The sequence below is a fragment of the Heptranchias perlo genome, chromosome 7 (assembly GCF_035084215.1).
Source record: "Heptranchias perlo isolate sHepPer1 chromosome 7, sHepPer1.hap1, whole genome shotgun sequence".
Classification (NCBI taxonomy): Eukaryota; Metazoa; Chordata; class Chondrichthyes; order Hexanchiformes; family Hexanchidae; genus Heptranchias; species Heptranchias perlo.
Genome location: NC_090331.1, coordinates 69068854 through 69213032, shown reverse-complemented (window position 1 = coordinate 69213032; position 144179 = coordinate 69068854). Strand labels below are relative to the sequence as shown.

Sequence of the window (144179 nt, the reverse complement as noted above, 5' to 3'; positions counted from 1 at the left end):
CTTAATCCCACTTCCCAGCACTTGGTCCGTAGCCTTGTAGGTTGCGGCACTTCAGGTGCTTATCCAAGTACTTTTTAAATATGATGATGGTTTCTGCCTCTACCACTCTTTCAGGCAGTGAGTTCCAGACCCCCACCACCCTCTGGGTGAAAAAAATTCTCCTCAGCTCCCCTCTAATCCTTCTACCAATTACTTTAAATCTATGCCCCCTGGTTATTGACCTCTCTGCTAAGGGAAATAGGTCCTCCCTATCCACTCTATCTAGGCCCCTCATAATTTTATACACCTCAATTAAATCTCCCCTCAGCCTCCTTTGTTCCAAAGAAAACAACCTCAGCCTATTCAATCTTTCTCCATAGCTAAAATTCTCCAGTCCTGGCAACATCCTCGTAAAATTCCTCTGTACCCTCTCTAGTGCAATGACATCTTTCCTACAATGTGGTGATGAAGTGTTGGAGCTAGCACCATCAACAGAGGTATGAGAAAGCAGAGCAGAACATGTGGAAAATGAACCAAATGCCACTGTCAAGGAGTTAAATATTAAGCAATGGAAGCCAAACAAAAAGCACAAGGTTTTTTGTGCTTTGTGTTATTTTATTATATTAGGGAGTGTTATTTTTGTGATGGCAGGCAGTTGCATGAATGCACAAAGAAAATTAGGTTGATCTTGTGGGAGAACGGAACTATTTTTCACATTGCTCTGCTCACAAAGTAAAAGTCCGATATTGGACCAGAGAGCTGAAGTGAACCCTGGACAATGAACAACAAAGCAAAGCCTGTCAAATCAGACACACATCATAGAACATAGCTCACTGCGGGTCAGAAGAGGAGAAATATCTGTTTTGTGTAAAAGAGAAAACAGGAAAAAGGGTGTTCTATGTGTCAAACAAAGAGATGACAAATGTACTAGAGGTGGAAGCTGTGGTAATGAAAGCAGTGGCCGATTCTGGGTATGAAGCATCATTATTGATGAGATCAGCTCCGGGGAAATTTGAGTAGAGTATTAGTTCAAAGTTGAGACTATGAAAAGCTCAGTAAAAGTTTTCCCAAATGGTTCTGATGCACTTCTACCAGTGCTTGGGAAGTTTATAGCAATTATAAAGGCAGGAAAAAGAGTCACTACTGGTGAAGTGGTCATTTTGAGGAGAAATATTGGGTTTCTTCTAAGCCTACACACAATACAGGAATTGCAGTTGCTGAGCCTAAGTGATAAAGTAATCAAAGTGAAAGTGAAAAGTGCGAGGAATTTCCAACGTCTTTATAAGGTAAGTTAAAGGATATGCAAGTGAAACTACACATAGATGATTCTGTTCAGACTGTCAGACAGCAACGTAGGAAATCTCCATTCACATCAGAAAGAAAGTTGAGAAGAAGCTAAATAAACAAGTGGAAAATTATATAATTGAAGATGCAGGTAGCCCTCCCTCATGGGTATCACCAAGAGTGGCTGTACTGAAACCTGGAAATCCTAATGTTCAATTATGTGTAGACATGCATGCTGCAAACAAAGCAATCTATCAAGAGTGATATGATCATAGAATCCTAATGCTAGATGAAATCATTGCACAGGAAAACAGATTAGGCCCGATATTAGGAGGGAGGCAGGTTGACAGCGGGGGGGTCGACTGGGCGCGTGGGTAACCCGCCCAGTGAATTCGGAATGCTCCGCACGCGATCGCAGCCGAATTGAAGGCACTTACCTTGGCTTCCGGGTTTCCCGTTCTAGACCTGCGCAGCGGGCACACTGCGCACCCCCATCACAGGCTGTCAGCAGGAGGAGCCCTATTTAAAGGGGAAGTCCTCCAATGCTCCTCCTGCAGCAAACAACCAATTTTGGATCATGGAGCAGGCCAGAGGCAAGGCTGCTCCAAGGTTCTCTGACTCCTCACTCCAGGTGCTGCTCGATGGGGTGAAGAGGAGGAGGGAAATGTTTTTCCCAGCAGACGGGAGGAAGTGGCCTGCCTCTGCCACCAAGAATGTCTGGTTCAAGGTGGAAGAGGAAGCCACCAGCAGCAGTAACATCTCCCGAACCTGGGTCCAGTGCAGGAAGCGCTTTAATGACCTAACCAGGTCAGCCAAAGTGAGTATACTTACGCATTCTCCCACACTCCGGCTTCCACATCACCTCCACCATCACACAACTCCTTCTGCACTGCCACCACAATGTATTCGCATCACTCCTCACATCCACTCAGCCATCATCCTCACCTTGCCTGCACTTACTCATTGCCCCAGTTCTAACACCCAACCCAATCCTCATACAATCTCATGGCCATGTCTTACATGCATCTTCCCATGCATTTCCCTCATGGTCACCCCCACCCACACCAATGCATGCAGCCGGTCACTATGCAACCATCACTCAATCACGCCTCTCTGTGTTTTGCCTTGATAGGAGAAGAGATGCCAGAAAGCCCAGGAGAGAGATGATGGTGAAACGGGACATGGAAGTGGGGACGCCACTCAAAGCGTTTCCACGTCTCACCCGTTGCCCCCCTCTCAACCCGTACCCGCAATGCTGCCTCCTCTCCAGGTGGTCGAGTCTGCCCCTGCACAGGTGTAGGTGGAGCAGTCATTGGAGGGGTTCTCACGGGCACCGAAACCCAGAGAGCGTCAGCCCAAAGCATCTAATCGGTTAGGGCATGAACAAGAGCAACCTGCCACCACCTCTGCTCCAGCCTCAGGGGAAGCACCACGTAGGAGTAGTAGGAAGTGTAAGCCAAAGGTTTTGTGAGCACAAAGGGGATGTACAAGAGTGTTTGACGATTTGTCATGTTTTTTATTTATATTTGTTTTCTTCCACATTCACAGTAAATCTTATTATTATCACCACTACTGCCACGTCTTGCCCATTCTTGACTGGCTTGTGGAATAGGTCCCTTTCATGAGGTTCACCATGAACACGCACACTTGATGCCACCCATTGGGTCATTCTACAGTGGGTGTACGTGTAGTTGCACCACTGTTTTGTGCAGGGGGCAGGGGAGGGGGCTGGTGTGGCCACTCCTCTGTCCAGGTGATGAGGACTGGACTCGTCACACAGTCTGATGTTAGGAGAATCAGGCTCCCTGGCCTCACAAGCAGTCAGGTGAGCCGCTGTTCTGCCCATGGGTTGTTCCTCCTCCTCGTCCTTTTCTTCCTCGTCCTCCTCCTCCTCGTCCTCCTCCTCCTCGGCCTCTTCCTCCTCCTCAATATGGGTGGCAGATGTGGGCGGGGCCTCCTCCATGCGTCCCACTCTGTGTGGCGCGTATTGGAGCGCTCCCCCAGAATGATCAAGGCACCTGAAGCGCATCTTGAGCAGCCCTATAGCATGCTCAATTGTAGACCTGGTAGCGATATGGCTGTCGTTATACCGACGCTGTGGCTTGGTGGTGGGGTTCCTCAGAGGTATCATAAGCCACATGTGCAGGGGATATCCCTTGTCCCCGAGGAGCCCATGTGGGTGTTGGGTGAGTGGAAGAGGAGCGGGACGTTGGACTCCCTGAGGATGAAGGAATTGTGGCAGCTGCCAGGGTGTCTGGTGCACACGTGAAGGAATCTCTTGCGGTGGTCTCAGATGAGCTGAGTGTTGATGGAGTGATACCCCTTCCTGTTGACGAACAGTCCTGGCTTGTGCGGAGGTGCTCGTATTGCTATATGGGTGCAATCGATTACACTCTGCACCCGTGGAAAGCCAGCCACAGTGGGGAATCCCACTGCCCTCTCCATCTGGCTGAGGTCATCCATGGGGAAGTTGATATAATGCGAGGACCTGCAGAACAAGCCATCGGTGACCTGCCTTATGCACTTGTGTGCAGACGACTGAGAGACCCCGGTGATATCCCTGGTGGCACCCTGGAAGGATCCGGAGGCGAAGAAGTTGAGGGCAGTGGTGACTTTGACGGCGACAGGTAAGAAGATGCTGCTCGGTCCATCCGGGAGCAGCTCGTCATTAAGGAGGCTGCAGATGTCCGCGACTACCTGGAGACTGACTCTGAGCCTGTGTATGCACTGCTCCTCAGAGAGGTCCAGGAAGCTGAGCCTCGGTCTGTAGACCCTGTGGCGAGGGTAGAGCCTTCTGCGACGCATCTCTCTCTGCGATTGCCCTCCCTCCTGCTGTGCGGGTGGATATGTCACAGCACTGTGTTGTGGAGCTTCACATGTCTGACATGGACGGTGAGGCTGGTGATGCTGTTCGTCCTCCGAGGAGGTCATGACTGCAGCTACGGCGGCCCCCATCCGGAAGATGTACGTTTGAGGGGGTCCGCAAGGTAGGTAAATGTGTCTGCACACTGGGGTTGAGGTTGCAAGTTTGTGAATTTTATTGTTAGAGGAGGATGGTGCAGGCCAAACTTTGTCCAAAGTGACAGAGTGGCCTCCTGCAATGACTGAGGGTCTCCCCTACCCTACTTGTCAAATGGACTTTTGCAGCTCCCACAGGCTGGTGGCTGCAACACGTCCGTTTCAACTCGGTGTGTTTCCCCCCAGCACGGGAAACACGTTCAGTTGAGATGAAAATCCCACCCCTCCTAAAATATCCTCCCAATCAGGTCTGCTAACGACCTGAACTATCAAATTAATTGGTTTAAGTGGGATCCCGCCGGCTTTAATTGCCAGCGGGAGTCCCGCGTGCGGGGGCTGCGCGCGCATCTAAGCGCGTCACTGGGGAACCCAGAAGTGGGTGGGTTGGAGCCGGGCTCTGGACCCGCCCCAGAAATCCCCGATTTTCGGAGCCCCCCCGCCACGAACCCGCCGGCTCGGACATCCAAAAATCGAGCCCGTTGTGTGTGTTCTCCAAGTTAGATCTGAGATGAGATTACCACCAGATTGAAATGAACCCCAAAAGCCGTTGTATAATGATATTCTCCACTCACATTGGTCTGAAACGGTACAGAACACTGAGTTTTGGATCTTATCTGAAGTGAAGGAATTCCAGAATACTACCCAGCAAGCAACAAGCGATAGAAAACATTTTGGGTGTGTCAGGCATGTACCTCACCAAGTGGAACACATTACAATGCTCAATTAAGGATTAAATACTAGAAGTTAAAAGACCTAATGATTAGTTTTGAAGAGTGTGAATGAAGTAAGAAGAAATGCTTTGTATTTGGTTGAATATTTGAAGAATATGGTGTACCATTAGATACAAAGAAGGTACAAGCAATCCTGAAGGAATCTTCACTGCAAAGAGGCACTGAAATGAGAGGCAATACACAGTTCAAACTTTTCCCCTAAACTTGAAAGAATTACAGAACTAATGTGAGAGCTAATAATGAAAGGTGCAAAATTCCAGTGGGAAGTCAAATATGATAACGCATCACAGCTGTTGAAAGATTCATTTTTCAATGATGCAGTTAAGTTGTACTTTGATACGGAGAAAACTACAGAACTCTGGGTAGATGCGAGCCCAATTGGCCATGGAGCAATGCAAACTCAGACTTATAAGGCTGGGAACAGAAGAACTGTCAGTATGCTAGTCATTCACTTTCTCCTACAGAACATGATATAGCCAGATTGAATGAGAGGCAAGTGCAATAGCCTAAGGAGTACTCCAGTTCCACATGTGTGCACATAATCATCTGTTCAAGACCGTTACAGACCATAAACCTTGCAGCCATCTCTGGAAAGTTGACATAAAATCTTTCACTCCAGATCCAGAGGTGGCCTTTCGAATTGTGATCATACAACATGATTGTAGAGTATCATACAGGAAAATTACACGACTCAGTACTCAAACCTAGACTCCACAGGGAGCTTCTCTTCAAACTGGCTAAAGAGCTTATCAGCTTCATTGCACAGTACGCAACTCCAAAGGCATCATACTTGATGAGGTCAGACAAGAAATAAAGAAAGGTACTGCACTACAAGCCGCACTACAGTCTCGCCATGTACTTGAATAGCGTGAGATAAAAGAGACATACAAAGCACTGTGGAATGTAAGAGAGGAACTAACAGTGACTGATGGAGCTGTTTTCAGAGACAATTATCTATATAGTGTGTTAAAAAATTACATCTGCATGCACTTCCTGTCAACTTTTCTATTATAAATTCCATGTTCACATTTATGATGTTCCACATTTAAAGAATGCTGCCGCATTCCCCATCCTCCCAGTCTCCGATCTCCCCGAGCGCCCCCCCCCCAAGACTCCGATCCCACTCCACCCCGGCCTTCACTTACCCGAGGGTTGCTGCGACGCTAGCTGCGGCCCGATCGTCGTTGATTCTTCGCCATCTCCACTGAATTGAGGCCCAGAGGACCAATATTGGGGGCACCTCGGGCCTCACTATTGTACTCATTCAGGGAATGTACCCTGAGCCCCCCCCCCCACCCCCCGCCTGCCCAAACATGAGCGGGGCGGAATTTCTACCCCATAATCTTATTTGAACTGAAAATGAGAATCAGGTTACCATACACGAGTAAAACAAAGCAAGATTATTTAATCCAGAAGACAGTCAAGGAACAAATGGAAGGAATATACTGGCATGAGAAAATCAGAAATAAAGGAAGAAAATAAGGTGTTGGTAAAAACGAGTTAAGAAAAGTGTCCTCACCATACACACCACAAAGGCATACCATGTCATAGAGAACAGGACCAGCTGGGACAGCAGAAAAGGTGGTCTTCGGAATCTTTCTAATTACAAGTCAAACCTGTTGCAATTGACATGAGTGATTCCAAAGATCAGATTGAGATGAATGAGAAGCCAATGAGTGTAGCCCCAGCAATCTGGAAAGACTCTATTACAATCTGCTGAGGAATGGAAGACCAAGTGAAGGATTAAATGATGATATAAAAGATTGAGGAATTAAACGGACAAAACACGCCTGCTGTATAAATCCCAAATCGGTATATTTTGCAGAACATTTATGTTGAACATCTTGGTCACTTTCTTGCTCAGAATTCGAAGGGTTCAAAACCCACTCCAAGATTTGAACATGTTGTCTAGGCTGACTTTGGTGCAATACTAAGGGATTGCTGCATTGTGGGAGATGCTCTCCTTTGGGTGAGATGTTGAACCGAGGTCCTGTCTGCCTGTTGAGGTGGTTCAGGTGCACATCAATTAATCCCATGTCGCTATTCAAAGAAGAGCTGGGAGCTTTCTTGTCATTCATCTCATTGCTGTTTAGGGAATGTTTCTGTGAAAAAATAGCTGTTGTGTAACAGCAGTGACTTACTTCAAAGTAAATCCTGTATCGTCAGCTTGGTTCAGTTGTAGCTTTCTCACCTTTGAGTTCGAAGGTTGTGGGGTTAAGCCCCACTCCAGGACTTAAGCACATAATTGAGGCTGACACTTCAATGCACCACTGAGGGAGTGCTGTCTTTTGGATGGTGTGTTAAACCAAGGCTCTGTCTGCCTGTTTATGTAGATAGAAAAGATCCCATAATAATTTCTTGAAGAAGAGCAAGGGAGTTCTCCTAGTATCCTGGCCAACATTCCTCCCTTAACCAACAAAAAAAAAACAATCTCATGGTCATTCATCTCATTGCTGTTTGTGGGACTTCATTTGTGTGTAAATTGACTGCCACATTTGCCTACAAAACAATAGTGACTACACTTGAAAAATAATTAATTGGTTGTGAAATGTTTTGGTACGTCTTGAGGACAAGAAAGGTTCTATATAAATCCAAGTATTTCTTTTCTTTATTGTATGAGAAGCATTTTGGAACATCTTGAGAGAAGTGATAACATGCTATATAAATGCAAATTCTGACATACTTGCTTTCACTTTTTGAGGAAACAGAGCCTTGTAAACCTGCGATTTGTGTTGCGATTACTACAGGCAAATTGCAGTGTTAGGGGTCAGTAATTCCTGTTGGATGCACATAATACTTGGCTGTATCATGTGCTAAAAAATTACTGCTGCCATGGTCTGCATTATAACACTGAGTTCATGTAGTAGTGTTGCTGAACTTTTTCATGCTGGTATAATTGCTATTTAAATACAGCTCACACAGTTGAAGTATTGTGCACCCTATCGTAGGAAGGATATAAAAGCAATGGAAACAACGCAGCTTAGGATGTTACCATGGGCTAGGGGTTACAGTCATGAAGACTTAAGGAGTTACGGCTTTATTTTTTACTGGAGCTGAGAAGATTAAGGGGAGATCTGATAGAGGCCTTTAAGATGATGAAGGGTTATGATAGGGTATATAATGATGGATTGTTCCCTCTAGTCAATACGATGGTAACAAGAGGGTACAAGTTTAAGATATAATCACAAAAGAAATTAAAAGGGAGAATAGAAAAAAACTTTACACAAAGGGTGGTTATAATGTGGAATTCTCTACCACAAACCATTGTTGATGCAGAATCCATAAATTCTTTTAAAGAGAGTTAGATAGTTGCTTGAAAAAGAGAAATATTAAAGGGCATTGGGAGTAAGCAGGAAAGTAAGATTAGACTAAGTGACTCATGGAGAGAAACACCGATGAGTCAAATGGTGTGTTTCTGTTCTCTAACATTGTATGATGCTATGAATTTTGCAATGTCCTAATTTTGCATAAGCAGTGTACTGATTTATAACAGCTATTGCAGCAGCAGTTGTAAGATTGCATTGCTTTAGTGAGAGGTGGTTAGCTGTACAAGAAAGCAACTGCTTTGCATTGAATTGGATTCAGTGAGAATTGCACTCTGCGTGCCGCTCGTAGTGCACTTAGCTGAGGAGGACCAGGATGAATAGCAGAGGACAACCAATGACACAAAAGGCAATCAGTCAAGTCCTGCCAGCAACCAATGCATTGTATGTACCATTCTGGGCAGAGTTATCTGAGAATGACTGAGAAGTGCAGCAGAAAGCCAAGGTTAAGCTGGGAGGCTGTGACTGAGCTCTGTCAACTGAAGCTCGATGCCTTTGACTTGATCCAAGCAAGTAAGTGTCAGCTGGCTTGCTGTACATCGATTCAAAACAGAGGTGATGCATGCCTTTATTCACGTGCCAACAATTTCATTCCTTTTCCAATGGACCTCTGGATGCCCTAAAGTGCTTTACAGCCAATAAAGTACTTTTTGAAATGTAGGCACTGTTGTAAAATAGGAAGTGCGACAGCCAATTCGTAATGAATTAATGACTAAGTAATCTGTTTTTTAGGGATCTGTTGGTTGAGGGATTAATGTTGGCCAGGACACGGGAGAACTCCCCTGATCCCCGAATAGTTCCATGGGATCTTTTACATCCACCTGAGAGAGCAGATGGAGCCTCGGTTTAACGACTCATCTGAAAGACAGCACCTCCAACAGTGCAGCACTCCCTCAGTACTGATACTGAAGTATCAGCCTATATTTTGTGCTCAAGTCTCTGGAATGGGACTTAAACTCAGAGGCAAGGGTGCTACCACTGAGGCTGATTCTTAGTGAACCCCATGGTAAGGGCTCTGTGACAGACATGTGGGAAACAAAAGATTTCCCTGCCTGAAACTGCTGAAAGTCAGCTTGCAGAATTATTTTTTAGTTTTTTTTATTCATTCATGGGATGTGGGCATCGCTGGCAAGGCCAGCATTTATTGCCCATTCCTTAATTGCCCTTAAGAAGATGATAGTGGGCCGCCTTCTTGAACCGCTACAGTCCGTGAAGGTTCTCCCACAGTGCTGTTAGATAGGAAATTCCAGGATTTTGACCCAGCGACGATGAAGGAACGGCGATATATTTCCAAGTCGGGATGGTGTGTGACTTGGAGGGGAACGTGCAGGTGGTGTTGTTCCCATGTGCCTGCTGCCCTTGTCCTTCTAGATGGGAGAGGTCGAAGGTTTGGGAGGTGCTGTTGAAAAAGCCTTGGTGAGTTGCTGCAGTGCATCCTGTAGATGGTACACACTGCAGCAACAGTGCGCCGGTGGTGAAGGAAATGAGTGTTTAGGGTGGTGGATGGGGTGCCAATCAAGTGGACTGCTTTGCCCTGGACGGTGTCGAGCTTCCTAAGTGTTGTTGGAGCTGCACTCATCCAGGCAAGTGGACAGTATTTCATCACACTCCTGACTTGTGCCTTGTAAATGGTGGAAAGGCTTTGGGGAGTCAGGAGATGAGTCACTTGTCACAGAATATCCAGCCTCTGACCTGCTCTTGTAGCCACAGTATTTATATGGCTGGTCCAGTTTAATTTCTGGTCAATGGTGACCCCCAGGATGTTGATGGTGGGAGATCCAGCGATGGTAATGCCATTGAATTTCAAGGGGAGGTGGTTAGAATCTCTCTTGTTGGAGATGGTCATTGCCTGGCACTTGTCTGGCATGAATGTTCCTTGCCATTTATCAGCCCAAGCCTAGATGTTGTCCAGGTCTTGCTGCATGCGAGCACGGACTGCTTCATTATTTGAGGGGTTATGAATGGAACTGAACATTGTGCAATCATCAGTGAACATCCCCACTTCTGACCTTATGATGGAGGGAAGGTCATTGAAGCAGCTGAAGATGGTTGGGCCTAGGACACTGCCCTGAGGAACTCCTGCAGCAATGTCCTGGGGCTGAGAATGATTGGCCTCCAACAACCACTACCATCTTCCTTTGTGCTAGTTATGACTCCAGCCACTGGAGAGTTTTCCCCCTGATTCCCATTGACTTCAATTTTACTAGGGCTCCTTGGTGCCACACTCGGTCAAATGTTGCCTTGACGTCAAAGGCAGTCACTCTCACCTCACCTCTGGAATTCAGCTCTTTTGTCCAAGTTTGTATGAAGGCTGTAATGAGGTCTGAAGTGGAGTGGTCCTGGCGGAACCCAAACTGAGCATCGATGAGCAGGTTATTGGTGAGTAAGTGCTGCTTGATAGCACTGTCGACGACACCTTCCATCACTTTGCTGATGATTGAGAGTAGACTGATGGGGCGGCAATTGGCCGGATTGGATTTATCCTGCTTGCACAGCTGAAAAAAGATTTTTCTAAACACTTCAGTCAAAGCTAATATTCCAGACAAAGTTTGTAGACAGTCAAAGCTTGTGAACTCGGCCATTTAGTTTGACGTCTTGCAAGTTAATCTTAAGTCAGTTACAATTCTAGTGCAAATTGTGGAACTTTTCTGACAACGGCTTTTGCCCACATTATCCTGCCGTTTGCAAACATGCACCACTTTTGGGGTGGGCACATCTTCTCCCAGCAGCCAATTCTACGACAATTTAGCATGTATTCTAGAACAGGTGTAATTCTAGTGTATGTGGCTTACAACCCAAATCCCAGTCCTCTAAGCTAGAACTACATCACTTTTGCAACAAAAAAAAATCAGAATTTTGGCCGACTGCGAGTTTCAAATATTCTGACCACTTCCTGTCTCCTCGACTGATACTGTGCTCCTATTATAAATCCTTAGATGTCAGTTACAGAGGGCTCCAGCCTATGAAGGCCCTGTTCTTTTCCTTTGAAATATTTTATCCCACCAAAGGCGGCCATGCCTTCAGCTAGCTCAGACCTACACTCTGGAATTCCCTCCCTAAACCTCTCTGCCTCTTCATCTCCTTCTGCTCCGTTAACTCCCCCCTTAAAACCCACCTCTTTGATTGATGGTCACTCCTCTTAATATCTCCTTCTTTGGATTGGCATCGATTTTTGTCTGATTACGCATCTGTGAAGTGCTTTGGGACTTTCTCTACATTAAAGGCGCCATATAAATGCAAGTTGTTTTTGTTGTCGTGACAAGGGAGCTTGTGAACATCCCCCACAGATCCTGAAGCAAGGCCATTCATCAATACTGAATGAAGGCTATCTTTATTAATAGCCTAAGATGCTTGGCAATGAATGCAACAATTCTGATCAAACTGACACCTGGAGCTTTTTATTATTTTCAGTTTATCAATCTGCATTTGTGAAGAACGCAGCAGGCAGTATGGATTGTGTGTTTCCCTTTCAGCAATAACCTGAGTGATGCTGAATTAACTTCCCACATGTTGATTTTAGCAGCACAGAAATATAAGTTAAAAAATTCAATGCAGGCAAAAGTCCATTTGGCCACACAATTGCAGATGTGTTTATTTAGTGTTTGTCCCCTAATAATTATGTATGACAAATAAGCTGGTAAAATGCAGCTTTTAAAATATTTTCCTCAAAGGTACTTTCTGGGATGTTTGTGTGTTCTCTTTCTTACGTGACAGTTTATTTTCTTCAAGATTGGTTGCAGCTGATTGTTTAAGATAAGGAGGAAGTTCCTTGGTGTGAATGCATTAACTGGCTTTATTTGAATATACTTGCAGAATAAACTATGCACTTGTAGAATTATGAGGGTTTGGAAATAAAATGATAAGTAGGATTAGAGTGATGACGTGTTTTATTTAATTTTTTTAAAACGTTGAGATTTACATTCAAAATTACAGTAGACTCCAAAAGTGCCAGAAAATACTGAAATCAGATGTCCATTATCAACATCTCCAGGGGAAGCATGCCCTCAGAACCCCCCACCCCTGCCAAGAATTAAACCTCATGCCCTTAACACTCACATTATCCATCAGGAATTTCTGAATCCATGACTCTTCTTTTGTGTACTACAATAAAGGCAATCAAAGTCATAAGGCTTTACCTGCCACTTCAGTTAGGCCAATCCGTGTCCCACTACAGTTTCAGTCTAACTCCTTGTCTTCACATTTCATGAGGCCTATATTCAAGCTGCTATTGAGCTGTCAGTTGTTTGGGGCTGTAGGTCAGCTTTTGCTCATTTTCTAGATTGGTACTGCATGATGTCAGGAAGCAGAATATCAATATTCCTGACAGTGGGATTTCCAAGTTTGCCATCATCCTGATATCCTCTCAGGTCCAGCATTAACTCATGCAGCAATTTATTCCCATGAGCTTCTGGTTGGGGGCCAGCCTTTCTTCCCATAGATGATGTTCCTCCATTCCCTCACTCCCTGGATCAGAGCCTCAAGCACCTTGTCATTAAAACAGGACTGCTGTCCCTCCTACATTCCATTCCTATAGTGAAATTGCTCAGGAAACAGCTGCATTGTGGTGACGTATACTATTTCAAAGCCTTAAGTGGCTGCTTTGTAACTTAAACAGGTGCTGGATAAGATTATTGCAGCTAAGGTTTTGAATGGTTGCCTGATATGTGTGAACATTACAGTTTGTATTAAAGAGAAGCGATAAACTGTCAGTATTTTATAAAACTTAAACAGCATAAGCAATGTTCAGGTAACCCTTGATTACTGCAAAAAGAGTAATTTCTAGGCTGCAGTGTTTAAAATGAAATTATGTAATTACATAAGCCCCCAGCAGAGGGAACCTAGTCTTGGAGGTAATGCAATTATTCATTTGGCTTGCTCTTGGTTGAATACCGAGGTAGAACAACTAGGGATGTGGCTGATGAATAAGGAAATAGACATACTAATCTTGTAAAAGGAGTGATTTCTGTTGAATATTATTTCAGCCTAGTAACATACACAGTACTTGAGGCTAAGTTTCATAAGAGTTCAGTTTTTCATATTGTGAGGCCATTCATATCTGGCAGTGGTGTCACTAGGATGTGAAAAAGAAAGTGAGCATTTGTTTTATCTCAGGTTCAGTACAGTTGGAAGATGCTCAGCACATTTCTAATCAAGTGATGGGGATATGGAAGCAATCCTCCTATTTTCAGCCCTTCTCAAGCCTCAGTTAAGACTGCAGTTTGACAAATCCTTAGAAAAACCAAAATCAGTTCACAAGAATGTTACAGGGATTTTTTTTAACAATGCATAGTGGGAAATAATGTGGAGGGGAGGCCCAGAATTCAAAAGGGTAATGAGTAGCATACAATGTTTTACCAAAACGGCCTTTTCGGAAGTTTGAAGACCACGCAAAGAGACTTTTGGAGGGAATTTTACAAGTTGACAAACTTTGGTCGTGTCGATGAATGTGGGTCGCAGTGGTCATAGATTCAGGGTCAATTATCTGGTTGCTCTCACTGATGGCACCAGAACAGAATGGTGGGGGAGCCAGGCGGCTGAATATTGAGGAGAGGTCCATCTAGCCAGATCCTTGCTCATTCTGCACTATGCACGAACTGCCAGTCAGGCCTTAAGTTGAGCTTCAGGACCTCTCGCCAAAAACAGATAAGAGTTTCTTTTAGTACACAAGTTTTATTTTAGTATATGCATATTAGTGCATAAGTACATCAATTTCCTGCTATTCTCACTGGGAATGCACCGTACATCGAGTTTACCTGTAAAAAATAGGCAACAGGGCTGGCACATTCTGGGATGACAGGAGGTCAGCAGTTAATGGGGGGCCTGTTGATTTTTTGATAATAAATATCTAAAGGTAACATTTATCTTTACCTTTCTGCTTGGTGTTGTTTTTGACTGCAAATCTTTGTCAGGTTATTTTTTGAGGCTTTTTCCCAAGAAAAGAAAGAAAGACTTGTATTTATGTAGCACCTTTCACAAACTCAGGATGTCCCAAAGCTATTTACAGCCAATGAAGTACTTTTTGAAGTGTAATCACAGTTGTAATGTAAAGAGTCTTGGCTGCCAGGGTTTTAGTTGCTGCAGTTTGAAAATGGAGATTCCTCTGTCTTAGTGTTATTTGGAGGATGAAGGAGATATTGAAAAAGGGTTGTGTAGCATGTCAGATTGCATCACAGGCAGACTGCCCACACTCAACCTTACTCACAAAGCCGTATCTACAGACACTGGTAAACCTATCTTGGAATGTAAGAAAAAAACTGCCTTAGCAGGCTGCATTTCACTAGGAACGCAGTGACAGAATAGTGACATCCATTAGAATCTGACCTCTAGTTAACCCTTACTGCAGGGGTGACAGTGACTGCAAGATCACCACAGTCCTGAACTCTAATGCATCTAGCTCATTCCAAGCTATCACAGGGAACATCAGGAACTTGCTACTCTGAGGACCTGATGCTTTAGCACGGGAATCAAATCATTTTGCCCGAGGTGTTATGTGTAATATGCCTATAGTCACTATTAAGGATAATCGGTCGGGGTGCAAAACGGGCAGCCGATCCACAACAGTCAGTATTCCCCCAGAGTGTTAGGATCCCAGAAGACCTAAGGAGTCAGGAATTACACGCATTTGGCTATATGTGCTCCCTTGTTCAATGCCACCCCCCACCTCAGCAGGAAAGAATTCCGCTTTCTCAATGTCCAGCTGCTTTGCAGCCAGCAACATTGCATCATGTACATCAATGATTGCATCCCTGGTAGCTGCCACAGTGCGTACATTTTAAGGCAATCCAGCATGCCTATCCCCCTTTGACGCTGTAAGGGAAGTCTTGGGATAGTTCCTCAGCGATCAAAGCTATCTCCTACAGTTATGGCTAATGACACCTTTGTGGGATCCCAGTATGCAAGCTGAGCATTGGTATAATGAGGCCCATGCAGCTACCAGAAACATGGTTGAACACACTGTTGAATGTTGAAAATGTACTTCAGGTGCCTGGATTGATCTGGCAGCATTCTGCAGTACGATTTGGTTAGGATCTCACTGATAATAGCCATGTGCTGCCTGTTGCACACCCTTGATCTCAGCGTGTAATGTATGAACTCTTAAACCTGATCTAGTGCTACTCCTAGGTGGTACCTGAGTGGTGGCAGTGTATAAAGTAGCTGGCTGGCTGCAGTATCCCAATAGAAACCTCTTGGGACTGAGCTAAACCTCATCTCACAGAAAATAAATCCTAAGATGAACCCTGCTGTAGACAGCACCTCTTGTGATGCTACATGGTCCCGCCTGCTTCCTACCAATGTCAACCTAGGTAATGTGCTCAAGTCTCTGGAGTGGGGCTTGAACCCTCAACCTTCTGACTCAGAGGTAGGAGTGCTACCAATGAGGCAAGCTCAGACTATGAAAATGAACCCTCAAACCCATGCATCCTCAAATGCATCAAACCAAAACCTAAAACTCATTAAAATACACCTTCAAACTCATCCAAATTTACTCACAAACTCGAAAAACAAAATCCTTAAATGCATCATAAATAGAATCATCAACTCATCAAACACACCATCAAAATCATTAAAATACACTCACAAATTAATTAAAATACACCCTCAAACTCAGGAAAATTGCATTTTGTCAGTTTTAGGGAGCATTTTAATAAATCTGAGGCTTTATTTTGAATGTTTAAGACTGTATTTTGCTGAGTTTGAGGATGTATTTTGAAGGTGTATTCCAATGTGGTTGAGAGTGTATATTTAATTAGATTAAGAGTATATTTTTTGATGAGTTGAGCATTTATTTTTCATGAGTTTGTGCATGTAAGTTTGAAAGTGTGGTTTGATGAGTATTTTTGATTACTTTGAGGATGTATTTTGATGAATTTAAGGATGCATTTTTATGCATTTCATTGTGAACTTTGAATGGCTTGAAGAAGTATTTTTAGTACATTTGAGGGTGTATTTTGATGATCTTGGGCTGTATTGTAATTAGGTTGTTGATTGAAGATGTATTTTTTGATGAGTGGAAATATATTTTAGTAAGTTTGAAGGTGTATTTTTGATGACTTTGAAGACCGATTGTGTTGAGTGTGAGGTGGTATTTTGATAAGTTTGAGCATGTATTAGAATGAATGTAATATAATTTTCCGTGAATGTATTTTCATAACATAGGAGAGTTCTTTTCATCAGATCCAGAGTGTATTTATATGAGTTTGCGAGTGTATTTTGAGATGTTTCAGAATGTATTTTGATCAGTTTAATATATTTTGACAAGTTTGAGTGTGTAGTTTTGTGTCAATGGTGGTGGATTTTGGTGATTCTGAACTTGTATTTTGACAAGTTTGAGGGTTTGTATTTATTAGTTTGATGGTGTATTTTTGATGAGATCAAATCAATTTTAGGGTGTCTTTCAATGAGTTTGAGAGTGTATTTTGTTGAGTTTAAGGATGTATTTGCTGAGTTGAGGTTGTAATTTGATGACTGATGGATTTTGCTGAATTTGAGACTATGTTATGAATATCATGCTGTATTGTGATAAGTTTCAAGATTTATGATGATTTTGAGGGCATATTTTGTTAGTTTTGAGGATGTATTTTGATGAATTTGAGAATGCACTCTATGAATTTGTGGATGTAGATTGGATAAGGGTAAGGTTGTTTTATTCAGTTTGGGTGTATATTTTTGATGATTTTGAGGGTGTATTTCCAAGTTTGAGAATGAACTTTGGTGATTTTGAGTGTGATTAACTTGAGGATGAATTTTCAGGGCATGTTGATTTCATGTTGCATGTTGATTTCATGTTGCATGTTGATTTCATGTTGTGCTGCACTGAGGTGGTGCCTGAAGGCCACGATGCCAGTGTTGCTTGCTTGCACTGTGATGTCATCATGAGCCTGTTGGGACTGAAGTGGTCCTTATCTTAAGGCTTTGATACCTGGGCGATTCTTCAGCACCGCTGCAGGAGCGTGGGAAGCCTGGTCCTGTATCCTGCCACCAATGTGAACAGCCTACTGAGGGTGCTGACTTTAAAGGTCACTTGAGCTATCCCCAAGGGAGAGGACAGCATCATGAAGGTGGACTCTAGTTAGTGCAGGTTCCTGGATCTAAGTGCCTATAGATCAGCAGGAGCGTAGACCAGATGGTATACTGCAGACCCTGAACTATGTCATCCTGAAGCTCTCAGCAGCCCCTTTCCATTGTTTACTCCAAACAGTCACCAAGGCCTGAAGACCAGTGATCAAAGCATCCCTTTGGATGCACTAATAGGTCTGTTGGGGGAACAGATGCAGATGTCTACGGTAGTACCACTCATTCCAGGTAGTGGTGCATTGTCCTTCTTGGATATTGGCACTGGGGATGGCATTAGACTTAGTTTTAATCCCTACTTGACTCTCTGAGATGGTCCTCATTATCTCTATGTGAGCGTGATGTTCATCCAGCATCTTTCGTTTTAAAACAGGACCCCTGGCACCATGGGGATAATGAATGAAGGAATGCCGCACATATAAAGAGACCGTGAGGATTGGGGGAGCAGGTAAATGAGCTTGACTGCTCTGGTAAGGTTCAAGGAATTGTCACACACTGCCAGATTCTTGGCAAATCTGCGGCTCCCGACCCCAAACAGATCAAACCTCCATATCTTCAATATGAGGACATACAGGTCTGGCTTCATGAGGTTTGCTGCTTGTTTCTTCAAACTGGCTGCCACCTTTGTCGACCAGGTTACCTGTTTCCTCCAGTGTTGCCATTGCCCAATAAAGCCTCTTCACATCTATTCAAATACAAATACCAAATCAGCAAATAAACCGTCAAGCTGTTCAAAATACACAATTAAACTCATCAAAAATACACTATTAAACTCATGAAAGACATCAGAAGTAATTTTGGCAAATTTGATTGTATTTTGATGAGTTTGAAAGGACATTACAGTGAGTTTGAAGGTGTATTGTGATAACTCAGATTGTATTTCTAATCAATTTGAACTTTTAAGGAGTTTGAGAGAGCAATTTAATTAGTTTCAGGTTGTATTTTGACGTTTGAGATTGTATTTTCATGAGATTGAGGGTGGGTTTCTATTGAATTTGAGAGTGTATTTTCATGACTTTGAGAGTGCATTTCAATGACCTTGAAAGGGTACTTTTGATGGGTGATAGTGTATTTTGAATGGCTTGACAATGTGTTTTTGATCAATTTGAGAATGTATTTGATTAATTGCAGAGTATATTTTTATGAGTTTACGGGTGCAGTTTTATGACTCTCAATGTGTATTTTCATAAGTTTCAGAGTGTATTTTTAATGAGTTTGAGAGTGGTTTGAAATATTTGGCAGTGCATTTTGATATGGTAAGGGTGTATTTTAGATGAGTTTGAGTGTCTATCTAGTTTAGTTTGAGAGTGTTTTTGATATGTTTGAGGATCTAATTTGTTAAGTTTGATATGTATCTTGATGAACTTAAGAGTGTATTTTATTGAATTTGAATGTGCATTTTGAAGGACTTGAGGAAGTATTGTTGATCAGTTTGAGAGTATGTTTTCACGTGTTTAAAGATGTATTGTGGTGATTTTGAGAAGTTGTATTTTGACGAATGATGGTGCATTTTCAACGAGTTTGAGAGTGCAATTTTGATGAGTACAATGGTATATTTTTGATGAGTTTGAGTGTATCTTGATCACTTTGAGGATTATTTTAAATTACTTTTAGGATGTACTTTTGATGAGTTTGAGGATGTACTTTTGTTGAGTGTGAGTATGACGAGTTTAATTATGTATATTAGTCAGTGTCAATGCATATTCAATAAGTTAGGCTGAGGGTGTATTTTTCAAATGTTGATGAGTTTGGGTCAGTTTGAAGGTGAGTATTTTGACAAGCTCCAGAGCGTATTCTTGAAGAGTTTGAAGTTATTTTGATGAGCTTGAAGGTGTTTTCTTAATCTGCATCTGGTGACATTTGAATGGGTTCACTGTGTATTTTTGATGCACTTATATTGGGATGAGTTTGATGGTTTATTTTAGATGAGTTTAAAAGTCATTTCAGATGAAGGTGAGGGTATATTTCAGATAAAGGTGAGGGAGGAATCAAGGTCAGGTTGAAGGTGTATTTTAGATGACTTTGTGAGTTTGCTTTTGATAATTTGAGTGTTGTTTCTTGATTAATTTTTTTTGCATAATTTGGATTGTTGAGTTTGAAAGCATATTTGAGCATGTATTTTAATGAATTTCAAGTTTTTTTGATGGGTTTGGTTGTACTTTGATGAATTTGAGGGTACGTTTTAGTGTGTTTGAGGCTATATTTTATGATCAATCTTTGTATATTTTGATAACTTTAAGGTGCAAATTGTTGTTGAGTTTAAGGGTCATTTTGATGCCCTGGTTCTGATGACTGAGAGTATATTTTTCTAAGTCTGAGGGAGTTTGGGGGTATTTTTAATGGTGTTGAAGATATAAGTTTGTTGTAGCATGAAAGCATTTGACAGTGTTACTTGATAAGTTGGGCTATATACTATAGTAAACAATCTTACAACACCAAGTTATAGTCCAACAATTTTATTTGAAAATCACAAGCTTTCGGAGGCTTCCTCCTTCGTCAGGTGAATGTCAGGAAATCCTTGAACCTTTCGCATTTATATTCAGAGAACAATACCTGGTGATTACAGATAATCATTCCAACTGCCCGTTGTCAAGGCAATCAAAGTGTTCAGACAGAGAGGTGTTACCTACAGGACCACCGAATATACAAACGGCCAGAACACAAAACAGAGAGAGAGAGGGAGAAACATCCGAAAGGAAGAGAAAGACTGAAAATGACCCGTTGAATTAAAAACAGATAACATTTTTTCGCTGGTGGGATTACGTGTAGCGCGACATGAACCCAAGATCACGGTTGAGGCCGTCCTCATGGGTGCAGAACTTGGCTATCAATTTCTGCTTGACGATTTTGCGTTGTCGTGTGTCTCGAAGGCCGCCTTGGAATACGCTTACCCGAAGATCGGTGGCTGAATGTCCTTGACTGCTGAAGTGTTCCCCGACTGGGAGGGAACCCTCCTGTCTGGCGATTGTTGCGCGGTGTCCGTTCATCCGTTGTCGCAGTGTCTGCATGGTCTCGCCAATGCACCATGCTCCAGGGCATCCTTTCCTGCAGCGTATGAGGTAAACAACGTTGGCCGAGTCACAGGAGTATGAACCATGTACCTGGTGGGTGGTGTCCTCTCGTGTGATGGTGGTATCTGTGTCAAATAAAAGTTATCTGTTTTTAATTCAACGGGTCATTTTCAGTCTTTCTCTTCCTTTCGGATGTTTCTCCCTCTCTCTCTCTGTTTTGTGTTCTGGCCGTTTGTATATTCGGTGGTCCTATAGGTAACACCTCTCTGTCTGAACACTTTGATTGCCTTGACAACGGGCAGTTGGAATGATTATCTGTAATCACCAGGTATTGTTCTCTGAATATAAATGCGAAAGGTTCAAGGATTTCCTGACATTCACCTGACGAAGGAGGAAGCCTCCGAAAGCTTGTGATTTTCAAATAAAATTGTTGGACTATAACTTGGTGTTGTAAGATTGTTTACATTTGTCAACCCCAGTCCATCACCGGCATCTCCACATCATATACACTATAGGAAAGATATTGAGGCTTTAGAGAGGGTACAACACAGATTCACTAGGATGCTGCCTGGCATGCGGCAATACAAGTACCAAGAAAAACTTGAAAAATTAGGTTTTTTTCATTAGACCAACACAGATCGGGGGCAATATGATAGAAGTGTTTCAAATTATGAAAGGATGCGACAGCGTAGTAGAAACAGATTGTTTCCAGTAGTTGAGGGGTCAACAATGATGGGCCGTGGATACAAAATTAAATGTAAGAGATTTAGAACAAAGGGAATGAGAAACCTCTTCACGAAGAGAATTGTGAGGCTGCTGGAATGCACTTCCAGCATTATTGGTTGAGGCGAAAACTATGTCAACATTCAACATTAGATTGGATAGGTGGATGAAGAAGGAAGTTCAAGGAATATGGAAACAGGGTGGGAAATGTGATTAGAACTATTTGCTCACTTGGAGGGTAAACGCTGACATGGAATAGTTGGGCTGAATGGTCTGATTCCGTGTTGTAACGTCCATGAATTTTGGGCTTTCTTGATGGGTTTCTCGCTGTATCCTTGTGCTTGAAGTTGTATTTGATAACTTTCAGAGTTTATTTTTGACAACTTTGTGGGTTATTTTTAATGGCCTCAGGGTATAGCTTTGATGCATTTCAGGATGTATTTTGATGGGTTCGAGGTGTATGTTTTGATAATTCTGTGGTTGTATTTGTTTATGATTTTGAAGATTATAAGGGTTTATTTAACTTCGTTTGAGTGTGTGCATTTTAATGATCTTAGAGTGTGTTTTTGATGATTTTGGTCAAATATGTTGCTTAGGTTGAAGTTGTATTCTGATGGGTTTGGGGTTTATTTTGACTTGTTCGAGAGTCCGTTGTAGATACATTTAAGGGTGTAATTTTGATGCATTTCAGGGTGTGATGAACGTTTACAGTGTTTTAATGAGCTGTTCTCCCTTTCAATGGTTTCGTTGTACATTCTGTAAGCTGCAAATGTGGAAGAGCAACATGACATGGAGTTCTCCCAGGAACTCCATTGAAAATTTGCACCAGAGTGAGAGACAAGGGCCTATAAATTCGGCCACGCAGCGCCTGTTTTTCTGGCCTACTAAACCCCTAATACGGGGGGCAGAAAATACACGCGCATTTCCAGCTGAAATCGCACTGCCTGCCATTTTGGGAAAGGAAAAAAATTAGATGTCCTTTACCCATGTCTGAAACATTTGTTTGGCCCTTTGCATATGCAAATAAGGGGACTAATGCCTGTTTGAGGTCCCCACTTCGAGATTGGCTTGCCCTGAGGCAGCTGGTGCCACTCAGTAAAACCAGACCTTGGCAGCGCCTGGGGCCTACAAGGTAAGGATTTAACATTTACTTACCTGAATGTAGAGCAGGAGCACTCCTCCGGACCCAACATTTAATGAGAGCTCCATCTGACCAAAATATAGACCTTCAAAAATGTAAAAATACATCAAGGATATGAAAATTCAGCTCAAAGCCTTCAAAAACATACCTTCAAAGTCATCTCAATACAACCTTAAACGTGTTAAATCTGCACCTTCAAGCTCATTGAAAATAACTCAAACTGATTAAAATGCATGAAACCTATACCTATAAATGCATTAAAAATATAACCCCAAACTTATCAAAAATACATCCACAAAATTATCACCATCATGCACAATATACCCTTAAACTCATCAGAAATGGTTCCGACTACTCAAAATACACCCTCAAATACATCAGCTCTACACCCTCAAACCCATCGAAACTGTGCTTGCAATCAAGGATACAGCTTCAGCTATGCCTTCAAACTCATTAAGGATAGCCCCAAATTCAACAAAATACCTCCTGAACAACCTAATAAACCATGCGCCCTGTTCCTTTTGTGGGCTGACATACTCGTTTTCGACATTACCTTTCTTTCTAAACTACCTCTGAGTGCAAAAACTGATCTCCTCTGAGTATTCCTGACTTTTTGCGTTTTTTTGGATAAGGGAGAACGGGATGAAAGGAGGGATGTGAGGCAGTTTTGCCTGCACAAGAGGTAGACTGCGAATACCTGCCCTTCCCCATACAGCTGTGTCTACAGACTCAGTCACACCTACCTCGGAACGTCTGAGGAAAATTATCTTCACCAGAAAGACAGTTCCAGAGTCGTGACGTCTGCAGACAACCTCCACCACATGGACAGCACTGCCAGTGGCAGTCAGGATGATCACAGCCATGAGCGTTTATGCCTTTGGTTCATTCCAAGCTACCCTGGGAACAATCAGCAACATCAATCAATCTGCAAGGCACCGATGTGTTGTTGGGCAGGGCAAACACCTTATTCCTTTGGTGCATTTCTAACAAACCTGAATCCCATTTGCTGACAAAAACCTGTCCAGGCCCTTCTTGAAACTCATTAAGCTTTCTTGTTGCACCACATGTGCCAGTAATCTGTTCAACATACTTACCACCCTTTTAGTTAAAAAGTTCCTCTTGCTGAAATAAGCCAATGTAGATTATTGAGATCCTTAATTAGCATGATTGGACTGAAGGAAGATTTCAACAGAAGGACGTGTTCCTTCTCCAATGCAAAGATCGATGCGGCAAAGAATTAAACATTATTTCCCACCACTGCAGAACTTCTCAAGCCAAGAATTATTGAAGATGTGCTCAAAAGGATGTAAGACAGACCAGTGTACTATTACAAAAAAGGGGCAAGACAATTACAAGAATTAGAGTAGGGAAATTTTGTACGGTTGGAAGCGTAACCAGGAGATAGTGATAATTAGCAACCTGTGTCAATAAATTCACTCTTTGATGTTATAAAGTGGAATGTAATGAGGAACAATATGGATACAGTCAGTTACAGATAATTTGTGAAAACAAAGAAGTGTCCCGATTGTTCTGCAAGATGCAAGATGGATCTAGATTCATACCGAAAGTTACCGTGTATATTATTTAAATCTATCTCAATTCCTGATGTTGAAGTAAAGCTGGATGCAGAGCCGGAATCACAGAGGGAACAACGATTCACAACTCCTGAACTAAACAAGCTCAGAGTCAGGAACCATCACCATCTCAAACGGAAGAAGAGAGACCATCACGAGGCAGACCGACCAAACCTCGACTGAAGTAGAAGAACTATGTTTAGATATAAACATGCTAGTTTAATTAAAATCAACCAAAGTTAAAAAAGAAAAGAGTTGGCAAAATATGGTTTACAGTAAATGAATAATTACTGGGGGATTCTGAAAGAACTTTTTGAAAGCATGTTTGTAAGTTATAACACAAATAGTTTTCAGAAAGTATGTTAACTAGTTTTTTCATGTTTTTCTTTTTGAAAAGGAAGGGAAATGTTTAATACACAAATGACGGTAGACAAACACCTGGAATCATGTTCCTTGCAGCTGTTGGATTACAATAGGTCACTACATATCATTAAGTGCAGAACTGGTTTGAACCAGTTCTCAGATACAAAGGCTAAGATTTTCTGCGCAAGTAAGGCTGGCTCCGGGTGAGTAGGGAATTCTTTCGAAGCACTCCCCTTTCCCATGATACAACGGATTTCCTATCATTTATATAGCGCCTTCCAGAACCTCAGGACGTCCCATCACAACTAATGACGTACCTTTGAAGTGTAGTCACTGTTGTAATGTAGGGAAATGCGGCAGCAAAACTTCTTCCTTCACCTACTCCCGCTTAGGCCTCTAGATGGTAAACTCATGCAACGTGCAGTGGACAATGATAAGCTTGGAGATCCTGATGGGTTTACACTGTAAGATACCCTGATGATCTATCTAGACATCTGATACACTGCTTCAAGATGCCAGTAGTATGTCAATAATGATACTGGTGGCTGCTTGCACTTTGTTCAGTTGCTGTGCATGACCACTGTAATGGTAAAATAAGCCACATCTGAAAGGTAGTCATTGTCTCCTGGGAGCCATCTTTTCAGTCTCCTTCAAATAGCCCAGACAGAGGATTATATTAAAATGAAGGAATCATGATTGCTGCCTCGGAAGTGGGCATTGGCCTCCATGTTCCTGTGTTGCTGGCCATTGACTACCTGCACATAACAGAATGGAAGCAGTTGTGTTTTCATGAAGTCCACTGCATTATGTGTAGGGGTCAGGTGATCAATTTTGGAGAATTGTGAAATGTGGAAAAATTGCCATGCCCTTTCATTCTGGTGTTGGTTTTCTATGGGGAAAGTTCTGCAGTGGTGGGAAATAATGTTTGATTCTTTACCGCATCGATCTTTGCATTGGAGAAGGAACACGTCCTTCAGTTGAAATCTCAATAATCTACATTGGCTTATTTCAGCAGGAGAAACTTTTTAACTAAAAGGGCGGTAAGTATGTTGAACAGATTACCGGCACGTGTGGTGCAACAAGAAAGCTTAATGAGTTTCAAGAAGGCCCTGGACAGGTTTTTGTCAACAAATGGGATTCAGGTTTATTAGAAAGATTGTGGATAGGTGGGCTGGATCGACCGAATGTTTCTCCTGCCTCAAACTGTTAACCCCTTCTTTGCCTTAACTGCGTTTCCTTTATGATATTTTACTTTGCCATTGGAGATGCATAATTTGGAGATGATGCTATTGCTCTGATATTGCAAGAACAACATGTCTCTTCCTACATCTTGTTCCTAAGAAAGGCCAGAACAGGTGGCACCACAGACAGTGGAAGTTCACAACAGATTACATCAAGCATTTCACTTGTCCTCAGTACCAGCACAGATACTAGCACCCACGAGCTTGTAGGTGATGAATTTGAGGAGTGTACGCCAGGTAATTCACAACACACAAATGAGAAAGATCAAGTGGCAGGAGAGAAAGAAGATCTAGCCTGGTTGAGAGGCCATGACGTAAATCTGCTGTGCAGACCATATAATGGGATTGTTCCTTTAGCATCCCTCTGATGTGCTGGGCAGTAAGAGATGTCAGCATTGGGCTCATTGTAGTTGTACTTTGATCCTTTATGGGGGGTTCTAATTGAGGTTATCAGCACTGTTTGTAAAGGGTAGCCCTGGTCTTCCAGCAGCCACCTTTTCATTCTTGCATTAAAACTAAACCAAGACGTGATTCTGGTATATCACTTACCAATTTGACCACCTCCTGCACATCATAATACCTAAGAACTGGATGTCTGTGATTCGCTTGCCTTCTGTTGAAGTCTGGTCATGGGTTTCTAGGCCTGGAGTTTCCTCCACATTTGCACCCAGAGTGATGATTAATCCGGGCGCAAACAAATCACAATACGCCCAAGTCTCCTTGATCTTTTACATCCGTCCATCAAACCCTTCATCCGAACGAGTCTCCCCCACAAAACTGGCCACGCCCCCAGCTCTTAAATACGAGTAAACTACAGTTTCACTTGCTTTGGTGGGGGGGGGGTCTCTGAACATTGCGACCAGACTTTCAGGCACACAGGCACCCATGGTCACATGAATCCAGTACAGATCAGCAGATCAGCTGACCAGGAGAGATCTGAAGCCTTCATCATCTCTTGCTGCTGCAGAAAGCCATTACACAGGCGATTTTTGAAATAATAAAGAAAGATAGCTCATTTTATACCTCTATCCCTACTTTCTGTTATATTGGAGGAAGAGGAGGGAGAGAACCAGAGACAGGAGGCCCAAAGAGTGAAGCATCACAGGGGAGCCTGCACCCACTTCACAGATACCTGGCCCAGAGATGTACAGGCCCCGACTGACATTCCAGGAGAGGTCTAAGGAGCTGACTGTGCTATCGGCCTACTGTGTAACTTGCTCCAGGATGACTTGACGCCTCAGTCTCCAAGTTGCAGAGCCCTCACGGTGAAAATGAAGGTGGCCGCAGCCCTCAACTTTTGCGGGTCTGGATGCTTCCAGGCATTCACGAGGGACCTGTGCCGGACCGGTCACGAGTCAGTGAGAGGCAGCAATCAACGGGTGACTGACGCCCTTTTCCGTAGGCCTGGAGAGATCGCCAAATTTGAAATGTCCGCGTTGGAGCAAAGGCAGAGGGCACTGAGCTGCTATAGAATTGCTGGCTTCCCCGGAGTACTCAGTGCAGTTGACGGAACTTATGTGGCACTGAAGGCTTCCCTTCAAAACCCGCAAAGCTACATGAACAGAAAGTGCTTCTGCTCCCTCAATGTCTGGCTGCACATCCTGCATGTGAACCCCGCAGCACATGGGCACCTGACACGATGCATTCATTGTGCGCAATTCAGTAATAGTTGGCATGCTCAGAGATGGGGGTCCAGTGGAAGGATGGATAATCGTGACGAGACTGACCCCCTGCTGCCGTGGCTAATGGCGCCCTTTTGCATCTCACAGATTGAAGTAGAGGGGAGGTACAACCAAATGCCCACGTCCCTCAGGCAGGTCATCAAGAGTACCATTGGGGTGCTGAAGAGCCTTTTCAGGTGCCTGGACAGGTCTGGGAGGCATATTTCAATACTCCCGAGAGAGAGTGGCGAGGATTGTTGTAGCGTGCTGCGCCCTGCACAACTTTGCCATGACCTAAAGGTCTGAACCTCAACACACAGGCATGGGAGCCAATGCAGGCCAAGGATCCTGCACTGCGTGAGCCGGAGCAAAGGGACGTGGCACATCCGCAGGAGACATGTGTTGGAGAGGGCAAGGCTGTCACAGCACGGGCTGTGGTGCAGGCGTTTACCCAATAAACCCCTCCCATCACCTGTCGAGGTCGCAACCAGATGGAGACTCGGACACTGATCTCTTCAAATTCTAATAATGTTTTATTACAAAAATGTTAAAAGTGCAAATTGTTAATGACAAATACAACAGCAGTATTGAAGCGTTAAACGTCTATGATTATTTTCAAAAAATCGTCCATTATCATACCATGAAAAACATATTTAAATAACAAAAGTGTTTCACTTAAATGTAAAACTGTTTAGAAATTTGAAAAAATGTTTAGAAAAGTGTAACTTTAAACAACAAGATCAAACATTCGAACAGCTGTAACCCTGAGTTCAAGCAATTTGAACCTTTTGATTCTTTTGTGCAAAATTTGGCTAACTTTAAAAAATTAAATAAACATTTAACTGTTTCAAACATGTAAACTTGTAATTACCATAAACGACAATAAATCAAATGCACCACATGGCCGCCTTCTTACCAGTCTCTCCGGAGAGGTAACTGCATCCTCCAACTCCTCCAAAACTCCCCCCACCCTCCCCGAAACTGGATTCAGACACCTGGGAGCTTACCTGGCGTTGAAGGGCTCGCTCGGCCCGGTGTAATATCTCCACGCTGGTACCCGGTTGAGGAAAGCTGGTTGATTCTGTCGCTGCTTTGGGGTGTGACCTGAAGGTGTGGTGGAAGCAGCATTCCCAGGAAGTAGCGGAGGTGCGGAGCTCTGGCTATCCATCGGCCCTTCCTCATGCAGCTCATGCTCATGGAGCTGCCAAACAAAGCCAGAGTCCTCTCCCTCCATCTGCTCCAGAAGCTGCTCTGTCTCCCTTTACCATATTGTCGCTCCCTCCTTCACCTCCTCCTCCTCCTCTCCCCCCGGCTCTCCCCTCCCACACCAAACCTCCCATCACCAGAGCAGCTGCCTTCATACGTCTCTGGTGACCTGCAGGAAGAAAAACAGATGGTTAAATTGGTTGTTCTTGATCGTGCTGAGATGCCCGATGGAGGGGATGCAATCCCCCAGAGGGGAGACAAAAGCAATTTCAGTGAAATAATTAAAAAATCTACAGGCCAGAGAGCCGTGTGCCTTTTACCTTGCACTTCCCAGCCTCACTCTGATGGAAAACTTTTTTTTCTTCGACTTTTATTGTCCTCCACCGTCGAGTGTTAAAGGTCATTAGTGACATGGGATCAACATCCACATGTATGAAAATAATAGTCTACATTGGCTCTGCAGGATCATCAGTAACTCTAGGGCTCTTGCTGTGCTCTCCAACTGCCCATTTGACATCAATTCCTGGATGAGCTTAAATTTCCCACTGTTCAAAGTCAACAAGACTGAAGCCTTCTTATTTGATTGTCATCAACATCAATGTGCCTCCAGCTACCTGCTTAGGCTAAATCTAGTGGTGCGTAACCCCGATGTTCTGTTTCACACTGAGCTGACCTTTAAACACTACATTAAGTTCACCAACAAGATGGCTTTCTTCTGCCTCAGAAACATTGCTTATTTACACCTTTAACCATCTTCACAGTGCTAAAGCCCTTTTCCGTATCTTCATCACCTTGATGGTAGATTTCTCAAATGTTCTCCTTGTTGGCCTCCACCCTTTAGAAGCTTCAGCTACTACACAGCTCTGAAGCTAGAATCTTATCCTGCACATTAACCATCATCCAAACCCTCCATTTTTGCCCCAGCAAATCAATTTCATGATCCTCATCTCCATCTTCAAGTTCATCCACATCCATGCTTCTCCAGTCCAAAGCCCCATCATGCACTCTCCATCTCTCGATTCTGGAATACTGCTTCTTCCCCGTTTCTTTCATGACACCATCAGAAGCTGGACTTTCAGCCACCTTGCCCCCTGACCGCTGGAATTCTCTTCATAAGACACTTTGTTTTGCTACCTTTCTCCCTGCCTTCAAAGACCTGTCTCTTCAGTTGTGACTTTGTTTCCCTTGCCTCCCTTCACTTCTTGCTCAGTGTCCGGGCTCCCTCTTGTAAAGTGCTGTGACGTGTGAGGGGTGCGATGTAAATGTAAATTAGTAATAGTATTTACATAATAGCAGGGTGCTTCAGTTATCAACACCTTCAGATGGTATACTTTGTGACACATTTCTGCAATCAACAATCGTGTGACATCTTTGTGCTGACATCTGCAACGTGGAATTCATGGATGTATCTAACACCTACTCTGATGCTCTTCAGTCTACAGGACTGATTTTCCTCCATTCACCTTTTGCTTATGCCAACGTTTTCACTAACATTAGCAAACTAAGGAAATTATATGCCTACATTTGTCTATGGGATAAATTGCAGATCCAGTTTTATACAATTTTAACTTAAGCTTTACTCCTTTTGAGATGGAGACCATCCAGACTTCTGGCACCATGGCGCCGAAATTGCACAGGGGGTTCTCCTACACTCCCATTGTAACTCCGGTGGGAGATCGGCCAAACTGCCAAAGAGACGCTGAAACAGCTGAAAACGGAAGGAGGTTGAGAGCACCCCTGCGAATTTCCAGTCCCATTTGTGCACCCTTTGAGAAGGAGTGGTGTGCATGTAGCTTGACAATCCAACTGAAACGTAACATTTATTTCATCATTAACCCTCATTGTCACAAGTAATGTTTTTGGCAATTTTTTTTCATATCCTGCACTGCTCCAATTGTGTATGTATACTAATCAGTTTGTTAATTTACCTTTACACGGTACAATTATCTATTTTCCAGCCTCTTACACTTGGCAGCAAAATTATTTTTTAAAATACACTTATTATACATCTGTCTGAATTCTGGACACTGATCCCAATCCTTAGGAAGTTTTTTTTCACAAAAATTGGCAGTCAATCAATCCACTGAGCCCTCCTCTAATAAGGACACATCGGCCTCTGCTAACTTCTGCGGAAGTCCTCTTCCTCATCTTCCAGCTCCCTGAGGGCAAGTGGAATTCCCAAAGGAATACTCATCTTAGGCAGAAGGGACAGATGCCAATGACAAGGAAACTGGGAGATGTCCAAAAGAGAGTGAAAACAGGCTAAATTTAACCCAATGCACCTAAATTAATGCAACAGAAGAAACCCAAAGTGTCAGGAAAACAAGATCTGATTTTTTTTAAAAATAAGCAAACAAGACAACTTTAATTATATCAGGAAGTAATTTCTCCTGCCCGTGTGCCTGCTTCTTTACAGAGCCACAAACCACTGACATTGTGCAATAGGAGCACAAACACAAAAACTATGGGGTTAGGAGGCCCCTCTGTAAATATTATACACTATGATGCTGTAATGAGATTCATGCACTGGCTCAGTGCCAGCCTCCTGCTCTCCTAACACTTTCTGGTACAAAAATACTGGGCAGTGCGCTATCACTGCATTTATGGTGCCCAGACTCTGCCCACCATCATCGCCCCTCCTCCCCCACATCTGGTGGCACTTGAATCACCAACAACCGAGAGCAGACAATCTATGTTAAGGTTCTCCAAAATAGTACTCTTCCCGGTCAAACTTCTTTATATTCTTCCATATATTCTTTTTATCATCTGTCTAATTTCTTGTGTTATATACATCTACAGCTTCATCACCAATCTCAATAAGGAATGCTGTGACTCTTAAGTTCTCTTTTTCTGCAACACCTGTAGCTAGCCCATAATTTACACACCTGTGCATAATCTTTTCCTAGTTTTGCCTGGGTTTCTAGTTAGGAGTTGCAATTGTTCAGGCGGTGGTAACCCTTTACAGCCAAGGTGGTGCATGTTTGTATCTTTTATTCATCTTTAGTAAGTAGCTTTAGCACTTCTGACACCATGTCATGATATCTCCTATTCACAATGTACTTTAATTTATTTTCTACCCAGTGGCTTCTTTATTTCTACTTCACATAAGAACATAAGAAATAGGAGCAGGAGTAGGCCATACGGCCCCTGGAGCCTGCTCTGCCATTCAATAAGATCATAGCTGATCTTCTACCTCAACTCCACTTTCCTGCCCTTTTTCCATACCCGTTGATTCCCTTAGTGTCCAAATATCCATCGATCTCAGTCTTGAATATACTCAACGACTGAGCATCCACAGCCCTCTGGCGTAGAGAATTCCAAAGATTCACAACCCTCTGAGTGAAGAAATATTTCCTCATCACTACCCTACTTGGCCGACCCCTTATCTTGAGAGTATGACCTCTGATTCTAGACTTCCCAGCCAGGGGAAACAGCCTCTCAGCATCTACCCTTCACAAAACACTCAACCTCAACAATGCGTCTGAGAACTGATTCAAACTGATTGTGTACTTAGCTAATTGCATGTGGTGATCCGACATCAGTTACAAATAACATATTGATCCCAAGTATTGGTCTAATGTCCATCAGCTGTTCCTCATCCAAATCCACAGTGAGGCCTCTGTCCCATGGCAGTATTTTGTAACATGCAGCTCCAACTTTGCAGATGTTCTCTGGAACCTATTACAAGTGCTCTTCCCTCGACTGATCCAGATACCTTAACTACTGCTTTAGCACCACAAATATCTGCACAACAGTTCACCCATGTGTCTTGTTGTAGCTGGACACTGGTGGGGTTCAGGGATTTCATCAATTGTGATTCCATCACATAGTCCATGTCTCCTAGAAGTCCACAGTTCAATATCTCTTCTACAAAAGACTATGTTGTGTTTGATTGCATAGGATGAAAGCATCATACATTGATAGAATCATAGAAGTAGAATCATAGAAGTTACAACATGGAAACAGGCCCTTCGGCCCAACATGTCCATGTCGCCCAGTTTATACCACTAAGCTAGTCCCAATTGCCTGCACTTGGCCCATATCCCTCGATACCCATGATTTTCGAATGGTGCTAAATTACCATTTGCACATTTATGGAATAATAACCCTTCCTACTTAGGTACGCCATTGGATTGTTGGCAGGCACATGAGTGGCTACATATGTGCAAGCAATGATGCCCTACACCATGGGGGGATTCACCAACATTAAAAAAAGACATTGCTAGTTCTGCTGCTGGTGATAGAGCTAAGGAGAGCCAAGTCACTTACTCGTGTGATGTCCTCTGTAGGTGTATGGAAGGACTTTGTTCCGTCAAACCTGAGGTTTTTGTGTTCGGTTCAGATTTCCAGTGTTTGTAGCTGTAACTCTACTGTTTCAGCAAACTTCCTGCTTATCTCCGTGAGCCACACAATATGAATCGGATTAGATGGTGCGCTGAGAAAGAAAGGCCCTGAACAAAAGATTGTCTGCACAGTGTATCGGTATCATTTTTACATTTTGGTATCATTCATTGTGAACTGGTAATTACAGCTTTCAGGATGTTTAGGGGGTAGAATGGTGGGGAATGGGTGCATTAATTTTGCTTGGAATCTATCACACAAAAAGCTGCAATGTGGACAATTTATAGGAGAAGTCTGATTACACAAGCTTAACTTAAAATGAATGTGCTGGTACAGTATATCTGAGTGACACTGACAGCATCCATACTAAACTTATACAAGATGTAACACTGCTGTTACCATTCATACACTTAACAGCCTCAACAAGCTTTAATTAGTACATTGTGCAAATCTCCTAATGCTATCTTTTACTACCTTCTCATTGTGCTTAGTGAGGCTGCCCTTTTACAGAAGCATGATGATAGACTCTGCAACAGTCTACACAGAAGTGGAAAAAAGATAAAATCTTCCAGTTGAAAAATTAAGAAAGCACAATGTAAACCCCAGAGATAATCTAGCCTCGATTCTCTAGTTGACAGTAACCCTTTATTCTAGATGGGATAATTCCAGCAATAAAATAACACAAATCAAAAAAATCTAGGCCTATGTGATTGCTTCTCCTTCTTCACTTTGGTGGCAAGTTTGAATGGTTTAAGTGGCGATGATAACTTTTTGATATCTTCCCTCAGTACTGTAGTCAAGGGCTCCATGTGCTGGAATCACACTGTGAATGCTTAATGAATCTCTGGAAAGCAGTGCTTAATACAAAATTAGCAACTCTGGGCTATATTTTCCTTTCCTAGCAAAAAAAGTAAACGCATGTTAACAGTAATGAAATCCTAGTCGAAAGTGTTAACGCACTTTTCATCTAATGTTCTTGCTGCTTTGAAATTGCTCTTATCTGAATGTTGGCCAGGGAAATTAACAACTTAATTTTTGTTTTAAAAACATTCTGCTTGAAAAAGTTTTGTTAGAGGTCAGTCATGAGAAACTTGTGCAGAATTACATAGGGCAACATGTAAGAGGAAAGTAAGTTATGGAACTCCAGTTCAGAACTGACATTTCCCATATGAATGAAGGACAAGATTTTGAAGTACCAGCAGAGCACTGATCGAAAAGGAGAGTTTAGAGGTTTTCGGCTCCATAACATAGGGGGTCGCAGCCATTGCTGGCTTTCTCTGAGTGCAGCAACAGCTAGAGGAGAGTGTAGCCTGAGAGCACAGAGGCCATAGGAAGCCCATGATTCACAAAACAAATGATCCCAGGAAGTGGATGTCCTCCAACAGTGAGCTACCTGGAAATCACTGCGTAGCAGTGCAGTATGAGGTTCAGGCTGAGGCGCAACAGGATGGCTCTGATTGAAGAGAGTCATCTAGGTCTTGACTGCAGGGACAGTCAACCATCCACACTGTGCGACCAATGTCAGTGAAGGTCGCCAAACAAAAAGTGCTTCTGTCAGCATCTGTAAAGAGAAAAGATAGATTAACATTTCAGGTGTAAACCTGATTCTGATAAAGGGTTTACAATCTCACGTTAACCTATCTCTTTACAAAGGCCGGTGCACCTGCTCTGTATTTCCAGCACTTTCTGTTTTGGTTTGTTAAAACTATTAATATTTATCCAAAGTTTAAAAAGTTATTTGGTTGACTATTGCTTGACACAGGTACTGATACAGTAACAGAACTTCTTGGGTGCAGCTGAATTAAAAGCTCAGAAGAACGTCGCCCATGTCCAGAGTTTCCCATCTGTTTGCCATCAGTTATAAGACCAGCAGACCCTGAGATGTTCAGAAACATTGGAGTTTTTTTCTTTCCTTTCTTTTTTTCTCACTTGTTTTTTGGTGCCTCTAGCATTGGGCACCATTCACTGAGTTAAGTGGGTGTGTAGGTAGGTGCCTTTTCTGCCCCCTGTCAGTGGTGTTCAGTAACCTGATGTATACTAAGATGTACACAAGAGCGGCAAGGGTCAATCTACCTCCCGACCATCTCTCCCTCCCGGTGGGAAAGTGTTTCAGTCTCCGCTCAGCACCTCCTTCCAAGACCATTTGCTCAATTGTCCACGTGCACTTGACATCTTCAGATTATTCATCATGGACCTTGTGTACAAAAAGCGAAGAAAGTTACTGCCATCGTCCTCAGTAATTCGAGTGCACCGGGCTGATACTCCAGTACAGTTCTAAGGGAGCGCTGCACTGTCGGAGGTGCCGTCTTTCAGATGAAACTTTAAACCGAGGCCCCGTCAGCCCTCTCAGATGGAGCTAAAAGATCCCATGGCTCTATTTCAATTGAAGAGCAGGGGAGTTCTCCTCGGTGTCCTAGCCAACATTTATCCCTCAACCAACATCAATAAAACAGATAATCTGGTCATTATCACATTGCTATTTGTGGGATGTTATTGTGAGCAAATTGGCTGCCGCATTGCCTACAGCACAACTGTAAAGCGCTTTGGGACGTCCTGAGGTCATGAAAGGCGCTATATAAATGCAAGTCTTTCTTTCACTGCAACACCTGACATTTCTGACATGAACAGCTTTGCACAGTTAAATGCAAACAAAATAACTAACTAGGATTGTTCTAGAACTATAATTAGAAGTGACCTCTCCGCCTATCCACAATTAGAAGTTGGGTGGAGCTACTTTAAATCAAAAATGGGGAATTTTTGAAATCTAGTTTGATAAATTCACTAAATGTCTGAAAAGTTTGACTGAGAATTTGAACTGACAATCTTTATTTTGCATTGCGTTAGTGAATACGAATTAGGTTAAGGGAAATACCTTCAGAATTTACACATAATATTGCCCTCACAGAACATGGCTTCAATTACTGGCTCCTGCAAATGTGTTTTTGATCTTTGTATTTGTTTATAAACATTTGTAGCACAACCAACTTGTGAGGATTCCCTCCAGCCTTTTAGTTTGCCCAGGCTGTCATTTAAAAAGGAACACTACGTTACCGTTTAAACAGTAAAATTATTTCTTAAAAATCCCTTGTCAGCAATGTGTAGTTGACTTTTTGACTTCTTCAAAGATGGCCATGGAGCTTTTTAGTTTAATCCTTGGGCTGGGGTGTTCATCTCCAAAGCAAACAAGCACTACATCTTTCTCTCACCACAAAATAATCCCTCAGATTGCACACACTTTTTACCGTGCATTTAAATAATTGTATTGTCTACACAGAGGTTGACATTATTAATGCACCTTGGAATTTGAGATATTTGAAAACAGTCTTTTTCTCAAAGACAAACCACATCACTGTGCAATTGTTCTTATATCTAAATGCCTGCATAGCCAAGCCCTGCATTTAACTCATCCCTATCACTGGTGGTCTCGCAAGGAAAAGGCGTTTAGAAAGCCACATCCTTCTTAAATTTATTTGCCTGCTGAGCAGACCCCTCCAGGATAAGTTTTTTTTTCAGGGTAAACTTATTTTATCATCAGTGCCAATTGCTGCTGTTGTGACTTTGTATTAATGAATGAATTAAAGGTTTTCGCCCACTCCTGTTAATAGTGCCGGTTTCCAAACAGCCACCATATGTCGAAACCAAAGATCTGGGCAAAGTTTTTCCATGTGTTCTATTAAAGATGGGAGAGGCTGAAATAAAACGTTATTAATGGAAACAATTTGAGTGATTAAAAGCAGATTCAGTCTCATCATCTCAATCAGATAGTTCAGACCACAGCATTACCATATTCCCGTGTCAGGTGTCGCACAAGCTGTTATGCTCAGGGCTAGCCCATAGCCATGATAGCAACCTCTTTTTGCCGTAATACTTTATGACATCTACAACGTGATAATGGACACATTACACCTGCAAGATTTATGTGGACTTGAAAATGCCAATGAATCACGAGTGTGAGCAGTACACACATGGCTGGCACAGACAGTTCTGGTGTTTTGCCAGAGTTCACTTATTCTCCCAATGCTCCATTAAGGTTGAGCATTTGTTTTATGGAAGTGGGCAAATTCCTATAAAGAACACAGCAAAACTGATTTGTAATGAATGCCTCAGAGGTAGGCTGAACAATGCTGGAAGAGAAGAAAAAAATAAATTGCTCCAGAAGCTCACTTGAAAAGGTTTCCAAAGCTGGTGGGTCTCCCCCAAAATGTTAATTCGTCTTTTCTGTTTTCAAATGCTGAGGGATCTAATATTTCCAATATTATCTCTCATAAATATTAAAGCATGCTTTTGCCCAACCTTTGTGTCAGTGCAGTGTTCCAAATAGATTAAGTGCAGTATCTAGACAATTTTAAACGCAGGAACAGAACAACATACCCTAAAACATACCATAATCCTAGTTCCCATTACTTCACAACAACAATTTGCATTTAATGTTGTAAAAACGTCCCAAGGCGCTTCAGAGGAGCGTTATCAGACAAAATCTGACACTGAGCCAAAAAAAAATCAACGATGAAAATACCCAACTGGACGAGGGCCAATTTCGAGAGTGATTTGAGAAGGGATCAAGCACAGGTGGACTGGAAGCAAAGATTGGCCATCCAAAGCTCGAGCTCCCTGAATGAAAAGGAAATAGAGGTTAAAATAAAACAGAAAAAGCTTTACGACAAATATCAGGTACAGAAAACAGTCGAAAACCAGGCAGAATACAGAAAGTGCAGGGGGAAATTAAAAAAGGATACAAGAAGGGCAAAGAGAGAAAATGAGAAAAGATTAGCGGGTAACATAAAAGGGAACCCAAAAGTCTTTTTATATTTTTTTTTATTGGTTCAGGAGATACGGGTGTCGCTGGCGAGGCCGGCATTTATTGCCCATCCCTAATTACCCTTGAGAAGGTGGTGGTGAGCCGCTTTCTTGAAGCACTGCAGTCCGTGTGGTGAAGGTTCTCCCACAGTGCTGTTAGGAAGGGAGTTCCAGGATTTTGACCCAGCGACGGTGAAGGAACGGCGATATATTTCCAAGTCGGGATGGTGTGTGACTTGGAGGGGAACGTGCAGGTGGTGTTGTTCCCTTGTGCCTGCTGCTCTTGTCCTTCTAAGTGGTAGAGGTCGTGGGTTTGGGAGGTGCTGTCGAAGAAGCCTTGGCACAGTGCATTTTGTGGACGGTACACACTGCAGACACTGTGCGCCGGTGCGAAGGAAGTGTTTGCATAGGGTGGTGGATGGGTTGCCAATCAAGCGGGCTGCTTTGTCCTGGATGGTGTCGAGCTTCTTGAGTGTTGTTGGAGCTGCACTCATCCGGGCAAGTGGAGAGCATTCCATCACTCCTGACTTGAGCCTTGTAGATGGTGGAAAGGCTCTGGGGAGTCAGGAGATGAGTCACTCACCACAGAATACCTAGCCTCTGACCTGCTCTTGTAGCCACAGTATTTATGTGGCTGATCCAGTTAAGTTTCTGGTCAATGGTGACCCCCAGGATGGTGATGGTGGGGGAATTCGGTGATGGCACTGCCATTGAATGTCAAAGGGTGGTGGTTAGATTCTCTCTTGTTAGAGATGGTGATTGCCTATCACTTGTCTGGCGCGAATGTCACTTGTCACTTATCAGCCCAAGCCTGGATGTTGTCCAGGTCTTGCTGCATGCGGGCATGGACTGCTTCATTATCTGAGGGGTTGCAAATGGAACTGAACACTGTGCAATCATCAGGGAACATCCCCATTTCTGACCTTATGATGGAGGGAAGGTCATTGATGAAGCAGCTGAAGATGGTTGGGCGTAGGACACTGCCCTGAGGAACTCCTGCAGCAATATCCTGGGGCTGAGATGATTGGACTCCAACAACCACTACCATCTTCCTTTGTGCTCGGTATGACTCCAGCCACTGGAGATTTTTCCCCCTGATTCCCATTTACTTCAATTTTACTAGGGCTTCTTGGTGCCACACTCGGTCAAATGCTGCCTTGATGTCTCACCTCACCTCTGGAATTCAGCTCTTTTGTCCATGTCTGGAGCCGAGTGGTCCTGGCAGAACCCAAACTGAGCATCGGTGAGCAGGTTATTGGTGAGTAAGTGCCGCTTGATAGCACTGTCAACGACACCTTCCATCACTTTGCTGATGATTGAGAGTAGACTGTTGGGGAGGTAATTGGTCGGATTAGATTTGTCCTGCTTTTTGTGGACAGGACATACATGGGCAATTTTCCACATTGTCGGGCAGGTGCCAGTGTGGTAGCTACACTGGAACAGCTTGGCTAATGGTGCAGCTAGTTCTGGAGCACATGTCTTCAGCACTACAGCCGGGATGATGTCGGGGCCCATAGCCTTTGCTGTATCCAGTGCACTCAGCCATTTCTTGATATCACGTGGAATGAATCGAATTGGCTGAAGACTGGCTTCTGTGATGGTGGGGATATCGGGAGGAGGCTGAGATGGATCATCCACTCGGTATTTCTGGCTGAAGATGGTTGCAAATGCTTCAGCCTTGTCTTTTGCACTCACGTGGAAATATATCGCCGTTCCTTCATCATCGCAGCATCAAAAACCTGGAACTCCCTTCCTAACAGCACTGTGGGAGAAACTTCACCACACGGACTGCTGCGGTTCAAGAAGGCGGCTCACCACCACCTTCTCAAGGGCAATTAGGAATGACCAATAAATGCTGACCTTGCCAGAGACGCCCATTTCCCACATACAATTAAAAAATACATACTGGGCTCTGCCATCATTGAGGATGGGGATGTTCACAGAGCCTCCTCCTCCCATTTGTTGTCCACCACCATTCAAGACTGGATGTGACCGGACTGCAGAGCTTTGATCTGATCCGTTGGTTGTGGAATTGCTTAGCACTGTCGATAGCATTTGGTTCCGCTGTTTGGCATTCATATAGTCCTGTGTTGTCGCTTCACCAGGTTTAAACTGGAGTTCCCGGTTAATGATAAGACACAAGAGCTCTTGCAGCTGCACCTCAGCATTCCGGTGGTGATTTTCCTTCCCCCCCTCCCCCACTATCACCACCCTCTCCTCAGACCGCAGTGTAAGTCAGGAAACTTGAACTCACCTGAACCCATCTGTATTCCTGGGGTTCAAGTCATTAGCATGTTGTACAAAAGCACTCGATGGACCTACCGCCTGGGATTTGCTGCTTACCACTGGGGGTGGAAATTCATGTGCTGCTTACAGGCAGCTTAAAGGGGAAATCACTGTTTTCAGTACTTGCTGCAAAAAGAAGCTGTGCAGCTGAAGACATGTCTGGCACCCTGCTTTGATAAGGATGCAACTGAAATCTTGCTGTACCAGGTGCAGCTCAGAAGGAGCCTCATCTGTTCCCAAGCTGGGTGGTCAGGTGAACAAGACGGTGGGGCAACTCTGTATTCCTTCCCCTTATCTCCACCTTCCTACCCGTGTATTCCTTCCCCTTATCTCCACCTTCCTACCCGTGTATTCCTTCCCCTTATCTCCACCTTCCTATCCTTGTATTCCTTCCCCTTATCTCCACCTTCCTATCCTTGTATTCCTTCCCCTTATCTCCACCTTCCTATCCTTGTATTCCTTCCCCTTATCTCCACCTTCCTATCCTTGTATTCCTTCCCCTTATTGAACCAGGGTTGATCCCCTGGCTTGTTGGTAATGGTAGAGTGAGGAATATGCCGGGCCATGAGGTTACAGATTGTGCTGGAATACAATTCTGCTGCTGCTGATGGCCCACAGAACCTCATGGATGCCCAGTTTTGAGCTGCTAGATCTGTTTTGAATCTATCCCATTTAGCACGGTGATAGTGCTACACAACACGTTGGATGGTATCCTCAGTGCGAAGACGGGACTTCATCTCCACAAGGACTGTGTGGTGGTCACTCCCACCAATACTGTCATGGACAGATGCATTTGCGACAGGTCGATTGGTGAGGACAAGGTCAAGTAGGTTTTTCCCTCGTGTTGGTTCGCTCACCACCTGCCGCGGGCCCAGTCTGGCAGCTGTGTCCTTCAGGACTCGGCCAGCTCGGTCAGTAGTGGTGCTACCGAGCCACTCTTGGTGATGGACATTGAAGTTCCCCACTCAGAGTACATTCTATGCCCTTGCTACCCTCAGTGCTTCTTCCAAGTGGTGCTCAACATAGAGGAGGACTGATTCATCAGCTGAGGGAGGGCGGTAGGTGGCAATCAGCAGGAGGTTTCTTTGCCCATAAACATATAAAAAGTAAAAGCCTAGTTAAAGGAATGGTGGGGCCGATTAGGGACAAAAACAGAAATCTTCTTGTGGAGGCAGAGGGCATGACTGAGGTACTGAATGAATACTTTGCATCCGTCTTCACAAAAGAAGAGGATGAAGTTAATGTCGCAGTAGAGGAGGAGGGAGTAGAGATAATGGATGGGATAAAAATAGAGAGAAAGGAGGTGCTAAATAGGTTGGCATTGCTCAAAGTTAACAAGTCACCCAGTCCAGATGGGATGCATCCTAGGCTGCTGAGGGAAGACAGGGTGGAGATAACAGAAGCTCTGACCAAAGTCTTTCAATCTTCCTTGGATGTGGGAGTGGTGCCAGAGGACTGGAGGATTGCAAATATTACACCCCTATTCAAAAAAGGGGAGAGGGATAAACCTGGTAACTATAGACCAATCAGTCTAACGTCAGTGGTGGGAAAACTACTAGAGACCATTGTCAAGGATAAAATTAATTCTCACTTGGAGAAGCACGGGTTAATAAGGGACAGCCAACAAGGATTTGTTGAAGGCAAATCGCATCTGACTACCTTGATTGAGTACTTTGATGAAGTAACAGAAAGGGTTGAAGGTAGTGCAGTAGATCTTGTATATATGGACTTTCAAAAGGCATTTGATAAAGTCATGTTAAACCTTTACAAAACACTGGATAGACCTCAGCTGGAGTATTGTGTACAATTCTGGGCACCATTTTAGGAAGGATGTCAAGGCCTTGGAGAGGGTACAGAGGAGGTTTACCAGGATGATACCAGGGATGAGGGACTTCAGTTATGTGGAGAGACTGGAGAAGCTGGGATTGTTCTCCTTAGAGCAGAGAATGTTAAAGGGAAGACCTAATAGAGGTACTCAAAATTAAGAGGGGTTTTGATAGAACAAGTAGGGAGAAACTGTTTCCTCTGGCAAGTGGGTCAGTAACCAGAGGTCATAGATTTAAAATAATTCACAAACGAACTAGAGGGGAAATGAGGAGAAATTTTTTCACACAGAGGGTTGTTAAGATCTGGAATGCACTACCTGAAAGGTTGGTGGAATCAGATTCTACAGGAACTTTCAAAAGGCAATTGGACATGTATTTGAGGAGGACTAATATGCAGGGTCATGGGGAAAAAGCTGGGGTGTGGGACTAAATTAGACAGCTCTTTCAAACAGCTGGCACAGACACGACGGACCGAATGGCCTCCAGTGCTGTGAGATTCTATGATTTTATGATTCTATGATTTTATGATTCTATAAGCCATATTTGGAAACATTAGGACAGCATGAAGCACAAATGACTTGAATCCAGGGCTGTGGTGTCCAGCTCACAAGCCTACACTTGGAAAGGCAATTTTCTAATGACATTTCATCTTCTATGATGCAAATAGTATCTTTCAGCAACAGATATTAATACACTGGCAATTAATCACTTGTTTGGATTTTATTTCTATTTTGAGTTTTCTGTATAAACGCACCATATCAATGGAATACATGCTGGATCTGATATTTCTCCAACAGGTAAAATTGACATCTACCCTCCACAATCTGAGAGAGATATGACTGGGCCGTCAGTCTCTCCATTATGTCCAGAGCTGCTATTGCTTAAACTGGAGTTCCCGGTTAATGATAAGACACAAGAGCTCTTGCATCTGCACCTCAGCATTCCGATGCTGATTTTCCTTCCCCCCCTCCCCCACTATCACCACCCTCTCCTCAGATCGCGGTGTAAGTCAGGCAGTGCACTTTTTGGAAACTTGAACTCACCTGAACCCATCTGTATTCCTGGGGTTCAAGTCATTAGCATGTTGTACAAAAGCACTCGATGGACCTACCGCCTGGGATTTGCTGCTTACCACTGGGGGTGGAAATTCATGTGCTGCTTACAGGCAGCTTAAAGGGGAAATCACTGTTTTCAGTACTTGCTGCAAAAAGAAGCTGTGCAGCTGAAGACATGTCTGGCACCCTGCTTTGATAAGGATGCCACTGAAATCTTGCTGTACCAGGTGCAGCTCAGAAGGAGCCTCATCTGTTCCCAAGCTGGGTGGTCAGGTGAACAAGACGGTGGGGCAACTCTGTATTCCTTCCCCTTATCTCCACCTTCCTACCCGTGTATTCCTTCCCCTTATCTCCACCTTCCTATCCTTGTATTCCTTCCCCTTGTCTCCACCTTCCTATCCTTGCATTCCTTCCCCTTATCTCCACCTTCCTATCCTTGTATTCCTTCCCCTTGTCTCCACCTTCCTATCCTTGTATTCCTTCCCCTTGTCTCCACCTTCCAATCCTTGTATTCCTTCCCCTTGTCTCCACCTTCCTATCCTTGTATTCCTTCCCCTTGTCTCCACCTTCCTATCCTTGTATTCCTTCCCCTTGTCTCCACCTTCCTATCCTTGTATTCCTTCCCCTTGTCTCCACCTTCCTATCCTTGTATTCCTTCCCCTTGTCTCCACCTTCCTATCCTTGTATTCCTTCCCCTTGTCTCCACCTTCCAATCCTTGTATTCCTTCCCCTTGTCTCCACCTTCCTATCCTTGTATTCCTTCCCCTTATCTCCACCTTCCTACCCGTGTATTCCTTCCCCTTATCTCCACCTTCCTATCCTTGTATTCCTTCCCCTTGTCTCCACCTTCCTATCCTTGCATTCCTTCCCCTTATCTCCACCTTCCTATCCTTGTATTCCTTCCCCTTGTCTCCACCTTCCTATCCTTGTATTCCTTCCCCTTGTCTCCACCTTCCAATCCTTGTATTCCTTCCCCTTGTCTCCACCTTCCTATCCTTGTATTCCTTCCCCTTGTCTCCACCTTCCTATCCTTGTATTCCTTCCCCTTGTCTCCACCTTCCTATCCTTGTATTCCTTCCCCTTATCTCCACCTTCCTATCCTTGTATTCCTTCCCCTTGTCTCCACCTTCCTATCCTTGTATTCCTTCCCCTTGTCTCCACCTTCCTATCCTTGTATTCCTTCCCCTTGTCTCCACCTTCCTATCCTTGTATTCCTTCCCCTTGTCTCCACCTTCCTATCCTTGTATTCCTTCCCCTTATCTCCACCTTCCTATCCTTGTATTCCTTCCCCTTGTCTCCACCTTCCTATCCTTGTATTCCTTCCCCTTGTCTCCACCTTCCTATCCTTGTATTCCTTCCCCTTGTCTCCACCTTCATACCCACGCATTCCTTCACATCATCTCCTCTTTCCTACCCATGCACCCATTCACATTGTCTCCATCTTCCTGCCCCCGCATCCCTTCACTTTCTCTCCACCTTCCTGTGTCTGCCATTGTTCCATACTGTGCACTTCTCAGCACCTCCTTTCTCCAGCATCACTTCCTTCCATAGAATGCTGCACAGGGCAGCTCCTTCCATGACCAGCACCTGCAATCTGCATGTTCCTGTCTTCACAATACCGACAGAGAGCACCCTAACATATGGGTGTAGGGAGATCCCATGCCACCTGTCTTAGCTATTCAATGAATGCTTCCATTTTCTTTGGCGAAGACAGCAGATAACAAGGGGGAGAGGATGTCTACTAGAGTAGATCCAGCTGCCTTACATCCACTGACCCCTTTCAAGGAGCAGGCCCTCCAAATCTAGAGATGGGGAAACAGGAGGCATTGCAGGCAGTAACACAGATCCATACACTCCAAGGAATTTAAGTAGCCAGCTTGAGGGTGGCACACTGGTGAACCATTAATTACAATTGAGCAAGAGCACGTGGAGTTGGTACAGCAGAAGCAGGAGGTACCTGGCCAGAGTTCACTTTGCCTCCATCCCCAGCTGATAGGGGTAAAGATCCAAATCTCTGGGGCCCAGCTTTTAAATGTAGGATTCATTCAGAGCATGAGAGATCATTGGAATCATTGAAGGATGCGCCGAGGAGCCTTGAACACAGTGCAAAGGATTCCACAACCCGCATGTATAGTGTTCTCGTTGGTATAGAAAGAATGCTGTCATCCTTGGAATGAAGGTATTGGACAGGTAGGTAAGGTGGTTAAGAAGGCATATGGAATGCCTTCCTTTATTAGTATCAATAACCAGACGGCATAGATTTAAAGTGATTGGTAGAGGATTAGAGCGGAAATTAGGAAATTTTTTCACCCAGAGGGTGGTGGGGGTCTGGAACTCACTACCTGAGAGAGCGCAGAAACCCTCAACTCATTTAAAAAATATCTGGATGTGCACCTAAAGAGCCGTGACCTGCAGGGCTAAGGATCAAATGCGGGAAAGTGGGATTAGGCTGGGTGGCTCGTTCCTTAGCCGGCGCGGACACGATGGCCTCCTTCTGTGCCGTAAATTTTCTATGATTCTATGAGCGGCAGCTCCTGGAACATTGCAGCACAGCCCCTCATGGAAGAGGCTGTTATGGCAGTCCTTGCATAGAACTATAGAAGTTTACAGCACAGAAAGAGGCCATTCAGCCCATTGTGTCTGTGCTGGCTCGATGCTAAAGTAATTCAAAACTGATCTCACTGCCACGCTCTCTCTTCATAGCCTTGTATCTTTCTCCGCTTCAAACATGTAACCAATTTTCCTTTAAAATAAGTAAAGTCTTTGCTTCAGCCATTCCATGGCAAAACATTCCATGCTCCAACAACCCTCTGGTAATCTTAAACTAATGGTCCCTCCTGACTGACTCCCTATCCAGAGGAATAAGTCTTCCCCTATTCACTTTGTCAAAACTCTTCATAATCTTAAAAATCCCTATTACATCTCCTCCGCTTCTCTGCTCCAATGGAAATAGTCCTGGCATCTCAAGTCTCTCCTCATAACTATAGTTTCCAATCGCTGGCGTCATCCTGGTGAATCTACGCTGAATGCTTCCTATGGCCCTGAAAATCCATGGAACGTGGTCCCGACAATAATACGGAGATCCTGCCCACTGGTGCCCTCCCGTGCTGAACTTGCCGGAGTTTGTGAGGATTAGAGACAGTGCACTTTTGCCAAGTTCTTCATGTGGTTCCAGAAACCAGCAGTCAAATTCATGAATAGCCACCATCTGTGGCTCAATTGTAGCACTCTTGCCTTTGAGCTAGAAGGTCATAGGTTCAAGTCCCACTCCAGAGACTGGAGCACATAATCTAGGCTGACACTTCAGTGCAGTATTGAGGGACTGCTGCACTGTCAGAGGTGCCATTTTTCAGATGAGATGTTAAACTGAGGCCCCATCTGCTCTCTCAGGTGTAAAAGATGGCACTATTCAAGGAAGAGCAGGGGAGTTCTCCCTGGTGTCCTGGCCAATATTTATCCTTCAGCCAACATCACTAAAACAGATGATCTGGTCATTATCTCATTGCTGTTTGTGGGATCTTGTTGTGCGCAAATTAGCTGCCATGTTTCCTACATTACAACAGTGACTGACTTCTAAAGTACTTTATTGGCTGTAAAGCACTTTGGGACGTCCTGAGATGGTGCTATATAAATGCAATTTCTTGCATTTCTTTCTATGATACACCTTTCCTTATTAGACATGTCTCTGGTTGTGCCTTGTTGATATGCCACCTGTTCACATCTGTCACTTTTTTGCCAGATATGCTACTTGGCTTCAACATCAGTGATCAGTCCGTAAGCAGGTCTCGTGTCCCCTATGTACCAGAATGTAGGGCTGAAATTTCATGGCCTTTTGTAGGCGTATCTGGGGTGACTGGAACTACTTGTCCCACCGGTGCCCCCTGGACCCCTTCCCAAGTCCTGAGGTTAGGTGCATTTGCATTTTATAATCCTCACCTGACGAAGGAGATAATCTCCGAAAGCTTGTGATTTTCAAATAAAATTGTTGGACTACAACCTGGTGTTGTAAGATTCTTTGCATATTACAATCAAGCACCTACTTCATTTACAGTGTCCATAGAGTGCCTGCCTCAGCTGGGGACTCCGGCCGTAGTTTCAGTGCACCCATATCACCAGCCCAAGACCTTCCCAAGATCTTTTACTGTTATTGCTGTCATTTGAAACCAGTTTTCCACTTTTGGGAATATTTTAAGGTTTAAATCCTCCCAGGTCCACAGCAACCCTGGACACTAGGGATGCTCAGATATCCTTCGTGCCCAGAGTTGCTATTGTGCAAATGGCAGGAAATTGAATCTCTTATAGTTACATTAAATTGACTGTTATTCATAGTATTCAAATAAAGACAATACTCGTGGACCAAGTCTGGATCTCCTGAGGATCATAGATTCAAATTGAATAGCTTGGCCGTTTAAACCTATTAACATAATCAAACCACTACTGTTAGATGGGTCCCCATCCAAGTACAATGACATCTTTCAGCCCGTCTGTACCTGACCATGGAGTCAAACCAACCAAATTGAAAAGAATGAATCTAAACGGAAAGGTGCCAAGAATTGTTTTAAAGAATAATACGTCTGATGTAACCCTTTTTGCATCCTGAACGAACAAAAATTCCTCTAGCTTGCAGAAACGGCCAACAAAAATCATTTCTCCTGTTACAGAGGCTTTTGACTGCACCTTGTTAATGTGCTACCTATTTACAACTGTGTCCCTTGTACATTAATCAACCAAATCTACAAATAGGAAAAATATTGCATGCATTGAACATTCACCTGATGTCTTCTCTTTATGTATATCATAAATATGGAACAAAAAACAAACACAATATCTTCAATGGAACAGATGACATATTCTAAGTTAAGAGTTATCCTTGTCATTTTTTCACTATTTACAGAATTATAGAATCATACAGGACAGAAGGAGGCCATCCAGCCTATCATGTCTGTGCTGACTCTCTGAAAGAGCTGCCAATTTAAACTAAAAATATAAAATCCTGAAAAGAAATCTCTATCTGGGAGTTACTTGACCTGAAAGGTGAGATAGGTGTACTGTATTAACACACTATATAGCTGGCTAACAGGATTACAACACTAGTGGTTAGGATGTAGCACAGACCCGATATCACCAGTGTAAAAAATCACATCCCTTTAGCAAGGCAACCATCAGAAAATCCAGGAGGTAAATATCTTTGGGGAGTGGGAGAAGGAGGGAATCAATATATTGGTTATTCACGTAGAGAATACATTGCCGTTCCTTCATCGTCGCTGGGTCAAAATCCTGGAACTCCCTTCCTAACAGCACCGTGGGAGAACCGTCACCACACGGTCTGCAGCGGTTCAAGAAGGCGGCTCACCACCACCTTCTCAAGGGCAATTAGGGATGGGCAATAAATGCCGGCCTCGCCAGCAATGCCCACATCCCATGAACGAATAAAAAAAAAGAATTGGCAACACAAACAATTCCTGTTGTTCTGCAGCATAATATTTTGCCACTTTGCTCTCAGATTTAAGTAAATATATTAGACATCACAACTCCACTGCACAGAGTACAACTATTGGTAGTACAGCGTAACAGCAGATCAAATAGACATGAGTGCTGCTAGTAACAAAGTGAAATCCTTCACAGACCAACTACTTTCATTAGATGTCACGTGGATGTGTGACAGCAAAACATACCTGCATTTCAATTTTCAGTTTATTTCAATCTTTTTTGTGAACTATTATCTGTTGTGTTTTATGTCCCCGTGTATTATGCACAACTCGACAAAAGAGAGCCAAGCAACCTGTTTCCAGGCTGCTCCTGGCACTCTTGTAGAACAGGTCACTGAGATGTGCATGGGAATGTCCCAGATTAACCTGCCCATGATTTCCCTCCCTCTCAGTGAGTGCTATGTCTTACGATTAATATGTACTCCCCAGACTGCTCACGTAAGGTTGGACAGCTTATTCTGTAAGACCGTGTGGAAGAACGCATACTCTTCAAGTGAGAGCTGACATTGTCGGATGTCGGAGTTCGTACGTTCGATCAGACTACTTATACAGATTCTTGAGTGAATATATTCAGTTACTTTGCACCGAGTGAAAACCTCAAGCAATCTAAGATGAAGTATTCTATAGTTTGGATGCAGCTCTGGAAATGTGCCTCAACAATAATGTCTAATGAGTATGTTCACCCAAAGCATCGGCATGATAGTTTTCTGTTTCCTATCATCTACTTAATGCTTTCTCAGCAAGACGGAGTTGAATCACTGTATATCATGTAACCATTGTAACTGGCAGTAAATCTGACTCCTTGACAGCTTGATTAAATGGTCTGAATTTCCATTCTAATCATTCTTCTGATTGCTAGGGGTCAGAATCAGCAGCTGGCGGAGAGCTTTATGTGGCACATTTACTGTCGGGTTCACCTGTTACGGAGCATAGTACAAATTAGTGCCAAATTTGAGGTCAATTTCACTCAGTTCTGGCCTTATGTTCATTGGGAGCTTGATTTAGACAGTGCAAGCACATATTCACTTAAAGCCCACCACAGTTTGCAGAGAGGAACCTTTTTATCTCTACTGTCTGGGCTGAACTCCAAAGCAGGTCCCGGAGGTGGTATGACAATATTCTAACAGATTGTGCCACCCAGTCTACCTGCAAGCTTTGAAAAGTCTGCATGTATGAAGAGTATAATAATTCCCAGTTCAGATGCTGAATGACTAATGCAACTTGCTGGCACGGACAACAGGATCCGGTGCTCATGTCTCATTAACTGCGCATGAACTTTGACACGCCATAGCACATTCTGTTACTTAAGTATCTGCTAAACAAACAGAACAAAATTAAACACAAGCTCCGTCTTCTTTTTGTAAAATTCTGCCTCTAATAAATCTCAGAAGAGTGTTACATTTCTACTTGTAGAGAAGTCAGGGCAACCTAGTTATTTATGAGAATTACAAAGGAAAACAGATGTTTGCAGATATTGCACAGGTGTTGAGACCTGTGGCCAGGTGTTTCATACCTGCAGTCTCAGATCCTTACATATGTGTTTATAAATATACGTACACATCACACTTCAATAGTGTATACATTTTGCAGCCGTCAAATGCCTACATCTGATCCTGAATCCAAATCTGACTGTATATAGTTACCAGATAATATTGTTATCACCAAGCTTTTTTGGTATACACCATGTATAAAACTGAGTGGATCTGTCTGTACTGATCTCATTATGCTTTCTGTAGAAATACTGTACAATGTGTTTAAGATGATTAAGGATTTGACAGGGTAGATAGAGAGAAACTATTTCCTCTAGTTGGAGAGTCCAGAACAAGGAGGCATAACCTTAAAATTAGAGTAGGCCATTCGGGGGTGATGTCAGGAAGCACTTCTTCGTACAAAGGATAATGGAAATCTGGAACCTTCTCCTCCAAAAGGCTGTTGAGAATAGGTCAATTGAAAATTTCAAAATGAGATTGATAGATTTTTGTTAAATAAGGATATTAAGGGATATCAAGGTGGGTAAATGGAGTTAAGATACAGATCAGCCATGATCTAATTTTTTTTCTTTTTTTATTATTCGTTCATGGGATGTGGGCGTCGCTGGCGAGGCCGGCATTTATTGCCCATCCCTAATTGCCCTTGAGAAGGTGGTGGTGAGCCGCCTTCTTGAACCGCTGCAGTCCGTGTGTTGACGGTTCTCCCACTGTGCTGTTAGGAAGGGAGTTCCAGGATTTTGACCCAGCGACGATGAAGGAACGGCGTTATATTTCCAAGTCGGGATGGTGTGTGACTTGGAGGGGAATGTGCAGGTGGTGTTGTTCCCATGTGCCTGCTGCTCTTGTCCTTCTAGGTGATAGAGGTCGTGGGTTTGGGAGGTGCTGTCGAAGAAGCCTTGGCGAGTTGCTGCAGTGCATCCTGTGGATGGTACACACTGCAGCCACTGTGCGCCGGTGGTGAAGGGAGTGAATGTTTAGGGTGGTGGATGGGGTGCCAATCAAGCGGGCTGCTTTATCTTGGATGGTGTCGAGCTTCTTGAGTGTTGTTGGAGCTGCACTCTTCCAGGCAAGTGGAGAGTATTCCATCACACTCCTGACTTGTGCCTTGTACATGGTGGAAAGGCTTCGGGGAGTCAGGAGGTGAGTCACTCGCCGCAGAATACCCAGCCTCTGACCTGCTCTCGTAGCCACAGTATTTATATGGCTGGTCCAGTTAAGTTTCTGGTCAATGGTGACCCCCAGGATGTTGATGGTGGGGGTTTCGGCGATGGTAATGCCGTTAAATGTCAAGGGGAGGTGGTTAGACTCTCTCTTGTTGGAGATGGTCATTGCCTGGCACTTGTCTGGTGCGAATGTTACTTGCCACTTATGAGCCCAAGCCCGGATGTTGTCCAGGTCTTGCTGCATGCAGGCTCGGACTGCTTCATTATTTGAGGGGTTGCGAATGGAACTGAACACTGAGCAATCATCAGCGAACATCCCCATTTCTGACCTTATGGTGGAGGGAAGGTCATTGATGAAGCAGCTGAAGATGGTTGGGCCCAGGACACTGCTCTGAGGAACTCCTGCAGCAATGCCCTGGGGCTGAGATGATTGACCTCCAACAACCACTACAATCTTCCTTTGTGCTTGGTATGACTCCAGCCACTGGAGAGTTTTCCCCCTGATTCCCATTGACTTCAATTTTACTAGGGCTCCTTGGTGCCACACTCGGTCAAATGCTGCCTTGATGTCAAGGGCAGTCACTCTCACCTCACCTCTGGAATTCAGCTCTTTTGTCCATGTTTGGACCAAGGCTGTAATGAGGTCTGGAGCCGAGTGGTCCTGGCGGAACCCAAACTGAGCATCGGTGAGCAGGTTATTGGTGAGTAAGTGCCGCTTGATAGCACTGTCGACGACACCTTCCATCACTTTGTTGATGATTGAGAGTAGACTGATAGGGCGGTAATTGGCCAGATTGGATTTGTCCTGCTTTTTGTGGACAGGACATACCTGGGCAATTTTCCACATTGTCGGGTGGATGCCAGTGTTGTAGCTGTACTGGAACAGCTTGGCTCGAGGGGCAGCTAGTTCTGGAATGGCGGAACAGGTTCAGGGTTAGTGAATGGCCTACTCCTGTTACTATGGTCCTAATAATTTAACACTGGGTAGCTCATTGAAAAATGTCAGTCGATTTGGTCATTACTGAATTAGAGAACTGGGAAGAGGGGACTGTATGTACACTGAGTGCAGTGAAGAACAATGCAGTAGGTCCCCTATTAGAATTCGAGAGAAGGATTTTTTAAATTTACAAGGAAGGGGAAACAATTAATGGAGTTGCATGCAGATGTTATTATTGCAATGAAGTTCTTAGGAGAGATTCATCTTGTTCTGTTTAGTGCTCTTCTCTTGACTGCAGTGGGTTGTCTGCTATGACAAGGTAAAGAGCATTTTAGGATAAGCAGGTCACTAATAGTAGGCTACAGCTTCGGTTTTAATTACAAAACTCAGTATTTTTTACAGAAAAAAAGTACAGATCTAATACCAAATGATTGTTCTAGATTTTTGAAAATCATTAAAATGGGGAGGGGAAATTCCCACAATTCTATGGTGCTTCCTAAAAACAGGAACAATTGGATGGAAGCCATCTTTGGTTTGCCCATTGGGATATTTCCAAATCAATGAGCATTATCACTAGATTACACTGACAAGTTTGGGACAAGTTCAGTTCTTACAACAGTCCATTCCGAAAACTGTATTCGAACACTACTATACTGACCATTGGGGATAAGTATTAAGCGCAGTAGGCTATAATCGGTGAGCCTTGCACCTTTGCAATATTGCTTTTATCTTTTCAATTTCAGTAAGTATAATAAAACAAATGTTTTTAGCAGCAAACGTAACATTTAATGAACAGAAAATCGTGCGGGCGCTCTGTCACATGGAGCTCCACACCAGGAGTGCAGATTCGGAAAATCTACCCACATTACACTAAAACATGCTCCTGTACAGCAGCAAATGCCAATGACATCAATTAGACACCTACAGATTTCACTGACTTCTCTTTATATATATTTTTACATAGAATTTACAGAACAGAAACAGGCCATTCGGCCCAACTCTATGCCAGTGTTTATGCTCCACATGAGCCTTCTCCCACCCTACTTCATCTCACCCTATCAGCATATCCTTCTATTCCTTTCTCCCTCATGTACTTATCTAGTTGCCCCTTAAATGCATCTATGCTATTTGCCTCAACTACTCCATGTGGTAGCAAGTTCCACATTCAAACCACTCTCTGGGTAAAGAAATTTCTCCTGAATTCCTTATTGGATTTATTAGTCTTATATTTACATCCTCTAGCTTTGGACTTCCCCACAAATGAAAACATCTTCTCTACGTCTACCCCATCAAACCCCTTCATAATTTTAAAAACCTCTATTTGGTCACCCCCTCAGCCTTCTCTTTTCTAGAGAAAAGAGCCCCAGCCTGTTCAATCTTTTTCTGTAATTCTGTAATTTAAGCTGAATGTAGTGACTGTCATTGTTGAATTAATATAAAATTCCAAAAGCCTGTACATGCGCTGACTTGCGGTCTGTTTCCCTGCACCTCAGAACGACATTTGTACCCTGATCGCAAGACTATCTATGTTGCAACAAACCCATTTAACCCACAATCACCAACAAATTTCAATTGCTGCACACTTTATTTTAGCAGACTGCATGACCACATTGCTTCTAGTTGGAGCTGGTGTGGGGTCCCAAAAAGATGAGCGAATAACCAGATCTGTGTTATGTGACTGCACTATAGCCTGTTTTAATATTCTAGCCTGAGGATGGAATATCATTTCATATATAACAGCTGATAAGACAGACTGTTGTTTTGCAGTACTCCGAATGCACAAAGAAACAGGACAAACAACACTGGGACTTTTCTGTCACCAACTATCACCATCATGTGATTATATGGTTCACTTAATTACAGCACCTTCAAATGACAGAATGAGTTCCTAGGTAATGATGGTGGAGACTTTTTACATTTATTTTTAAGCAAAGAAAGGACTGTTTATGCATGTTATGTATGAAGTTTACAGTTAAAGAAATACAGATGTAAAATATTTGGAAATATCTGTCATCTGTGAGGTAAATACAACAGAATGCTGTGACCTTTGACCTGGAGTTTTTAACCCCTCTTATATCCTTCTGTAATTCGATTACATACTATGCACCTATAAATATATTCACACTAATGTGATTACTTGCCTTCGGTCATTCGGCCAACAAGACTTCATTAATTAGTAGCCTCTGAGAACTGTAGTACTGTTGAACCATAGCAAAACTTAAACAAGCTATAAATATATCTGCTTATACCACATGCGTGATCTAAGAAATAATTGGTTATCCATGATGGGTCCTTTCTCTCTCTAGGTTATTTTCATTGTCCTCATGTGAGTGTGTAACTGTTACAACACTGTTGTACTTCGAAGGATTTGTAACAAAAGTTCCTTACTATCTCCCGCGTTTGCTCATCTACCACTTTCAATCTCATTGCCTTTCTTCCTGATCCTCTTCATTTTGCTGCTATTCCCTAGGTTTTCTGTCACCATCATGCCACTCTCCCTCCTGGCCTATTTCTTTGTCTCTGCCTCTGTTCAGCTGCTTTTCCTCTCAAACTGACCTTCACAGTTACACATGTTTCCCCCCTTGATCTCTAACTTCTTTTTTTGCATTCCTTCCAGACCTTTTGTTCAGTCCCCAACTCCAACTGGAAAATGTATGTTCCCCAGATGTTTCTTGTTTTAAAAAATAAAAGGTATGCAGAAAATTCACACCACACAACATGTAGCATGAATAAAATAAGCAATTATTATTGGTGGTTTGCATAGAAAATACAGATCAGGACTTTGGTTAATGTACAAAAAAAGCACAGGGTCTTGTTTGGAACATAACTCACATATCAACTGCTTCTGCAGGGCAAATTCATTTGGTGGTTTATTTTTCAATGTCTGGCTGTATTTCTGCAGTTTATATGTCGTTTTTAAAGATTGTGACAATACCTAAAGCTTTCAGTGGGATGTTGGCCATTGTGGAAGGCTGCCATGTACTTGACAATATAGAGTGGTACTGTTATTCTTAGCACCACCAAGATCACTCATTTCCACCTCTGCAACATCTCTCGCCTCTGCCCCATGTCATTCCCACTGCGGCCAAAACCCAGTTTCAAACTTGATTTCATCAACACCCTCCTCAGTGGCCTCCAATCTCCACCATCCTGACTCAGTGGTAACACTCGTTGCCTCTCGATCAGAAGCTTGTGGATTCAAAATCCCACTCCAGATACATGAGCATATAATCTCGCTGTCACTTCAGTGCAGGACTGAGGGAGTGAATGTGTCATATTTTAGATGAAACATTGAACCAACATTAAACATTAAATCTGCCCTCTCAGGTGAATATAAAAGATCCCATGGCACTATTTAAAGAGAAAGGAAGTTTTCCCAGTGACCTGGCCAACATTTATCCCTCAACCAATACCATTGAAAACAAATTATCTGGTAATTTATTGTCATTGCCATTTGTGTTTGTGGGAACTGTTTGTGCTGTGCGCAAATTGGCTGCTGCATTTTCCTACATTGCAACCGTGACCATACTTGAAAAGTATTCATTGGCTGTGAAGCGCTTTGGGACATCTTGAGGTCATGAAAGGTTCTATAGTAAAATGTACAAACTCTTTCCAAAAACTCAACATGTCCAAAATGTTGCTGCCCACATCCTGTCCTTCACTAGATCCTCCTATCAGTCATTTCATTTGTTGCTGAGCCTCTCATACTCATCCATAAATCCATCCAAGGCCTGGCCTTACCCTGCCTCTGTCCTCTCTATAAAAGGGTCTTTTATACACTGTCCCAAGCCCTTTGTTCCTCTAACTTTGGCTTCCTTTGCATCATCCCTCCACACCAGAGCTTTCAGCTGTCTTGGCTGGACTATTTAGAACTCCGTCTCTGAACTGCTTCACCTTCTCTCCCCACCTTTGAAAACCTTGTCAAAAGCTATCTGTTCGACTACCTTTTGATTACCTCTCCAAACCTCCACACTGGTACTCAGTGTCAATTTTTACTCCTCTATGAAGTGCTTTGGGATATGTTTCTACATTAAAGGTGCCAGTTTGTTGCTGTTGTTAATCAGATGAATATGGAGGTGTAGTAGAATAGGTAGTAAAGATTTCATTTTTCTTGCTTAACTGTTATTGTCAAGAAATGGCTACTGTAGCGAGGATTAAACATAAGAACATTAGAACATAAGAAATAGGAGCAGGAGTAGGCCATTCGGCTCCGCCATTCAATAAGACCATGGCTGATCTTCGACCTCATTGCCACTTTCCCGCCCGATTCCCCATATCCCTTGATTCCCCTTGAGTCCAAAAATCTATCAATCACAGCCTTGAACATATTCAACGACTCAGCATCCACAGCCCTCTGGGGTAGAGAATTCCAAAGATTCACAACTCTTTGAGTGAAGAAATTCCTCTTCATCTCAGTCCTAAATGGCCGACCTCTTATCCTGAGACTATGCCCCCTAGTTCTAGACTCTCCAGCCAGGAGAAACAACCTCTCAGCATCTACCCTGTCAAGCCCCCTCAAAATTTTGTGTGTTTCAATAAGATCACCTCTCATTCTTCTAAACTCCAGAGAGTATAGGCCCATTCTACTCAATCTCTCCTCATAGGACAATCCTCTCATCCCAGGATCTCATCTCATCAATCTAGTGAACCTTCGTTGCACCCCCTCTAAGGCAAGTATATCCTTCCTTAGATAAGGAGACCAAAACTGTACACAGTACTCCAGGTGAGGTCCCACCAAAGCCCTGTACAATTGCAGTAAGACTTCCTTACTCTTGTACTCCAACCCCCTTGCAATAAAGGCCAACATGCCATTTGCCTTCCTAATTTCTTGCTGTACTTGCATGCTAACTTTTTGTGTGTCTTGTATGAGGACACCCAAATCCCTCTGAACATCAACATTTAATAGTTTCTCACCATTTAAAAAATATTCTATTTTTCTATTCTTCTTGCCAAAGTGAATAACCTCACAATTCCCCCACATTATACTCCATCTGCCACCCTCTTGGCCACTCACTCAACCTGTCTATATCCCTTTGCAGACTCTTTGTGTCCTCCTCACAGCTTACTTTCCCACCTAGCTTTGTATTGTCAGCAAACTTGGATACATTACACTCGGTCCCTTCATCTAAGTCATTAATATAGATTGTAAATAGCTGAGGCCCAAGCACTGATCCTTGTGGCGCCCCACTAGTTACAGACTGCCAACCTGAAAATGACCTGTTTATCCCTACTCTCTGTTTTCTGTCCTTTAACCAATCCTCTATCAATGCCAATCTATTACCCCCAACCCCATGAGCCCTTATCTTGTGTAACAGCCTTTTATGTGACACCTTATCAAATGCCTTTTGAAAATCCAAATATACTACATCCATTGGTTTCCCCTTTATCTACCCTGCTAGTTACATCCTCAAAAAACTCTAATAGATTTGTCAAACATGATTTCCCTTTCATAAAACCATGTTGACTCTGTCTAATCATATTATGATTTTCTAAGTGCCCTGTTACCACTTCCTTAATAATGGATTCCAGCATTTTCCCGACAACTGATGCCAGGCTAACTGGCCTGTAGTTCCCTGTTTTCTCTCTCCCTCCTTTCTTGAATAGCAGTGTTACATTTGCTACCTTCCAATCCGCGGGACCATTCTTGAATCTAGGGAATTTTGGAAGATCACAACCAATGCATCCACTATCTCTGCAGCCACCTCTTTTAGAACCCTAGGATGTAGGCCATCCGGTCTAGGGGATTTATCAGCTTTTAGTCCCATTAGATTCTCGAGTACTTTTTCTCTACTGATATTAATTACTTTAAGTTCTTCACTCTCATTAGCTCCTTGGTTCCCCGTTATTTCCAATATGTTATTTGTGTCTTCTACTGTGAAGACAGATACAAAATATTTGTTTAACGTCTCTGCCATTTCCTTATTCCCTATTATAATTTCTCCTGTCTCAGCCTCTAAGGGACCAACGTTTACTTTTGCTACTCTCTTCCTTTCTACATATTTGGAGAAACTCTTACAATCTGTTTTTACATTTCTTGCTAGTTTACTTTCATGTTCTATTTTCTCCCTTTTTATCAATTGTTTGATCATCCTTTGCTGGTTTCTAAAACTCTCCCAATCCTCAGGCTTACTACTCTTCTTCAAAACATTATAGGCCTCTTCTTTTAATCTAATACTATCCTTAACTTCTTTCGTTAGCCACAAAAGGATGAATCACTTTTCCCGTGGAGTTTTTATTTCTCAATGGAATGTATATTCGTTGAGAATATTGAAATAATTGAAACAATTGTAATGGATAGAAAATATTGGCACCCAGGCACTACAAAGAAGAACAATCCAATCCTGCACAACATTACCCCAAGACTTGTAAGGAAAGACCCAAAACAACCCTGCCCACCTACCCGTCCATCTTGGAGCTGCCACTAACAGAATATCCTGATCCTCAAGAAACGTACAGAATGTACAACTACACCAACAGCCTCGATGACTCATGTATCCTACAGAAAACCATGACAACAAAATCTGCATCAAATAAACCCCCAAAGTGGTTAGAATGTGGAACTCACTACAAGGAGTAGTTGGGGCGAATAGCATCGATGCATTTAAGGGGAAGCTGGATAAACACAAGAGGGAGAAAGGAATAGAAGGTTACACTGATAGGGTTAGATGAAGAAGGAGGAGGCTTGTGTGGAGCATAAACACCAGATGGGCCGAATTGCCTGTTTCTGTGCTGTATGTACATTCTATGTAATTCTATGTAATTCTATATAAAATATAAACTGACATAAAACTTTGGAACAAAAGAAAATATCATCAAAAAGGCAGACAATGCCAAAGCCTTCAGTCCACACGTGTGCTATATAAAAAAACAAAAACACAGTGTGGCGACAGACTATATAATGAGCGGTTATGAGATCCGTTGTTACTCAGTGGTTTATCTCTTGGTAAACCACCACTTCTCACCATTTATTCTATATTGATTTTATGACCATTAACAGTTTTTTCTCCATTTCACTCTATTGCACACGAGTGAAATAAAGTCACAATAATAACTATTTGACTCGCTGCCAGCTGTGGTACCAGCATTAATAGATAAATTGATCAACACAAGCAATTGATGAAAGTAAAACATTGGCTATAGCAGTTGACATTAAAATATGGCAAAAGCTATCATTATTATAATGAGCTGAGTAGATCAAAAACAAAGCCAGATGACCCAATTTTTGAGTAATATTTGCATTTTGGATTGTTTCAAAATGGTCACATTTTTACATCATTGCATTATATTTTTGTAAAGAAAAAAAAGTTTGACGAACGCTTTTTCTATAAAGTCTGTGCCTCTTTAAGAATAATATTTGAAATATTCCTACCACATCCCCTAATGGCTATAATTAATATTCCACTGTGTGTCATGATGGAACGGAGAACCTCATGCTGATTAATGCCTGAGTCATAATTCTTTGTCCTTTCCATGTTCAGACTCAGCGTTATAATATTTTCACTCGTGAATAAAAACATCATCTAACAGTCAATAAAACTAACTGCATTCTGGAACCTCAAGACCGCATTGGCTAGAATATAAACAGAATATCACACAAATTGCAGGAACATTGCAACTACTCTTTCATTCATGATAAAGACCATGACAACTCATTCATTCCTGTAATGTTCATGAGCTATATTTCTCTCACAATCATAAAAGAACATGGTGGAATGTGAGACTGGAGGAACAGCTTATGTATCTTTTCAGATAGAATTACAGTTGAACTGACATAAACACAATTCGAAGACCAGTGAATTCTTGATGTAAGCAAATGGTTCTGAACCCCAATTTATCATGTAAGGTAATTCACAGTATGGTCAGTCTAATTACTTGAAAAGTTTTCTATCCACCCTAACCTATTATGTGTATGATGATTTCTCTGTAGTAAAGGAAAGCTACTTGTGAAATGGAAACCCTTTTACAGGAGTCTGTCACTACCAGTTTTGATAGACTGGGTGACTATTTGGAATGAGCAGTAACAACAACAACTTGCATTTATATAGCGCCTTTAGCATAGTAAAACGTCCCAAGGCGCTTCACAGGAGTGTTATCAAATAAAATTTGACACCGAGCCACATAAGGAGGTATTAGGACAGGAGGTAGGTGTTAGGGAGCGTCTTAAAGGATGAGAGAGAGGTAGAGAGCCGGAGAGGTTTAGGGAGGGAATTCCATAGCTTAGGGCCTAGGCAGCTGAATGCACGGCCGCCAATGGTAGAGCAATGAAAACTGGGGTTGTGCAAGAGGCAAGAATTGGAGGAGCGCAGAGATCAAGGAGGGTTGTAGAGCTGGAGGAGGTTACAGAGATAGGAAGGGGTGAGTCCATGGAGGAATTTGAAAACAAGGATGAGAATTTTAAAATCAAGGCATTCCCGGACCGGGAGCCAGTGTAGGTCAGTGAGCACAGGGGTGATGGAAGAATGGGACTCGGTGCAAGTTAGGATACGGGCAGCAGAGTTTTGGATGAGCTCAAGTTTATGGAGGGTGAAGATGGGGGGCCGGCCAGGAGAGCATTGGAAAGTCAAGTCTAGAGGTAACAGAGGCATGGATGAGGGTTTTAGCAGCAGATGAGCTGAGGCAGGGGCAGAGACAGGCGATGTTACAGAGGCGAAAATAGGTGGTCTTGGTGATGGAGCATACATGTGGTCGGAAGCTCATCTCAGGGTCAAATAGAATGCCAAGGTTGTGAATGATCTGGTTCAGCCTCAGACAGTGGCCAGGGAGAGGGATGGAGTCAGTGGCTAGGGAACGGAGTTTGCGGCGGGGACCGAAGACAAAGGCTTCAGTCTTCCCAATACTTAACTTTAACAACGGTACTTACTCATATCAGAGACATCCTATGGACTGCACTCATGCAGGTCTCTGGTCATCCAGCTGGGGTGTGAGGGGACGGCAGGATGGGGGCGTGAAAGGAGAAGGGTCCAATAAAGCAACAATCTCTCAAGATGTCTGCACATCCCCTGATTCCAGCTACTTCCCTCAAAAGATTCAGGGAACAGACAGGTGCTGAGAGCCACTGTATTGTTGGATGTTGCTCCAACTGTTACAGGGACATCACATGACCCTGCAGCCAGGGATTACAGGCACAGCCGTCCCAGAAAGGCCACAGAACTCAAAAAGAACTTGTCTCCATAGATGCTGCTTCCATTCAGGAATCCCTTTGATGCAGCCTTAGGTTGAGGAGTAGGACAAGCACACCTTATGGAGTCACTAAGTGCAAGCACATGTTTGGGGCTTAGAGCACATATGCAATATAAAAAGCTTTAAATAAATATAGATCTTTTTATTTCTCTCCTGAATGGACACTATTTACTATGTAGGTAATAAAGTCTGGAAGGGGGTTGAAAGATGGCAGTTCAGCTTGAGTGGCATGTCCTTCTGGCAATTTGTGGGATTTCCTTGGAAAAGCAAAGTTGGTCAGTAGCGAAAGGTCTCCACTACTGGAAGTAGTTCTCAATCACAGAATTGCACACCAATGTCCCTGGCTGTACATCCACCTCACCTTCTCTTCTCGATCCACTTCCAGTGAGCCTGCAGATCCCTGAGCCTCCTCCTTGCATGTAGCAGAGTGTGATGATTTTGGAGACTTTGGCTGGACTGTAGAGCAGCACCTTATGTGAGTGGTTCAAACAATGGAATCATTGCTTCATCATTCCTATGGTGCGCTCTGCAATATAGAAACATAGAAACATAGAAAATAGGAGCAAGATTAGGCCATTCGGCCCTTCGGGACTGCTCCGCCATTCAAAATGATCATGGCTGATCGTCTAACTCAGTACCCTGTTCCTGCTTTTTCCCCATATCCCTTGATCCCTTTAGCATTAAGAAATATATCTATCTCCTTCTTGAATACATCTAATGACTTGGTCTCCACTGCCTTCTGTGGTAGAGAATTCCACAGGTTCACCACCCTCTGAGTGAAATAACTTAGATGGTGGTATGGGCCTCACTATCTGTTGTTTGAGGGTTTCCTACTGAGGTCATCAGCCATGGCTGCATAAAGTTGCCCTGGTCTCCCAACAGCAATCCATTGGTTCACTTGTGATAGGTCAAATCATTCAAGAACCATGGACAGCTGCAGAATAAAAGCATCATGGCTGCTCCCTGAATAACGGGCATTAATTCTGTGGTATAAACCATCCCTGCACATTTATGGAGTAGAACCCCTTCCTGTTCACATATGCATTTGGATAAAAGCTCTGTGGCCTGATCATCTACAAGGCACAAGTCAGGAGTGTGATGGAATACTCTCCACTTACCTGGATGAGTGCAGCTCCAACAACACTCAAGAATCTTGACATCATCCAGGACAAAGCAGTCAGTCACTTCTTTATCTATGTATGAACTGCAGATTTGTAAATATCTCCTGCTGGGCCTAGAAGGATCCTGTTGCAGAAAAGCTTAATGCCATAGTGTCTATCACAGCTACAGGAAGAGTCATTCCAATCATTGAGATTTTGAGTAAATCAGAAGGGTAAAGAACCTTATGATTGTGATACAACACTATGAAAGGAAAAGGAAGATAAGGAGAGTAACTTTAATACAAAGTACTTCCCCACAGGTTTTTTTAAAAAAGAAACGATAAATATATATTTTCCTTCCCATTTTCCTCTTGGATCAGAAGCTGCTCCAATGACTTATATTACAGGGTGGTCTCTATTCATCACCAAATGGTTGTGTTAGTAAATATCAAAGTCAGTCTTGTAGAAATGAAAGGAATCACTTGGGATGCATACAAGATACCCTGTGACATATGTTACTGAGCAACCCCTGTTGGGAATAGAAATAGTGTGTAACCATGGGAGAGAAAATACTTTACTAAAACCAAAATACCTCCCAACGGGCAAGAAGAACCCTGTAATTTATTTTTAAATATTGCATGTAAGGGTTTGCTTTGGACAGAAAGTTCTCACTCCCCTGGTGTTTCCCTCTTCTTTAATGACTAATGTCTGAATACTGATCACTTAAACAAGCAAGCGTGAAGGAGAAGTAGCAACAATACAATTTTAGTATTTGGCTTCACCCTAACTCAAATGATAAATGCACTAATTTGAGTTCACTAGTGCTTAATCAACCCATGCAGCCTCAGGCAATCATATTTCTGGTAAATAAAACCAATCTTTAAATTACAGTTTGTTATACTGTAATCTTCAGAGCCCCTCACCCACCCTGCCCCCTTCTACTCTGCCACCCAGGTTTTTAACTAACCGAAATAACACAGCAGTAAAGGGAAGTTTAACTTTCTTAGCATGTGTTGATTTTAGAAAGGAAAGACGGTGACATTATTTGGAGTACGGAAGGAGCAGTGTGGGTGAAAGAACAGTGAGGGATTTCCAATTCCCACCATATTTTTGGGATAGCTGGCAAACTTATGTCTAAAATGTTTGATAACATATCTTGAGACTGAGTTCTTTTTTAAAAATCTGTAATTAATATATTACTTATGGAAATGTAAAATCAAACAAGGACTGCTAATAGGAATTAAAGCAAGATAACTCAAGGAACGCAACACCAAGTGATCACAGAATGATAGAATCATACAACATAGAAAGATGCCATTCAGCCCATCGTGCCTGTGCTGGCTCTTTGAATGAACTATCCTATTAGTCCCACACTCCTGTTCTTTCCCCATAGCCCTGCAAATTTTTCCTTTTCAAGTATATATCCAATTCCCTATTTAAAGTTACTATTGAATCTGCTTCCAGCACCCTTTCAGGCAGTGCATTCCAGATCATAACAACTTGCTGCGTAAAAAAATTTGTGGCCTGGATCCCTTGAAAACCAGGGCAGAAATTTTTCTTTCCCCTCTGGTTCTTTTGCCAATTACTGTAAATCTGTGTCCTCTGGTTACTGAACCTTCTGCCAGTGGAAACAGTTTCTCCTTATTTACTCTATCAAAACCCTTAATAATTTGGAATATCTCTATTAAATCTCCCCTTAACCTTCTCTGCTCCAAGGAGAACAATCCCAGCTTCTCTGGTCTTTCCACATAACTGAAGTCCCTCATTCCTGGTACCATTCTGGTAAATCTCTTCTCTCCAAGGCCTTGCCATCCTTCCTAAAGTGTGGTGCCCAGAATTGGACACAATACTCCAGCTGAGGCCTAGCCAGTGATTTATAAAGATTTGCCATAACTTCCTTGCTTTTGTACTCTATGCATCTATTTATAAAGCTAAGGATCCTGTATGCCTTTTTAAAAGCCTTCTCAACTTGTCCTACCACTTTCAAAGATTTGTATATGTGCATCCTCGGTCTCTCTGTTCCTGCACCCCCTTTAAAATTGTACCATTTAGTTTATATTGCTTCTCCTCGTTCTTCCTTCCAAAATGCATAATGATTAAAGTGACTGGGCCTGTATGAATGCAGAGTGAGGCCATGGTGTTTTGGTGCAGTGTACACAGGCTGCCCCAGCGTCACTTGATGGTGAGACGTTGATCCGATCATACTGACAATCTCCTGTAAAATATGTCACCATGGTAACAATTACTTCACTGAATGGAGCACAATGACTCCAACGTTCTTCGGGGACATTTACTGTCCAAATGCTGAAGGGGAATCTGTGGAAAGTAGTCCCGCATTCCAAAAGCTGGTCCGTGCGAGTGAATAAAACACTTGAAATCCATAAACAATATTTGCTTGTTGGCTCGGGGCCATCAGAACATCCAGGGGGTCCCTCTGGTACAACAGGTTTCGTCAGTGCCTAAAACAGAGTCTGACGATACACCCCTGTTGTCTTCTGCTGCTTGCCTGATCCAGCTAACCTGGGAGCTGCAAACAGGGCAGCGTGACACACTTCAAGACTTGGTTGGTTCACAGGAGCAGCAGTTACTCTCACAGATCCCTTTGTATCTGAAATAATTCGTCATAATCAGCAAAAATGACTGCAAAAGTGGCAGACAAAAAGCTGACTCCTGGTAAAATGAACAGTTAAATCGCGCAACAGGCACTGCTTAAGTTGTCAATTGTCAGTTGAATATTCAAATGCCATAAGCCTAAACGTGTCACAGTCTAGAAGTGTTTAATATGTTCATGAATTGCAAATCCATTACAAGTACTCTTATCAATGAATGATAAGGTTATTTCTTGGACTTGAAAACATGAAGCGTGATTTCAAAAAAGGGCCTAGGAACTAATAACTGCGAAACTAAAGGGGAGACGTTTCACCATGTGCTCAGTTGGGGTGGAAACGGTGCACAGCAGGGCATCCGACTGATGCAATACACCATGCATAGCCTTTCCTGCCTGAATTTCCAGATTTGAGCCTAATATATTGATCCTGAGTTTCTGTCCATGTAGCAGGGTGTCTCTAAGGTGCTCGCATGTTGAGCGGCAGGGCTTCCTGCACTGTTGCAGATATTTAAATGACTACAGCAGCCACCAAAAGGGAAACACCCATTTAAATTGAAGTGGCAATCCACAGCCAAAAAAACCCATCTTTCATCCAGCAAAGAGAGTCTGTGCAATTCACGGAGCATTGCAGGAACCGAACACCCCATTTCACAAATGGCAACGTGAAGGTGCCCCTGAAGAAGGGCTGCATTGTTTGATACTCCAGGGCATTCTCAGCAACAAAACAGCAGCTTGCATTTGTATAGCACCTTTAACATAAAAAGTGTCCCCAAGTCCTTCAAAGAAGCACAAGGTAAAATGAATGCTGAGCCAAAGAAGGAAAGATTAGGAAATGTGATCAAAAGCTTGGCCAAAGAATTTGGTTTTAAGGAAGAACCTAAAGGAGGAGAGGCAGAGGGGTCTAGGGAGGGAATTCCAGAGTAAGACCTAGACAGCTGGGGCACAGGCACCAATGTAAGGAGGAGGCATAAGAGGCCGGGGTCAGAGGAACAGAGAGTTCAGGGAGAGGGCTGTGGGACTGAAGGAGTTTACAAAGATAGGGAGGGGTGAGGCCAAGGAGGGATTTAATCACAAGTATTAGAATTTTAAATTGGAGGCATTGTGGGACCAGAAGCCAATGCAAGTCAGTAAGGATAGGGGTGATATGTGAGTAAGACTTGGTGTGGAGTAGCAAAAGAGCATTAAAGTTTTGAATGAGTTGATGATGAGCATCTGGATTTATGACAACAGCCGAAGATCATACCTTCTTTCGTCCCAATGCTTTGTTGGAGGAAATTGCAGCTCAATTTTGGACAATCAGAGGAGAATAGTGAGCATGCTAGTAACTACAGGACCTGGCAATAGAGGCAGGAGAAAGTGAGAGACCTTAAAAAAGGTGCTAAAGTATGGCGACCCAACAGCAGCTCAAGTGTTGCCTGTAAATGCATTTACTGATGTGCCACGCAAAGCATTCACACAACACAGCGGAGGAGTGGGACTAATTGGATAGCTCTTTCAAAGAGCTGGCACAGGCATGATGGGCTGAATAGCCTCCTCCTGTGCTGTAAGATACTATGATTCTAACCTTACAGCTTTCTCATTGCTTGCCGTGCATGCCCATATTACAGCAGGGCACGTATCAAGCTGCATTTTAGAGTCATAGAGTCATAGAGTCATAGAGTTATACAGCACGGATAGAGGCCCTTCGGCCCATCGTGTCCGCGCCGGCCATCAGCCCTGTCTACTCTAATCCCATATTCCAGCATTTGGTCCGTAGCCTTGTATGCTATGGCATTTCAAGTGCTCATCCAAATGCTTCTTGAATGTTGTGAGGGTTCCTGCCTCCACAACCCTTTCAGACAGTGAGTTCCAGACTCCAACCACCCTCTGGGTGAAAAAGTTCTTTCTCAAATCCCCTCTAAACCTCCCGCCTTTTACCTTGAATCTATGTCCCCTTGTTATAGAACCCTCAACGAAGGGAAAAAGCTCCTTAGTATCCATCCTATCTGTGCCCCTCATAATTTTGTACACCTCAATCATGTCCCCCCTCAGCCTCCTCTGCTCCAAGGAAAACAAACCCAATCTTCCCAGTCTCTCTTCATAGCTGAAGCGCTCCAGCCCTGGTAACATCCTGGTGAATCTCCTCTGCACCCTCTCCAAAGCGATCACATCCTTCCTGTAGTGTGGCGACCAGAACTGCACACAGTACTCCAGCTGTGGCCTAACCAGTGTTTTATACAGCTCCATCATAACCTCCTTGCTCTTATATTCTATGCCTCGGCTAATAAAGGCAAGTATCCCATATGCCTTCTTTACCACCTTATCTACCTGTTCCGCCGCCTTCAGGGATCTGTGAACTTGCACACCAAGATCCCTCTGACCCTCTGTCTTGCCTACGGTCCTCCCATTCATTGTGTATTCCCTTGCCTTGTTAGTCCCTCCAAAGTGCATCACCTCGCACTTTTCCGGGTTAAATTCCATTTGCCACTGTTCCGCCCATCTGACCAACCCATCTATATTGTCCTGCAGACTGAGGCTATCCTCCTTGCTATTTACCACCCTACCAATCTTTGTATCATCAGCGAACTTACTGATCATACCTTTTACATTCATATCCAAGTCATTAATGTAGACCACAAACAGCAAGGGACCCAGCACAGATCCCTGTGGTACTCTTGGAACTCTTGTCACATTGACATCTTAAAGGGCATCACACAAAAATCCTTCTACTTCATTGTGTTTGCACAATGCATGTTCATGTACATAGAGAGAGGGAGGCACACGCACACACGAATGCAAGATGAACACTTGGGTCTCACTGTATGTGCTCTTGAAATTTCCAACATCGCAACACAGGACAAGTTGGATCTTGACAAGAGGGAGCAAACATAGATGGAAGGATAGCTGCCAAGTTTTCATCCTCTAATAGAGGCCACATTGGATATTATTGACGATGAGAGCATGAAGGAGTGGAGGAGGGTGAAACCGAAGTCCTGGCCCAAGCTGAGGGCTAGAACCATCCTTCTGTTATGCTTTCTCTCCCTACTCATTCATTCACCCTCATACAGACATGCCCTCAAACACCATGACATGCAATATATTGCCACGTACGCGCTGTTTGAATTAGTGTCTTGCTGCCAACATTTTAACATATGATTCCTTCCTGTTTTTTATAGACTTGCTGCACTCGGCAATCCCAGGACCACAGAATCCAGCAGCGCGTCACAGCTCCCCGCATCCCTCAAACCACCTGTTGAATGTAGTTCACGGGATTTAGATAGTGAGTATGAGCATTGGGCGCCTAGTGAGTCACAGTGCATGCATGAAGAGGAGCAAGTGGAGGTGCCACTGGATGGATAGGAACCTGCTGAAGCTTAGGAGGGACCTCAGAGAACCTGCTACCAAAAGACTACTGTTTTTAGAACACAGTCATGTACTGGAGTCATTCAAGTCCAGATAAAGAACCTACAAGATGTGAGTAGGAGCATGGAGGAGTCAATTAGCCACATATGTGTACTTCTCCAGAAAGGTATTTTGGCACTGCAGTCTAACATGGATCATGCAGCAACTCCAAGGGCATCTCCAATGGAGCCCGCAGTAGGGCAGGTCTCAAACACAGTCAAAGTACCTTTCATGAATGTTCAGACTGCTGCTACCGAGACCTTAGGCTGCATTGTCTTGCGTTAAGATGTTGTTGGATTGAATGGCGAGGACTGTGATGCAGGCCTTCGCTGTCCTTATTGCTGCCCTCAGGTCTGCTTCCATGCAGATCAGTGGTCATACTGCGTGAGTGTCCACTGTAGGACTGTGATGGAATGGGCACAATTAAGCTGCTGTCTCTCAAGGCAATACAATATTTGGTGCATCCAGTCCCCTGTCCCCACTCCACATGTACATAGTAGATGCGCCAGAAAATAAGCAGGACCAGCCAGCGATTGCGGTGTCGGCCGTCGCTCAGTGGGTAGCACTCTCACCTCTGTGTCGGAAGGTCATGGGTTCCAGCCCTACTCCAGAGACTTGAGCCCATAATTCAGGCTGACACTTCAGTGCAGTACTGAGGGAGCGCTGCACTGTCAGAGGTGCCATCTTTCAGATAAGACATTAAACCAAGGCCCCGTCTGCCCTCTTAGGCTGACGTAAAAGATCCCATGGCAGTATTCAAAGAAGAGCAGGGGAATTATCCCTGGTGTCCCGACCAATATTTATCCCTCAACTAACATCACTAATAAGAAGAGATTATCTGGTCATTATCTCATCGCTGTTTGTGGGACCTTGCTGCCATGTTTCCTACATTACAACAGTAACTACACTTCAAAAGTTCTTCATTGGTTGTGAAGTGCTTTGGGATGTCCAGAGGTCATGAAAGGTGCCATATAAATGTAAGTTCATCTTTCTTTGAACAGTTGCAGGGCCATCTCAGGAGGCAGCATAAGGAGGTATAAGACCACCTTAATCCCAATGGGCTTCTACTGAGACCCAACATCCAGCCACCACATTGACTCCTCCTACTAGAGAAGGATTCAATGTTTAGGATAAAGTGACACACACAATACACCAAGAAGAAGTGCTGAACAAAAAAAAGTACATGCACACATAGCAAAGAATTTCAGAGAGTGAGTGTTATAAAGGTATAGCTTGCCAAAGAGCCACTGAATATTATCAAAACTTACAATGATACAGTTTACTGGGAAAGAGGGTTTTGGAGTTCAGATTGTATAGTTAACTGCTGTTAGTGGGCATGCTTCATTTCCTGACAGGTTTCATTAAACCCTGAATGAAATGTACCATTTGTTTACTTAATTAGACCGTGTAATGGTGAATTTGCTCAGTAGATATTTTAGCCCATGACTGGGCAGAAAAGTCAGTAACAAAACTGTTGAACAAGGAGTCGTCCTATTATAGCAATCGCCGTTACTCTGTTGCTGAGGCAATCTAGTCCGTTAGAAATAAAGAAAGACGCTAGCCAATTATAAGTGTTTTCATAGAATTTAGTTATGAGACAGCAATACTGCGAGAGAGTGAAATAAATCATCTCTTCTAAAATCTATTCAACATTCAAGATTAAGACTGGTGAATCCTATCCCATATTGGCTCGATTAATTCTGAAGAAAAACAAGAACTCCTAAAGCTCAAAGCTAAACGCTAGACACTAATATGTTGGAAGTATACTCTTATAGCAATGTACTTGGCTCAGGTATAATACTGCATTAAACATAATTATAGTCAAACCAAGCCTGCCAAAAGAACACAAATACACTGTTGTGTTTTTATGGATGAATGCTTGAACTTTCAGACAACGCCACCATAATTATAATTTTGGATAACTTAAAGATCATATATCATGTTAGTTGTTATTTGTGTCCAACTGAACACAGCACTATGGCTGCTCCCTGCTAGTTTGTGAAGACTGAGGTGATCTCATTACCATTTTACAAAGAAATAATATTGAAACCTTGTCATAATACATCCTGTTAACTAGAGGAAACACTTTCTATACTAGCACTAGCCAACAGAAGACGAAGGACTACTTAAAATCTTTCAATACAGTTGTATTTTTGTTCGTGAACAATTGTGTGTATAATGGACAGAAATAAGTTGTTCCCATTCAATTTTGATAGGTGGCCATGTAATAGAACATTATTGATGAGAGGGGATGTTAATTACTGAATTCTTAAGCAGCCAGTAGGATATGAGAGGCACCGTTCATTGCCCAATAGGGTCTGAGTGGGCCCTTATAAAGTGATTACTGTCCAAGAAGGCAGTTGACATTGGTCGTGACACAGAGGAAGTTAAGTCACTCTTTTCTGGTGATACCTAATTTCCAATTTTAACAGAGAGGTGGCCTGACTCTTACTAAAGATTTATGAGAACGGTCTAATCTTTCTGTCATACATAGTTTGTTCAGTATAATGGTAATTGGTTTGGAAAATGCTGATATACATTTCAGTTTTGCTCATCAACATCTTAGTTATTACCAAACTTTTTCTAGTAAGATTTGACAACTCAAGAGTGTGAGAATCCTTGTTTTTAAACTTATTATTTTGTCATTCTGTGACCAATAGTCTTTTTACACTTGGTTTTACTTATAGAAAATTTGCTTCAGCCAGTTACAGTCAGTGTTGCCTGCTCCAAATGGTGATGTAAGATCATTCCTGTTCACAGCTCTAATAGCAAGGACAGCAGGAATCTGATAGAACCGCCACCAAACCCTGCAGGGAATGTTAATAACAATGTGGAAAATCTCACAGGTGTACAGTCCATATTTTATCAATAAAAATCTCATTAGCGTACATTTTCTCGAAAATAAAATTTGTGAAACACAATGAATAAAGTGCAGATATCTTGCAAAGGTTCCTAATGAAGACATTGAGGGCTTTTCTGAGACTTAAGGAGACAACGACTTGACATATTTTCTATTGGTTCTGCCCTGGCCTGGCTACTTAACAGTTTTAATTGATGCACTCTAGGCTACTTGGATCCGATTGGTGAGCCAATATCAACATAGACTACCGTATCTATAACTGTAGTGATGATTGGGAATTTTATTTTCAATTTTCTTTTGTATAATAAGCCATTTTGTTTGACCTAGTGGCCATTTTGTGACAGTTATTAGTGTGGGTGGACTTGAGAACCAATTTTCGTATGCCACAGATGATCTTTGTTTAAAAAGAAAGTTACAATTTGACATAAAAGAAAAACAATGCAGTAATTCATAAAACAAATGCAAAAAACTGTGGATGCTGGAAATCTGAAATAAAAACAGAAAATGCTGGAGAAGCTCAGCAAGTCAGGCAGCATCTGTGGAGAAAGTTCTTTTTTAAAAATTCTTTTTTTAATCTTAAAGCTTGATATTAGGCAGATTATTTTGTTCCATTTTCCTGATAGTCCTTAATTATTAACCGTTTATAAGAGAGGCTAATGGTAGTGGCCATCTTCAAACCCTGTGTTCCCAGGTAAGACAGCTGTAGCTTCTGACCTCAACATCTTTTCTCAAATGAACCCAAACAAAACTAACTATAATGGTAAATGACCTTTGGATTTATCTACTACTGAGATGAAACTGTTCCTTAACACTCATCCATTTCTGTGTTGGGCCACTCACATAGGTCATTTCTAGTTGGTGCCAAAGCAAACTAGATTTTAATGTAACACCTAATTGTTATTTATTAATCTTTCTTTAACTGGGTGTTAACTTGGGAATAAACCCAAATAAATGAGTGTCAGGCTGATTGTGTGAGGTATGTCTGAAAAATGGAATACATTTCACAGTAAATGAAAATCTTGATTTGAATCATTAACTCCCTTTCAGCTCATTAAATAAAACAAATACTCACTAATGTGAATGGATCTGGTTCAAACTAGCGCAGGTATCTCATTCCATGTAAACTTTAAATACTGATTGGGGGAAAGTGTGACCTGATGCGACAGTGAGCACATAAAAACTAAGCATTAATCTCTATAAATATTATCGTTAAAAACTGGATTCTTGTAAATCGCAACTCTTGTTCATTCAGGTGTGCCAGCACATTGATACAATCGGCAGCTCTGAATTTACCTCTTATTTGCTGCCATTCACTCTCACTCCAGAGTCACCTCCACGTTCAAAGAAGACAGCTGCAGGTGACTTCAGGTAAGCTAAGGCTAATAATTGAATACTTATGTTCAGTAAATAGTAATTATGACCCATTTTCTATTTACTGATGTTCTCTTCACTCGTGAGCTGAATAGCTTTGCAGTTAAGCTTCTTTAGGCAAGTACTCACTGCTCACTTTATAGTTTCCAACCCAGTTTATACAAGCATCTTCTGAATAATACACTGTTAGTCTGTTACTTCTGAATTCCCACGAGTTAAAATTAAAAGCACTTTCCCACATTTTGGAAAACCTCTTACAATTAAAAAGTATTTAATGATTTGCACAATGGAAAATTTGTCCTAATATTTAACTGTAAATTATTGATGAGTAGATACTCTGGACTAGTGAATAATATTTAAAGGAAACATGTCCTTCACCTCATAGAAAGTGTAAAAAGTTAATGTTTCACTTTCGGAGGAAATATTTCTCCTCCGGATGGGTTGAACTTCACTCGGATTAGTTTTTCTTGGTTCAGATACCACATCATGTACACGCACACAGTTATACTATAGCTGTAGCTTCAGTTGGCTTATGAGAGATGATTTTTTTATTCTGTGTTACAATTAGGAGTCACCTTGTCCTTCTTTGGGTCCGTTCATTAACATTTCTTCTTGGAAGTAGCTCTGTGCGTCATGCTGTTCATTTGATTAAATGCATTTTCTGATTTGCCTACTGTATATTATACTAAATTAAAATATTAGCATTGACTTTAGGCTCCATTGTACCAGAAATGAGCAGAATTGGGTCATAACACAGCAGAAATATGAGCAAAGATCAGCTGCACTTGATCTCCACCCAAGTGTGAATCATACATATTTCCGGTTAGGTTTACGTCAGGCATAGGAAGCTCCCACCAGAAATAGGCAGGAACTTCTTAACAATAGGATAATGTGACAGAAGTGGCACAGTTTTGATGTAAACACCATTTCCTGTCTTTACACAGGAAGTACGGTGCGTTTTAATTGCCTTTAAATACAAAATTATTTCAAGGTGCAGCCTTCAAATTTTATGCAAACTTTTGAACTGGTTTCTGGAACTCTTAAAGTTAATTTTTGTTCCGGCCAAGTTTGTGGCACAGATTTGGGGCACCATTTTTTGTCAGCCAGAAATTGGGTCATTGGGCGTTCCTATGGGAACCCCTCTGTGTTTATGCTATTTACAGAAGACGAGGAGGATGAATGGAGAGAGGCTTAGCACATCAGATTGTACCACAGGGCGAATGTACCCAACCCAATCTTACCTTCCCAACTGCATATATAGGCAAAGGTGAACTTAACTGGACTTGTCTGAAGAACAATGTACGTATAGGCTAAGATTCAGCAGGGAGGTTGTGATAGTGCTTGACTTGCTACCAAACTCAGGACAGACACAGCATTGCTAATGGCTGCCAAGGTCACTTTGACCCTTAACCTTTATGCCTCAGGCTCATTCCAGGCTTCCATAGTCAATATAAGCAGCATCACTCAATCAGCAGTCCAAATATGTATCATGTAATTGACTGATGTATTGTGTGCAATAGGGCAACAGGCAAAAGAGATAGGACTCTTCTCAAATAGCAGGATTCCCCAAATTGCAGGGCATCATTGATGGCACCCATGTGACCCTATCTGCTCCTTTACACAATGGCTGTGCATTCATGAATGGCAAGGGATTCCACTCTACAAATGTGCAGCTCATCTGCGATCATCTGCATAGGATTAAGTAGGTGAATGCCTGCTTCCCAGACAGTAGTCATGATAATTTAAATTTAAGACAATCTACCGATGCCTCATTATTTGAACCAGGAGGAAAAAAGTGGACAGTTAGCTCTTAAGACTGCAAAGCTACCCTCTGCAACATTGGCTCACAACACTTCTGTGACAGCCATGTACATCTGCCAAGCACAGGTATAATGAAGTGCATGAACTTACCAAAGTCACCATTGAATGCACCTTAAAGCAGAAATTCAAATGTGTAGGCATATGGGGGACATCCTACAATACAGCTTGGCCGAAGTCTTCCACATCATCATAGTCTGCTGTATGAGCCATAGCTTCGCAACCTAACAAGGCATCAATATGGAGTACTCAGGGGAGGAAAGCAGTGAACAGCAGCAAGGAGACAAACTAAAGGAGAAGGAGGAGGCTGAAGCTATAGCTACTGAACCACCTTTGCCATCTGTTAGAATTGTTTGCCAGGCTTTCATTGAAGAGACCATCTCTTAATTACCCCTTCGACCCATTGCATGAACAATGTTCCCTACATCTTCACTATACCCTCACTGTATGTGCTTTCATCTATATCACCTTTAGCTTCTACTGAACTATCACTTGCTGAAATAATATCCAACTGTATAGCAAGAACACCCCATAAACACAGTGTAACTTCAATGTAAGCAAGTGATACTTCCCTAAATGTGATTTATGTTGCTATTGTTTCACATCCTGATGCTTCCTTTTAGTTACAGTGTATGATTGGTGTGCTTTACAACCAAGCTTTGAGATTTTCTGAAGATGTGAAAGGCTCTAATTAAGTGCACACTAGTCCTTATTTCTTTGATCTAATGCTTCTTCTCGGTGCTCCCCAAGTAGCAGTACCTCTAGAGATAGCTCTCCGCCTCTGTGAGCAGGGGTCTTGAATGGCCCAGCAGTAGGCTCTGCCATGTCCACGGCTGTTGGGGTGGCCTCACCTTGCCCACATTCTGGCAATGTGCAGTGATTGGAGGGGGTGGTGGTGAGAGGGTCTATATGTGGTGTCATTCTGAGAGACAGCATCATCATCTGTCACCTGCTACTGGGAAATGTTAAAGATTAAAGCCCCTATCAATGAGTTGTTGTCTTGTTCAGTGTCACTGGTCCCAGGCTGAGCTTCAGCTTCATGTGGCACACCTAAGAGAAAAAGAGAAACAAATGTTACAGTGGCGTTGTTAAGAGAACTCTTTAGATGTAGCTTTCAGCAGAATGGGTGAATGGAATCATGCTTCAGTGTCTGCTTTGGTGTTAGTGAATGAGTAAATAAATAGGGTGAGAAAGAAAAAGGAGGAGAAATTTAGTACAAACCCTTAGCTGGGGCTGGGCCTCCTACTTCCCCATTTCTTGCTACATTAATGGCCTCTCTGCCAATGATCTCTTGGGCTGACTCCTCAAAAGGGGTATGGTCATAGATTTGGGGGGGGGGGTTGGTGGTGGGGCTCCTTCCATGCAGATTCTCTCTCTCTTGTTATGTGCAGTGTTCTCCTGCAACAGTAGAAAAGAGAGGCATTAAAATTGCAGAAGTACAGATATAAATATATATTGTACAGCCCTTAGTGGGTGTGAATACATGAACATTATGCAGTTACAGTAAAAAAAAGATTGTCATGGAGAAAAGCATTTAAGCATGTGAGGGCAATAGCATTGACAGCAGAAGGTTGTTGCTGAACAATGGGCATTCATGGGAAGCATTCACAGTATTGCAACTGTGTGAGGGGGAGGGTTGCTCTAGATGCCATCAGTATAAGGTTAGGATAAATTTTCCTACCGTGGCTAAACTTGTGAGGTCACTAAAACTTCTTATTGCACTGCAAACAGGTCTGCTGACTTGTGCATATTTGTGGCAACCTCCTACCATCCTGGTTTGCTTATCTGTGGAACTGCTGACCACCTTGTTCAAAAGGGGATAATCTCGGGCACCCGTGCTCCAATAAGATCTCTATTGCGTTATCAGGGCGGCCTGCTGCTGAAACGACAGGACGAAGAGATCCCTGCCATTTCCTATACTTCAATGATTTCTTCATTGCCGTCAGTAATAGCCATGCCTCTTATACTATTCCTGGTCTGCAGGAGAATACGACTTCAAGTGCCAATCACAGGCATATTGACACTGGGAGCTTCTCACTATTCCCCCATCCCCCCAAGAAAACGTAAGTTAGAAACAGTAGCGGGGTCAGCCCAGCACACTAACAGTTGGACGTATGCTAATGACACACTGCCGAACTTGCACTCAGATGAAGGACCCTGGTGAAAACTGGAGGCTGTTACTTCACTCAGATGGAGCACAGTTTTAATGTTCGCATTCCCAATGTTTTGTACCATCTTTTTCCCAATTGTTTTCAGCTCTTTCCCCAATCAGTGCTTTACTGAAGGTCAGGTACATTCCACCACTTGCTTAATCTGAGAAGTTCATATTCTCTTTTGAAATATCATGCTGGTTAAGCAGTAATTTTAAAATAAATTAGCAATCAATTTTTAATAATGGAACAGAAATTGCATTTTTGAACTAACAGAAACATTTCACATCAGATAATATTAGATCAACTTTCTATTCAAGCATAGATTTGTTAAAATCTCTTTGATAGGGCTTTATTACATTACTGTCTATTCCTTCAAAGTTAATTACAGCTTGCAAATCTCTCAAATTAAAATAAATATAAAATGAAATGGCACTCAACATAAATTAACACCCCACCCCCAATAAATAAATATGCAAATTTGCCGCAAAGACATCAACATTAAACTCTGTTGAATAACTGTTTTGGCAAAACATTTCTTGTGCACAGTCTGGTCCAGTTTACTGACTTGAGATGCTATCATTTCTCCAAAATGAAACACAACTAATTCAGAATTTGTTTTACAGTGAATACCATTGAACTTTATATTTATTAATATTTTGATCATGAGGAAATGGCTTTTTTAATATATTTCCTTCACATGTGAAACACAAGAATAATTTCCTTCAGATTCCTGCCATCACTATAGTTATGTGTTTGGATGAGAAGCATCTTACTTGTTAGTTTTGCAACATTTTTTAAGTTATTCCACCCACACTTCTCATGGTGCCATGGTCAGCAAATCTGCTAGCCAGTTGATGTGCAACCAGGGGCAGTGCTGGTTGACTCCTCTGACATTTATCCCTCCCTTTGGAGAAACGATTCTTGAACGGCCTCCCCCGCTGAGGTCAGGAGCTCAATGTGCGGAAAATCTCAGGTACAAACTAGCCTTTCAGCACTCTCTGGCACCGAGGGTTAGTACATTACTGAGCTGCATCAATCACAATCATTTTAACTAAATCAAGGACACTAGATTCTGCTGTTATATTTTCCCACCATTAGATTCCTAGTCATAGAGAATCTGAAGTCATGCCATATGATACGAGCATATAAAGATTTAATGCAATGGTTAGAAATTCCTCTCTCCACTCTTTTAGCAGAGGCATGAACCCATTTATTTTAAATGGGCTAACACCTCCAATAAAATAGCTGGAAGAGGAATTTAAGACAAATGCATTAAGGTTTCTTTTCCACCACATAAATTTAGGGTCCGAGGATGTTAGGTAGAAAAGGTTGAAATCTCACATATAAGTTATGTTATGGAGGCTTGCTCAAGGCCGAATTACTAAAATAAGTAGCTAAGTGTTGCAGCTTTTGTGATTTAAGTACTCAAGGATGTATATGTTAGAAATCCAATAACTAATTGAAATCAGTTACATTGGCCTCATGCCACTGACTAAATGTTACATTTAATAAACATGGGCCCAGATATGCAGGGGGGCCCATTCCGCTGGCATAAGTGCATCAGAGTGAGTCCCCCATCCACCCGAGTCCCAGGCCGGAGACCCAAATCCTGGGGGTGGGGTATTTTGCATATCCGGCAAGAGCCGCCGTGCCTACCAGGGCACATTTTTTTTTATTCGTTCATGGGATGTGGGCGTCGCTGGTGAGGCCAGCATTTATTGCCCATCCCTAATTGTCCTTGAGAAGGTGGTGGTGAGCCGCCTTCTTGAACCGCTGCAGTCCGTGTGGTGACGGTTCTCCCACAATGCTTTTAGGAAGGGAGTTCCAGGATTTTGACCCAGCGACGATGAAGGAATGGCGATATATTTCCAAGTCGGGATGGTGTGTGACTTGGAGGGGAACGTGCAGGTGGTGTTGTTCCCATGTGCCTGCTGCCCTTGTCCTTCTAGGTGGTAGAGGTCGCGGGTTTGGGAGGTGCTGTCGAAGAAACCTTGGCGAGTTGCTGCAGTACCTCCTGTGTATGGTACACACTGCAGCCACAGTGCGCCGGTGGTGAAGGGAGTGAACGTTTAAGATGGTGGATGGGGTACCAATCAAGCGGGCTGCTTTGTCCTGGATGGTGTCGAGCTTTTTGAGTGTTGTTGGAGCTTCACTCATCCAAGCAAGTGGAGAGTATTCCATCACACTCCTGACTGGTGCCTTGTAGATGGTGGAAAGGCTTTGGGGAGTCAGGAGGTGAGTCACTCGCTGCAGAATACCCAGCCTCTGACCTGCTCTTGTAGCCACAGTATTTATGTGGCTAGTCCAGTTAAGTTTCTGGTCAATGGTGACCCCCAGGATGTTGATTGTGGGGGATTCGGCAATGGTAATGCCGTTGAATGTCAAGGGGAGGTGGTTAGGCTTTCTCTTGTTGGAGATGGTCATTGCCTGGCACTTGTCTGGCACGAATGTTATTTGCCACTTATCAGCCCAAGCCTGGATGTTGTCCAGATCTTGCTGCATGCGGGCTCGGACTGCTTCATTATTTGAGGGGTTGCAAATGGAACTGAACACTGTGCAGTCATCAGCGAACATCCCCATTTCTGACCTTATGGTGGAGGGAAGGTCATTGATGAAGCAGCTGAAGATGGTTGGGCCCAGGACACTGCCCTGAGGAACTCCTGCAGAAATGTCCTGGGGCTGAGATGATTGGCCTCCAACAACCACTACCATCTTCCTTTGTGCTAGGTATGACTCCAGCCACTGGAGAGTTTTCCCCCTGATTCCCATTGACTTCAATTTTACTAGGGCTCCTTGGTGCCACACTCGGTCAAATGCTGCCTTGATGTCAAGGGCAGTCACTCTCACCTCACCTCTGGAATTCAGCTTTTTTGTCTATGTTTGGACCAAGGCTGTAATGAGGTCTGGAGCCGAGTGGTCCTGGCGGAACCCAAACTGAGCAATCGGTGAGCAGGTTATTGATGAGTAAGTGCCGCTTGATAGCACTGTCGATGACACCTTTCATCACTTTGCTGATGATTGAGAGTCGGCTGATGGGGCGGTAATTGGCCGGATTGGATTTGTCCTGCTTTTTGTGGACAGGACATACATGGGCAATTTTCCACATTGCTACTCTGCCTGAAGTCCCTATCTCACCCCTTCCCTCCCTCCGTGACCCAAATGGGCCAAATGTAAAATCTTTTCCTGCAAGTCTTCCACTGGAGGCACTCTACCACTTGAGAAGGCAATGGAACTTTGGGATCGATTACCTTATTCTAGTGAAAGTTTTGGGTCTTCAGAAGGCTTCAAAGGGATTCATGCCAGGTCTTCACGTGGAGGGTGGGTGGGCAGAAGAACCACCTACAGCGGCCCCCCCCACCCACTCCAAACAGAATTTTAAAGGTCTGGTCTAAGCAGGGCAGTACCCTGGCTTCGCAGTTTCCGGCCCATAATATGGGGCCAGTGGGCAGAAATCGGACTTACTTCCTTTCCCAATTACAGGAATTTTAATGCCCTAATTCATAGTTTGAAGCTTAAGTCATACAGCCTAGTAGAGTGATTATTGTTCCACTGCCCAACAACTAGGAGCACACAAGAGGGCTCATTTTTCTTTTATTCGTTCATGGGATGTGGGCATTGCTGGCGCGGCCAGCATTTATTGCCCATCCCTAATTCAAGAAAGCTATTAGGAAGAAAGAAAGAAGAAAGAAGGACTTGCATTTAAATAACACTTTTCACAACCTCAGGATGTCCCAAATCGTTTTACAGCCAATGAAGTATTTTTGAAGTGGAGTCACTGTTGTAATGTAAGAAACGCACTGCCAATTTGCGCACAGCAAGCTCCCACAAACAGCAATTTGATAATGACCAGATATTACCAGGGTATCTGTTTGACCAAATGACAAAGCTGCATCACCAGATATTGTGTGTATAAAGGTCACACTCTGGTTCGTAGAGAGCGTAGGCTTGCTTATGTCAGTTGTCTTTGGCACGCTGCACGAGAGAAACATGTGGCGGAAACGTAAATAAAAAACTTAACTGGCATGTCATGGATTTTCGGGACAAACAATTCCACAATTGAGGCCAGATTAACAAGTGACACAGTCCCATGTGAGGTATGATTAACTCACAAGTGGAGGGATTTATCATAAGAACATAAGAAATAGGAGCAGGAGTAGGCCATTTGGCCCCTCGAGCCTGCTCCGCCGTTCAATAAGATCATGGCTGATCTTCGACCTCAACTCCACTTTCCTGCCCGACCAGATTACATGACTGGCTGTGATCAATTTATAATGCACACAGGAAAACAAAACTTCATATCACTGCAACTTCAGTGACGTAATACATCATCACTTCAGTTCAAATCACGTGTAGAGCTAATCATTATCAAAGAAAACATTAACCCACAATAGAATCAATGCAACCCATTAACTCCATCTACACATATTGTATGGAATAACACAGTGAGAGGAGACATAGTGGCTCAGTGCTCTGGCATTCCACAGAGTTGTGGAACATGATCTTGTATCAATCACTGAGTTGCCAATTGGAGCCAGCTGCTGTGGGAAGGCACCAAGCAGAGGGCAGGGGGTTGGGGGGGAGGTGGGGAGAAGACAATCCCAAATAAAAAGTCATTCCTGCCAGCTGTCACATAAACCCACATCAAAATAAATACAACAATGGGGGTGAAATTCAATTTGGCTGGGGATGCAAAATAGGCGGCATCGCATCTGAAATCAATGGAACTGAATCCCAGACGGGATACATAAGGGGTGCTAGATGCAATAGCGTCTGTTCTGCATTCCTGTCCCAGTCAAACCCCAAGAGTTGTATTCTTCTTGTTGATGGAACTATTTGGGCCTCTCAGTATGATCCAGCCTTGCAGAACAGTTCATCCTTACAGGGTGATCTTCTAACTTCAAGCTCCTGGCAAGGAGCCTTACCCGCCAGAAGTGCATACAGGAAATTTTGGGTGCTCGCTGCGCTCAATTTTGCGATCATTAAGTATATAGTCGGAAAATTGTGTGGAGCACACATTCATATTTTCAACACATACTACTGGGGAGTAAGGATCCTCGCCTGGAGCGTGGGAAATTCACCCTGTGATATTCTGCATAAAAATCATGCTGTATGTACACCTTCAAATTCATTATTGAGAGTTAACCATTCCATTACCCTTAGATTGCCAGCAAGTCCTGGGAAATTCCAGCCTCCTTGTGGCAGCCATTTTTAAATGTTTTAAGATCAGGCACGATGACATGAAAAAATACTAATATATTACATTAATAAATCTACCCAAATGTCAACAGTAGCTTTATTACTTTAATATTAGCCCTATACTACAAAAATAAATTCTTAAAGTTACAATTTTAAAATAAAAATAATAAACGTTCCAATTCACCTCAGGCTGTCCCTATCTCTCCTTTTTTTCTCATTCTGTCTTCTCTCCCATTATCATTTTCTCCTATTTCTGACTTTAGTTTTACTTTTTTCTGTCTAATCTAACCAAAAATATCTGTAGTATTTTTTTTAATTTGTTTTAAACACTACTTACCTATTTTCTTTTACCTCCCTGTACCCATTGTCCATTTTGACAGTGGGATTAACATCCAAAAACTGGACTTCCATTATTGAAGATTAGCTCCAATGCAGGTTTTCCAACCAATAATGGCTGAACAGCCTAAAGACTGGTATGCTGGTGTCACAGATTTAAACGAATCAACCTTTACTTTAATCTCTCTTTTCTGCAGCGTATTCTCTTTTTCCATTGATTTTTTTTTTCCTTTTCTGAGCTCTTGAATAACTAGCTGCCTTGGAAATCTAGGTGCAGCTCTAGCTTTTATATCTGCCACTAATTTACTATCTATCTTAGAATGTGGAACAAGAAAAGAACGATGGAATGAGAAAAGGCTAGTCAGTCCATCCAGGCATGATTCCAGGACCCAGTTTGATCATCTGTCATTTTTTTCCTGCGGAATCAAGAATTGATCCAATTTCCGTTCTGAATCCTTCAGCTGAGTTAGTAATTACTGCGCTAGATGATAGTCTATTCAATAAGATGACAACTCAAAGAATCAAGAAGTTATTCTTTAAGTTAAGTTTAGCCTGTGGCTTCCTTAGCTTATAATCAAGTTCTCTGGTTCTCCTATCCTGGGTTGTGCAAACTATCCTCCACATCCATATTATTGGTTCCATTCATTATTTAAAAAACTTGGATCATATCCCCCTTTAATCTTTTTTCCAATGGGAACACATTTAACTTCCTTGGCCTCTTTTCATGACTCAATGATCTATAATGGTATTTAGTGTTGCCTTTCTCTAAATCCTTTCTGCTGCCCATATATTTTTTTATAAGTACAGTAACCACAACTGGATACAATACTTCACATGTGGTCCCAATGGCCTGGAATTTCCTGAATCACACTTACACAGAAATTACGGCAACATTTACACAGGTTTCTGTGCCGATCCTGCAGATGCGAACTTACGCCCAAATTTCCCATGGAGCTCATTTGCCTACACCAGACTGTAAAAACAGGCATAAAAGAAGCACACATTCAGCGGTATTATCTTGCATTTTAATTTCTACATACTAAACAGCTGGGCTGAGGCTTAAATTAATGGTTGTTTCAGTCATGTCCTAATAAAGTTAATCAACACTATTCACCTGCATTCCAACATTTTTACTTCATTGTATGATTCTTTAAATAATCAGACTTGGTAACAAATTAAACTTTGTTCTTCACTATGTTAGTCCTTCATAAGTGCAATTATTTCAGGAAGTCCAAATGTGAATTTTTAGAAAACCAGATTTTAATAGTAGCTCCAACTTGTTCACATTGTTCTATACAACCACCATTATTACTGAATTGGGCCAATCTCTATTTCAGCAAATCACATAATAATGAATAAGTAAGCGATTCTAAGAACTCTGCAGTTGTGCTTTAGTTATTTACAAAACATAAATGGTAGAATGAAACCTGAGCACAGTTCTTTAAGAATTACATGTGCACTAATACAGTTCTATGGAGAATGCTTTGGATCTTGCAATTTATGTATTCAGGATGAATGTTCATTTAAATAAGTTAATGGTGTACCAGAGAGGAACATGAAAAAGTATTTGAATCTCTCGGGCTGACACTGCAATTTCTTTTTAACAGTTAAAATTACTTATATAGAAGAAAATAAAAATGGTATTTTTGAACAAGAAAGCACCAATAGTTATAAACTATTACCTCTCCAGTTACCCACTATCAGATGTTTTGGCATTAAAACGGTGTAAATCAATTACACGTGAATTTGCTTGGGAAAAAAGGGCACGACTCTTACACCGTAGTTGTGCTGAAAAATTCCAGGAAATTCCGGGCCAATAATGCTTTGGAGAGTGTCAATATCTCTTCCTTAGATTTACATTCTATGGATCTACTTATATAACACCAACAGTTTATTTACTTTAGCAACTGTTGCCCAACATTGTTTTTATTTTGATGTCCGTCCATCTATTATACCCAGACCTTTTTCCTGACATGGGATAATGTACCCGTCATTTTGTTTGCTATTTTTAGAACCATTGAAATTTCTCAGTATTAAACATAATTTTTGATTCTTCTGCCCACTTGCTAAATCTTTGTAGTTTTCTTTCATTTTAAACCTTTCCTCTGCTTTTCAGTTTGACTTGACATCATCTGCAGATTTAGACATTCTACTGATAACATCTTCATTAAGACCATTTATAAATATTATGATGAGCAGAGATCCCAAGACTGACCACTGGGGTACTCTGTTGGTTACAGCTGCCCAATTAGAAGTGCTACCCAACGTTCCCATTAGTTACCCAATTTACAGTTCAGATGGTTACTTCCTCTCTTATCCAAAGAACTTTCCCCTTAGCCATAAGTCTTCTATTTCACCTATAGCTCATTTAGCTTCACCTGATACAATGAACATCCTGATGTACATAAAATGGCATCTCCATCAGATGTCAATGGCTTTTGTACTATCATCAGGGTCCCTGGAATTCTGTAGAAAGAGCAGTGGAAATCTCCAATCATGGTTTCTAATAATGCAGCAAAAATAATTTCAAAATAATTATTTTCTGGTCAGAGTGAGGGTGGCATTCTTTTAAAATGCTTCTACGATTTTGCCAGAAACAGCATTCAGAGGAAATCTTCCCATTATGTTTACAATGTCAATAATACATAGCATTCAGAGGATATCTTCCCAATATGTTTATAATGTCATTAATAGATAGCCATCAAAGGAACTCTTGCAGTTATATTTTCGATGAGGCTAATACACAGCAATCAGGGAAATCTTTTCCCAGCTCATACTGCAAACTTTAAAGCAGTCTCAGGAAACCTCCCGCTGACTTACATATGGGGCTTCCTGAGTGGTTGCATGCTTGGTTTTTATTTTCACATCTTTCTCAATTGGACATAAACAGAGATCTATGAACCCTGGGGTAAGCAGTAATGGATATTAGCATCATAAACGCTACAATGAACAAAAAAGAGCCGCGCATGCTCCAAACATAGGTTATTTCTGTAGCAATTGTCATTCTACATAAGAGTCCAAAGCCTTAGGAAATCAGTCCAAATACAGAATAAAATGTGCATTTGGTGCAGACAAGACGCGAGTCAGTGGGGTGGGAACAAGTTGCAAGAAACCACAAAAATGTCTCAAAAAATTGACCTTGGTGGTTGCTGAGAGGACAAAAGCTTGTGGTAATGTGTTAATAGTGAACTTGTGGCGGTACGCTAACAGGAATCCGAGCGCGCTCTCATGGCCTGACGCTTGCCCCAGTAACCCTGATTCAGCAGGTGATGGTTTACTCGGTAGGAGGAACGAAGCGTGAAGCTTTGTCGCTGGTCTTCTATAAGATACAAGGAGAGAAGATTTAAAATCAGTACCGGGAGCCAAGACTGAAGTTGGGAGTGGGAGTTGCCATCAAAATACCACAGCACTGGAGGAGCAGAGTGTAACATTTTCTTTCCATTAAAGAATTCCTTGATGTACGTAAGAATGATAACCTGGTGCATTTTTATTAATACAGCTGAAAATGGGTTTATCACAAAAAATAAGCATTTTTAATAGGAGTGTCCAGTCCTCCACCTGTGAATAACCTGATTTAAAATCACCGAAAATGACTTTTTAAACAAAACTATTCTGAACCATTTATTAGTTTCATTGGTGCACACTAGTAAGTTTCTTAGTAAATTAAATATTTTTTGATTTATAAAAACTTTTAAAACGTGTCTATTAGTGCCTCTGCGCCTAAGAAAATGAGTGCAATTTGAAGAGTCTTCCTTAACCAGCACAATCGGTGGAATCTCGCAGTGTCGACCTGGAGGCGTGGCCAGTTTTGTGGACGGGGGCCTGATCTGAGCTAAATTAATCTTCAACCAGTGGAAAACACAAACATAGGTGTTATTGGGCATAGCAAAGTTACGTTTAAAATTCCCCGCTCTTTTGTGCTGATTCGGCCATTTGCGATCGAATTGCTCTGATATTACTAGCAGAAATGAGTGGTAACTCGACCTCAATGCAGGTATAGCAGCTGTATTTTCTTCTTGGCATAAGCATGGATTTGTGGCTTAATTTCCATCGACTTTTACCAGTGATGATGCTACGCGGGTGATACTCATAAAGAAGATTCATGGCCTAGATATAACTACAGTGTAAGTATGATTTATTTTTTCTGCAGCCGTCCAAATATGGCTACCATATTCCACCCTTGGTTGGTTGGAGACATTGTCGAGCACTGATGTTAGTGACGAGAACAACTGGGTCAAGTTTTCTTGCCTGATATTTTTTGACCTAACCAAATTTAATATGGAGTATTCTAAAGATTGTTGTTGTTGATCATTGTGTTCATTGCGTATTAATCTATTTCTGAACCGATTCCAATATTCTCAGAATTGAGACATAGGATTCCTGTTCCCCATTGGCATTTCTAGTTTTTTTTTATTCGTTCATGGGACGTGGGCATCGCTGGCAAGGCCAGCGTTTATTGCCCATCGCTAATTGCCCTTGAGAAGGTGGTGGTGAGCCGCCTTCTTGAACCGCTGCAGTCCGTGTGATGAAGGTTCTCCCACAGTGCTGTTAGGAAGGGAGTTCCAGGATTTTGACCCAGCGCCGATGAAGGAACGGCGATATATTTCCAAGTCGGGATGGTGTGTGACTTGGAGGGGAACGTGCAGGTGGTGTTGTTCCCATGTACCTGCTGCCCTTGTCCTTCTAGGCGGTAGAGGTTGCGGGTTTGGGAGGTGCTGTCAAAGAAGCCTTGGTGAGTTGCTGCAGTGCATCCTATGGATGGTACACACCACAGCCATGGTGCGCCGGTGGTGAAGGGAGTGAATGTTTAGGGTGGTGGATGGGGTGCCAATCATGCTTTGTCCTGGATAGTGTCGAGCTTCTTGAGTGTTGTTGGAGCTGCACTCATCCAGGCAAGTGGAGAGTATTCCATCACTCCTGACTTGTGCCTTGTAGATGGTGGAAAGGCTTTGGGGAGTCAGGTGGTGAGTCACTCGCCACAGAATAGCCAGCCTCTGACCTGCTCTTGTAGCCAGTGTATTTATATGGCTGGTCCAGTTAAGTTTCTGGTCAATGGTGACCCCCAGGATGTTGATGTTGGGGGTTTCGGCGACGGTAATGCCGTTGAATGTCAAGGGGAGGTGGTTAGACTCTCTCTTGTTGGAGATGGTCATTGCCTGGCACTTGTCTGGCGCAAATGTTACTTGCCACTTATCAGCCCAAGCCTGGATGTTGTCTGGGTCTTGCTGCATGCGGGCATGGACTGCTTCATTATCTGAGGACCAAACATGATTGGTCAAACAAAAGGCGCTTTTGGTTAAAAATAATTATTACTGCAGAAAAATGAAAATTGCTAATAGTGATTGATGTACACAGTAATGTGGTTAAAGTGGCAATTCTACCGTTAATAAAGCATCAAACAAAGCAGGAAATGAATTATAGTGATACTGCAAGACCAGGGGCTGTTGGATGAACTGAAAAGTTCAGATGCCAAGCAATGTTAGAAGGAGTGAGAATTACAGTTCCTTGGCAACCAGAATCGATTTCATGTGAAGTAATTGTCGGGTTACTTTCCTCATTAAAATGAGCCCTATGTTAGTATTTTTTCAATACATCTCTGGAACTACCCAACTCTTCAGGTTGTGGTGATGTTTCCTTTTCAGCCCATAACTGGCTGTAAGTCCAACTATGAGCCCCCTTTCCTTTAAAAATGCTGTGTCAGGCACAAAAAACCTCACAGCTGCATTATCAAAGATTGCCTTGTATTACTGGGTATACTTATTTCAGGGTATACTATCTATTTAAATGTTAAAAAAATCTCCTGCTGAAACATGTAAAGATATATCTTAAAGTCCTTGATACATAGACTAGGCTTGTATTCCCTTGCGTATAGAAGATTAAGGGGTGATCTAATTAAGGTGTTTAAGATGATTAAAGGATTAGATAGGGTAGATGGAGAGAAACTATTTCCTCTGGTGGGGGGAGTCCAGAATAAGGGGGGCATAACCTTAAAATTAGAGCCAGGCTGTTCAAGGGTGATGTCAGGAAGCACTTCTCCACACAAGGGGTAGTGAAAATCTGGAGCGCTCGCCCCCAAAAAGCTGTTGAGGCTGGGGGTCAATTAAAAATGTTAAAACTGAGATTGATAGATTTTTGTTAGGTAATGATATTAAGGGATATGGAACCAAGGTGGATAAATGGAGTTAAGATACGGATCAGTCACGATCTAGTTGAATGGTGGAACAGGCTTGAGGGGCTGAATGCCTACTCATGTTCCTAGGTTCCTACATTTTTGAGTCCTTTTGCCCTTTTTAAAGATATATTTTTGCCTTCTCTGTATCAGACTGCTCTTGCAAGTAATCGTTCAATCCTTGGGGTAGATTTTCCCTCCGTGCATTTTTCGGGTGGCTAACTGGCTGACCGATAATGACAGTGGGAGGACACTGTGGTCCATTTTGAGGGCCGTGCCTCATTACTATACAGCCAGCTGAAAAAACAAGTGCACCAGGGTAGCCTGGCGGTCACGGCCTGCCACAATATCGGGCGGCCTGGGCGGCCCATAAAGATAGGACAGGTCAGCGGGAAGGTCCATTCTCTGGTTGTGGGGAAGGGTGAGGAACGGGTGTGGCAGCAGCCCAAGTTGTTTTCATGGACCCTGGAGGAACAGTCCTACTTCTCCCAAACCCGCAAAAAATTAAAATTGAATTGTTGTCCCAAAATGGAAATCGGGGCCCTTTGTGCTTCACAGAACCCTGATTTGCACATTAAAATGGGCCTATCACCTGACTCAGGTGGGCACTTCGGCTGCCTAGCAGTAGGCCCTTGGGAATATAGCATTAACCAGATCATCAGAGGGAACAGCTGTCTTGATAGTGTGCCCAGCATAATGAGCAGAAAGCTTTTCTTTGGATTGCATTAATCACTGTTTCTATACTGTGCCCACACAGCATCCTTCTCGTGTCTTTGAGAAGCAGTAGGATGATGCATCACTAGACCTTGTTTTAGGCCCTAATTGTCAACTGAGTTTATTGAACAGTAAATGAACACAATAATAAAATTCATAGTAAATTATCCATGGTGTTGTCCATAGTCAATTGATAAAAATATATCTTTTATATAAACAGTCCCCCCACTTACACTATCCATGTTTATCACTGGCAGCCGCCTACATGGGGCAAATAGTGCTAACTATTTGCCAGTACCATAGGAGTTAATTACAAATGCGCTGCTTATACCGTATTAAGTGCACTGACTATTTTGGGCAGTTCAACAAGTACTTAAACAAAAGCAAAATACTGCAGAGGCTGGCAATCTGAATTAAAAACAGAAAATGCTGAAAACACTCAACAGGTCAGGCAGCATTTGTGGAGAGAGAAACAGAGTTAATGGGAGTGATTTTAGGAGGCAATTGTGGGTGCGTTGGGGGCGGGGGGACTCCGAAAATTGCAGAAATCCCACTCAGGTTCGGAAGCCCGGCTCCAGCCCGCCGACTTCCGAGTTTCCCAGGGACCCATCTGTGTGCCTGCGGGCAACCCGAAAACGGAAGTCCCGCCGGCAATTAAAGCCGGTGGGATGACAGTTAAAGAGTCAAATATACCTCATTGAGGTATTAAGGCACTTTACCTGTGACAGATTAAGTAGTTAGAAAGATTTTTAACTTACCTGGATGGCTTGCCCACCGCTTCTGATTCACACCTGGTGTGAAGGGCCAGATCAGGGAACAAGAAACGAAATAAATTAAATAAAAACCATAGATGGAAGTGAAAACACTAAATGAACCTGCCTTTGCACCCTGCTCTGATGTCTCCCGCTCCGATGTCCCCCTCTTCACCCCCCCCATGATCTTCCCCGATCTTCCCCCTTCCCCCACCCCCGGTCTTCCAGTCCAGCACCAGATGATGTTTCGCTCTCTCTCTTTCACGCCCCCCCCACCCACCCAACTCGCGTTGCAGCTCCTAATGGCAGCCAGCCTGTCAATCAGGCGAGCTGCCGGATGCGAAACCCGGAGAGGACATTAATCATCATCAATCAACGTGCGATCGCGTCGGCAACGGTAAGTTTTGTTCATGCGGGTTTGCCACGTGCACCTTCACCGCCTCCCCCTCCCGCCAACCCGCCACCATTGTAAAATCGAGCACAACGTTTCAGATCAATGACCTTTCATCAGAACTGGAAAAAGTTCCTCAAAGGTAGTAATCTCCGGGTTACTACCAGTGCCACATGTTGGCGAGTATAGAAATAGGAGGATAGAGCAGATGAATGCGTGGCTGTAGAGATGGTGCAAGAGGGAGGCCTTTAAATTCCAGGGGCATTGGGACCAGTTCTGGGGGAGGTGGGACCTGTACAGGCCAGACGAATTGCACCTCAACATAGCTGGGACCAGTGTCCTTGCGGGAAGGTTCGCTAGTGCTGTGGGGAGGGTTTAAACTAATTTGGCAGGGGGATGGGCACCAGGATGTAGCAATAGAAAGGAGAAACAAGGTGCACAAAGCATTGGGAGAGAAAGATAGCACTAGAGTAAGAAATAGTTCGGTATTAGGTGGGATCAGCCTAAGAGAGAATACAAGAAGATCTAAGATAGGTTTAGAGTGCATGTGTGTAAACACACAAAGCATGGTAAATAAGGTTGGTGAGCTGCAGGCGCAAAATAACCACATGGGAATATGATGTTGTGGCGATAACGGAGACCTGGCTCAAAAAAGGGCAGAATTAAGTACTAAATATTCCTGGATGCAAGGTGTTCAGGAAAGATAGGGAAGGAAAGAAAGGAGGGGGGAGGGATGGCAGTAATGATTAAGGAAAATATTGCAGTGCTGGAGAGAGAGGATGTCCTGGAGGGGTCAAGGACAGAATCTATTTGGTTGGAGTTAAGAAACAATAGAGGCGCCATTACACTACTGGGTGTATTCTACAGGCCACCAACCAGTGGGAAGGATATAGAGGAGCAAATTTGCAGGGAAATTACGGAGAGGTGCAAAAGCCATAAAGTAGTGATAATGGGGGACTTCGATTATCCTGAAATAGACTGGGATAGTAATAGTGTAAAGGGCTGAGAGGGGAAAGAATTTCTGAAGTGTGTTCAGAACTTTCTTAATGAGTCATGCATTCATCAGCAAAGTGATTGAAGGTGTCGTCGACAGTGCTATCAAGTGGCACTTACTCACCAATAACCTCCTCACCGATGCTCAGTTTGGGTTCCACCAGGACCACTCGGCTCCAGACCTCATTACAGCCCCAGTCCAAACATGGACAAAAGAGCTGAATTCCAGGGGTGAGGTGAGAGTGACTGCCCTTGACATCAAGGCAGCATTTGACCGAGTGTGGCACCAAGGAGCCCGAGTAAAATTGAAGTCAGTGGGAATCAGAGGGAAAACTCTTCAGTGGCTGGAGTCGTACCTAGCACGACGGAAGATAGTAGTGGTTGTTGGAGGCCAATCATCTCAGCCCCAGGGCATTGCTGCAGGAATTCCTCAGGGCAGTGTCCTAGGCCCAAACATCTTCAGCTGCTTCACCAGTGACCTTCCCTCCATCATAAGGTCAGAAATGGGGATGTTCGCACAGTTTTCAGTTCCATTCGCAACCCCTCAGATAATGAAGCAGTCCGTGCCCACATGCAGCAAGACCTGGACAACATCCAGGCTTGGGCTGATAAGTGGCAAGTAACATTTGTGCCAGACAAGTGCCAGGCAATGACCATCTCCAACAAGAGAGAGTCTAACCACCTCCCCTTGACATTTAACGGCATTACCATCACCAAATCCCCCACCATCAACATCCTGGGGGTCACCATTGACCTGAAACTTAACTGGACCAGCCGCAGGAATAAAGTGGCTGCAAGAGCAGGTCAGAGGCTGGGTATTCTGCGGTGAATGACTCACCTCCTGACTCCCCAAAGTCTTTCCGCCATCTACAAGGCTCAAGTCAGGAGTGTGATGGAATACTCTCCACTTGCCTGGATGAGTGCAGTTCCAACAACACTCAAGGAGCTCGACACCATCCAAGACAAAGCAGCCCGCTTGATTGGCACCCCATCCACCACCCTAAACATTCACTCCCTTCACCACTGGCGCACTGTGGCTGCAGTGTGTACCATCCACAGGATGCACTGCAGCAACTCGCCAAGGCTTCTTCGACAGCACCTCCCAAACCCACGACCTCTACCACCTAGAAAGACAAGGGCAGCAGGCACATGGGAACACCACCTGCACATTCCCCTCCAAGTCACACACCATCCCGACTTGGAAATATATTGCCGTTCCTTCATCGTCGCTGGGTCAAAATCCTGGAACTCCCTATCTAACAGCACTGTGGGAGCACCTTCATTACATGGACTGCAGCGGTTCAAGAAGACGGCTCACCACCACCTTCTCGAGGGCAATTAGGGATGGGCAATAAATGCCGGCCTTGCCAACGTGCCCACATCCCATGAAAGAATTTTTAAAAAGTACATTACCAGCCTAACAAGGAAGGAGGCATTGTTGGATCTGATTCTGGGGAATGAGGTGGGCCAAGTGGAGCAAGTGTCAGTGGGGGAACATTTAGGGAACAGCGATCAAAGTATCATAAGGTTTAAATTAGCAATGGAAAAGGACAAGGAACAATCTAGAGTAAAAATACTTAATTGGAGGAGGGCCAATTTCAGTGGGTTGAGAACAGATCTTGCCCGGGTAAATTGGAATCAAAGATTGGTAGGCAAAACTGTAATCAAATAATGGGTTGACTTTAAAGAGGAGATGGTTCAGGTATAGTCTAGGTACATTCCCATGAGAGGGAAAGGTAGGACAAACAAAGCCAGAGCTCCCTGGATGATGAAAGAGATAGAGAGTAAGACGAAGCAGAAAAAAGGGACGTATGACAGATGTCAGGTTGATAATACAAGCGAGAACCAGGCTGAATACAAAAAGTACAGAGGGCAAGTGAGAAAGGAAATAAGAGGGGCAAGGAGAGAACATGAGAATAGATTGGCAACTAACATAAAAGAGAATCCAAAAGTCTTCTTTAACATATAAATAGTAAATGGGTAGTAAGAGAAGGGGTAGGGCCCATTAGGGACCAAAAAGGAGACCTACGCATGGAGGCAGAGGGCATGGCTGAAGTACTAAAAGAATACTTTGCATCTGTCTTTACCAAGGAAAAAGATGCTGCCAAAGTCACAGTAAAAGAGGAGGTAGATGAGATACTGGATGGGCTAAAAATTGATAAAGAGGAGGTACTAGAAAGGCTGGCTGTACTTAAAGTAGAAAACGGGGAGATTCACTAGTGCTGTGGAGGGGGGTTTAATCTAATTTGGCAGGGGGATGGGCACCAGGATGTAGTATTGGAAAGGAGAAACAAGGGTCACAAAGGATCAGGAGAGAAAGATAGCACTACAGCAAGTAATAGTACAGCATTAGGTGGGATCAGACTAAGAGAGAGTACAAGAAAGTCTAAGACTGGTTTGCAGTGCATGTGTGTAAACGCACGAAGAGTGGTAAACAAGGTTGGTGAGCTGCAGGTGCAAATAGCCAAATGGGAATACGATGTCATGGTGATAACAGAGACCTGGCTCAAAAAAGGGCAGGATTGGGTACTAAGTATTCCTGGATACAAGGTGTTCAGGAAAAATAGGGAAGGAAAGAAAGGAGGGGGGGGGTGGCAGTATTGATTAAGGAGAATATTACAGTGCTGGAGAGAGAGGATGTCCTGGAGGGGTCAAGGACAGAATCTATTTGGTTAGAATTAAGAAATAAAAGAGGTGCCATTACACTACTGAGTGTATTCTATAGGCCACCAACTAATGGGAAGGATACGGAGGAGCAAATTTGCAGGGAAATTAAAGAGAGGTGCAAAAGCCAAAGAGTAGTGATAACATGAGAACATAAGAAATAGGAGCAGGAGTAGGCCATCTGGCCCCTCGAGCCTGCTCTGCCATTCAACAAGATCATGGCTGATCTTCTACCTCAATGCCATTTTCCTGCACTATCCCCATATCCCTTGATGCCTTTAATATCTAGAAATCTATCGATCTCTGTTTTGAATGTATTCAATGACTGAGCCTCCACAGCCCTCTGGGGTAGAGAATTCCAAAGATTCACCACCCTCTGAGTGAAGAAATTTCTCCTCATCTCAGTCCTAAATGGCCTACCCTTTATTCTGAGACTGTGACCCTTGATTCTAGATTCCCCAGCCAGGGGAAACATCCTCCCTGCATCTACCCTGTCGAGCCCTGTAAGGACTTTGTATGTTTCAATTAGATCATCCCTCATTCTTCTAAACTCTAGAGAATATAGACCTAGTCTACTCAATCTCTCCTCATACAACAATCCCGCCATCCCAGGAATCAGTCTGGTGAACCTTAGTTGCACTCCCTCTATGACAAGTATATCCTTTCTTAGTAAGGAGACAAAAATTGTACACAATACTCCAGGTGCGGTCTCCCAAGGGCCCCATATAATTGCAGTAAGACATCTTTACTCCTGTACTCAAATCTTTTGTAATAAAGGCCAACATACCATTTGCCTTCCTAATTGCTTGCTGCACCTGCATGTTAGCTTTCAGTGACTCATGTACAAGGACAGCCAGGTCCCTTTGAACATCAACATTTCCCAATATATTACCATTTAAAAAATACTCTGCATTTCTGTTTTTCCTACCAAAGTGGATAACTTCACATTCTTCCACATTATATTCCATCTGCCATGTTCTTGCCCACTCAGTTAGCCTGTCGATATCCCCTTGAAGCCTCTTTGCATCCTCCTCACAACTCACATTCCCACCTAGTTTTGTGTCATCAGCAAACTTGGAAATATTACATTTGGTCCCCTCATCCAAATCATTGATATAGATTGTGAATAGCTGGGGCCCAAACACCAATCCCCGCAGTACCCCACTAGTCACAGTCTGCCAACCTGAAAAAGACCTGTTTATTCCTACTCTCTGTTAACCAATTCTCAATCCATGCCAGTATATTACCCCTAATTCCATGTGCTCTAACTTTGTTCACCAACCTCCTGTGTGGGATCTTATCGAAAGCCTTCTGAAAATCCAAATACACCACATCCACTGGTTCCCCCTTATCTATTCTACTAGTTACATCCTCAAAGAACTCCAATAGGTTTGTCAAACATGATTTCCCTTTCATAAATCCATGTTGACTCTGCCAAATCCTATTATTATTTTCTAAGTGTCCTGTTATCACATCGCTTATAATAGATTCTAGCAGTTTTCCTACTACTGATGTCAGGTTAGCAGGTCTGTAGTTCCCTGTTTTCTCTCTCCCTCCTTTCTTAAATAGTGGGGTTACATTTGCTACCCTCCAATCTGCAGGAACCATTCCAGAATCTGTAGAATTTTGGAAGATGACAACCAATGCATCCACTATCTCTATAACCACCTCTCTCAAAACCTTGGGATGTAGATCATCAGGTCCTTGGGATTTATCGACTTTCAGTCCCATTAATTTCTCTAATACTATTTTTTTACTAATATTAATTTCCTTCAGTTCCTCATTCTTGCCAGACCCTTGGTTATCTCATATTTCTGGGAGGTTTTTTGTGTCTTCTTCCGTGACTAACTGGATTGCTCTTGCAGAGAGCCAGCACTGGCTCAATGGGCCAAATGGCCTCCATCTGTGCTGTAACCATTCTATGATTCTATGAAGTTGGTGATTTAAAAGTTTTTAAGCAGTCACAGGGAAGAACAAAGGAAAAGTCTGTGATAGGGTGGAGAGCAGGAGTGATTAAATGACAAAAGGGATAATGGTGATTAAATGGTGGTAATGGGACAAGTAAAGAAACAAAAGATGGGTCCCGAGGAGGTCTCAATGGTTACAGCAGAACCATTACCAGCACTTGCTGTCTGAGAAAATGGGAGCAGTGGTTATGATCTAAAGTTGTTGAGCTCAATGTTAAGACCAGAAGGCTGTAAAGTGCCTAATCGAAAGATGAGGTGCTGTTCCTTGAGTTTGTGTTGAGCTAAATATTTGCCCATAATAGGCTATGCTGATTTCAGCCAAAGTCAGGTCTTGAAGCAGTTTCAATCAGCTGTTCACACCTAGTTAATCCCCTGTATTGTACTTACCGATTTAAAAGGCTGTGCTGATTTCAGCCAAAGTCAGGTCTTGAAGCAGTTTCAATCAGCTGTTCACACCTTGTTAAAGTGCAATTACCTTAACAGTGAGATTCTGGATGCAACTGCTAACAATTAGGAGAGGCAGTTGCTAAATGGAGATTGCCTGTTTTTTTCAAAAATATGTTGGTTACTTACCTGTTTGGTTTTACTGTCCACCACATGTAGCGGGCAATGGCATTAGCACCAATGTGCCCGCTCTACCTGGTGACTGCAGAGTTAGGAGGGAGAGTTCAGAAACCTGCTCCACAGAGCCATCTTGTGGCCAGAGCCTGCAATTACAGCATGACAGCTGATGTGGCAAATTTGCAGGAGAAATGTTGACATAACAATTTACAGTTGGTAGATGTTGACAAAAAATTCTGACAACAGGACGTTTTGAATAGTACACACCCTATGCATGATTTTTGATTTTTATATATATATATATATATATATTTATATTCTTCATATAAGGAAAATAATGAGTGGTTTGCAAACTCTACTGCTCTATAGTTTATAATTAACTTTTACATACATAATTGTTCTTTTATCTTTTTATAATTACGGAAGTGTCTGGTTAGCTGATTCTCATCAGATGTTCTATTCAGACATCCTCTCCTCACAAACTCTAGATCATACCAAAAGATTTTTGAAATGGCAGAAACTGATTATAACTGAATTGAACAGGCAACATTTACATAACTGTTCAGGTTGAAAAAACACTGTTAATCATACATATACCTGAACCAAACACACAGCATGCTTGTGTTTGAATTGGGTGGCTTGGTTCCTCCAGCAAACTACCTGGAGAATAGGGGGGTCATTTTTATCTCACTGCCAACCTAATTTCTGGGCTGAATGAAGCGGTAGCGGGTCGAAAATTTAAACAATCTAACGCTGAATTCGCACCCGAGGCCCACCCGACTCGATTTGTGAGCAGGCCTCAATGTGCGGCCACCGCGCCCACCCAAAATAGGCGGCAGCCTTATTTAAATATTGGACTTGGGTTCCTACACCGTTTATAGCATCCCAACACAATTTTCCAGGTACTAATGGGTGGAGCATGTGTAGTGGACGTGGAGTGGCCTAAACAGCAGTCCTTAAAGGGACCACTGCAGACTGGATCATGATTTTTGTGATTACAACTGTTCTTTTTGGCCACTAAATGACTGAATTAAAGGAGCCCTTACCAAACAACCACAACAACAACTTGCATTTATATTGCACTTTTAACGTGGTAAAAAATTCAAAGGTACTTCAAAGGAGCGTTATCAAACAAAATTTGACACTGAGCAACATAAGGAGATATTAGGACAGGTAGCCAAAAGCTTGGACAAAGAGGTAGGTTTTAAAAAGTGTCTCAAAGGAGGAGAGAGAGGTGGAGAGGCAGAGAGGCTTAGGGAGGGAATTCCAGAGCTCAGGGCCTGGTCAACAGAAGGCATGACCACCAATGGCAGAGCGATTAAAATTGGGGATGCACAAGAGGCCAGAATTGGAGGAGCGCAGAGATCGCAGAGGTTTGTAGGGCTGGAGTTAGTTACCGAGTTAGGGAGGGGCAAGGCCATGGGGGGATCTGAAAACAAGGATGATAATTTTAAAATCGAGGCGTTGCCGGACCAGGAGCCAATACCTATGTTACTTCTAAACTTGATGTGGAGATGCCGGTGATGGACTGGGGTTAACAATTGTAAACAATTTTACAACACCAAGTTATAGTCCAACGATTTTATTTTTAATCCCACAAGCTTTCGGGGGCTTTCCCCTTCCTCAGGCAGGTCTTTTCCACACTGCCTGAGGAAGGGGAAAGCCCCCGAAAGCTTGTGGGATTAAAAATAAAATCGTTGGACTATAACTTGGTGTTGTAAAATTGTTTACAACTTCTAAACTTGGCTATTCCAATGCCCTCCTGGCCGGCCTCACATCTTCCACCTTCAATAAACTTGAGCTCATCCAAAACTCTGCTGCCCGTATCCTAACTTGCACCAAGTCCTGTTCACCCATCATTGGCTCCCGGTCTGGGAATGCCTCGATTTTAAAATTCCCATCCTTGTTTTCAAATCCCTCCATGGCCTCGCTGTTCCCTATCTCTGGAACCTCCTCCAGCCCTACAACCCTCCGAGATCTCTGCGCTCCTCCAATTCTTGCCTCTTGCGCATCCCCGATTTTAATCGCTCCACCATTGGCAGCCATGCCTTCAGCTGTCTAGGCCCTAAGCTCTGGAATTCCCTCCCTGAACCTCTCTGTCTCTCTACTTCTCTCTCCTCTTTTAAGACACTCCTTAAAACCTACCTCTGTGACCACCTGTCCATTATCTCCTTATGTAGCTCAGTGTCAAATTTTGTTTGACAATGCTCCTGTGAGGCCACTTTGAGATGTTTTACTAGGTTAAAGGCACTATATAAATGCAGGTCGTCGTCGTTGTTGTTGTTGTTGTTGTTGTTGTTGTTGTTGTTGTTGTTCAATTGCAAAATGCTTCTTTTTTCTTACCATCCTATAGTGGACATCGTACAGTTGCTAAATGGAGATTGCCTGTTTTTTAAAATATATGTTGGTTACTTACCTGTTTGGTTTTACCGTCAACCACATGTAGCGGGCAAATGGCGTTAGCATCAATGTGCCCGCTCTACCTGGTGACCACAGAGTTAGGAGGGAGAGTTCAGAAACCTGCTCCACAGAGCAATCTTGTGGCCAGAGGCTAAAATTACAGCATGACAGCTGATGTGGCAAATTTGCAGGAGAAATGTTGACATAACAATTTACAGTTGGTAGATGTTGACACAAAAGCCTGTCAAAAAATTGTGACAACGGCAAGTAAAGTTTTTTGACCCTAACTCCCTCCTAATTGTTAGCAGTTGCATCCAGAATCTCATCACTAAGGTAATCGCACTTTAACGAGGTGTGAACAGCTGATTGAAACTGCTTCAAGACCCCGACTTTGGCTGAAATCAGCACAGCCTTTTATGGGTAAGTATTTAGCTCAACGCAAGCTTGAGGAACAGCACCTCATCTTTCGATTAGGCACGTTACACTCCGGCCTCAACATTGAGTTCAAAAACTTTAGATCATAAGCACTGCTCCCATTTTCTCAGACAACAAGTGCTGGTAATGGTTCTGCTGTAATCATTGACACATCCTCTGGACCCATCTTTTCTTTACTCGTCCCATTACTATCTCATAGTGTTAGGGAACTCCTGGATTCTCATATAAATTTCTGTTGCTTTTACAAGATCGAAAATCCAATTAAATTACAAGCAATCTCCACCAGTATGTCTTTTAGCAATATCTGCCTTTAATATATTGTATATACCAAAATGATGCACCTCTATTTTAATCTTAAAATCTCTGAACAAAGCAGATAGATATTAATGTTTTTCACTGATATATTACAAAGTGATTTGTTGCAGCGAGTGACTTTTATTTAAATTGCTGACATCTTCTCAGAAACTGACACTTTCACTGCCGCCAAGACCTTTCCTTAAAAAATTGCGACATTTGGGGAGCGACTCCCATTGTATGCAGTCAATGCAGAGATTGGAGGGGTTTGTTGCAGATGTCACATTGCGCCAACACACTTGCCCTGCGCATTACTGATGAGCCTTCATTTATGTTTATTCAAAAGGGGACATTCAAAAGCAGACTTGCAAGTTATATCACACCTCTTAGAAATATCTCAAAGTACATCTCGTAAAACAAATTCCTCTGAAGTGCTGTTGTTAATAGGGAAAACGTAGCAGCCATTTTCCCACAAACAGAAATGAAATGAATCACAAGTTAATCTGCTTTTGTTGGTGGTGTTGGAATGGCGGCCAGGATACTGGCAGAACTCCCTGTTCTTCTTCTAATAGTGGCACGGCATTTATCACATCCACCTGAGCCACCAGCTGGCCTTGAGTTAACGCTTCATCTGCAGGATGGCACCTCCAACAATCCAGCACTCCTCAGTATTGTGCTGGGTTCATCAGCCTGGATGATGTGCTCGAGTCTTGCAGTGGGTCTTTGACTCAGAGGCAAGAGTGCCACTGACCACTGACTGAGCCAAGCTGACGTCCTTCAGGCAATAACTACATTAACTTGAGATTTTTTTCTCAGATCAATAACAACCATTTTTGACGTGCACTTCTCCCGAAGAACAACTATAGATTTGAATGAATGATATAATGAAGTACACGCACAACACCATGAAATAGTTTACTATAGATTTATCATTTTAAAAAGATTGAAAAAGAAATGGGCAAAAGGTTTATATTTATATTGCAACAATGCTACTGCCATGCCAACTCCTACACTTACCATATATGTCCATTGGTCCTCCATTTCTCTGCATTAACTATAATTCCTATGGTAATCATAGGTAATCACTGGGGCACCATGATTCAAATCAGCAGAATGGCCTGCAACACCTTCCATCATCACTGTAAAAACACTTCTGTACTCTCTGAAACTGAGACAGTAACTAAAACAGTCACAATGTTACTGTCAGAACATGCCACAAGCTGTCATCGTCACTCTATGGACTCCCATTTTACAGTCCCAATGCTGTTTTATATTTTTGGTTTTGGATCAATCTGCAATAAGCCCACACTACCCAATGGTACAGTGCCTGCAAATCACCCACTCACTGGCTTGAAAATGTTTGAATGTTTGTATTTAACCTATATTTTGTAAAATTAAAACTGCTTTAGCCTCCATGTCCTGGCAGTGCAATGATTAATGAGTTGGCAGTTTGTTTTACGTTGCTATGGTCTAAGGGCTGAATCTAATAGACAGCTGCCAATCCATGTACATGATGAGCTTTATTGGCTCAAAGCAAAGCCATGTTACTACCCAAACAGAAAGTGAACACTCTTGACTATGGGCAAGCTACCTTTATAGGTGAAACTACTCAGAGGGGATGAGGAGAAGGTGCCCTCTCCAATTGTTTTTTTGGCATAGGTTATGTCTCCATCTTCCCTCTCAATCTCAGATTTGCCCCTGATGTTCCCCCTCTCCCAACCCTTTATGCTTGATTGTGGCTTTGATTACCTTAAACTGGCTAATACCATCATTATCATTTGGAAAGTGTGGCAGGATGGTGCTTAACCATGCAACATAGAAACGAAGCAACTAAATTAAAACGGTTCGCCTCCTCTGGCCTGGCACTCGAAAATGTTCCTTTTTAAAAAAATCTGCTGTGCAATTCCCTTTATAATTCTACATCGTAAAATTTCAAACAATGCGTGCAAACACACACAGAGACTACAGCGAGTGTTTAGCTTAAAAACATCAGGTGAAGGTCATGGACTTCTCCAGTTCATGATAAAGACAGAAAACCCACAATAGGTATCGGTAATCTTGTCACGTTAGCATTAATACCATTAATGTTATCTGCTTATTTGGTGGACGATTTCCAAGTAAATACAGCTGCTTAGAAAAAAAGATTGTGCATTCCTTTTCCCCTTTTTAAGCAGGCCAAAGTCATTTTAATGTCGTCAAATGCAGGCTGGTGAATACGTCAGCCGTGTACACTGGAACGGGGGAGGGGGGTCCAATTATCCGTGACACAGGTGTAAGCTTGTCTACAGGATCGCATTGCTCTGCTTCAGTGCACTGAGGATATGTTTACAAATAATTTATGATCAAGAAATACCTCAAACACTGCTCCACTGCTATTTAAATCTTATTTGAGTAGCAGTGCTGCATGCAGCGACTTTTCTCACAGCACCTTTTTTTAGTAATGGTTGATAAAATAATCCATTCAAAGCAACGAGGCTATTAATGACAACATTCCTGTCATGGCAAATTTGGACCGAATAGAGAAGTATTATATGAGCAGATCGGCTTCAGGTTGCAGGATACAATGTCAGTAAGGCAGAGGCACGTAAGGTTCAGTGACACCATTACAAAAGCTTGACAGTTGCTCCTTATGCAGGCAAGTTTCGGGTTATGAAAATTTAATCAGTAGTAATTATTTTTGTTTACTGCTAAACAAAGCCAAAGGACGGTTAAAGCTGCCTGACTCCTAACTGGATATAGTCTTGGTTCAGTTTCCTTGAACTGTACCATATGATTATTCAGCTGTTTCTATTTTTTTGCAGCCTTTGTTTTCACAGCGCACCTTTAAGTGTGCGATCTATTCTTAATGCATTAATAGGATGAGTTTATTTCAGCGCACCTGACTGAAATAAAAATGTGCTTCTGCATGCTTAATTGAAGCTTTGCAGCACTCCTGTAGGTTGGTGTTTTCTACGGCTCCAGGAAGGTTTGATTGTCTGCCACTGATAAAATTCCTCTCAAGTATTGACACCTGCCCAGTACCAAAACATGACTTTTGTTTCCTAATACCTACAGCACAGTTATCTCCTCCTGCACTTTTTCATCTACAGCAAGTCATATTTCCTATATTAACACAGGTGAAGGTGAATTATGTCTCTGAATTATATTGTGAAAAAATAATGTCACCATGGGAAGTTAAATTGCCTCGGGGTATTGAGGGATGGGAAGCATGGCATTTTTCCAGCTAAAGAAATAGGAACAGTATACCTATCATGGGCCTAGAATAATATATATGGTGACACACTGGTACTCTCATTTATAGGCCCTATTTATCCAGAGAATAGCAAAATAAAACACATCACACTGTCTTTCTGGAAATCCTTTGCTCTGAAATGTGGTAACTAGCTTCCCCTTCTTTATAAAAAAAGAATGATTAAATAGAGATCCAATGTATGAAAGGATGGCCCATTGAGATTCAGATACGCCATGAACCTTCATGCAATAGGAATTGGGTTCAGACTACCCTGGCTCATTTCACAGCTGTCACAAAGAGACTTCATCTCATTAATCTGGACTAGATTTAAGTCCAGATAACAGAGGAAGTGTTGTAACCCACTGCACCAGCCAGTATCCTTACAATGTCATTTTTTTTCATAAATTATATTACAAAGTGTTATCGGATTAATGAAGCAGCATTGATAGACTCCTTATACTTTGCCGATTCATATTCCAACACAGCCATTGCAAACATTGAATCATAGAATTTTACATTTTACAGCACATAAGGAGGCCATTCGGCCCATCGTGCCTGTGCCGGCTCTTTGAAAGAGCATTCCAATTAGTCCCACTCCCCTGCTCTTTCCCCATAGCCCTGCAGATTTTTCCTTTTCAAGTATTTATCCAATTCCCTTTTGAACATTACTAATGAATTTGCTTCCACCACCCTTTCAGGCAGTGCATTCCATGGATCAGTAATAGCTAAGAAACCTAATTTGATTCTATGCCAGTGGAACATTCACTGGGGGAGGGGGGAGGGGGGGTCACAAGGGGAATAAATGTCACAATTCCTGCAGATTCAAAACTGGTGTAGCCAACCCAGGAATTGTAGTTACCTCTCTCTGTCCCTATTTGACAGCAGAAACTCAGTGGCTGCCCCAAGTCAGGTAGTCTCGCGGAAAAAGAGCAACACACAGAGGATTAAGATAGTGCATTGGCTATCTTTAAGCATTTAGTTCATACCCATTAAATTTCATTCTGTGATTGCAGATGGACAGGACATCTGGCCTGCACTAGCTGATGACGAATGATTCCAGGTTATGGTTGACAGATGTTTCTGTTTCACCCCGTTGCCAAACACACTCGTTCATTTTCTTTGTTAATAATTTTGCCTCTGTCAATAAGTCTGATAACTTGTCCTACAGCCAGGATATTCAGTAGCACCATGCAGATTCCCTACTTACATCATTTCCAAGCATTTTCTTTTTTTAACCATTCTTACTTCTTAATTGTTTTTTTTGTTTTAATAAAGTATCTTCTGTTTTTACCTTAAGCTTGTGATTTATTTGATGCATTTCAGAAAGAAAGATGAGGAGAGGCAATATAAATTAAGTGGTACAAAGAGGGTGTCGGAACAGAGAGGCCTGGGGGTTCACGTAGATAAAGCTTTGAAAGTGGCAGAACAAGTTGATAAGTTGTTAAAAGACAAGTTGTTAAAAATGCATATGGGATCCTTAGCTTTATAAACAGAGGTATAGAATACAAAAGCAAGGATGTTATGGTAAAGCCATTTAAATCACTGGTTAGGCCTCAGCTAGAGTATGCGTCCTATTCATGGCACCACACTTTAGGAAGGATGTCAAGGCCTTAGAAAGTGTGAAGAGGAGATTTACCAGAATGGTACCAAGGATGAGGGACTTCAGTTATGTGGAGAGACTGGAGCTGCTGGGATTGTTCTCCTTAGAGCAGAGAAGGTTGAGGGGAGATTTAGTAGAGGTGTTCAAAATTATGAAGGGTTTTGATAGAGTAAATAAGGAGAAACTGTCCCACTGGCAGGAGGGTTGGTAACCAGAGGACACAGATTTAAGATAATTAGCAAAAGAACTAAAGGGGAGATGAGGAGATTTTTTTTTCACACAGCGAGTGGCAATGATCTGGAATACAGTGCCTGATATGGCGATGGAAGCAGATTTAATAGTAACACTCAAAAGGAAATTGGATATATACATGAAAGGAAAAATTTGCAGGACTTTGGGGAAAAAGCAGGGGAGTGGGACTAATTGGATAGCTCTTTCAAAGAGGCCGACACAGACACGATGGGCCGAATGGCCTCATTCTGTGCTGTATGATTCTAAGATTTAAAAAGATACCAACCATGCACTGATGTTCTGAATTTGCCTGCTTTATATACTCCAAAATTACAAGTATCTTTATTTAAAATCAAAATATTCTACTTTCGAACCGTCAAGTAATCTGTCTTACTAATAATGCTGTAGTGAAGTCTGCAATATATAGTGGGAGATGTAATGTGATTACAGGCATAAACCAGGGATCTGTACTCAGGCCTTCAACTCCCACCATGAATGAGAAAGTCTCTAACCAATGTGAAGAGAAAAGGATTACGCCTTCTTATTGCTAATAACTGCTTTGTAACTGCAATTTCTCAGCTGTGGAGATGAAAGCGTTTTTAATCGGTATAAAAAATAATTATTGTTGTTACAATAATATGAAAATATTATTGAGTGCCTCTAAATCAAGATGTTATTTTTAAAAGACTTTGAGGTAAGTACCTCCCTGGAAGAATTTAAACACAATGGGATACTCATATACAAAACCTTATTATTAGTAAACTTCCATATAGAAGACAGCAGTAACATAGTACTTAGTCTGTATAGGAAGCACTTAAACAGAAATATTCCCTTTAACAAAATTATTTATTTTTACCAAATATCAGGGCTCAGTGGTTACATTTTTCAACACATGCTCTTTGGCAAGCGATAATACATTTTACATGCCCAAATACATATCCATCCTGTGCAAATTAATAATGAGTGCATTATTAATTTGCATTTCCCAATTATTTGAAGCTCAGGATTATAATTTGGCCTCCTGTGACCATACCATCTACAAGCCAACAGTACCAGCAGGCAGTGTTTGAACACAGGGCTTCAGTTCACCCAGGAAAATAGGCAAAGAATGATATCAACTCATAATTATTTCTGCCTACCCCCCCACCCAGTCAATTCATCCCTCTGATCCTTCATTGCCTATGCTTCTGCATGTAAGCTTCCTCTCTCCAGAGTTACCTCTGATGTCTTGTTCCCCCACTCCATGTTTCTGATCTATCGTGCTCAAGTGCCACCTCAATGAATAGTCTGAGTAGGGGTGGGGTGGGGGGAAAGGTGGGGAGAAACAGATCTGCCCAAAGAGTAAGTGTCTGAGGCTCCAATGCTATCCGATTCCTCAGGGCATACAAGCACCAACTGATGTGGAGTTCAACTAAAGGGGGGATTCCATGTTCTGTGTTTTTAGTATTATTTAGTTAGCATAATAATGTTGTCCTAATCATAGTCTAGATATAGTTTCTAAATTTTGCAAAGATAGATACTTGTAAGAAAATGATAAATCTGCATAATTAATTTAGTTTGTTACTACTGCCAGTTTGAACCTTCTCCAAAAAAAAGTTGGGCGTCCTCTTTTACCCCACGCACAATGTTATTGTCTCTCTCTCACACACACACCAACACAAAACACTCACCAACTATTATCAAAGAAAATGGAACACAAGAGGTTGAAAGTAATTTATATCTGACATCATACTGTTCGAATTCAACCACTCAAATGGGGTACAAATTTTACCACACGGGCGTAAAATGGACACAACGAGGCCCAATTTTGGGGACCAATGTCTTGCGCTCCAAGGACGTCTGTAAAACGTTCGTCCTGCAATTCTGTTGGACAATTTTTCAGGTGTCCCTGGCGGCCAAATAAAAGAGGTGTTAGGCTCCTTACATATGTAAATGAGGGCCCTAACACCAGTTTTAGATCCCTCTGCTTAATTGTACATCGCAGAGCCGAGCAGTAGTTGGCTTGTTCCACTTAGGATTCATAAGCAGTCACTGCAGCCTAAGCAGTGACTGTCATCAAAAGGTAAATTTACAAAAATATGAAGAAAACATTCCTGTGGAGCCAGGAAGAGCAGGAGTGCTCCCCCGAATCCATAGTATCCCGATTGCCCCCCACCCGCACTGTTGCTGCTCCAACCCCACCCCTCCTGGGACATACCTTCAGGCCTCTGCCATTCATGGTTGTTTTTTCCCACAAATATTTCAAATTATCCAGTAATTGAAACTAAGCAACTTACTTAAGACAGAGCTGTTATAAAGTTGGGGCTACTGTAGATACTGTCTCAGGCTCAGTGGTGTTAGTCACTCGCTTAGATGGTCTGAGCATTTATTTTTTATGGAAGGTGACTCCCTCTGCCCTTTGTCTACTTGTGTGGTAGCGGCACTGGATCCCAGAGGTGTAACAATGAAACTCCATTCTGATCTGCACTGGATTTCCATGTCTTACACACATGCATTCCTTCAATCTCTCCAAAGGTGGATCAAGCTAATTTGGGGCAAATTTTGGTTTGAATCGTAAACTGCTTTATTCCACTGTGGATAAAATTCACGGAACAATGAGATTGACAACAGTCTCTTGATACAATAAATATCGCTTCTGGTTGTGTATTGTTACAAAAGTAAAGATCATGTGAGAGCTAGCCCATTCTGGAGGGTCATCTAACTGAACTTAAAAGTGCAATTTTTTTGCACCCTGTTCCACTGCCCAGGACGATGGTTCACTCCCCTCACAACTTTCTGCTGCTTAACTAACTCTTGTGCCTGTGCTTTGGTTTGTGAAGTAAGCCTAGGCTCTGTGATAGCACTCTCACCTCAGTCACAAGATGATGGGTTCAAGCCCCACTTCAGAGGCTTCAGCACCAGTACAGTGACGAGGGAGTGCTACACGGTTAGAGGAGTCATCTTTCAGATAGGATGTTAAACCCTGCCCTACATCTATCCTCTCAGGTGGATGTAACAGATCTCATGCACTATTTGAAGAAGAGCAGGAAAGTTTTCTGGTGTCTTGGTCAATATTTATCCCTCAACCAACACCACCAAAACAGATTATCAGGTCATTTATCTCATTGCTATTTATGGAACCTTGCTGTGCGCAAATTGGCTGCTGTGTTTCCCTACATTGTCTGCTTTCTTGCAGCTCTGTAGAAACTTGATGTCTGTGTCGATATGCGTGATCTTCTTGGAGATCCCCTCCACTTTGTAGTTTAGAATTTAAGTATTGGCTGTCTAGTTTTCCCCAAAAATGTCTGTGGGGTGTATTAGAATGGCCATTTTCCCACAGCATGCTTTTAGTACCTGCCTTGGAATGCATTTCTGAGACCAGATCATAGATCTGTAACCTTTTCATAATCCAAGTTGTGTTCGGTTCAGTTCTTCTGATGTAAGTTATTCTGGACCTACTTGAAGCTCTGTAGCCTAGTCTTTGGCACCTAACTATCCTCTGTGTGCATAAAGCACAAGAGCTATCCCATAGTGTGTACACACAAACGGCCTATTTGTCACTCAGGCGGTTGTCTTTTGCTGTTTCAGTGGCAATTAGTTGCCCTCCAGTGGATATTATGGGGATGATAGCCTGTTACTGGACTCTTACTTGCTCCCTTTTTAAGATCTTGAGGGACTGTAGCACCTCTTGTTAACTGAGGAATGGATGGAGCTGCAGAGTTGGAGCATGGCCTGGCATCCACAGTTGTAGCTGTCTGGCATTGGGAACAAGAATTACCCCTAATCCCAAAGGCAAGTCGCAAAACGGCATCTCCACATCATCCCGACATTACAACAGTGATTGCACTTCAAAAGTAATTCATTAGCTGTGAAGTACTTTGGGATGCCCCAAGGATACAAAAGACACTACATAAATGCAAAATTGTTCTTTCTTTTGATAAAAGGTTCTCACACAGCCATAAAAGAGATATAAACAAAAGATTTCCAACTCTAAGGGGCAAAGTATCTTTCTGAATAATCAGACACGGTAAACAAATTGCCCATTGTTTGGGCCTTTAAAAAAGGAAACGAAAGTAATTGCATTTATATAGCGCCTTTCACGACCTCAGAGCGTCCCAAAGCGCTTTATAGCCAATCAAGTACTTTTGAAGTGTAGTCACTGTAGGAAAGTGGAACAACTTTTCAGCTTGCACTGTAATTATCGTTTGCCTATCGATGCACAACCCAGTACGAGACTGTCTTGGGAACCAAACCCCTTTTAGGCAAGCTTTTGTTAAAACAACGCATCTCGACGTAACTCCGGCTCAAGTCCTCTCCATGAAAAAATGGCCAAAGAATCCTAATGTGGAGATGCCGGTGATGGACTGGGGTTGACAATTGTAAACAATTTTACAACACCAAGTTATAGTCCAGCAATTGCTGGACTATAACTTGGTGTTGTAAAATTGTTTACAAAGAATCCTAGACTATGGAAGCACTTCCTTGTGCTTGAAAAAAAATTGAATTAAAAGAAGTAGACTTTTAAAAAAAAATCCACAGGATGTCAAATACAAATGATGTTTGCTGATCAGAGAAATCTTTACCCCCACCACCCCCTTTGAAGCTCAAGACCATTAACTGCAGGACATTCACACCTACCCAGACATCAGTATTTTAAACTTTTTGTTCCATGAGAGCAATCTAAAGACGCATATTATAAATCTCTTTGAATACAATGGAAAAAGCAAGCAAGTAAACATCCGCACATCAAATGGCCTATTCCATGGAAGACCGTAATGAGCATTCTCTCCACCCTGCAGAAGCAACTAGCAGTAATTCAAGTTTAAAGTGACTACCAGACTCCCCTGCCAAGATATCAAAATATATAGGCTTTCTTATTATTAGCAATGTAGCCAAACCTCCCTATTCAACAAACCCTCCACTAAGGATGAAGGTTCCTGAAAGAAGTTGAAAGAAAGCTGGATCAGGGTCTGCAATATCATTGGTAACTTTATAATTGTTGCTGTTACTGCTATTGAATGGCAGCATTGGTGTAACTGTAGCAAAGAACTTCCACTAAGGGGTATCAGTTACCACAATACAGCACTGGGAAGTTCCATGTTGGTGCCAAAAGGACAAAATACATCATGATATAGAAAGATGGGATTAATACCAAAAATCAGAGTTACTCAATGTTAATTGTAGTAGTACAGCGAATTTTGGCACAAATGGAGAGAATAAGGAAGCACATGCTTTCACAAATATAGACTACTTTTGTGAACAGAAACTATCTTTGATACCATCTCTAAGGATTCAGATATGTAGGAATACAGGGATTGCTAAATGAAAAAAGACCAAGGTCCATCAAGTTCACCTTCGAACATCCTGGTAGTCGCATGCTACATTGATAATGGAGTTGTTGGCTGATCATAGCAATCCATCTCTATCAATTAGTCTACAACAGACCCAGACATGACACATGGAAAATCCCAGTGATGGAGAGCTTTGGGAACCATGGAGGTGATTTTAGGAGGCAAATGCGGGTGCGTGGGGGCGGGGGTCTGAAAATCACACAAATCCCATTCGGGTTCGGAAGCCGGCTCCAACCCGCCGGCTTCTGAATTTCCCAGGGACCCACCTGTGTGCACACGTACGACCCGAAACCGGAAGTCCCGCCCAGTTAAAGAGCCAAATGTATCTCATTGAGGTACTTAAGGCACCAGGAGTGAAGGGCCGGATCAGGGAGAAAGAAACTAAATACATTAAATAAGAAAACATGCAATGAAGTGAAAACACGAAATGCACCTACCTTTGAAACCTGCTCTGATGTCCGATGTCTCCCGCTCCAGTGTCATCCTCTTCACCCTCCCGATGTCCCCCCAATGTCCCCCCGATCTCCCCTCCCGATGTCCCCCCGATCTTTCCATCTCCTCCCCCCCTGGTCTTCCCTTCTCCTCCCCCCCCGGTCTTCCATTCCTGTCAATCAGGCTAGCTGCCGGGCGCGAAACCCAGAGAGGACGTTAACCAACATCAATCAACGTGCGATCGCATCGGAAACGGTAAGTTTGGTTTACGCAGGATTGCCACGCGCCCAATCGCCCCTCCCGCTGCCAAACCGCCTCCCCGCTAATATCGGGGCCCATAAGTCTAAAGTCACCTGTTCCTCCCAAGCATGCTGCACGTACCATATGTCATGTAGGATAACATTGGGAAAGGATAACAGTGTCTCAACTGAATCCTTTCAACTGACCATATCTGTTGAGTTTAGTCTCAGCCGAGTTCCTACTGTACAAAAGGCCACAGCACAGAACTTTACTAACAATGTACATTAATACGGCAAAATCCATGTTATACCTAATCAGAGAGTGTTTGATACTGACACTGAGTACATAAAGGGAAATATGTTCCAAATTTTAGCACTGATATTCCTCAATTTGTGAACCAAACAAGTATTTGGTAGGAACTACCTGAAGCCACAAAAAAACTTAAAATTCACAATAATAGGGAATTTGAGAAAACAGGATTACTAATATTTTTTTTCATTGCTTTTTAAAAATATCAACAATAAAGAGCAATGAAACAACAGAGTCCTGTCAAAGGCCAAAGAGAAACCTCTACCAGATGTCAGTAGAGAAAGCTACTAGGCACACGGTATAATACTGAATTGTCACCAGAGAAACAATATAGGCTAGTGCCACATAAACCGTCAAGTGAGAGAACATGTCATGTTAACATTTTTCTAAAGCACAGCACGTCCCAGAACACTGTGTGTTGTGTGTGCATGTGTGGAGAAGATCCAATGTGATGGGGAATCCAGGTGCCCAACTCGTTGACTTCAGTTAAGTTAATCATCCCACATTTGCACTAGTATCAAGAATGACTGGCAAGCTTGTCTGCACTGGGTAATCTGCAAAATAGGGATCATTGTCAACAAACACAACTTCGACCTTTAAATCAAATTAAGTAGCTACACAAAATAAATAGTGGCACAATGGTGTAACAGTACCGCACTGCCATCCTTGCAGTAGGAACAGCTAGTTAACATCAAAGGTGGATTCTAGTGTCACCTAAGGGTTGTTTTGAATGGTGCTGGCATAGAAATAGAGAATATCGCACAAGTCCTGGCATGGTACCACATTCAAACAATGACCGTGTAAGTGTTATATGCTGTGGGAGCCATGTGTTGTTTATATGTGGTATCACACTGGGATCTGTATGGCGTTCTAACAGTAGCTAAGTCATTTTGGCTTTTTGTTTAGGTTTAACAATCTTGTTTAAATGCAAATTTGAAGACCTTCCTTATGCACATCAATAACAACAAAGCTATCAGACAAAATTTGGTACCGAGCCACATAAAGAGATATTAGGATCAGGACAGGTGACCAAAAACTTGGTCAAAGAAGTAAGTTTTAAAGAGAGACTTAAAGGAGGAGAGCAAGGTGGAGAGGCAGAGAAGTTTAGGGAGAGAATTCCAGAGCTCAGGGCCTAGGCAGCTAAAGGCACGGCTGCCAATCATAGTATCATAGTAGATACAGAACAAGAGGAGACCCTCACTCATTGCAGGAGGCCACTCTGTCACTTTGGACAAAGTTTGGCCTCCACCACCGTGATCCTAACAATAAAATTCACAAACTTGCACATTTACCCCGGTGTGCAGACACATTTACCGACCTTGCGGACCTCCTCAGATGTACGTCTTCCGGATGGGGGCTGCCGTCGCTGCAGTCATGACCTCCTCGGAGGGTGAACAGCATCACCAGCCTCGCCGGCCACGCCGTCACCTCTGACACATGGAGCTCCACAACACAGTGCTGTGACACATCCACCTGTACAGCAGGAGGGAGGGCAACTGCAGAGAGAGATGCGTCGCAGAAGGCACTACCCTCGCCACAGGGTCTACAGACCGAGGCTCAGCTTCCTGGACCTCTCTGAGCAGCAGTGCACACGGAGGCTCAGAGTCACTCAACATGTAGTCGTGGACATCTGCAGCCTCCTTCATGCCGAGCTGCTCCCGGTTGGCCCGAGCACCATCTTCTTACCTGTCGTTGTCAAAGTCACCACTGCCCTCAACAACTTCTCCTCCACATCCTTCCAGGTTGCCACCGGGGACATCGCCAACGTCTCTCAGCCGTCTGCACAAAAGAGCCCTGAAAATACACCTACACCCACTCTGCAGTGACACAATGGGCGGCATCAGGTGTGGGTCCTCATAGTGATCCTCAGGAAAGGGCATTATTGCATAAACCAGACAAGATTCGCGAAGAGGTGGCAGTAGTGGTGCCAATATAATATGTGATGTGAGTTGGTCAGAAATTAAATATAAGTAAAAACCATGACAAACCCTCAGACACCCTTGTGCATCCCCTTCATGCTCACGACACATTTGCCTTACGCTTCCTACTGCACATATGTGATGCAGCACAGGTAGTGGCAGGTTGAGTGAGGCTGACCGTGAAAGAGATGCACGAGAGGGTGAGTATGAGATAGAGCCATGAGATTGTATGAGGATTGGGTTGAGTGGTAGTGGCGGGATGAGTACTGGCGAGGTGAGTAAGTGCAGGTAAGATGAGGATGAGGTTTGAGTGGGTGTGAGGAGTGATGTGATAGAGTAGTGTTGGCTTTGCAGAAGGAGATGTGGGGTGGGGGTGGTGATGTGGCAAATGGAGTATAGGGGAATGAGTAAGTGTACTCACTTTGGCTGACCTACTTCGGTCATTGAAGCGCCTCCTGCACTGTATGCAGGTGGGCGATATGTTGGTGGTGCAGGTGACCTCCTCTGCCACCTCGAGCCAGGCCTTCTTGGTGGCAGAGGCAGGTCGCTTCCTCCCGCCCGCCGGGGGGAAGATCTCTGTCCTCCCCCTCCTCCTCACCCCATCCAATAAGAGCTGGAGTGAGGCATCATTAATCTGGGAGCAGCCTTCCCCCTGGGCTGCTCCATGCTGTAATTTTTCCTATTTCCTGCAGCATCAGTCAGTGGAGGACTGCCCCTTTAAATAGAGCTCCTCCAGCTGACAGAGCTTACTGCGCATGCACAGTCCGCCTGCCGCGCAGATCAGCAGTGGGGAACCCGGAAGACCAGGTAAGTGGATCCAATCAGCCTGCGATTGTGTGCCGAGCAGACTGATTTCACTGGGCGCGTTACCCCCCGCCGCGAACCCGCCGCCCTGGTAATATCGGGCCCTATGTCTCTATTAATAAAGCCCAGGATTCCATTTTTTACCAGCCTTCTCAACTTGTCCTGCCACCTTCAAAGATTTGTGTACATACACGCCCAGGCCTCTGTTCCTGCACTCCCTTTAAAATTGTACCATTTAGTTTATGTTGCCTGTTTCCATTCTTCCTACCAAAATGTATCACTTCACACTTCTCAGCATTAAATTTCATCTGCCATGTGTCTGCCCATTTCACCAGTCTGTCTATGTCCTCCTGAAGTCTGTTACTATCCTCCACATTGTTTACTGCATTTCTGAGTTTTGTGTCATCTGCAAACTTTGAAATTATACCCCATATACCCAAGCCCAGGTCATTAATATACATCAAAAAGAGCAGTGGTGGAGCGAAGAAAATCGGGGACGTGACAAAGGCCAGAATTGGAGGAGCCATTGGAGCAACCTGGGGCACATGGCTGTTGTGTTCCATGAGAATGTAGTTTAGGCAAATTGTCAGTGTTGGGGATTGTGCATTGTGTGGCTCAATGCAGGTCAGAAATGATATTTCATTTATTTTTTCTGTTTGAGGATTTTTTGACAATATTTTCACGTGTGTGGATTTGTTTCACTGATGCATGGTTGGTATTCCTTTTCTCCTGTACTTGAACTCTATTGTGCTTTTCTTAAATTTGAACGGAGAAAAATAATAGCATCAGCGTGTTACTGGGTCCCACCACACACCTCACTCGCAATGATTGAAAAGAGAGCTGCTGGAGAACGATATTGTGTCCCAGTGGCACTATCACAATTAATTACTGATTTGAAACCCATGTCCACAGAGATGGGTTTCTGTATCAGTACAAGTACCAGTTCACTCCACATTGGAATCTTTTGTAATTGGGACTTCATAACAGCAAATACCAGGTTGAACCAAAATAGATTACATGAGGTGAAAGACTGGAGCATGCCAACTAAAGATGCATTATTCCACAAGGACATGTTTTTCATTTCATGTTTGCAGAAGCATAGTATGACAACTTCAAACATAAGGTAAATGAGCTCTGAGATATTGAAACTTAAGCTTAGTCACATTATGTCTGGGTTCAGACAGGTTTTTTTTTACTAATTCAGTGTTTAGCTTTTTGGCAAACTGGACTAGTTGTCTGTATACTCTTGAAGTTTGTTTGTTGTACTTCTGATATACAATCTGTGCAGGCTAACAAAAAACTGATATAATCTCTTTAATCATTTTCAGCTGAGTTATGCCACGGATTAAGGGGTTAAAGTTAATGCTAAGGAGACAAATTGCCTCATTTAGGAGTTGTAATCTATCTATACAGGTGGGGCGATAAAGCAGGTCACATGGTCCTGTCCTGCATGAAGGCACAGCCTTTGATAATATAGATAAGATGATTAAGAGATAAGGAGGACAGTGCTGGTAATCTCTTATTGTGTGACTGAAGTACCAGAGAAGTCAAGGTGCTGTTACCAAGAACCTAATTATCAGTTAATTATGAACTTGGAGTGTGAGGGGTTATGAATCATTAAAAACTGCTTCTCACGTTTAGACTTTGGCCAAATCTTTATTTACTGTTTTATACTCTTTCACAATAATTATTAATAAAATAAAAAGGTTCTTAGCTTAATGACTGATTATTAACCAATAGTCCTTGTGGACGTTAAGCAACCATAAGGTTTTCCATGGTCTGGGTGTCCCTGAGCAAATCCACATGACATGAAATGTTTACAAGAGACAATTGTGCCCCCAAGGCTCCTTATTCTGTGAGGACTGCCAGTAATGTTATTCAGCGCTTGTGTCTTCCAGTGAAATTCAAATCTATAATTTAAATAATCTGAATGTTTGAACCATATCTGCTGAATAAACACACAAAGGAAGTCTTTAGACCTGTAATCACTGACTTCTTAACAGGAACGGCCTTCTCCAGGCCAGACAACTGCAAACAATTAGGGAAATTAGTGGCTCCAGCCCCACCATCAGGCTTCATGCTTGTTTATAATTTAATCGAAGAAAATGTCAAAACAGTCAAGAGTTGAAAGAAACAAGATGCATTTTTGAGATGGAATTAAAACTGCCAGGCTGTGATATTAGGAATGTTTGTTTAATAGCTTCCAATCCAAAGCATGCATCAAGTTTTGAAAAAAAAATCAAATTAATTTGCCTTTCTTACCCCACACTCATAGAAATAATAAATGTGACTTTAAAAGTATGGTATCCTCCTTCTGTTAAATGAAAATAGATCCCCCAAGTAGTTTCTAACTGGTTCTGGATGGAACATTATAAACCACTCAAATCATTATAATTTTCTCCCTATAGCTCCAATCAAGCTGGATTCCCTTTTAATAATTTACCACACAGGCACGACTCCAGACTTTAAGGCAGGTACAGATTTAACATGCAACCAACCAGTAAAGACAGGTCTAAGGTCTTCCTGCTGGCTTTCTTCAGCCATCAATATCCCCTTAAAAAGATTTTTAATATTATCATAGATAGGTGATAAACACCATTTGTTATTTTTTTCTTTTAATATGAATGATTTTTTTTCTGTTAGCGGCAAGAAGAAAGGGCCTTGCTTGTGTTCACGTAAAAGATGTGTTTTATTCCAAAGGGTACAATACAATCTTCCTTTAATATGCACATCTTCAGTTAAGCAATGATGTCCTCATTTGGACATGAGGTGTGTGCATTTAGTTAAAATGAAGGCAGCAAGCAGTATTCTCAAAAATGTACGATGATAATACAAAATCACTGCAGTATGTTGCCTTAACATGGAGACTTTATGGTTACATAACAAAACTGTGCATTTTGAATTAATGCTTTGGGTTGTTTCAGCACAGTTGCTGCAAACTGAAACACTGTCAGTCAGTAATGCTTTGCTTGACATTCCAAAATGGACATGTTTTATTGAAATGCATTTCTCAGCTAGTAGCTTTCCATTTCATGTAATGGTTAATCTTTAAATGGTAATATAGCCATGGTTCATGATCACTAGATTCATTGGACACAATTTTTACATTGCTGCTATCAGGCCATATATTGTTAATGCTACCTGGAGACTATTTTAAACAGTTACTAATGACCTTTGTGAGAAAAAAAAGCTCAGCCTGACATTCGCCATGCAGAACACTTTCTCACAGAACTGACGTGACAACAGTCACTGCCCAAATTTGCAACCTCCTACCTTTTCTCGCTGAGACACACATTCATATCCCACTCCTTATTCCCAACATGTGCCTTTACATGTTATGTAGATATCAACAGAAGAAAATCGAAAAAACAGCTCTAAACCAGCTTAATAAAATATATATTTAGTACGAATTTACTTATTAAAAAAAGGATAAGAACAGTCTATCTTAAAAATACAAAGTACCCCAAGGTCGCAGCAATAAACTCGCTCTCATTATAGTTTAGACATTTCTGTTGCCAAAAATAGTGGACAAATGGTAAGATATTTGTGTGACATTCCTCCGTCTGCTCTTTAGTGGAGACATTAACCTGTTTATTTGAAATGAGTTAATGCCTCTGTTAAAATATCGGACACAGGAATCTCATACAAATTTGTTGAGCTGTTATGACCAACAGTTATTTCTAGCCTTACATTTCCCACAGTGAGAATTTTCTTTCAAAAGAGAGATTTGCCTTGTGAACAACTGTAACAGATTTTTAAAAGCAATACTTGAAATCCAAACTTTCAGACACTCCAAGCTGTTTTTCTTAAACTACAGAGCACCTTTCCCCAGTACAATCTCTATGGATGGTTCAGTCAGGCAAACCCAGTATCTGCTCAATCAGCATCAACCAAGCACATCACAGAACTTCTTGATCCATTTTTTTTATAAATCTGCCCAGTAACTTAGCTCAAAATGAATTAATTTACATCAGTGAAGGATTTTACACTGTAGATATGCATTTAGATTCAAATATCCAGAACTACTGTATTGATGCGTAAATAGCCATGCTTCAAACTTAAGTACTACACCAGGAAAAAATATTGGGCTAGAATTTGCTGTCAAAATAATGGTGAGACTAATGGCTATGCGCAAATGTGACAGCAACTTCGGGCAAGGGGCAGATGCGCGGTTAAACATGGAAATCCAGAAGTTGCTGTCCGAGATGCGCAGCTCTGCCGTTAGCTTCACGAAAACTGCATCTCACCGTCTGCCTCACTCTTGAAAATTGTAAACAATTTTACAACACCAAGTTATAGTCCAACAATTTTATTTGAAATTCACAAGCTTTCGGAGGCATCCCCCTTCCTCAGGTGAATGTTGTGGACTTAAGGAATGTTGTGGACTCATGGAATGTTGTGGACTCCACAACATTCACCTGAGGAAGGAGGAAGCCTCCAAAAGCTTGTGAATTTCAAATAAAATTGTTGGACTATAACTTGGTGTTGTAAAATTGTTTTACAATTGTCAACCCCAGTCCATCACCGGCATCTCCACATCATCACTATTGAAAGGCATTGAATGCCGTGAAGTTGCTGTAATTGGGCGGTAGATATAAACTAAACTCGCCACAAAAAGTTAAGTCTTGTTCATTTCAGTCTAAATACCCTTTTAACAATGTGATAAGTGTTAATTACTGCCAGTCAACCTCTCTAGCACTAAAAATTAACTATTACAAGTGTGGAATCTCATTCCTTTGGGTTTTAATTGTTGTTGGAGCTTTTAAAAATGTAAAATTTTAAATTTAATTTTTTTAAAACCTTTCCTTTGTCCCTTTTTTCTCTCTATTCCAATCTTTCCCTCTCTTTATTTCTCTTTCTGTACCTGATTTGACATTGAATTCACCCACTCTAATTTACACTTCCTTCTCAGTCCTTGCACTGTTAATTTCACAATTTTTCAATCCAATTGGTTAAGGAGATACCCAGTTAGTTGCCCTGTTCACTCAGGTCCCAGATGCCCTGTTTCACTCGCTGCGATGTATTCAGCTCGCACTTTCAGCAACTTGCCACACAAAAGATTAAAAAACCTAAACATGCAAGAGCCAGTCTAACTAACGGCAGATGCCGCTAGATGCCCTGCCATAGCAAATTATGGCCCATTAATTCAGATGCATGACTCATTCTCCCAACTCAAACCGATTTTTGCTTTAAGAAGTGCAATCTATATACCAGTTAATATAGTATACCCAAATACAAATTAAAATGCAGGTATCTTATTGGTTCAAGTTTTATTGCACTAATATTTAATGAGTTAATTGCATTTGGCCAGTTAAACACACCTGATAAGGTCACATGATTTTGTCTCAAATAATTCAACATCACAATTTCAAAACATTGCTTTTCACCTTTTAAGAAAACTGCTTCTGATCACAAACAAATAAGTTTATATCACAGTCTGTTCTAACTTCGTTGAGCATGCTTTTCGAAGTTTAAACCTTCCAGTTGACTTCTGCTAGCAACAGAGATTTTACTTTTGAGATTCTATATTTTTTCATGAATGATAATCAGAACATCCTCTTGGCTTGATCAGTCTCCACTGAGTCTGAGTAACAGTATGTGGTTCTGCTCTTGTGCCTGTCAAAAATGACTGCGGTAACTTTTTTCAGTAAAGGTTTTTTTGAACATTTGACAATGAGGATGTTGCTGCTGAGTTTGTGTAAATCTTGTTTTGCTTTACAAACGAACCTTTTTCAATGATAGTTGCAGAAAGGCAGGTTGCATAAGATCACAAATACCTGTCGTACCGAGTGACGCAGTTTTCAACTATGTTGACTGTGCTGGTTGGGACTGCGCTCGCCTGGTTCCATTCTTATCTATCCAGTTGTAGTCAGAGAATCACCTGCAATGGCTTCTTTTCCCGCTCCTGCACTGTTACCTCTGGAGTCCCCTAAGGATCTATCCTTGGCCCCCTCCTATTTCTCATCTACATGCTGCCCCTCAGTGACATCACCCGAAAATACAATGTCAGATTCCACATGTACCCAGCTCAACTTCACCATCACCTCTCTTGACCCCTCCACTGTCTCTCATTTGTCACACTGCTTGTCCGACATCTAGTAATGGATGAACAATTTCCTCCAACTAAATATTGGGAAGACCGAAGCCAAACTCCGTTCCCTAGCCATCAACTCCATCCCTCTCCCTGGCCACTGTCTGAGGCTGAATCAGATCGTTCGCAACCTTGGCATCCTATTTCACCCTCAGATGAGCTACCGACCACATATCCGCTCCATCACCAAGATCGCCTGATTCCACCTCCTTAACATCGCCCGTCTTTGCCCCTGCCTCACCTCATCTGCTGCTGAACTCCTCATCCATACCTTTGTTACCTCTAGACTTGACTATTCCAATGCTCTCCTGGCCGGCTTCCCATCTTAGACCCTCCAAAAACTTGAGATTATGCAAAACTCTGCTGCCCCTAGCCTAACTTGCACCAAGTCCTGTTTATCCATCACCCCTGTATTCGCTGACCTACATTGGCTCCCGGTCAGGGAACGCCTTGATTTTAAAATTCTCATCCTTGTTTTCAAATCCCTCCATGACCTCGCCCCTCCCTATCTCTGTAACCTCCTCCAGCCCGATCTCCTCCTCCGACATCTCCGCGCTCCTCTAATTCTGGCCTCTTGCGCATCCCCAATTTTAATCGTTCCACCATGGGAGGCCATACCTTCAGCTGCCTAGGCCCTAAGCTCTGGAATTCCCTCCCTAAACCTCTCCTCCTCTCCACCTCTCCCTCATCCTTTAAGATGCTCCTTAAAACCTACCTCTTTGACCAAGCCTTTTGGTCACCTGTCCTAATATCTCCTTATGTGGCTCGGTATCAAATTTTGTTTGACAACGCTCCTGTGAAATGCCTTGGGACATTTTACTATGCTAAAGGTGCTATATAATGCAAATTGTTGTTGTTGTTATTGTTTTGTTTGGATAGATGCAAAATGCAACTTTGAGTAGAATGGATATTGTATCAAGCGCTATGCACCAGTGTCAGAGATGACTTTATGAAGATATAGTACATAGTTTTTGTTACTGTACTGTAAATGATAGAAGTCAGTTCCAAATTCAGTGAAATTAACTGCTCTGCCAAACCAATGCATAGAATTAAATTTCATGAGGTTTGTGCATTGCTATTAAAATTCCTAGTCTATTATATATATATATACGTCTTTCAAACAAAATACACCAAGTTTTTGTTGGGAGTGGAGGAGCAGTTGAAAGTATTATTTTTTCTCTTGGTCATGTTCTAAAGAAGACAATAATAAATGTTGTAATTGCGTATTTTGATTTAAATGTGTGCTGTTTCATGTACGTCAAATGTTTCGAAAACAATATTCAACCAGTTCCAACAGTGGGAGAATGAGGTAAATCTCAACATTAATTGTAGCCTCTGTAGTTTGTCACGTTGCTTGTTTGTGCACAGCACAGTCGTTGCACATCTGGAAACGTGAATATGACTCAAACCCAGTATTTACAGTAGAGATGGAGCATAAATTGTCAGGGCACTATGACAGTAACATAAATAACTATTTAAATTGCTGCCACACCTAACCAGGTTGCAAGTAAAACCATTCTCTACTTTAGCAATCGGTAACCCCCCCTGCCACAGGATCTGATTATACGGACAGTCATTTTGGGGCTCCCAAACATTATTTATTGACGAGCAGTCTGCAAGACTTGAAGCATTGAACTATGGCTAAGAATTTCCTGTTGGCTTCACATGCAACACTCTGAGCCTTAAAACGTGAACAGTCGAAACAGAAATGACCTGATCATGAAAAGGTTGACCTCCAGGCAGTATGAAGTCGATATTGGATTGCCTGGTGACATTCTACAGTTGTCCTGAGCTGCCAGGCAAAAGCCTTTCACGTTAAAAGCACTTCATTCTGGCTGCATCAATTTTACAGACCTATTTTTCAAAAAAAAATGAACAATATGTACTCTGTCTTCATTCCTAGCTTATTTTCCAAATCTTAAAAAGTTAAATACAATTTTTTTTCCACAACGCTTCCACTAATTAAAGGTCCTGCTCCCGAGTAAACTTAAATACATAGAGGTCGTTGGTAGGGTAATTTTAAGTCAAGAAATTTTCAGAAACTCTTTGACATAGGCTACCACACACACACACACACACACATTGGTAGCTAAGGCAAGTGCATAGGATGTTTTATTAGCTATTCATGGAATTTTGATCCCACTGGAATTACAAATCAATTTGAACTAAACACGTAATGTAAACACAAAAGATTTTGTTGATTATGGAGAAGTCAACTCAAAGAAAGGTAACTCACCACAGTAGTCTTGTTCTACAAGCAAAACTGGCCATGTAACAAGAGTTTTACTCAAGTAGGCATCCGGAACTTTCAAAACAAGAGAAACGCTTTCAATATCGGACTGGAGCTACTTCACGTGCTTCTTTCAATACCATAGGTAACTTGCCCTCTGCAAATATCCTGCTTAAATCCATTGGGCCCAATTTTGAATCAGCCCATGAGTCCACTGCTAATTATTGCAATGTCCTTCCATGGTCCTCATTTGCTATGCAGGGTGAGTTTGGAGCAGTAGTACCATTTCTGATAGGTTCAACGCCGCTGGGAGGAAGGGAAATAAAGTTCTGGTGCAACCTTTAAAAGGGTACAACCAGTTAAAGGGCAGCATCACTTCCTACAGCCGCCTCCACACTCTGACCTCAGTTTCCCTCCCACTGCACCCAGTAGGACTGCTGCTGGCTGCCCTTTCCCTGCCTATCGCATGCAGGTGTCATTGGATCGAGGAGCCAGGTTCCTGGACCATTTCCATCCTATCCATCCCACTTACTCGAGACTGCCTGGTGAAAGATGGTGGAGGCCCAGGGTAGCAGTGGCAATGGCCCCGAATGTTGTAAATACAGGGAGCGGGCCTCGTAGGCAGTTTCTCTCCCTCCATTTTGCCTCAATTACTTGTTTGCTGAAGGCCTCAGTCTTAGTTTCAGCCAAGGCCCCGTGAATCCTTCAATCTTGCCTCCAACCTCTTCTGGTGCTGCAGTGACAGTTCCACTGCAGCACCACTTGTATTTTCCTGGGGACTACTGGCTTGGAAGTGGGAATCCCACCAGGAGCCTGCCATGAATACATAATGACCCCTCACCTCGGAAGCTGGGGTTGGGTCAGGTGATGGAAATCCTGCTCAGCCCACGTAGAGACAGGAAAAAGAAAATCCAGCCCGTAGAATTTAAATGCTACACTATGAAAACATAAACACTGCTCCATTCTTAAACATTTATGGGTATAATTTGCTCTTTATGAAAAGTTACAGAAAAAAAAATCTTTTATTAAACTGTCATTCTAAATCGCTTCAGTTTAACAAAAGAATTTCTCTTTAACCTTACACAAAGACCAAAATGCACCTTTTAAAGATGTGGCGACTCAACTACCAAAGCTTGCAGCTCAAGGGCCCTCTTTACTGAAGCAAATGATATTAAAGTCGACTTCTTCACCTCGTAAAAACTTACACAAGTCTAAAATCATGAGTATAATGAGTGGAACGATAGTGCAGCCATTCCCCATCTAGTGAGTTCCTTATCTCGGCCACCCTGCCTGGGGAGAGATATAGTGGAGGCTTGGCATATCTCCAGATAGATGGAGGAAATATTGGAGACAATCACCTCTCTTGTTCATTTTCTACTGTCCAGTTGCAGTATGGAGTCGACTGGTTCCAGTTCACCTGTTCTGCCAGGGAATGGAGCTCAATAAAGATAAGCCTAAATAAAAAATAAAAATAACTTAACAAAATTAAAATTAAAAACCAATATAAGCTTGCATACAATAAGAGTAAATTCCCAATGAATTTATGAAAGAATAAGGCTTTATCAGGTTCCACTCATAAAATGTACTACTTGAGATCTGCCCCCTATCATCTGCCAATATCTGAGAACCAAGCTGTGAGACCCATCAATGTAATTAAGATTACTCTTGTGCCCTAAGGATTTTCCACTGTGTATCCATTCCACTTTTGAAGAGATTAATTTGTTGAGATCCCCTTTCCTTGAAGCAGGTTCGAGGGGCGGTATGGCCTACTCCTGCTCCTATTTCTTAGGTTCTAAGTCCGTATTCAATGTATCCTGGTGAAAGGTATCCTTTTTTGGGGTGCACCTTGTTCCTTTATCTTTAGCTCTGACTAGGTACGCATTATTTCTCACAGCTGCAGATCTTGTTCTTCCCCATTCTTGTATATTTGTGTATCTGACAACAGTAATGATAGCTGCACAACTGGTATTGAAAATTTCTAGAAGTCAGCCAGACTCCAATTTGACTATATGCTATTTATTATTTTTGCAAACCTAATGTCTGATACTCTAGAAATATGGCAAAATGCCCCCCTCGGGTAAGTACCTTTAAGAAAGTTTTCAATGTTCTGTTAAAAACTGATGCCTGCACATGCCATTTCTCATTAAAATCAAAAACTGTCAGGCCTCACAAGAGACACCTGTTGATTCTGAGGTAGGAACATAGGAACAGGTGTAGGCCATTCAGTCCCTCGAGCCTGCTCTGCCTTTCAATTAGATCACGACCAATCTGTATCTCAACCCCATGTACCCGGCTTAGCTCCGTATTCCTGATGCCCTTTCCTAACAAAAAATTATCGATCTCAGTCTTGAAAGCCTCAATTATCCCAGCATCCACAGCCTTTTGGGGAAGAAAGTTACAGATTTCTACTACCCTTTGTGTGAAAAAGTGTTTCCTGATTTCCCTCCTAAATGACCTAGCTCTAATTTTAAGATTACAATGGCATGTATCGGCATCAGTTTTAACAGAACATTGAAAACTTTCTTAAAGGTGCTTACCTGAGGGGGCATTATGTCCCCTTATTCTTGATTCCCCCATCAGAGGAAATAATTTCTCTGTATCTACCCTTTTGAATCCTTCAAACTTCTATTCTCAAGAGGAAACAAGCCAAGTTTATGAAACCTGTCCTCATAATTTAACCCTCTGAGCCCCAGCTAAATACTCTGCTGACCCAGGCCACTCACATCTAGTTTCATACTACTCCTTATTCTCAGTTAGGCACAAGACCAGTGCCTTCTGGCTCCCCAGACAGGTGTCAAAGCAAGCTTAACATTCCCAGGTACAAACTCTAATCTACAATTTTATGTTCCCAGGAGGTGCCAGCTAAGATTTTTCCAAATTCACTGTCGCAACTTGCTGGCTGTCCTAATGGAGATGTGGAGTGCACACTCCCTAAATCTACTGTTATCATATTATGTCCTGGGAAGATCATATAAATAATTTCTTGTGGAAAGAACATCTTAATGTTTTCCTTTTTTAAAAAAAAGTTCAAATTTTTGATCATCTTTTCTGTCCATCCAATCAATGAAACAAATGAAAGGCAACTTGCTGTGAATGGAACTGGACTCTACTCCACTGTACTCTCACTCTCTTCAACACATCCTCACTACTAAGGCTCCCTGTCCTATCTAATTGTCACCAGTTTGTTTTCTGAGGAAAAATTTGCTCTTGAGGTCAAAGGAGAATTTAAGAGATTAGTTGCACTGGTGCTGGCACACTAGTTAGAATCAGTTTTAAAGATGACACAAATATGAACCTGGCCTCTTATAGTTGCCTTTTGATACAAATGAGGAAGGCATAAAGTTAATCAAACAATATACTGAATGTTGGAGAATGGCGATGACCTTTGCTTAAGTTCCATCTTACCCTGAGAGTTGTTCTCCAAGAAGATCTGCAGATGATTTGGCTTTTCTTCCCACTGGAGCTCCTACGATTAGTATAACAGTCATTTACCTTTGAACAAAGATGATCATTTCACTCAAGGTATATGCAAGGCCTTTATTAATATAATCTGTTCCAACAGATGATGCATTAAAGTTGAAGCTTGCATCGGGGTTAGGAAATGCTGAAGTGTTCAACACAACAGGTATATCCCTGACAGCTGTGGCTTTTGTTTTAGTCACTCCTGACAGCACTTGGCAAGTTCCTTCCTTGTTTGGAGACGGTACTGCTTTGAGAAGGTACATCACAGAATGTCATGTTGCAGACTGATGCACTTCAATACACTTTATGTGGATGTTGGTTTTCATTAAGTTGTTCTGCAGCTGAGTCAAGATTTTCCAGCCAGAACCAGGCATACATTTCCAACGAAAATGTTAATAAAAGTGACTAAATGGTGGACTTGATAGTGATTGTGAATGTGAACAAAATCAAGATTTTACCTCAATGTAAGCACATCATATTTGGCAGAATGAAAAAGAAATTTGTATATAGATTTTATGAATAAGCGCTCCCAGCACAAAGCTTCGCGAGGCAGGATTGCATATCAGGAATCCGAGCACAGAAATCAGCATGCCTGCACATTTCCCATTCCCAATGTGTTAGGCACACTGACCTCCATGTCCAAATTCCTGCTTTGTGCTCTCGTCACGTGAAGATCTGGGCTGGATCCATTACTTTGTAAAATCTGCTTCATAGTGTCTCATCACGCCTCAAAGAGCTTCAAGTACAATGATCTGCTTTGAAGTACAGGGAGGAATGTTGGCCAGGACACAGTAAGAACTCTCTGCTGTTCTGCAAAGAATGTGCTGAGATCTTTAACCAATGGAGAAGGCAGATGAAGCCTCGGTTGAACAGCTCACCTAAAGGACAACACCTCCAGAAATTCAGCATTCCCTCGTTATTCTAGTCAGGCATCAGCCTAGGTTATCGCTCCGGTGAAGTGCCTTGGGATGTTTTATGTTAAAGGCGCTATATAAATGCAAGTTATTGCTGTTGTTTTGTAAGTATGGGTTGAATGGACAACTTCTGACTCAGAGGCAAGAGTTCTACCGACTGACCCAATGAAGCTGAGAGCAAGTGAAATATTAAATATATAAACCCATTCAACGACTCAATTGGTACAATCCACAGCCAACATTCCAGGACAGGACCTCACCACAGTGACTTTAGGTTCGGACATCAGTTGCTGCCTAATACTTTCTATGGACTTTATTGCTGGTTCAGTTTTATATTATTTTGTGCAGCCTGTTGTCTTTGGGGCGGGGTGGGGGGTGTTGCAAATACTGTTTTAACCCCTTATTCTCTTAGCTTATTCTCATGGTTAAATGTCACTGGGGTGGATCTTGACTTTATGCAATAGTGTGAAATGGGTGATAGTGAATCAGCAGCCCATTTTACAAATCTCCCGATATTAATTTCCATTGACAATAAGCTGCCGATTCGCTATCACCCGTTTTACACTATCGCACAAAGTCAAAATCTACCCCACTGTATTTTAAGTTTTAACATCCTAGGATTATCTACTCGTTTCTATTGTTTGTGGGTGTCAAGAATTTTACTGAAATAATGTCAACATATGTTGACTATTGCAGATTTTGCACAAGTACTCTGTTTATGTTTATATGCCAGATGGCAAATATGATGCCGTTAAAAGAAACCAGCACGATGCTGGAAAATTCTATGAAGAATTGACTGCAAACAATGTTACATCACAAGTAGCATTCCTTAAAATATTTCAAAGCACATCATCGAAATCCGGTCATCACTTCCGTTATGTCAAAACATATATATTAACATATTCTTCTAAGTATTAGTGAGTTACTCATTTTGACCCAAAATTATTTTTAGAAAACCAATGTTCCTTTGCATCATACTTCAACATATGCAACAAAAACAAAGATGATCTATATCAAGTAAAAAGAAAGAAATAACTTGTATATAAATAACGCCTTTCATGACCTCAGGACTCCCCAAAGCGCTTTACTGCCATTGCATTTGAAGTGTAGCCACTGTTGTAATTTAGGAAACGTAGCAGCCAGTTTGCGCACAGCGAGGTCCCTCAAACAGCAATGAGATAATGACCAGACAATCTGTTTTAGTGAAGTTGGTTGAGGGATAAGTATTGGCCAGTAATGAGAACATTTAATTTGTTTTTGATTAAAATCAGTGCTATTGAAATTTTTTTCAAGAATTTGTTTGACATCATGAAAACATTTATGTTGGGGCTGCGAGAAATAAATATTTACACAGATACATTTGTATAGACAAACAGTAAGACCCCAAGCTTACTCAGCCATTCTGGCCAACTCCCACCGTAACTCTGGCGGGAGTCTGGAGGGACAGCTGGAAACTTTGCTGGGACCTGGACATGCCAGGTCCCAGCAGCCCCCGACACAAAGGGCTATTCAGGGGGACCAACTACCAATTTCCAGGAGGATGAACCAGCTTCCCCAACCCCGGGCCAGATATTTAACACTGGTGTTTCAGGGGTCTTTGGTGGGAGGGGCACTATAGATCACTACAAAGGCCTGCTCATTCCTGCAGGATCCTCTCCCTGGCCCCATCAACTTCGATGGGGTCAGGGTGAGCATGATCCCAAAGTAACTGCCGCAACCTTGCCTCCGCAGATCTTCAGAGCCTAAAACATTTAACCAAAAAAGTCTAGACCTGAAATTCTCTTGGGAAGATCATTCACATCAAATAATTAGTTTGTTTTGTGGGGATCTGGCCAGAAACTGAGCTAAGCTCAATCAGATCATTCTGGTTTTGTTAACCCAGAAGCAAACTGACATTATAGAAACTCAGTTTTGCCAGTTTTAATTTTAATTCTGGTGGGAATTTGTATTATATTTGTTGTAATATTAGGAAAATGTTGTATTATCCTGTTAAATTCCATTGGCAACATTTGACGCTGTGATCTAATCCTGCTGTTAAATAAAAAAAATAATGGTGGCTGCAGAATGACAATAGGGGAACTGTATGCTTGGGTTTGGGAAATATTGTGGTGGGTGTTGGAGCCTGTGCAGCAGGTCTGAGAATGTGTTTAGTAAAGTCTTGCCTGGGAATATACTGGATGCAGCTAGAGGGAAGAGCTCATCTGGGAAAAATGTAGAATGAAGCCTAGCTAAGGGAGTCTCAATGAGACAACAATGTGCAGTAGCTCTGGTATGTCTACGATTATCCATCAGGCCAATCCTTTGTTGTTGATGGCAACATTTTATTTTTAATTAGGGGTTTTCAGAACAATACAATACAGCAACTGAGCTTGTGTTCTCTAAGTGTCTGATAGAAATCCCTCCAGGGAAGTCATTATGACACATCCCTGGGAGTGTGCATCTTTATTAACAATTGCTTTTGTTGTAGAAACTTCTGGAAAACTAAGCAGCACTACATCACATATGCATGCATGTTGCAGTGGAGAGGAGTACCACATATACTAGATTAAACTATAAATTATACACGGAAGAGTTTCGTTTTTACTTGTCGAAAAACACGCACTTGCTGTTTGATATCAGGTAAAGTTACATTGTCATTTTTGCTCGCATAAAGTAGGCCTTGCTGTTATTCTTGCAGGGACACATTTCTGCAGAAGGTGATCTTTGTACCTAATGAATATACTAATTGAGGATGGCATAAAACACTTTGACCACTATGTCCAAATTTCCACTTCCATTTATTCTGTAAAATCTGTACATTACTAAGGTCTGTTAGATCCAGGTTTTAAGTGTAGGTAATATATAAATAGGCAAGTAGCAACATGTTGCACAAACAGACGTGCAACAACCATCAGATAAAATGATATGGGTATTTTTACTTAAAATACTTTCAATTAAAGGCAAGGCAGGGCAGAGCTAGAAAGGAGCAAAGAAGATATCCTTCACTACAGACATATCAGCTTCAATCATGTTTTCCTGTGTATGAGGGTCACCTTCTGTGGCCTAGAGGTACTACGTGATTTTGGCCAGTTTTTTACTTTTGCTTGGCTCAACTTCTCATAAAAGTGCAATATTTGCGGCATGACTTGCATACTGCTCGTTCCTTCAATGTGGGATTTAACTTTTTTTGGAAGTTCTGGTGAGGCAGAACACAGACCTGTTACAATTCAGGCCCTCTCCCAACGCTCTTCGCTCATGCTCGCTGCAAAGGGCAGTTTTTATAAGCCAGTCCAACCCTCCTATGAACTGCAACTTAGGCCGGGAATTTCCTGGAACTTTCAGCGTAACTATGGCTTAAGAGCAGAGTTGTGCTGTTTCTTTTCTGAAGAAATTTACCTGTAACTAATTTATGTCGGTTTTACGCCGAAACATCACAAGCGCGAATTTCCTCGATTGTTGGCGCCACTTACGATGTACGTCCGCTGAAATCCTCTGCTGCTCATTAACATAGGCCCGCCCCCATTCTAAAGCCGAGCTCACATGGGTTTCCTGCATTGACTCCAGTAATGTGCTGGCATAGATTTATCCCCAAAAAGCACAGCAGGACCAGAAGTTCTTGATGTTGGCGTACGTAGAGGGGTAACTGCATTTCTCAGGTGTGAAGCTTCAATTTTTTAAGAGAAAGAGACACTTTTATAACTATTGACGCTTCCTTATTCAAAAATACCATTTTTATTTCCTTCTGTACAAATAATTTTAACCGTAAAAAGAAATTGCAGTGTCTGCCTTGATTCAAATACTCATTCAAGATCCCCACCAATGCACGATGAATTTATTTAAAGGAACATTCAACCTGAATACATAAACTGCAAGATCTGGAACATTCTCCATAGAACTGTATTAGTGCACATGTGTAATTCTGGAAGAACTGTGGTCGGGAGGTTTCATTCTACCATTTATGTTTGTAAGTAACTAAAGCACAGCTGCAGGGTTCTTAGAATCGCTTACTTCTTTGATGTTATGTGATTTGCTTAACTAGAGATTGATGCATTGGGTAGGAGAGATTTTGCAAGTATACATCAAAATAAATAAATACTGGTTCAATTCAGCAAATACAATTACAAAGATGGTTCTATGAAACCATGCGATCAAGTTGTAACTACTATTCTGCTTTTCTAAAAATTCACATTTGGGCTTCCTGAACTAGTTGCACTTATCAAGGACTAACACAGTGAAGAACAAAGCTGGATTATTTGAATCAATTTAGAATGAAGTAAAAATGGTAGCAGACAGGTGTATTCTACGAGGGGGACCAATACTAACATTATTCTCAGACTGGGAGGTTTTAAAACAGTGTGGGTAAGGAGAGCATAGGCCAATTTTAACCCCAATACAGAAATCAGCCATTATATCTTTTCATGTGAAATTGCAGCGAGGCCAAGGTGCTGGAAACCTTTTAAAATGGAAGCCATGACTGTTATTTTTCTCCAGTATTCCTGTGTTCTTTTGGCTTGAGACCCTGTAGATAAAGCAAATATACAGAAATTGTCTGGAGTATAGGTGCTAGCATCAAGGCGGATGGCTTCCTGTTGTTTATATTTTTAATTGCAAACAGACCCCAGTCTGGACGAAATTATTTGATTGATTCCTCAGACAATGTATACATGTTTAGCACTGCAAGAAAGAGTCACAAGGACTGAATTTAACTCTGACAGAATGGCTCAGAAAGGCCTAGGACTTGGCTATGCTGCATCCCAACCTAAACTGGGATTTCCCACTCAGTCTTGGAAGGGGCTGGGAGTTCCCACTTCCCTGGGCCCATATGGGACCCACCATATGTCTGGAGGCCAGCAACCCGGTAAGGTGAGGCCCACTGGCCTCCAGAAAGGTGCAAGCGGGCCCCACTGGTACCCATGTCCCAATCTATTTGTGAATCATTCTGCCTGAATCCTACTGGGGTTATGGTTCGAGTTCACCAGAAGAGCCAGGTGAAATCAGTCCCTCCCTCTCTTTCTAGCAATGGTAAATGTGCATACATTCTCTGAGGAATCAGTCAAGCCCACAGGGATCTGTGTGCAATTAGTTATATAAACAGGGGCAAGCCATTTCCTTTGAAGGTGACACCTACACTCTAGACAGTGGTCTTGAGACATAGAACATAGAAAATAGGAGCAAGAGTGGGCTATTTGGCCCTTCGGGCCTGCTCCGCCATTCAAAATGATCATCGCTGATCATCTAACTCAGTACCCTGTTCCCGCTTTTTCCCCATATCTACATGTGTTCTCCAATCTCCCATCGTAACTTCAGCAGGAGATTGGCAGAACCCCCAGAGAAACGCCAAGACCTTGGGAGAATCCCTGTTGAATTTCCAGGGCAATGTATTTGGTCCATCTGCAGGCTCATGAACCAAAAGGACAAAGGAATGCTTAAAATTACAATAACTTGCATTTATTTAGCACCTTTTACATAGAAAAATGTCCCACAGCACTTCACAGAGGAGTAATCAAAAAATGGATGCTCAGCCAAAGATACAGATATTAGGAGAGATGGTCAGAGGTGAATTTTAAGGAGAACAGGGAGTTGGAGATGCAGTGAGGATAAGTGTGGTGGGTGAGCAGGACGCTGCAGATAGGATACAGGCAGCAGAGTTATGGATGAGCTTAATTTTATGGAGGGAAGAGAAAGGGAGGCCGGTCATGAAAGCATTGGAATAGTTGAGTCTGGAGGTGACAAAGGTACAGTAGTCATGGCTGCTATTTTAAAAATTCCCAACACCTTGTCCTTGAATAGATATAAGGCCCAATCCCTGATTGGGGTTAAAATTGAGCAGTACTCTCCTTACCGGTCTTGTTTGTGAGGCCTCCCAACTATACTGGATTCTACTGGGTCAGTTAATTTAAATATGCTCTTTGCGTGCAGGGAGCACTGCAGCACCTTGGGGAAGGAAACCTGAAGTGCAACAGCTCTTAAAGAGCTACTGCACCGAAAGGGATCCACAGCTGGATTTTTGATGGTGACTAACTGAGAAGGCTGGAGAAGCACTGAGAATTGATCGTTTCACTGAAGACAACCTAGAGGTTCTGCTGGAGTTGGTGATGGTCAGGAAATGGTCATCTTTGGGGCAGCATGGAGCCCTGCTAGCAGAATTGCTTTGCAACAGGCTGAGCAGAAGGGTGCAAACAGAATGAATGCAATCTCCCACATCCTTAGGTCATGGATGCAAATGCGCAAAAGGTTTTTGGAAATGAACATAAGAACATAAGAACATAAGAAATAGGAGCAGGAGTAGGCCAATCGGCCCCTCGAGCCTGCTCCGCCATTCAATCAGATCATGGCTGATCTGATCCTAACCTCAAATCTAAATTCATGTCCAATTTCCTGCCCACTCCCCGTATCTCCTAATTCCCTTTACTTCTAGGAAACTGTCGATTTCTGTTTTAAATTTATTTAATGATGTAGCTTCCACAGCTTCCTGGGGCAGCAAATTCCACAGACCTACCACCCTCTGAGTGAAGAAGTTTCTCCTCATCTCAGTTTTGAAAGAGCAGCCCCTTATTCTAAGAATATGCCCCCTAGTTCTAGTTTCACCCATCCTTGGGAACATCCTTACTGCATACACCCGATCAAGCCCCTTCACAATCTTATATGTTTCAATAAGATCGCCTCTCATTCTTCTGAACTCCAATGAGTAGCATCCCAATCTATTCAATCTCTCCTCATATGTCCGCCCCCTCATCCCCGGGATTAACCGAGTGAACCTTCTTTGTACTGCCTCGAGAGCAAGTATGTCTTTTCTTAAGTATGGAGACCAAAACTGTATGCAGTATTCCAGGTGCGGTCTCACCAATACCTTATATAACTGCAGCAATACCTCCCTGTTTTTATATTCTATCCCCCGAGCAATAAAAGCCAACATTCCATTGGCCTTCTTGATCACCTGCTGCACCTGCAAACTAACTTTTTGATCTTCTTGCACTAGGACCCCCAGATCCCTTTGTACTGCAGTACTTTCCAGTTTCTCGCCTTTAAGATAATAACTTGCTCTCTGATTTTTCCTGCCAAAGTGCATAACCTCACATTTTCCAATATTGTATTGCATCTGCCAAATCTCCGCCCACTCACCCAGCCTGTCTATCTCCCCCTGTAGGTTTTTTATGTCCTCCTCATTCTCCACTTTCCCTCCCATCTTTGTATCATCTGCAAACTTTGATACGTTACACTCGGTCCCCTCCTCCAAATCGTTAATATAGATTGTAAAGAGTTGGGGACCCAGCACCGACCCCTGCGGAACACCACTGGCTACTGGTTGCCAGTCCGAGAATGAACCATTTATCCCAACTCTCTGCTTCCTGTTAGATAACCAATCCTCCACCCATGCCAGAATATTACCCCCAATCCAGTGATTCTTTATCTTGAGCAATAATCTTTTATGTGGCACCTTGTCGAATGCCTTCTGGAAGTCTAAATACACTACGTCCACTGGTTCTCCTTTATCCACCCTGTACGTTATGTCCTCAAAGAACTCAAGCAAATTTGTCAGACATGACTTCCCCATGAAGAAGAATGTCAAGGTAAGCTTTGTGAAATGGTGTCCACTAAAAGGAAAGGAATGCACATACTATGTATACACCAAGAACTCAGACCACAGTATGGTGCCACATCCACAATGCAGCCTGCAAAGCACTGGCACCAACACACATATTTTACAACCCCTCACATCTCACACCACTCACTATCATCTCAGTGAAGGGGCAGCTCCAACTTGGTGACAGAAGTTCAAGGCTTTCTTTCACTCACAGAATTGCTGTACTCTTGTTCACCCACCACTATGGCTCCTCAAACAACTTGCATGCTTTCCACTCTTCCTTTCACACCAGTTGGAATGTAGGCTGCACCACATCTTCAATACTAATGCAGAAATTTTCTATTTGCTATTTTTGCAGGAGAAGTCTTCCCACAATCTTTGCAAGAGGACTAGTGATGGACCACCTAATCTGTGACACTTCAACCAATATGAGGTGCAGGCCCCCAAATAACTGGTGTGGTGATGATTGAGGGAGTCTGCCTGGCCTAATTTCTGCTGCAGCAATTATTCAGTAACTTTCAAACTTAGGAAGAACTGGAACAACTTTTAACTTTAAAGAGAAGTGTAGGTTAGGTTGAGATTAAGATACCAGTAGGATAAAGTTCCAGGTAAGCTATATATGATCACAAACATTGGATTATGTGGTTGTCTTTTAAGATGTTATGATATTAGAAGAAAGAAAGAACTCGCATTTATACAGCACCTTTCATGACTTCAGAATGTCCCAAAGTGTTTCACAGCCCGTTTAGTCCTTTTGAAGTGTTGTAATGTGGGGAAACATGGCAGCCAATGTGTGCACAGCAAGGTCCCATAAACAGGAATGAGATGAATGACCAGATAATCAGTTTTGGCGGTGTGTGTTGAGAGATAAATGTTGGTCAGGATACCAGGAGAACTCCATGCTCTTGTTTGAATAGTGCCATGGGATCTTTTACATTCTAAGACGGCAGCTGAGGTCTCAGTTTGATATTTCATCCAAAGGACAGCATCTCCAAGAATGTGGCACTCCCTCAGTACTGCACTGAAGTGTTCAGCCTAGATTATGTGCTCAAGTCTCTGGAGTGAAGATTGAATCCAAGACCTTCTGGCTCAGATTCTGTACATATTGGGCCGGATTTTGCTGTAAAAATAATGGTGAGGCTAACATTGCGCACCGTTATTTATGTGCAAATCGTACAGCAACTTCTGGTGACTGCACGTATGCAGTTAAACATGGAAATCCAGAAGTTGCTGTACCAGATGCCCTGCTCCTCCAAAAGCTGTGCGAATGGAACGGTGTGAAGTTCCTGCACTTACATCGCAGATACGGACAAAACTTGCCAGCAAAAGTTAAGTCAAGTCATTTCAAGTTTAAGTACCCTTTTAACGGCGTGGTAAGTCTTGACTATTGCCAAACGACCTCTCTGACACTGAAAATTAACTTTTACAAGTGTGGAGTCTCATTCCTCCAGATTGTCATTATTGTTGGACATTTTTTTAAAAATGTTTTTCCTTTTTCTTTCTGTCTCCTTTATCTCTGATCCTTAATCCAATATTTCTTTGCCTCTATTTATTTAATCTGTACCTGATTTGATACTGAATTCACTATTCTAACTTACACTTCCCGATAAACTCTGCACTGCTTATTAACGATTCTTCAATCTGATTGGTTAAGGAGATACCCAGCTGCTTGCCCTGTTCACATAGAGGAAGTTGCCTTGTAAAAGCTCATAGAAAGTCTATGGGCAAGTGCAAGTCGAACGAATGGTTCGGCCCGATGTCTTTAAGATCACTGGACCATATTTTAAAACCAGTGCCTGTGGTGCTTTTCCAGCTTGAAGTATGGGAATTTGCTACTTAAAGGCCTGCAAGACGTAATTGCATTTTATGCTTGGAGCCTTAAGACACAACTGGTTCATCCAATAATGCTAAGGCAGGATTTTAACAGTTCTCATTTTCAAAAGAGCTATTAATAATGTAAAAATATTATCCCAGAATAGCCATAGCCTAGGGCATATCCACAGCAAACAGTGCCTATAAATCTCATTCTGTCAGTTCTTACATATTTACTAAATTTGGGTTGAGTAGACTCTATTACATTCCTTATTGTGTTTCATGAAACAACCTGTTACAAATATTAAGAGCCCTACATATTACAAGCTCCACTTATCAGTCCTCAGCATGTGCTAAGGAAGCAAGACGATGCTAATATATGAACCATAAAAGCAGATGGCTTGTTGATGTGGAACTATCAGTAAGTCAATGCAAACTTTATCAGCTTCTAATAAAAACCTTATGGCTTCATGGGTGATCAATTGTATTGATACTCAGGAGCTACTCACTAAGAATAATGAGCAGCAGGATAGATTCATTGGATTAGTTCAGATTAGCCAGCTAATGAAAGTGATGCAATTAAATAATCCACAAGCCTACCTGCTCCCGTGAGTTTTATGAGAAATGTATTGATATTCAAAACCATTTGTTGATTAGCATATATGTTATTTTGTAGTCATGACATCTTGAATGAAGCATCCACAGGAAGAGAAAGAGTCCCTTTCAAATGTGCTTTCCATTGTTTAATCTAATAATTTAAATTGACCACAAGATCGTTGTGTAGACATATCTATGGAACCTGAGATTGCACTTCCAAAATACATACACACCCAAATAAAAAAAAATTCAAGAGTCAGCAGTTAGACATAACATGCAGATGATGATAAATATTATCTATTGTACCATCTTTCTGAATGTGAAGTCTTAGTACTGTTGCTAGAGTCAGAGAATGCCTTCAACTAAGTCATGTGAAGTTTTTAATTACCATGCTGTGAGAATTTTGTTTCAGTCTCCACTTAAAACCCGATGCTCAGGTTATGTGTTGATTCAGGGTAGTTGATTGCATTCTCACCTCTGAGAGACAAAGCTGTGGGTTCAAGTCCCACTCCAGGATTTACACACCTAATCTGGGCTGATGCTTCAATGCATTACTGAGGGAATACTGCATTATTGGAGGTGTTCTCTTTCAGATGAGATGTTAAATTGAGGCCCTGTCTGCCTGTTTGTGTGGATGTAAAAGATCCCATGGCACTATTGGGAGAAGAGCAAGGGAGTACTCCTGGCCAACTTTTATCCCTCAATCACCAATTCCAAAAACAGATTAACTGGTCGTTTATCTCATTGCTGTTTCCAGGACTTTGCTGTGTACAAATTGGCTGCCACGTTTCCCTACATTGTAACAAAGGTAATTCATTGGCTGTAAAGCACTTTGACATGTCCTGAGGACGTGAAAGGTGCTTTCTAAATGTAAGTTCTTTCTCTCTTTCTCTCTCTCTCTCTCTCTCTTTATTTCATTAAATCAAGACTCTTTCAGTGGATTAGTTGAACATTAAGACATTATTTGAAGAGTCAGTTCTTCAGTGCCCTGGGAACATTCCTTCCATAATGCTCACTACCAAAAACAAATTAACAGGTCATTCATCTCATTAATGTTTGTGGGAGTTTGCTATGCACAAAATGGCTGCTGTGTTTGCTTACTTTACAACAATCACAACACTCCAAAGTAATTCATTGTACGTGGAACACTCAGACATTTTGAAGGGAATCAATATTAATGCAGTCCATTTCTTTTGGTGCCCTCTCTCTTTGCTCTTTGTCCTAATGATTGAACTCTTAGTAATGGCTGCTTGGAACATTATTGCTTAAGTGAACAATGTAGGTAGAGAGCACAAACACTTCTGTAATTGCAGATTCCCATTCAATCCAGTGGGAGTGACACAAAATCAACTAGCAGTCGGGCTACAATATTAATTTTGCCAAAAGCAAAACAATTCTTCAATTTGTGGGAAAACCACCCTAGGTTTCCTCAATTTTTTTAAATGATATTGATAGATAAGAGTTAAAATTATCCCACCCCCTTTTTTTGCAGGAACACTTTGAGATTATTTTCCTTTTCTTCAAATCAGTCAATAGATGTTTCACTCTGTCAACTCTACTTAGAGGCTATGGTAACCTAATGGTTATTTATGGTACTAGACCAGTAACTCAGAGGTTTTGCGTTCAAGGCCCACCGTGACAAATTGTGAACTTGAATTCAATAAATCTAGTAATTTGTCAGCTGGTGCCTGAAACTGACCACAAAAGCTGCCGGATTGTTGTAAAAACCCAATTGGTTGACTAATGTCCTTCAGAGAAGGGAATCTACCACTGCTACCCAGTCTGCCCTACATGTTACTCCAGTCCCACACTATGTGGCTGACTCTTAATACCCTCAGGCAACTGGGGACAGGCAGAAAATGCTGCTGTGCTGGAATCACCCACATTCAAAGAAAAATGGGAAAAACAAACAACTCTGGCTTGAGATGAAGCCATTCAAAAAAGATCAAAGTTCTGCTCTGACTCAGCTATCTTTTTCAGATGCTTCTGGCAAACAGTCATTCAAGAGTGTTTCAACAGCTGAACAAGGCCTGACCTAAATATTTACATGCAGATAGAAAGCATGGCTGCATTTTAAGTCAATCAAACTATCAAGACACATTGGGCCATTCAACTATAACATGTAACAGTATAAATGAAGAACCAAAACAGCATTTTAATAACGTTTCTGCTACCCATTGTGATTAAAATATTTACATACCTAGCCCATTAGAAAAATGACCTTGCAAATTGCTCAAAATCCAATACTGTTAAGACGTGGAGGCTAGTACATTAGGATTTTATGATCCAAATATCAAGCCTTCTCTGTAGTATAACACGCAGATAATTTGCTTTCACAGACTTGGTCAACTAATCTATAATGATACAGTGAAACCTTTTGAGCTGGCGAGTGAGTTTCGACCTGGCAAGCAACTTTATTTTGCCTTCTTTGGACCTGTAATTTCTTCTCCCACTTGGATTATAAGGCTCTATTTATGACCAATTTGTCTGCTCTGAAAGTTTTTTCCCATTAAGGATGTCAACACCAAAACATTTTGGATTTAAAGTTCAGTATGACGCATAGAACTGAGGATGCCTGGGGGAGACCACAGAAATCAGTTAAGTGTGTGAGAGATGAGAAGTATTGAGAAAATGTGGGCTATGGACTTCACTGGATCCATGTGCAGAAAAGCACGGCTGATGTAGTTCAAAAGTTTGTTTACATCCTAATCATACCTCCATTACCTTTGAAAATAAAGGTTCGTACACCTTTGATGTACTGGCAAGTGTGTGCAGGGGATGGTACCCATCCGCACATCTACTGAGCATATCCAGATCTGCACTTCTTTTGGAGGACCGTATTAATCAATATCCATCAAATTATTAAAATTAAGGAAATTGGATGAACAAGATGTTTGGTCGTTGAAACCCCAATGTATGAATATACTTAGCAATGCTCAGAAAAGTCTAGCCAGCATACAAGTGCAGGGGAACCTAAGACAGCAATAACAGCTAATTAAAAATGGGCAAAAATACGCAAGTTATGTTATAAAAAAAGATTGTTTTGAGTCACCTCATTGGTCCCTGGTAACCACATGACTGGTTCCTTGCTGGCCTCTGCTCTGTTGCTGTTCCCGTGCATTGGTTAAGTGCCCCACTTCCTCTCAGGCCACATCACTAGCCGCATGTTTCTCTCTCAGCAGCATGTGTTGCAACAGATCCCAGACCCACAAATATCAGCCGGGGTCATTGCAATAGACCCAGTCCAACAGCATCACAAAGGCCATCCAGCTGGGGTAGAAATGCATTCTATTCCGTAGTGTGACTCCCCAGCCCACCACTCCTCCCCAGGCACCGCTCCCTTCAGGTATGCACATACCCCCGCCAATTCACCCGTCCACTTCCTCCTTCATACACAAGGAGAGACATGATGATTTATGTGGTTATCAGAAAGTTGGATTTCAAGTGTGGCTTAAGGTGTCCATGGAAAGTGGGAATAAAAGGAGCCAGTGAGTGACCTAGAGAAAGAGAGACGCATATGGAGAAGATAGAGAGAAAAAGTGTACACGAAAGAAAGGAGACAGAGGAACATGCAGAAAGAGTGAAAAAGAGACAGAAGATGACAATGAGGGAGAATGTGCGAGAGAAAAAGAGAGGAGAAAGACAAAGAGAGGTGGAAAGAGTTAGTGTTGGAGACAAACAGAGAGTTATAGCAAGGTGGAGACCAAAAAATTGCCCATGAACAACACCACAGAACATCAACTAGGCTTTTGAAAATTTTTAAAATAAAACATTGACCCTTGTGATAAAACATTGAACTATTGGGTTTGACTGGTACCTCATCAATGGCCTGACAGATTTATAATGATATTTGTCAATAACACATATCAGCAATTAAAACACGATAAGATCTTGTCAGCATTGAGTAATTGGGTTGGTGCATTACACTTGGATAGAGAAACGTCAGGTGCTGGTGCTAGTTACTTCAGTTAAACACACATTTCGTCTGAAGGAACAAACATCAACACCTTCATCTATTCAATTGGTATCTGAAATGATGATGATGGCATTATATAAAGAGTAGAAAGCTAAATTGGCTGTACGTATCCAAACTGTGCTTCTATAGTTTCTTCAGTTCCTTCCGTCCTTTTGTTATGCTTTGATCTTTTTAAAAAATGTATGAACACCCAGTAATATTATGAATCCACACACCCAGAGGGTGAGGCTCCCTGCCAGAAACTCAGACTTGCAAAATTACCCCCATTTGTATGTAAGGGAAATAACAGATAATTAATACAGACAAGATGGATGTCCAATGTTGTACTGATTCTGTACCCCTATATTTTTGTCGCAAAAAGAAAATTCCAAATAAACAAAATTATGTTAAAAATTGTTTCTTACTTTAGTGTTTGACTACTGTCACTCCCGAACCTCAATTTAATGCCATTCAACAATTTCCAAAGGCTTTTACAATCTTTTTGCAGTGTCTATTTAAACATGGTACCTGATTTAATGTGTTCATTCCTATGTATTCCTTGACATGATGATCACTGTCCTTTCTGGTTGATAGCGGCCTTGACTGCATTTCCTCCATTTCCCATGTCTCCTCTTTCTCTCCCTACCTTTCCTCTTATAGCAACAACATGGTCCCTCCTAGCAACACCTTCCATTCCTCGAGCCTCCACATCCACCAGATCATCTTCTACCAAATACAATATGATCCCACCAACCAAACACATTGGCCTGGATATTAACTCGGAGTCGGGAAGAGAGCGGGGTTGGGTTGGGGGGGTGGGAGGGTTTTCAGATGGGAATCCCGGAAGTAAGGGTCCCCCACACGTCCTGATGATTTTGACGGCAGGACGTCTTTAACATTTTTTCAACAGGTTTTGCGCCCAACAGCCAGCCAGATTGACAGGCTGGAGGCCTGTTGGATGGGAAAGTAGCCAGGGACAGATCAGGATCTTCAGGGTTTGGATGGGGGGTGGGGGGTGGTCGGGGAGAGATCAGGGTCTTTGGGGATTGGGTGTGGGGGCCGATCACAGGGTGGTGGGGGAAGCTGGGTATCGTTGCCGGGGTTGGGGGGGAGGGAACGGGGGTTCAGGCGCATCAGACATTGTGGGGCGAGGTCGGCTGATTGCGGGGTGTTTAAAAGGTAAGCTTGGTGGTCTGTTTGGCTGTATGCAAGTAACCTACTCACCGGGGGCGGGTCGATAATTAGTGCACGTGGGCGGGTACTTATCAGAGCAATTTACCTGATTATGAGATGATAATGAGGTGATTTTGAATTGAATTTAAGAGACCTTCGAAATTAACACTTTTTCACTGGCTGTGCTGTTTTCACTCCCTTTTTTAACCCTCTGACTTAGCAATCTTGTATATCAATAAGTACTTTTTCGCTTCTTTCTAGCTTTAACAAAAATCTATCCACAAACTATTCAACCCATTAACTGCGGCTTTGTGTTAATGTTATTACACCTGACCCTTGACCTTTACCTTTTGTTCTCTCCTCCCTTCCTCATATTGTGCAGGCTTATAAAGTACTGTGTAAAGAGGGGGTGTGACAAAGGTTCACTAGATTGATTCCTGGGATGAGAGGGTTGTCCTATGAGGAGAGATTGTGGAGAATGGGCCTATACTCTCTGGAGTTTAGAAGAATGAGAGGTGATCTCACTGAAACGTATAACATTCTTAGAGGGCTTGACAGGGTAGATACTGAGAGGCTGTTTCCCATGGCTGGAGAGTCTAGAACTAGGGGTCATAGTCTCAAGATAAGGGGTTGGTCATTTAGGATCAAGATGAGGAAACATTTCTTCACTCAGAAGGTTGTGAATCATTGGAATTCTCTACCCCAGAGGGCTGTGGATGCTCAGTCGTTGATTATATTCAAGACTGAGATCGATAGATTTTTAACACTAAGGGAATCAAAGGATATGGGGATAGGTCGGGAAAGTGGAGTTGAGGTCAAAGTTCAGCCATGATCTTATTGAATAGCAGAGCAGGCTCAAGGGGCCGTATGGCCTACTCCTGCTCCTATTTCTTATGATGTTATGTGTAAGGGGGCTTGCTTTTCTCCCAGATTCCAGTTCTGGTAAAAGGTCTATGTACAAAACATGAACCTATTTTTTCTCTACATGATGTGTATTCCTAGCAATTGTGATGCTCATTTTGTAATGTCCATTGATCTGCTTAATAGAATGTCAAAAGTGGCCATACTACAGTTACACAGAAATGTGCATCTCATATACTTTGATGTAAATATATAGAGCCTGGTGTGCTGTAGTTAAAGCCACATTGCCTTACCCCAGTACTATATGCAGTATTATATTCTTAGGGATTTACCAGATATTTCTTTCAAACTCAGCCCCTAAGACTACTCCCATAAGAGAACCCTTAGTCTCTATAAACCGGTGTGATTTTATACACACACAATCTACCAATGTAGCATTACTTAGGGGTCGATCAGAAATCCTGGTTGCTCTAATTAGCCCAGGCCGAGTCCTTCTATCTTCCCATAGTCTTTGGATATTGGAAGAATCTATGAGACCGTGCCACTTCTGCTCGAGACTACAAATCAGATTTATTAGCAGTAACAATTAGACAGTCGCAGAAAATCAATAAGGTGGATTTCAGTTGATTACAAAACTTTTGTCATAAGTCCTTGGGTACAAAAATAATAAAACATGCAGCATTTTTCTAACTATCTTAGTAACACTAAGCTCAGACCAGCATCTATATCATAACCTATGAGAGGTTTCATCCACCAATGCAATGGCCTTAATCTCAGTGGGTTCAGAACATTAAAGAGGTGGCAACACCGCCTACTCTCTAATATAAACTTTGAAGTTCAAAACTGGGATACGGGAGATCAAAAGTTGTCATCAATTATCAAATTAAAATAATGGTTTGCTGAACTCAGTGGTAGATTCAAACGCACTTCCATTGCCACCAAGCCTTTTTTCTTAAATTCATTGTTTTCAGGAAAAAGCTAGAAGTCTGTGCGAGGTGATATCTACTTGCTTTGCAATCAAAAACAATTAATATATTCCCATCGACTGATCACATTGCACCAATTGGAACCAGTTTCCCAGAATGAAATTTCTAGCCGCACATAAAGAACATGGATTCTACCCTCAACCCAGAGACACTGCAGTAAAATAAATTTAAAGTGACCTGCCACATCTCAGCAATAGATATCTATGACCTACATTGGCTGCTGGTCCGGCATTGCCTCGATTGTAAAATTCTCATCTTTATTTTCAAATCCCTCCATGGCCTCACCCCTTCCTATCTCTGGATCCTCCTCCAACCCGACTACCCTCCCAGATCTCTGCGCTCCTCCAATTGTGGCCACTTGCACATTCCCGATTTTAATCGCTCCAGCGTTGGCGGCCATACCTTCAGCTGCCTAGGCCCTAAACTCTGGAATTCCCTCCCTAAGCCTCTCCACCTCTCTCTCCTCCTTTAAGATGCTCCTTACAACCTAGCTGTCTGACCAAGCTTTTGGTCACCTGTCCTAATAGCTCCATATGTGGCTCAGTATCAAATTTTGTTTGATAACGCTCCTGTTAAGCATCTTGGGACGTTTTACTACGTCAAAGGCGCTATATAAATGCAAGTTGTGGTTGTTGTTATATGTATACACACTTTCTTATAATTTTGAATTGTGACCGAACCCCTACCTGTCCAGTGAAAGTAGTGAAAGCCTCCAATGTCTCACACCAGTAACATATGCAATCTTTCCATATCTTTTCTGCACTGGTTGTTGTGTGGTGGAGGGAAGATGCTTCCATTGGTGCATTATTGAACTCCCCAGTGGAAAAATGTATAATATATGGAAATTTTGCACAAATTATTGATTTCAACATTAATGAGAGTTTTTTAGACTACTGCTGTGGATAGAGCAATCTGCAAGTTCAGTTGGGGCCATTGGCTCCCTTTTCTCTACTGAGCTACTTACTTTATATCTAAACTGAAAACACTGTACATGCTGCTTCGTTATTTATAAATTAACATTAGACTAGAGTACTGATGAGTGGAGCTTTTCAAAACAGTTCTACGCAGACTTTTTGGTTTCTTTTGCAGTCTTACATGCATGCAGCCCACTGAAAGCCTCACATGGCATGAAAGTGTTGGGTTCATACACCTAGCATCACGCCCATTATGGTCTGCCTGCTGATACTGTGGTTTGACTGTATCTCATAGTAACAAAAGGCATCCTCACTTTTTGTATTCCTTGATAACAATAGAGAGAGAGAAAGAGAGATGGACCACAGGTAATGGGACCCAAACCTTTGCCCTTTCACCCCTACAATGAACAAGCATTGGAAATGTTGAGGAGGCAGGCAACAAAGGGGGTGGGTGATGGAGAAGTGGGAG

At 42.5% G+C, this 144179-nt stretch overlaps 1 long non-coding RNA gene across 1 annotated transcript; it reads left to right on the top strand.

Annotated features, from left to right (window-relative positions):
• Window positions 1–71998: 71998 nt before the first annotated feature.
• LOC137323340 (uncharacterized) lies at window positions 71999–140146 on the top strand. Its single transcript, XR_010963358.1, has 3 exons — window positions 71999–72208; window positions 133771–134020; window positions 138161–140146. It is a non-coding gene; the product is annotated as an uncharacterized lncRNA (long non-coding RNA).
• The last annotated feature ends 4033 nt before the right edge of the window (window positions 140147–144179 follow it).